Below are 130,208 nucleotides of genomic sequence, written 5' to 3' on the forward strand. Positions count from 1 at the left end.
TCTGAGGGTTAGGGTAGAACTTGCTCCTCTAGCTCAGGATGCTTTCTCTTAAATTGTTTGTCTATATCATAAGTCTTTTTTATTTTTTAACATCCTAGGCTTTTGAAAATGGAGACCTAGTTTTTCTCCATTTTCCATTGTTACATCAGTTCTCCTTGACAACTAGCACAGAATGGCCTATTTCAATGGGAGGGATGGTCCAAGATCAAACAAATACAGAGGAAAAACAATGAGTTAAAAATTCAAAACAATTCCACTACAAATTCTTAACATGAACCACAAAATCCTTCTGAAGGCAATATTTGAGAATAAGCACTAACAAGATTTAAATTCATGAAATTAGATCTTAATTGATTATTTAAGCATCAGAGAAGTTTAAGAAACAGAAAAATCTACTACATTTCAGTATCTCCTACAATTCGTGAATCTGGCACCCAGAATATTACAAGACTCCTTCCAGAAACTATGTTAATGTCATAGCTCACATTTACACAGAACTTTGCCATTCGAAGTCACAAATATTATGTCATTTGATCCTGAGTTAGTCAAAGTCACATAGCTGGTGAGAGTGACAGTGTCAGATCTCCAAAAATACTTGGTATTTCTGAAAAGCAATTGCCCTCTAAAAATCATAACCTCAATCAAATACAGTGTTTATCCAAACATGATCACTGATTCATTTGGACTTCTTACAAATCTTTTCACAATTTGTGTACCTTTTCTTATCTAAAGCATATCTTCAGGCCCCTATATTTTATTTTCCCAGCTCTCTATGGTTGTAGTCTCAGCCTGCTCAAACCCCTTTACCCCAGGTCCTGAGCAAATACTGATGATATGGGCAGGGCCCATAGCAGTCATATCAGTTTATATCCACAGCAGTTTAGCAGGGACCTGATGCAACAGAGAAGAGTCTGATGCTGTTTGGACCTCCCGAGCCCCAGGACTTCCTGCACCTTCCTCTTCTCAAGCTGTTTCAGTGCATTTGATCAGGTATGCTGGTCAGTACCCAGATCCTCATCACCCTTGTGTCAGTGCTTGCTCAAAAGGACTACATGCCGCCATGGGGACCCCGCTCACCAGTGGTGGCCTCGTCTTTTATAGATGGATTCCTCAAAATCACACTTGCCACCCCTGTCTCCAAGATTTGGATCATAGTCTAGATGCTCCCACCCTTTCTCCTCAAAACTGCCACACCACAGTCTCACCAACCGCCAGGGTGCTCTGCCCCTTCGTGACCAAATCCCTGAAGCTAGGTGAGTTTTGCAAGCCGTATGCACCTCAGTCCCGCTCCCTGATGATCCTAAGATGTAAGACCTCACAGAATTTACACTGGAGCCTAAGTAACAGTGCACCATGCCAAAGAAAACACAGTTAAACTAAACACACTCCAGGGATTCTGACTTACTGACTTCTTTTGCAACTTGCTTCCTCTCTCAGTTCTTCTAGAAATGGAAAATTTTTCAAATCAAGAAAAACTGAACAGAACTTGCCAGAATGACGAAGCTAATGACAATGATTCATTGATTTATTCAACAAAAATCACAGTAATAATAATAGGCATTTACAGAGCATTGTCTCTCTTCCAAGCATTTTATATGCATTTTATTTAATCTTCACAACAATCAATGAGGCTTGGAGACTATAAGTAACATTCCTAAAGTTTCACAGCTAAAGAGGTCTAAGTCTAACTGAATCCCAAACAAGTACAGCACGTGCTCGCTAGTTGCTCATGAGTATAATTTTACACTAGCCTATTACACATCCTTGGCCGTGGCTGTAACCAAGATGTCAATGGTTCTCTGACTTTACAGAGTAAAGTAAGTAAGTAACTTTACATCGCCATGGGGAAAGATGGCAGGCTTTTTCCCATGGTGCATTTTGCCAGTCACCAGTGGAAGGTGACCTCTGAAGGTCACCTTAATTGGAAATGAACTAGACATGTGGAGAGAGAATTCTACTGAAGAAGGTCCTACTGGTTGGGGCAGACAACTTCATACTGCTTGGCAAACCACTCCTCAGAAAGGATCTTGTTTGAGTAGAAGCCATAGCCATTGAAAAGACAGAATCATGGCCAAGAGTCATTATGAGATTTAGGAGAAGGAAAAGCTTCAAGAAGAAATAATTCATTGTGACCCCTCAGACTGTCCTCTGGATAAACAGCATTGAGGTTGCTCCGTGTTTGTTGTAATCACTGAGTTAATATTTGCAGAAGTATAAAAATAAACTCTTGCTTTCCAAGGAAAAAAAGAATCTTGGGTATGGCCACCCCCAATAATGTGTAATGGGCTAGTGTAAAATTATACTAATGAGCAACTAGTGAGCACATGCTGTACTTAACAGCTCTTGTTCAGGATTCAGTTAGACTTAGATCTCTTTAGCTGCAAAACTTTAGGAATGTTATTTATAGTTTCCAAGCCTCATTGATAAGATTGTTGTGAAGATTAAATAGAATGCATATAAAATGCAGCTCAGTTGGTGATGGCACTTTCACCTTTGATCCTTCATCACCATCTGCCCAAAAGAAGCCCTGTCATGGAGCAGCCAGATTCTCATTTTAAGTAAACAGAAAAGGATAAGACACTTCTGGCCTTGTATTTTCTCCCAGAGCACTCAGAAGCTGATTACATTACAGACAAATCAAGATTTCTCAACCCTCTCCAATTCTTTCAATCAATTATCCATTTAGTGTAACTATGAGATAATGTCTAACACATAAAATTATCATGAAAAATGTGAAAGCTAATAAACTAAAAAAAAAAAAATTCTTTTTAGTAGCAAGGATTTTGTATGGGGAAGCCTGGCTTTGTGGGAAATGATTTGATAAACTTATACTGGAAACTGAGCCTCAGGGAATGGATTCCACTCCAGTCAAATCTTCGAAGGAAGAGAGGAAGCTACTCTGGATAATAAGAGTGAAGAATCAGAAGTTCCTGGAAGGAAATCCTGGAAAGGAAAAGAAATTGGTATTGTGTAGAGGAAAGAGAAAAATATCCCCTCTGCATGATGGCACAGCTGAGGCAGAACTTTGGAAAAAGAAAATCTCTAGAATACTGACAATCATTCTTCCCTGAAAAACACTCTGACACCTTCAGAAAGTATTCTGAATTGCTGAGTATTAATGCCTTTGTGTGAGTATGTTATTTTGAGGAGTTAAGCTCTATGTCTTGATAAGAAAGTATCAAAAATAGACCTCACGCATCAACCCACGAGTCAGAGGTCACAAAGGAGACTGACAAATGGGTCATGATGAGAACTACGACCACTGTGTCCACATAGCTTAACTAGCAGAACTGAAGCTGAATGCCCCCTTGGACAAGGCGACTTAAATAAACCAGTAAATAATTTCACTGCTTGCTTCAGAAAAGTATTGAAAATCAATTTATCTGAACAAATCGTTTGCTTAACTGGAAAAACAACTTCCTTCTCAGGACAGTAGATTGTTCCCCTGAGTAAACAATTATCAAATGACTACTTATATGTCAAGAATTGCTTCAAGAACCTTGCCTTACATTTCCACTAGACCTAAATCAACATACCACAGATTCCCCAATTTCAGTCTCCCTTTACTAAAAGACTCTTCTCAAACCACTTAATCCCATAGCTGCAAGCCCTATAAATATCCTCCTGACCTCCTCTGAACCTCTAGGTTCTGAGACCTAGTAAGACTTTGTCAAGGTTTCTTTCCCTTACTACAGTAGGCTTAATACACAGCTTTGATTGATCAACAGGTGCTTTTTTTTTTAGGCAAGTCAACAGAGCCTAGTGCTGAGCCTGGCACAGACCACATACTATGATATTAACAATATAATAACAAATAAAGGGCCTAGCAGAGCCTAGCATAGTACCAACTACTCAATAAATGAGGCAGCATAAAGCTACTTGCATAACAGTGGCAAGAAAGATGATAATATCAGTAAAATATCAGGTGACAAATAACAGGCCACAAGATATCCTGAGCTCAACTTGAACTTTTCCAGCCCAAATGTGATATCAACATCTCTTCAAGGAGACCTTGGTTTCTTTAGCATAGAAATCCAAATCTAAGTATAAGAGTACACACGAATTGTTTTTACCTTAATAGTTAGGACAGAACAGAATGATCTCAAATAAGTGACCCTTGTACTGAAAGCAGAATAAGTACCTACCTTTTTTTAAGTCAATTCCATGTTGATATTTCCAATATAACAAGGTTTCTTTTCTCCTTTCTCACAAATTAGTTCATAATCCATTTTTTTTCTAGTTTTGATGTCCCACAATTACTTATTGTCATTTCAAACAAAAATGAAAAATCACAGTATTATCCTTCCTGGAATTGGCTGCCAAGTCAGCTTCCATTCAGACAGTTCATCTTGTTGGCATCGGTCACAATCTTCCTCCAAAGGAACATGAAAGAATGCACAAGTGTAAGTCTCCTAGTGTTCTAGCATCCCAAAAGGAGTCCCATACAATTAGTAAACAACAGCAATGCAAGGAATCAAAAATAATAAGTCTTTGGTATTTGAACTAAATTTTTTCACTAGTTTTTCATTTTTATAGTATTAATGCCATGAGTTTTGTCCAGGATTTTTTTTGCATATATGCATCCAATTGTTCCAGCAACATTTGTTGAACAATTTATGCTCTCTCCATTGAATTACCTTTACTCTGTCGAAACTCAGTGGACTATATTTGTGTGAGCCCATTTCTGGGCTCTCTGTTCAGTTCTATTGATTTATATGGCTATTCTTTCACCAGTACCATTTTGTACTAATTACTGTGCCTTATGGTAGGTTTTCAAGTTAAATCGTATGAGTCCTCCAAATTTGTTCTTCTTCAGTAAAGGGTTAGCTATTCTATGTTTTTTCCCTTTCCACATAAATTTCAAAATTTGTTGGTATCTACAAAATGCTTGCTGGGATTTTGTTGAATCTATAGATTAAGCTAATAAGAAATAACATCTTAATGATATGGAGTCTTCCAATCCATGAACATGGAATGTTTTCCATTTACCTAGATCTTCTTTGATGTTTTCAATCAGTGCATTGTAGTTTACCACATAGAGGTCATGTACATATTTTGTTAGATTTATACCTATTCCATGTTTTGGGTGCTATTGTAAATGACGTTTTTAACTTCAAATTTTAATTGTTCAGTGCTGGTATATTGGAAAGCAATTAACTTTTGTGTATTCGCCTTGTATCCTGTCACCTTGCAACACTCACTTATTAGTTCCAAGAACTTTTTGTCAGTTCCTTGAGATTTCCTGCATAGACAATTATGTCACTATGAACAGTTTAATTTCTTCTTTTTCAATCTGTATACCTTGTGTTTTCTTCTACAAATGTGTTAGGTTAAATGGAAAAGAATTAAGGTTGAAGATGAAATTAAGGTTGGTAATCACCTGGCCTCCAGGTGAGGAGATTATCCTGGATTATCTGGGTAAGCCAATATGAAAGCAAAGGTTCTTATAAATGGGTAATATAGGCAGAGAGAGAGAACTAGAGAGATGACAGCATGAAAAGGACTCAGCTGACAAGAAGGAAGCAGACTGTGAGCCAAGTAGTGCAGGCAGCCTCTAGAAATTAAAAAAGATAAGGAAACAGATTCTCTTCTCAGAGCCTCCAGAAGGAACACAGAGCTTCCCTATACCTTAATTTTAGTCACTGAGACTGATTTTGGACTTATGACATCCAGAACTGGAAAATAAAAAATTTGTGTTGTTTTAAGCCACCAAGTTTGTGGTAATTTGTTACAACAGCAATGGGAAACTAAGATACACACCTTCCGAAAAAAAGCCTGTTGTAATTTTTTGTTCTTCTACAGGTAAAGTGGTGTTTTTTTCCTTTGGCTCTTTCAAGATTTTCTCTTTGTTTTTCTGCCATTTGAATATGATATTCTGTCTTAGACCATTTTGTGCTGCTATTACAGAACACCTGAGACTGAGTAATCTATAATGAGCAGACATTAATTTGTCTCACAGTTCTGGAGGCTGGGAAACCTAAGGCCAAGGGGCTGCACCTGGTGAAGACCTTCTTGCTGCATCACAACCCAGCAACAGGCATCACATGGATGAGAGAGAGCAATAGAGCTTGAGAGAAAAAGGTTCAGAGGAGGAGGAGGAGAAGGAGGCTGAATTTATTCTAAAAGGTAACAGCTTTTTTATTCTAAAAAGGCACAGCCCTTATGACCTAATCACCTCTTAAAGGTCGCTGTCTTAACACTATTGTGTTGGGGATTAAGTTTAGAATACCTGAACTTCTTACAAACCATAGCATATTCTTAGGGGTAGTTTTATGGCAATTCGTTCTGCCCAGTATTCTTTGAGGATCTATTGTTTTGCTACATATTTTGAAATCGCCCCAAAAAAAAGGAAAAAAGAAAAAAGATATTGTCCTTTCCCCAGTTCTTAGATGTTCTTTTTGTGTGTGTTTTGTTCTATTCTGTTTGTTTGCTTGTTCTTCATTTTCTCTCTGCATTTTAGTTTGGGAAGTTTCTATTTACCTATCTTCAAGCTCACTGATTCTCTTCAAGCTCACTGATATGTTGTGTTTACTGGAGCCTATCGAAGACAGTCTTCATTTCTGTCATAGTATTTTTTATTTATAGTATTTCCATTTGATTCTTTTCTTAGAATTTCCATCTCTCTACTGACATTACCCATCTGTTCTTGCATGTTGTCTACTTTCTCCCTTAACATATTAATTTTAGTTGTTTTAAATTTCTTACCTGGTAATCCCAAACTCTATGTCATATCCGAGTCTGGTTTTGATGTTTGCTTTATCACTTCAGGCTGTGTTTTCTCTCACCTTTCCGTGTGCCAGAAGCTTCAAGTTCTCTGGCATTCTTGCCTTTGTCTCCCATCTTTACCTTGTGCTTCCATAACTACTCCTACTTAGACAGAGTCTGTGCCTTGCAGCTCTTTCCCCTGTGATCCACTGCTATTACTGGAGCCGTGTGATATGTAGTAAAGTATGGGGAAAGGGAAGTGTTTTATAACCTTTAAATCTCAGCATTTTAGTGGGCCTGTGTCTCAGAACTGTGATCTTCACAAGTGTTTCTTCTTGTATAGCTTTAGATGAAACAGGACAACTAGAAGGGGCTCAAATTAGAGAAACATCCTTCCCCCACAGCCCTCTCACGGGAGTCTGGTAAAGCCTTTCCCCTGGAGAGCAGACCTTTGTTTCTGGACATACTTCAGAAGGATTACTCATCCCCTCTCCCTGCCAGAGCCACAGGGGTATCTTTCTCAGAACTTCACCATGAGAACTTGGTGGGATTCCTGTAGGTATGCTCACGAAAACATGGAGGACCCATCATATTTCGGCCCCCAGGTGTTTCTCACTCTCATGCTAGTCCACGCTCAGCCTCCAGCAAGTCATCAAAATTGCCATTTAAGTGTTTTAGCAAGTTAATTACACCAGTGGATTCAGGTCCAAGTAAGCAGATCTTGGCTGTGAATTTCTGGATTTGCCTACTCTCCAGATTTTATTGTGGCAGTTTGTCCTGCAAATTCTGTTCTATAATGGAACTAAAACAGAATCACTGATTTTGTTTGTCCAGCTTTTCCTTGTTTTAAGGGCTGGAGTAACAACTTCCATGTTCTGTATATGTTGGAGCTAAAATTGGAAGTCTGTCGTGATGGTTTTTTTTTTTTTTCTTTTTTTTCTGAGATAGAGTATCACTCTGTCACCCAGGCTGGAGTGCAGTGGCATGATCTCAGCACAATCACTGCAACCTCCGCCTCCCGGGTTCAAGTGATTCTCCTGCCTCAGCCTCCCGAGTAGCTGGAACTACAGGCACATGCCACCATGCCCAGCTAATTTTTGTATTTTTAGTAGAGACGAGTTTTCACCATGTTGGCCAGAATGTTCTCAATCTCTTCACCTCAGGTGATCCACCCGCCTTGGCCTCCCAAAGTGCTGAGATTACAGGCGTGAGCCACCACACCCAGCCCATCATGGTTTTTTTCATCCCAAGCAGCATAGTGTCTGAAGCCTCAGTTGGAAAATTCAAATGCTTGGAGCTACAATCATCTAAGGGCTTGCTCACACACATCTGATGATTTGTGCTGATGTTGAGTGGAAGCCTTACTGGAACTCTTGGCCAGAATATGCACACATGGTTTCCCTATGCAGCCTGAACATCTCAACATGATGTTGGGTTCTGAGGGCAAAAGCCTTGAGATGGAGAGAAGCCAGGTAGAGACTGCACCCTAGACTTCAAAGGATGTGACTTCATTTCCATTTCACTTCACTGGTAAGCAAAGTCACAAGCCCCTGCCCAGTATTTAGGGGAGGAACATACCCTCATCTTTAAGTTGGGGGAGTGTCAGTCACATTACAAGAAGAGCATGGGGATGGGGTGAATATATAGGTGTGATTACTTTTGGAAATTTCACCTTGTTGCAAGTTAAATATGGGGAATTCTGAGTTATCAAGAATTTTAGACCTCACCAGCCTGTGACTCTGAAATAATCTCAGAGTGACTTTTTCATATTTATATTTTGAAAAAATATTGCAGGCTGGGCGCCTGCAAATCCCAGCACTTTGGGAGGCCAAAGTGGGTGAATCACTTGAGCCCAGGAGTTCAAGACCAGCCTGGACAACATGGTGAAACCACGTCTCTACAAAAAGTACAAAAATAAAAAATTAGCTGGGCATGGTGGTGCATGCCTGTGGTCCCAGCTACTCAGGAGGCTGAGGCAGGAGGATGGCTTGAGCCCAAGAGGCAGAGGTTGCAGTGAGCCGTGATTGCACGAACTGCACTCTAGCCTGGGTGACAGAGTCAGATCCTGTCTTAAAAGAAAGAACAAAATTGCAAACTTATAGAAGAGTTGGAAAAGCTTTATATTTCCTGAATCATCTCAGAGTAAGTGGCTATTCCGATGCCCCTTCACCTCTGAATACATTAGTGTGCATTACCTACCCACAAAGACATGTCCTGCTTAACCATGATACAAACCTCAAAATCAGGAAGTTTAAATTGATAAATTACTACTCTCTCATCTTCAGACCTCATTCAAGTTCACCAGTTGTTCTAAAAATGATTTCTACTGCATAAGGATTCAGTTTAGAAACTTGCATTGCATTTAGCCATCATGTCTCTTTAATTCATTTCAGAACAAAACTGTTCTTCAGTCCTTAGTCTTTCCTTAACTTATACGACTTTGATACTTTGAGGACTACAGACAAGATGTTTTGTAGAATGCTTCTTAGTTTGCATTTGTATGTTTTCTCATGACTAGAATAGATTATGCATCTTTCACAGAGATATCACAAAAGGTATGCTGTGTTCGTTTCCTTGCATCCTATCAGGTAGGACACCCTTTTCATTTATCTGATTACTAAGGATGTTCACTTTTATTCCTTGATTAAGATGGTATCTGCTAAGCTTCTTTACTATAAAATTACTCCTTTCCAATTTGTAATTAATAAATATTTTGTAGGGAGATATTTTGCAATGATGTGGCTATACCATTCCTCATCAAACTTTCTGTGTATTCATTTATATCAATATATACTCATGGTTTCCTATTATATTCAATAGGTCATAATACATTACTATCACTGTTTATTTTGATGCTCAAATTTTCTCATATTTCACCAGTGGGAGTCCCTTCAAGCTGATTTCTATGCCTTTTAACATGTTTCCATCATCCTCAGAATACTTCTTTTTTTTCTAGCACTTGATGTACTTTCACTACCCCTGTTCTGGGATCAGCCAATTCTCCAAGGAGTTCTGGTTCATTCTAGCAAAGAATGGTATTTAGAAGTCAAGATATGGGTGATCAGTGTTCTCATTGTTATTGAAATGTTACTACTCCCAGGCCCCCTCAATGGACAGAGTTAGGGTGAACTAATATTTCTATCTATTATTTATTTCTATATCTACCTCTATATATTGAAGAGCATAAGTTAATACTGACACATCTAATTCTAATTCAATATCATAGGGTTTATTCTAATTTTCTCCTTTTCTGTACTGTACCTTCCTTCAATAGTGAGGAAAACTGGCTCCCATTATCTTTAATATAATTACTTAATTAATTTCCCATCTGCACTAATATGCCTTCCCCTATGCAGATGCCATTCTTACTTCACTCTAACACCCATGCTGGGCCATCCCAGGACACAGATGTCCTCCTCACCTTGCCTGGACTCTGACACCCTACTCCAGGCCATTCTTCCACATGGGCACCTCCTTGAAAGGCTAAGGTTCAGAGGACCCATGTCAGGCTGCCGCACTATGATAGACTGCATAATGGACTCCCAAAGATGTCCACATCCCAGTCCCCTGAATCTGGGACTATTGCTTTGTATGGCAAAAAAAAAAAACTTCTCAGTTAAAAATCTTAAGAATGAGACATTATCCTGAATTATTCAAGTGGTCTTAATGTAATCACGAGGGTCCTTATAAGAGGAAATCGGGAGTATCAGAGTCAGAGAGAATGAGAGAGCCTGGAAGATGATCTTCTGCTGGCTTTTGAAAAGGAAGAGGCCACTAGCTGAGGAATGAGAGTGGCCTCCAGCAGTTGGAAAAGTCAAGGAAACAGATTGTCTCCTAGAGTCTCCAGAAGGAACAAAGCCCTACCGATGCCTTGATTTTAGCCCACTGAGCCTAGTTTTGGATTTCTGCCCTCCATGATGATAAGATAATAAACATGTGGGTTTTTTTTTTTTCAAAAACTAAGTTTGTTGTCACTTATTACCAAAGCAATAGGAAACTAATATGCTCACCCACCTCTTCAAGGACCTTCTCCTCATTCTGCTCAGGTTCTGACACCTTCCACACCAGGTTTCCTCCCTACACACTGTGCCTGGAATTTGGCTGCCCATAGTGGGCAATTACAGATGTCTACCTTACTCTGATGCACTTAATTGGTTTAGAATAATATTGTTCAAATGGGAAGAGAGAGGAAGAGAAGAATGAAGAGAACAGGATAGGAAAAAACAGGAAAATCCATTGACATTTCATGCTCAAGTTTTAATCACCAAAAATTTCCCCACCAGCAAGCATATGCCAGCAATTTCTGAAAGTCACTAACGGTGGGACGCTATACAATAAGGGCTCTCCCACTGCAAGCCCAGGCTTCTGCCCCAGCTGCTTATGAGATTAGGGAGATACCTGCCCCTGCTGGCACTGGGAGAGGAATCAGCCCCCAAGGTCTCTTAGTCTAAAGCATGTTCCATCCCTGCTACAAGCCCCATCACACTTCTGAAACTAGGTGTGTTCATAAGAAAAAAAAACATACAACATAGAGAATAATTGACAACCAATGCATAGGCCAGTCTCAACTCAAGTTCTCTTAAAGGATCTTCTCCCTGTCTCATTCCCTGCTATCATCACAGCACCTAATACAGTTTATATCTCTTCATGTCTCACAGTCTGGGCCAAACTGAGACCAACCTCAGAGAGAAGGAATTTTTTATCCAGCCCTAGACTAAAATTTATCTCCTGGGGCTTCATTACACATGGTATTATTAATCACTGCTCAAGATGATTGATGGTGGGAATTTCCAATCCCTTCCCCAGAAGTATGATCTGGAACTATGGTCCAGGCAAGACAGTTTCACAGTAGCCCTCCATCTGTTTATATATCAAAGTCCGCATCAATGAATCTTAATTCGAACAAGAGTGGAGACACCAGTAGCAGATCATATTAGCTGTAGTTGTGCCAAAATTAACCCAATTTACTTCCAATCTTGCTTCATCAAAGATTCAAAAGTTTTAGAATCAGATCTCACCCACTGTCACTTTGTTACCCAATAATCAAAATAATGACCCCTGATTACTGTCAATGACTCAAATGATCCTTTGTGTGATCTATTTCACATAATCCTACCGTTGCTGTTGGAGGGTTATGTGAAATTGTTGAGGAAGCCCCAGATGCCTAACCCTCTCTATCCTTGACATTCACAATCTTGCCACCACTATATGTTCCACAGCTGGTAGAACTAATCTCACTATACCCATTATCTTGTTTATGTCAGTGACCATAAGAAGTCTCAGACTCACAACACATTCCTATGCATATTCCCTTTTATGACCGTCTCTTACTTTGTCTCGCTGGGTCTTCTGGAATTTACAGCCCAGAACTAACCAAATCCATCATATCCTCAACTTCCTCCTTCTCAAAAGATAAACTGGCCTTCCCCCAAGGACATTGCTTCCTCTGAATTCCTCTCAAGTGTGGCTGATTTTCTCTTCCGTCTTCTGGGCCCAGCACACTGGTCTGCTGGTTCTTCTACCACTCCAGGAAAATCTCCTCTTCAGAGCCTTTGCAAGGATATACCTTTTGCCTGGAATTCAAATAGCTACCTCTCACTTCTTACAAGTGCTTCCTCAAATGGCATCTCCTCAATAAGGTCACATATAATTACCCTTTTAAACATCTAGCCCTCCCACCCCACCATATATAGGATTCCTAATTTCCCTGTCCTGCTTTCCTTTAACTATTTTTCCATGACACCAGTCACCTTAGAGAATGCCATGCAATAGACTTACATATTATGTATTTTGTTCATTGTTTATCTGTCCCTTGCTTAATTTAAAATTCCCCAGGGGCAGGGATCCTTGGCTGTTTTGCTTGAGTAAGGTATCTCAAGGATCTACAACAGCACCAGGCACATAGTAGGTACTCCAATAAATATTTCTTGAATGAAAGAATCAATTCGTACCACAATATTATAAGGAACACACAATTATTTTTCTTTTTCAGACAATAAAGCTGAAACTTAGACAATATACATAATGTATTAAAGGTCACACTACTTGTAATGGAATAACTTGGATTCCAATCCAAGCCTTCTCCCTAGAGCTTATGCCCACTACTCCACACCCACTGGTGTTTGCCAGCATTGGATGAGGGAGATGAAGATTCTGAAATGAAGGAGGGAATAGGAAGGTGGAGAAGGGGCTAGAAATAAATCTCTGTGTGCTAAGCTAAGCAGTTTAAACTACATTCCATAGCAGAACCTCTGAATTGAATAGTGACATAATTAAATCTGTATCTTAGAAAGATAATTCAAAGAGCTGCCAACTGGAAAAGTGAAAGCCAACAAAATGCTAGTGGAAAGAAACACCACATTTATGGAACCAAATGCAACTCTAAAATTTCCACAGCTAAGAAGACTCCCCTCCCTACTAATTCATTAATAGGTAGTTCTTTCACTCCAGTTCTCACTTAGAAAAAGTCCAACACAGCGTAAGTAGTTGTGAACTTACACTTTATTCATATATATTAGATATTGATAATCTTAACAAATGAGTTACTTTCCATTTGGGTACAGTCACAGTTGTCAACAATATTTGGAAGCACCAGGCATGAAATCTCCTGAGATGCTATGTTTTCATCAGGGTCACCTGACACATTCAAGTTCTGTCTGACATGCCATTAAAGCACTGGCTCAGATTGCAGGCATGTTTTCAAACAGGCAGTAACTGGATAGTATCACTTCACTTATAAGTGTTCATTGTATCATCAAGTGAAATAAACACACAACCCACAGGATCTTGCTTAGGTTGGCTGCCTAGTTGGCCCCTGAGATAAAGCCTTGTAATCACATAGCCTTGCCTAATTAGTCAGAAAACAAAGGATTAAGTGAGACAGTCACAGGATATAGGAATTATAAATAATACATATATTAATAGATATTCATTTTCATTACACAAAATTGCTATTATAAATACTTATTTGACTGATGAGTCTAAAAATATATTCCCCATATAAATAATGTTAAATATTAATAAATAGATTTAGATTTAAAATTCAAATATTGCAGGCAGGACAACCATTACTGGGATGCTCTTCGACCTCGAAACAGCATCTGACTCCTTTTCCGCTTCCCTGTTTTAGCTGCTGGCGACAGTTCAGCCATCACTTGGATGAGTTCATGTATTGCTTTGCGTTGGACGTTCAAGTCAGTTACCTATTGGGAAGAAAAGAGCAAAATTAATTTCAGGCATATAAGCCATCAGGATATTCTGTTAATGTCATGATGGTCAGTGAAAATAAAAGTATTCCTTTAAAAAAATGGACCGTATTACCTTAATATACAATATTTACTTTTTCAGCAGTTGAAGCTAAAAATTACAATTACATTTCTAGTTGTGCTATAATGTGGTGGAGTCCATCACATATCTTTAAATCTACATCTATAGAATTCTTGAAATTATACAGTGAAAAGACTCCTGGTGTGGAGTCAACATAAAAAGGTGGGTTTGAATGTCATGCATGCAATAATTCTGACCTTGAGCCAGCTACTTAACCTCTCTGAACTTCTATTTTCGCATCTAAAGGAGGATGAGACTGTTTCTATGACCTCTCTATCATCAATCTACCAATTATATCACTTTATACTTTAGTCTCTTCTGTGTGCATCAAATGAGTAACTATAGGTCAATGATTCTCACTGTTGTGCATAGCAGATTAACCCAGAAACCTATTAAAGACCTCAGAGATACAGGTGCATGAAGTAGAAGGACTGTGCCCTGTGCATTCACTAAGCTCCCCAGGTGATTCTGACATCCACCTAAGTTTGAGAACCACTGATCTAAGTTAGGTACCCTAGAAAACACCAAATCCAAAATGAGTGAAAACTGTAATTTTTAATTTCTCCCAGATTAGGTCAGTCTCTCAATTTCCATAATAGGTTTTAAAATAAACACCCCCAATCATATTTATATATGGCTTACTGATATAGTTTAAAATTTAAACTTTGTTAGTTTAAAATTAGGAATTGCAACAACTTTTCCAGTACCCTGCCTTCTAGGCAAGCAAATTGAACTACTTGCATTTCCTCACTCTAACCAATAGGGCCATTTAGGTGATGCTTCATAAAATGTGGACCATTTACTTTCCTCTTAGCTCCGCCATTACATTTTTTCTAATCTTGGGAACACTATGGCTACCTCACCACATTTCTGAGGATGGCTGGGGGATTACAGCTAAAGACTAATTGTCAAAGGGCATAACATGCCTAAAATAGCTTAGCAACTGAGCCAAAGAGAATAATAATTAATAGAGCTCACTCAAGATTGCCCATCAAGAAACAGGAGGTTTGTAGCTTCCAGAAGGAAGAAACCAACAGATTTTTTTTCATTTTTTTAAGGCCCAGTTCCTGCAGAGTGAAAAAAGTTTTCGACAAGCTGTGTGTTTGCAAGTGACAGATTTTACTTTCCAATGTTCAAATCATCACCAAGAAACTAAGAGACTTATCCAGGACTGAACAGTAAGCCAGGGGCACCACTGGGTTAGAAACAAGTGCTGAGTGTCTAGTTTATAACCAAAGGAGACCTGTTGCCATGTCTCTCCTTTCTGTTTCTGGGTGCTTACATGAGAGGAGTGAGAGGCAGGCCCAGCAATAGTGAAAGCTGAGCACAAATCCTAAGAACACAAATGCTAGCTTGAAGACCCTGGTCCCTCTCATTTGAGCCCATTTATATCAAAGTCAACCCCAAAGGAATCTAGAGGCCTTTGTCTTCTAGATAAAATTTTGAAAAACGTGATTTGTCTTTATGCCTCAATGTTATCTTTCTGTTTATAGAAGCCATAACTTAAAGATACAAGTTCATGAGGTAAGACTTAGGAGTCTAAGGAGTTCTCCAGCTGAGATATTCTGAAAGTTGATAGAGAGTTGATAGAACAATCTTTTCATAAGGTATAAATTCTATCTATTTTTCCCTAAAAACAAACAAACAGCAACCATTCTTGCTTCTAATTGGGCAGTACAATCTGATAGGTTGGCTAGAGACTTGCAGTGGGGTGTCCCTGGTACCTATTCAAAGACTGTAGCTTTCTTCTATCTCATTCTCATTTTCTATTCTTTGCATTGTAGAGTTTTGGAGCAAAGAAGGTCATCAAACTTATGCAGTGAACCTAACAGTTTCCTTTTAAGATGAGGAAACTGAGCCCCAGCCAGCCATGTGATTCATCACAGTTCCTTGGTGGCTGAGTTGGGAGGAGAACACACATCTTCTCAGCTCCTCCCACTGCTCTTTCCGTTAAGACAGACAGCCTCTCATTCAAAGTAAGAGAATTTCCATCATATGAGCAAGGGACAATGAGAGAATTGCTTCTCAGTACTCCCTGCTACTTCCTCACCTACTTCCTCCTCACTGGATTTGTCAATTCACCTGTCTTTACGCAATAGTTACAATGCCAGCATTTTTCCACATTACATACTTCAGCGATTCTCATACTGGCTTTGCAAAGTCACCCAAACACGAATGGAAATAGTAAGGAAGAGTTTCAGCCATGAGTTGAGTTCATAGCTTTAGCAACTGTTAAATGGCTAATGTCTACTTTCTGGAGAATAAATGCTTTGCAAGACCCTCGGCAATGAAACCAAAGAAAGAATTTAAATAGCCTCACCGAATAATTAGTCAGCTTTTCGAAGTCATCCCGTTTCTTTTTGTTGCTATTGAAAAACTTGACATTCATGTCTTCCTTGATGGTCTCCACACTCTTTTGGATGCTCTGGTCATCTTTAAAGTTTTTAAAAAGTTTGAAGTAAAAGGAGACAATTTGGCTCTGCATTATTTTTCTGTCACTCTCCTTGGAAGGAAAGAACACAAACAGAGGATGATGCGAATTTCTCCATCAGAAAGCAAACAACAGGAAAATTAGCCAGATGGGAATATTCAGCTTACCTCTTTCCAATTCTTCAAAATGCCTAAGAAAAGAGTTCCATTATCCGCTACATCTGAATCACCTGCGTTCTGAAAAAAAAAAGAAAAAATTGGTTTACAATTAGCCCATAAATTGCCTTAAAAATATATTTCAAGTTTCGTTGAACTCAGATGTGACAATATTCACTGATTTCCTTTTCAACTCTTCTGCTTAGTTCTAACAATAAGTATTCCCAAAAGGCTTATGTGAGATATAGCCAAAGACTATTATGCTCTTTTAGCTTTTTTATTTCCCAATATAACCATTAAATTGCAATGTCACAAATGAGCTCAACAAAGCTGATGATACTCCAAAGGTCCCAAAAACTATAGTAAGCTAAAGAAAGTATTTTCGAACTAGGCTAAAAAATACAAAAACAAAAAACAGCAAAGTCACCCCACTATAAAATACTGCCCCCCAATGGTACAGGTTTCTATTACATCTACTATGCCTTCCTGTAGGGTATTATTATGTGAACTTTAAAAGATAGTTCCAAACATGTGCGTGTGTGTGTGTGTGTGTGTGTGATTTGATTTTGTGTTGTAAGAATAAAATCAATTGTGAATGTCTGAATATTATTATGACAGCTATAATTATAATAGCTGTTTTAAACAAATAATGAAGTATTTAAAATGTAAAAACTTTTCATTAACCATCAATAAAATTTTAAAAGAAAAAAACTTCACTTAAAATTTTTAAACATTCCTTAGCCAGAATCATAATTCCTACAAAATCCCAGTGAGCAACGAAGTTCAGGAATAATTCACAAGTAATATAGATAGAGAAGCAGAATGTTGAAATCACTTTTTGGAGAAAATCACCTATCAGTTATTTTTTTAAGCCAAAGCTTTAAGGAACTTTTTTACTTTAATTTGTAAACGTTTCCTATTAACTTTTTAATGCTAATCTTGACCTCAGAGTCTGAGAAGTCAAAAACTAATAGCCAATCATTTTTTTCAATATGCATACTCCTTGACTATCACAACTGAATGAGTTCTCACCACAAAATTATTAACATCATTATGCTTCATACCCATATTATGCCCATCTTTTGGAAAATTCATAAATCCCTTTTAAGTCACTATACAAATTGAGCAGAAGATTAAAACAATATCTAGATTATTTTGTCAAGAAACTCATCTAGTCAATAATTAACAAAATAACACCAAATCTCAAAATGACTGCCTACAAGAGATGACAGCCTATCAGAGATGCTACGGCAAGTCAATATTCAGTCATTTTCAACCACAAACAAGTACCATTAAAAAGTCATACTTACAAAATATTTCTTAAGGTTTTCTGCTTCTTTTACATATGGGTCCTGGCAGTAACAGCCAAGAGAACCCAAAACGATGCAGAGTTGAAAAGCCAAGATATAACTTGTATATTTCATCGTTTCGGAGAGAGTTAAGCCAAAGAAGTTGAAATCAGTAGTTCTTGTATCAAGTTGATCGGGTCCAGAGGACTTAACTGATCTTTCTCTTCTAATAGCTGATCTTCAGATGATCAGAACACTGTGCTGCACCTCCTTTGGCTGCTGGTATTTATACCTAATTGAAGTCTCCTCAGGATTACGTATTTTCACAAGTTTTTTAAAATGAGATGGTGACAGATAGGCAGGGATGCTAGTTTGTATTAATAACTAAGGTTTTGTGGCATTTGGGTGTTGTAGTTAGAGTTTCCTTTAGACTCCTTGGGTCCTTTGATGATGAGACAGACCCATTATGCCCACCTGTGCCATTCTGGTGGGATTCTTTGAAGGCACTTTTACTTCACACCATTCAAGGACTGGAAATTTTTTTGCACCTCCCCCCTTCACCCTGGTAAAATGTTGACTCTTCATTCACAAAGCACATTGATCGCTTGCTTGTGGTTGGGAACAAGTGAAAAAGGAAATTCTAGGGCCTCTCAAACCTTTACAAAGGGGGAGCCTTTTAAAATTTTTCTTGCAAATGACCAGAAAGCAAGGAAAGAATGTGGTTAAAAGACCAATTTGGTGAGGAAGTCCTTCATCAGAGTTGGTTAGTAAAATATCTACCACAAGTTTCAAATTACTCTAGATCAGCACTGCCCAGTAGAAATATAATACAAGCCACACAGGTAAATTTAAATGATCTAGTAACCTCTTTAATAGAAGTTTTTTAAAAAGGTAAATGTAATTTTAAAATATTTTGTATTTAAACCAATATATCCCAAATATTACTTCAGTATGCATCAATATACTACATTATTAATAAGGCATTTGACATTCTTTTTGTCATATTAAATCCTTGAAATACAGTGTACAGAATATTCCCAGAGGGAGTTCTGGATGCAGTGGCTCACACCTGTAATCCCAGCACTTTGGGAGGTCGAGGCGGGTGGATCACAAGCTCAGGACTTCAAGACCAGCCTGGCCAATATGGTGAAACCCCATCTCTACTAAAAATACAAAAAAATTAGCCAGGCAAGGTGGTGCATGCCTGTAATCTCAGCTACTAGGGAGGCTGAGGCAGGAGAATTGCTTGAACCCAGAAGGTGGAGGTTGCAGTGAGCCAAGATCACGCCACTACGCTCCAGCCTAGGTGACAGAGTGAGACTCCATCTCAAAAAAAAAAAAAGAAAAAGAAAAAAAGAAAGAAATACAGTGTATATTTTAAGCCTAGGGTGCATCTCAATTTGGTCTAGTCATATTTCAAATGCTTAATGGCCACATATTGCTAGGTGCTACTATATTGAACAGCATAGCTCTAAACAATTTATTGTTCCAAATAATCAGTACTAACAGAGAATCTTTTTAACTTTTTATTTCTTTGTCTTTCAGATACAAAAAAAAATAGGATTCTTTCTCCTCCTTTGTAATTTATTTATGAAGTACAACACTTTGGGATGGCACAAAAAGCCCTCCACTCTTTGGTTCAAACCCACTTTGCATTTCTACCTGCACTGTGTACATAACAGTATTGCGGTTATGGGGCAAACTTAATTCCTGACTCCCCTACTATCTAGCTATATGATTGTGAGTTAGCTTCTTAAATCTTCTATGACTCAGTTTCCTTATCTGTAAAATTGGCTTCATAATAGTATCTTCTTCCATGCTTCAGTTGAAAATTAAATCAGGTAATCCCCATAAAGTGCTAGGAATTTTTCCTGGCATATAGTAATCACTAATAAAAGTTTATTATTATTCTGGCACATTGGATGACTAGTAATTTCTTTTTTTTTTTTTTTTTTTTTTTTTTTTGAGACAGAGTCTTGCTCTGTCGCCCAGGCTGGAGTGCAGTGGCATGATCTCGGCTCACTGAAAGCTCTGCCTCCCAAATTCACGCCATTCTCCTGCCTCAGCCTCCCGAGTAGCTGGGACTACAGGCACTCGCCACGCTGGGCTAATTTTTTTTTTTTTTTTTTTTTTTTTTTTTTTTTTTGTATTTTTAGTAGAGACAGGGTTTCACTGTGTTAATCAGGATGGTCTCGATCTCCTGACCTCGTGATCCGCCTGCCTTGGCCTCCCAAAGTGCTGGGATTACAGGCGTGAGCCACCGCGCCCAGCCTAGTCATTTCTTTAAAAAAAAAAAAAATACCCTGGACCTTTGCTCATGCTTTTTCTTTGGTCTTGAGTTCTTTTTCCTCTCATTTGTGCTCCTAAGAGTAGTAGCCATCCATCCAAGCCCAGCTTAAAAATTATCATCTCCCTGAGTTCTTCCAAAATTATCCTCCTTAAAATTAATCTTACATTCTCTATACAAGTCTTGGTTTATACTTTTCTAAGACTTCTGATTCCTCAGTCTTGATTGAAGATAGCTATTCGTGTTTCTTCTGCCATGTTAGATTGAGTTTCTGAAAATCAGAAATTGTCTCATTGCTTTTATGATGGCTTTCTCTTCCCTAAAATATTTTAGCATGGAGATTTGCTCATAAACAGCACTGAATAAATGTAAATTCGAATGCTTGCCTAATGCTCTCTTTTGAGTTATTTGCCCTCAAGTTCTAATTCCGATGTTATCAGGCCTAACCTGTAAGAAACTAGTTTTTAATTAAATAATATTTATGATTAATGTTAGAAACATGATGCTATGTCTCTTTAGCCAACACTTGCTGACTGCGACAATTTCGTGTATTCTTTTATGTGGGAAAAAAAAGCCAGAAAGCTCTTTGAGGGGCGATCTTCCCAAAGAATAAATAAGTTCAAAACATTTATGTGGAACCAAACCTCATGTTAAGCAAGTGAAGAATGTAAAAATTACATTGTTGCATACAAAGCTCTACTGTTGCTCTGCTCAAGAAAAATTACGTCCAGAGAACGTGCTTGCAGGTGGCACAGGGATTTGGATCCAAGCCTGAGACACACTGCAGGTTCTCAATACCTTCCAATGCCCAATCTCTGAGTCACTGGAAGGAATGTTCCCAACTTTCTGGAAATAAGTAAAAATTAGTTTTGCCTGGTCCTTGATTGCTCCACTGGAATGTAGTACTAGGATTGAGGAGTTGAGAATAGTGGGATCCGTAACAGGGAATGATATGCTGCCTAGCCACTTGTAAATTGAGAATGCCTATTCAAAATAACAGATTATATTAAGAATATGTTTACAGTGTGGTAACTGTTTACAAAGAGTAATTACATGGCTAAAATCCAAGCTTTAATAACTCTTGATGGCATGGCCAAGCACAAAATTATGGAATTATAGATTATCTATGGTCAACCCCTTACCTTTTAGATTTGTAAATCCAGACCCAGAAAAACAAGTGATGTGCTTAAATGCATTCAACTGGCTAATGCAGAACTGAGTCTAAATCCAAGATCTTCCCAAAGAGGATGGAACCCTTAGTCAATCCATCCCCCAATCTATCAATATCCATTGAGATTATTGCATGTGCCTCTACGTTAGATAATGTGAATTCAAATAACTACACCCTATCAGGCTTTAGTTTCTGGGATTTTTTTCTTCTGTAGAATTTGTGAAATAGTAATCACACTTTAATTCCTTAAAACATAGTAAGACTGCAAATATAATTGGAAATTGTTTCTGAAATATATTTTTGAAATTTTTGCCTAGACATCCCAGCCAACCTGACTTCATGGACATGCAACCTGTGCAGTCTGACAGGACCCTGAACTTAGAACAGCCCACACTTGGTTTAATGCTCTGTTGTCACTTCCTTGAAATTTCTAATAACTCTTCAAACAAAGGACCCACATTTTCGTTTTGCACTTGTTTCCACAAATTATGTAGCTGGTCCTGCATTCCAGGCCGGCTGTGAAACATCTGCTATTAGATTTTCATCTTTCAACATATGATTCTTTTGTTCAGAACATTATCACTACAATAAGTATATACGTTTGTGATCTTTTCCTGTCTTGTCAACTTTGCAAACAGAGAAATTTCTCTCTCTTTTCTGCCTGTAAAACACCTTTTGTTGCACATGCAAACTAGAGGTTTCACACTTTGTTGGTCTGGCCAGTTCTGAGACTGCAGAATAAGTCACCATCAAGACATACTTTAAAAGTTTTGCAAAGCCATCAGGAGCCAAGGTGTGACCATATTACTAAAACAGAGGGGATGAAAACTTTCTTTTTTCTTTTCAACTAGACTTTTTTTCTGAAAACTGGCTATGGTTATATATGACACGTCAGCAACATTTCAATCATATCTCATGCTATCCTCAGTCTTAATTGAGTAGGTAGTCAGTAAGGCAAAACTTACACCTTGGTTTCCCTTTTCCTCTGTCATCAGCAGTCACATCCTAGCACTCACAACCAAATTATCTCATCCAGACTTCGGCGTAGATTTCTTCCGCTCAATATGAGTCAATATTGGATCCATGCCCCCACGCTATTTTGACTTCCGGAACTCCTGACATCATGCAAGCCAAACCTACGGAAGAAGCATGACATACAGAATAGAAGTCCACACGGAGTCAGATTTTCCCCGCAATTTGACTCATAAAATCCCGTAAGTTAGAGGAAGATTTTCTGAATCCCCCCTTTTCTTTTGTGCCTTCTGGCCATTTTTGAGGAGTGGTTCAAAGAATATAGAAGGTATGCTACTTACACAGTACAATCATCAGATTACAATATTCTTAATTTTATACCAGATGGGATTGTGTATTGATAATCCAGAGATTCATGGTCCTGCTTTGAAGGTTGTATTTTTGTTCCACAAGGAATTTTAATGCACCAAGTGCCAAATACTTTGATTGATATGGGGTTACCAAAGAAGGATAAAAAGTTCTATTGTGAAAATGTTGGTTTAAATCCCAATTTCAGTTAATTAATATGTCCTTATTGAATTGAATGCCCACTAGATGTCCATAGCTTTAGGGGTTACAAAGAAGTCAGCGATGAGACAATCTGGTGGGAGCATATGTCACCACATTGGAAGCTAGGATTGATTCCTGTTCTTGTTGCTGAATATGTAGAATAGGTATCCATATTCCCCACCCTTTCTCCATGTACATCCTCTCCTGGTGGTTCATATCATTAAGAGGACTTATTATTGGTCAGAGGGAATTACACACATTGACATATATATTGTGTTTCCTCCTCCTATACCCAAGGCAGACGTCACTGATCAGTCATGGCATTCCTTCTATTAAATCCAGATATCACTGCTGAATCCTTCTCAACACTAAAATCCAGATAGATACTGACTTATTTATATTTCATTGCTTATTTTCCCTATTAGGGCAAAGGTTTACTTGTTGTTATGCCTCTTAGTTAGATCCTCCATATGGGTTCATTCAACTTACAAAGAAGTAAATGGCATAATCTCTTCCTCCAAGAAAATTAGTGCTGGGGGAAAACGTAACAATCCATGAAGTAATATAAGGGAAAGAACTTTGGCCTAAGAGAAAGGAGTCCCAAATTCTGGTCCTGTGTCTGCAAGTGGTGTGAGATTTTGAACAAAGCCTTTACCCATGCCTTATATTTAACCACATCATCTTTAAAATGAAGACTTAGCTCTAAATGAACTCTAAGTTTCCTTCTATTCTTAATATCCTACATTTCTATGATTGTGATTTATGAGGAATATAAAACATTACTAAGGACTAAGGTTGCAAGAAGTAAAGACTCCAACAGACTTAGAAATTCAGAGAAATCAGCCAAGTGCAGTGGCTCACGCCTATAATCCCAGCACTTTGGGAGGCCGAGGCAGGCAGATCACCTGAGGTCAGGAGTTTGAGACCAGCCTGGCCAACATGGTGAAACCTCATCTCTACTAAAAATACAAACCCCATCTCTACTAAAAATACTAATCTCATCCCTATTAAAAATACAAAAATTAGCCAGGCATAGTGGCATGTACCTGTAATCCCAGCTATTCAGGAGGCTGGGGCAGGAGAATCACTTGAACCCAGGAGGCGGAGGTTGCAGTGAGCCGAGATTGCACCACTGCACTCCAGCCTGGGTGACAGAGCAAGACTCTGTCTAAAACAAACAAACAAACAAACAAAAGAAAAGAAAGAAATTAAGAAAAATCATTGTCTGAACGGTGGAAAAGTTGGGAAATTTTACCCATCACTTGAGTTTTTAATTTAATTTGAATTTGAGCTTTGAATTGGAATTGAATTTTTAAACATATATAGAATTTGTAGGAATAATACTTCACAGCTTGTACTTAAACCTTCAGGTCATGTGCTTTTTTACCCCAGTGATCCCAAGAAATGAGTTGTCCTCAGGGTAGCCCCTGAAATGGCAATGGCATGAGGCTTTGAAAACTTGTATATCTTTCCAATGGAAACTTACTCCTGTATCTCTCATGATAAAAGTTCTATACAGCAGACTGGCAGGTTCACATTCTCTCCTATGCTACCTGGCAGAGGAATTCTGAGTCCATGATGAACCAATAAATAAGTTTCTTTTCTCACCAGTGTTTAACCTGTCATTATTACCACGTCACCAATCCCTGAACCAATTTAAGAAGTATCAGAATTAAATTCCCATCCATTGATTTTTCAAATGGAAATATTTTTTAATGGTTGTAAAATTATGTGGGATCTTTCAAATTAAAAAAACAGACAATACAGAACAGCATAAGAAAAGAAAAAAATCACCTATGATTTCACTTCCCACAGGTAAATACAGTTAGCTTTTGGAGACAAAGTATTTCATTATTTTTTTCTACCTACATAACACAGTGCCTGGCACAAAATTTTTTCCCAATAAACTTCTGTGGATTAACGAAATATGAGCCAAAGTGATTTAGTGATTAAGTTCAAAGGCTCTGGAGTCAGGCTGTGTGTGTTGAATCATGACTTTGCTCCTTACTGTCTTGTCGATTTTTAATGCATTACTTAACTTCTCTGGGTATCACTTTCCTCGTCTATAAAAAGGTGATATAAATAATAACTGTCTCAAAAGATTTCATGCATATAAATTATGTCAACATGTGTAATAGTGCAATGCCTTGCGTATGGTAAGAGCTCATTAAATGTATAGTCTTATTACTAGTGGCTTCCAATATTCAGATGCCGTCTCCTCCTAGCACATGGAATAAGATACTTCACGGCCTCTTTCAATTAAATGGTTATCTCGTGACTTTTTTCTGGCCAATCTACTCTAAGTAATGACAGACATTACTTTGGATTAGAGTAGACTGGCCAAAAAAAGTCATGAGATACCATTCTGGGCCAAGGCCAAATAAAGCCCCTGAGAATCCTTCCAGCTCTCTCTTCCCTTGCTGCAGTAATGATAAGGGTCACATGTTTTGAGGACACAAAACATGGCAGATAGAATACATGCTACCTTTACATTCTTTCAGAATCCGTAAGACAAAAATAACAACACAAAAGGCTATAAAGCCTCAACAACAAAGAAAGCCAAAAGCAAATGAGAAATGTCAATGAAGTTATGGAAGATGGAAAGAAGATGAGCAAGTGGTGAGTAACTTCAACTTTAGATTTCTCCACTGCGGCAAGTACCAAGTAGAGGAAAGTTAGTTCACACTGCAGATTAGTAGAAAACTCAGGAATTGTGTTATTAATCACTTCTGAAGAAGGAAGTTCAGGGTGGGATTGAAAATAAGACAACTGGTTGAAAAATGCATATAAGATGTAGTTAGATCCCTCATATCCCACTTAGCCACACCACTGCCCCCATATACTGTTTGAAGACTGGAAGTTTACCTTCCAGCAAGGTTCTGGATATCTTCTGGATATTTAGCATAGCTGAGAAGGAAGTAAGTACCTTCATAAGGTTTGGATTTAATTGAAAGTCATCACACTGAGCAGTGAGAACATGAGGCTTCCAGAATGCTTACTATCATGTTTATATTCCTAGTCTCTAGGAAATTGCCAAGCAGAAAAGAAAAGATGTACCAATGTGGGGTTTCTGCCAGTGAAACCCACCAGTTTCAAGTATCACCCTATTAGGAGGCTTGTAAGTCAAGAAGTCCAATCAATATATTTAATGTACCCAATCCAACAATTTGGACTTTGTTATAAAACATAAACAACATTAATGAGCAGAAAAATACTTGAAAAAATACTTTAGGATAAAATACAAAGTCTAAAAAACAAACAGAAAAAATAAATAAAAGAAATGAAGTTTAATGCAGAGAAAAATAACAAAGAGAAAAAAATTTAAAAAGTAATAGAAGATTCATGGAACAACAACATTTAGAGAAGAAGAAGCTCTTAGAACTTAAAAGCTGGTGGTAGGGCCAAGTTCAGTGGCTCACGCCTGTAATCCCAGCACTTTGGGAGGCCAAGGTGGGCAGATCACTCGAGGTCAGGAGTTCGAGACAAGCCTGGCCAACATAGTGAAACCCCGTCCCTACTAAAAATACAAAAATTAGCCAAGCATGATGGCACATGTCTGTAGTCTCAGCTGTTTAGGAGGCTGAGGCAGGAGGATTACTGGAGCCCGAGAGGCAGAGGTTGCAGTGACCCAAGATCACACCACTGCACTCCAGCCTGGGTGACAAAGTGAGACTCAGTCTCAAAAAAATGGTGGCAGAAGTTTAAAAAGCAATAGAAGGGTTGAAATATAAAGTTGAAGAAATCTCTAAGAAAGAACAAAATGACCAAGAACTGGAAAAATATAAAGAAATTCAGGAAAACTAAAGAATCTACTTAGAAATCCAACACTTAAGTAACAGGTGTTCCAGAAAGAGAAAATAAGTAATTGAAGGAAGAAAATTTTCAAGAAGATTATTTTTATAATTTTTCCATAGCTGAAGAATGTGAGTTTCCAAAATGAAAAACCCAACGAATGCCCAGCCCAATGAGTTTAAAAAATAAAAACAAAAAGACAGGCCTTAGAGTGCATTTTTAAATTTCAGAGAATCTTGTATGTGGAGAAGATCCTCAAAGTTCAAGAGAGAAAACATAGGTTGTAAACATTGTAAATACAAAGGATGTGGAAACAGAATGTCATCAGACTTCTCAATAGCTATTCTGGAAGCTAGAGGTTGATGGAGCAAGGTTTTTAAATATTGGAATAAACTAGTGTCCAAACTAGAATTTCATGCTATGCCAAACAACTAATAGTTAGGATGAGACAATTCTTTTTATTCATGGGAGATTTCATGACTTTATGTCCCACGTGCCCTTTCTCATGAAGCATCTTAAGAAAGTCAAGAAAGTGTTAAACCTAAATAAAAAAATTAAATTAAGGAAGAAGACCTGGGATCCAGGAAACAAAGGATTTAACACAGGAAAAAGCTAGAAGATTTTCTAGCAGGTGGTGAGGGAAGTCCCAAGAGGATCGTTGTGCAGCAGGCCTACAGAGCAACCAGCACTGGTTGGAACTAAAGGACTGGGAAGCCCAGGAGAAATGTCTCCAAGAAAAGAAATGGAATTAATATGAACATTACAAAGAAATTTCACCCCTGACAGAGACTGGGGTAGGGGAAGGTAAATTAATGATGAGTAAGTGGAAAACTAAGAAAACCAACCAAACAATGCCAATTATTAACTTCAGGAAAAGCAAATATTGTGCACAAAAAAATGTAATATTGTACCACAAATATCATGAACAAGAATTACCTAATCATAGCCAGTCCATTTTACCACCTAAAGTGTAATATAGCTATAATGGGAAGATAGAGGATAAAGGGGCTAAGTGTGTATGTGTATAGGGTAGAGTAAGTCATAGTCATATTACCTGAAATGGGAAAAATTGAATGTAAGAAATAGGTAGTTTTATCGGGTAAGTAGAAGTTGAGCTAAGAAATTAAGCTAAAGGAATTGAAAGTGATAGCCTCAGAGAAGTATGTTTTAGAGATGGAACTGCATGAATCAGAGTTACTGGCTTTTTGTTATAAGCCTTGTGGTATTTGGAACATCTGGGAATCCCCAAAGCCACCTTCATTTCTGACACCAGCTGAAAGTTTGGAACCAGCCCCAGGTTCAATAATTCACTAGAAGGACTCATAGAACTTAGAAAAACCATTATACTCATGATTATGGTTTATTACAGCAAAAGAATACAGATTAAAATCAGCAGAGGAAAGAGGTCCATAGGGCAGGGCTCAGGAGCACTCCATGCTTAGAGCTTCCAGTCATTCTCTACCAGTAGAGAAGTGGACAGTGCTAACTTTTCCCAGCCATGATGTGTGACAATATACACAGAGTACTGCAGACTAGGGGAGCTTACTTGAGTCTTGCTGTCCACAGACTTTATTGAACTTGGTCACATAGACAAGATTGACACCTGTATGACTGACTTTGGTCTCTAGCTCTTCCAGAGGTCAATCTGATACTTTGTGGCCCAAGGCTCCCACCATAGATCACATTGTTAGCATAGACTATGTCGCAGGGCTTAAGGCCTCTAGGAAACCAAAGACACTCTTATCAGGCAGGACATTCCAAGGGCATAGAAGTTACATCCCAGTGTTGGAGACAAAGACCAAACCTCTCTTTGGATGAAGTTAATCCTGTACTGCATAATATTCCTTTATTTTTTCCCTTTTAAACTGTTTGTTCTGCTATAACTTTTTTATGATTACCTCATGCTCAATTGGCAAATAAGAAAATGATGTTGATAAAATGTGGAATTATTTTTGGTTTATACTAGATTTTTCCCAGCATGTTAATGTTTTAAGACAACCAAGGCTCAGCATGGTGGCTCATGCCTGTAATCCCAGCACTTTGGGAGGCCGAAGCAAGTGGATCACCTGAGGTCAGGAGTTTGAGACCAGCCTGACCAACATGATGAAACCCCATCTCCACAAAAAATACAAAATTAGCCAGGCCTGGTGGTGCATGCCTGTAATCCCAGCCACTTGGGAGGCTGAGGCAGGAGAATCACTTGAATCCAGGAGGCGGAGGTTGCAGTGAGCTGAGGTCGCATCATTGTACTCCAGCCTGGGCAACAAGAGCAAAACTCCATCTCAAAAAAAAAAAAAAAAAAAGACAACCAAACATATGTCTTCTCACATTTAGGGAAAAGCCTTAGCAATATTTGAAGACCTTTTTAAAAAGTCAAAAGTTATAGAAGTGTTTTACTTTAATACCAGTAGTAATTGGTTTAGTGGATTCAAGAATTGCTAAATTTCCACTATCTGGGAAGAAGCAAGTGCAGATGAAGGAACTTTTCCTCCTGTATAAAATCAATGGATTAATGAAAATGGCTGTACCTCACGTGGAATTTTTAATTGGAATCAAAATGTTCTCTATCAGAAACACATGTCCTCAGGCCCTACATCTGTAAAGAGGAAGCAGCAGTCCAAATTACCAGGCTGCAAAGGATGGATTCACTGTGATGATTGGCGGAAATTCCCAAGAGATTTTTAAATGCCTGGTTTTGATTAGGACTTTTGTTGCTTTTGTTAATGCTCTGATTATAAAGTTTGAGAAGTATTGAATGGAATGTCCCAACTCTAGTTGTCTCCATAGGCCTTGTTATTTTTAATCTTAGGTTTTGCAGAACCTGTGTGTTATAATTTCCCAACTTAGGAAAGGCCATTATTAGTCAAGCAATATCTAAACTGAAGACCTTAACCTTAGTGTAAAGACTGCAAAAGTAAAAAAAAAAAAATCAATAAATCTAGATTTGGCTCCAGTAAAACAGAGCTTAGGAATAAGTGTTTGTGCAGCTAAAGATTTCTATCAGTAAAAATAATGGTGCCTCATAGTAACTAACAGCTGCCACAGTGCTTTAGATACACCATCTCATTTAATTATGACAACCATCTAAAGAAGACAAATTTATTTTTGTTTTATAGACGAAAAAAATGAGGCTCAGAAAATAAGCAACTTATCCAAAGTCACTGGCCTAGTAAGTGATAAAGCTGGGTGTGGCTAAGTTCACTGTTTATGCTCTTAACCACTCGGCTGCAACCAACCTAGCTACTGCTCTCTAATTTGCTCCTGAAAGCTTAACGTGCCTAATATTATATCATTAAAATTCTTTGTGCACATATATGAAAAAACAACTTTGACTAATTTTAGCTGAAAGGTAACATTTAATGAAGGCATATGGAGGAGCTCATGGATGGAAGACATAGTTGAGGAACCATATTCAATACAGACAATCTACCAGGCAATCCCAGAAGGTCTCTGCCCCAGAAACTACTCAGCCCTTCTGCAGAGCACCATGCAGGAACAAATTGGTAAATTCCAATGCTTTTGTTCTTATCTTTGTACCACTCTGCTCCAGAATCAAACCCTAGAAAGTAAGTCTAATGAACATGGATGAGTTGACTGCCTGCTAGCATTAATCCTACAGTGCTGAGTAAAAAAAAAAACTGGTAGAAGGACCCTCTAGATATCTTTTGGATTTCATGATGGGGTACAGGCAACCCCATGTCCCAGATTTACCAATCCAACCTGACCAAACATATTGAAGGTAATGAGAATCAAAAAAAAAAAAAAAAAAAAGAACAAAACAGAACAAAACAAAAAAACTAGATTGTCATTAAAATGAGGCCAGATGTTTTGTTGGCAAAACAGAGAAAAAAATGACCTCAACAGGGACTTTCAGAAGCACTCTTGAAATGACAAAACCCTCAGTGGAATTTATAGCATAACTTTCTTTTTAATATTCCATTTCTGGGTCAATCCTTGATCCTGTTAACACTCTAATAAGCAGCAACAAAGAGAGGCATCACTGCAGAGACTGTGCAGATACTAAATCCGCTTATGTACATTCTGCCTAGGAAGACTTTGGGAACAGAGACTGGCTTGCTGTTCATCAAATTTATTTCTGAGTTCTAGCCCATGGAATGTGAGTGGAAGTGATGTGTGCAATCCTCCATGGGCCATCTTCCATGTTTCTTCTCTGTTGACCAACTTGATACGAACATGCACAGTGACCTCCCAGTCCAAGTATTGAAGATGGTGAAGATGGTGGAGCCACAGGATGAAAGGATCCTGGTCCTGCTTAGAGAAGAGATATCTCCTGTTCTGTTACATCTATTTTTGACTTTACATGAGCAAAAAATAAACTTCTATTAGGTTTAAGCCATTTTACATTTTAATATAGCTACTGAAACATCACTTCTTGACTACAGCTTTTATATAAATAAGAAATATGGCCTGTAATCCCAGCTGTTTGGGAGGCTGAGGCAGGAGGATCACTTGAGGCCAGGAGTTAAAGGCTGCAGTGTACTATGGTCAGACCACTGCACTCCAGCTTGGATGACAGAGACCTTGTCTTTAAAATAAAAAGAAATATGTATATTTCATATTTTAAAATAAATTTTTGGCTGGGCACAGTGTCTCATGCCTGTAATCCCAGCGCTTCAGAAGGCCGAGGCAGGAAGATCTTTTGAAGTCAGGAGTTCAAGACCAACCTAGGCAACATATTGAGACCTTGTATCAAAAAGAATATTTTTTTTAATTAGCTGGTCATGGTGTATTGTGCCTGTAGTCCCAACTACTCAAGAGACCAAGGTGGGAGGATCGCTTGAGCCCAGGAATTCAAGGCTGCACTGAGCTATGATCATGTCATTGCGCTCCAGCCTGGGCAACAGCCTGAGCAACTGTCTCTAAAATATATACATGTATTACATATAAAGTAAATTCTTGGCTGGGCGCAGTGGCTCACGCCTGTAATCCCAGCACTTTGGGAGGCCAAGGCAGGCGAATCACGAGGTCAGGAGTCCGAGACCAGCCTGGCCAACATAGTGAAACCCTGTCTGTACTAAAAGTACAAAAAATTAGCTGGACATGGTGGCAGACGCCTATAATCCCAACTACTCAGGAGGCTGAGGCAAGAGATTCACTTGAACCCAGGAGGCAGAGGTTGCAGTGAGCCGAGATCACGGCACTGCACTCCAGCCCAGGTGACAGTACGAGACTCTGTCTCAAAAAAAAAAAAAAAAAAAAAGTAAATTCTTAAATTGACTTTAATGGCTTTAGAGCAAACACTGTCACTGCCTACTCAGACTTATATTGCCCTAAAACCTATTCCTTTCATGTTTATAATACTTCCTTGTTGGGATTGCCTTCTTAAGACTTCTTAAATTTGAAAAACCTATAAAGCCACTGTTTATTTGCTATTTATCAAACTTTAACTTGGGTTTTTTGTTTTGTTTTGTTTTGTTTTTTGCATTCTGATTTTTTTTCTTTTTTGTTTTAATTTATTTGCTGGCATGATTATTTTAGCTATAATTTTAGCTATCATTTCCCTAATTCCACAAAGAATTTGTGGTACTGGCATTTAAAGGTTTTTTCCTTATCTTTTAACTTAGAAAGGCAATAGGTATCACAAAGCTAAGTAAGAAAGCTAAAGTTCTTATCTCTTTTCTTCTTCAAAAAGGGTAGCTTCTTTTAGATTGCAGCACAGAATTTTTTTTTTTTTTTTTTTTTTTTTTTTTACTTCAGGCAACTCTAAACATGTGTCAGTTTCTTTAATTAAGATTTGGCATCCCCAACCATCTCATCTGACAAGAACAAGCAAGGGGGAACATATTCCCTATTTAATAAATGGTGCTGGGAGAATAGGCTAGCCACATGCAGAAAATTGAAACTGGACCCTTCCTTACACCTTATACAAAAATTAACTCAAGATGAATAAAAGACTTAAATGTGAAACCCAAAACTATAAAAACCCTAGAAGAAAATCCAGGCAATGCCATTCAGAAGATAGGCATGGACAAAGATTTTATGACAAAAACACCAAAAGCATTTGCAACATAAGCAAAAATTGACAAATTGGATCTAATTAAAATAAAGAGCTTCTGCACAGCAAAAGAAACTATCATCAGAGTGAACAGACATCCTATAGAATGAGAGAAAATTTTTGCAATCTAGCCATCTGATAAAGGTCTGATATCCAGAGTCTACAAAGAAGTTAAACAAATTTACATTTAAAAAAAAAACTCAACCCCATTAAAAAGTGAGCAAAGGATATGAACAGACACTTCTCAAAAGAAGACATGCATGCAGCCAACAAACATGAGAAAAAGCTCAACATTACTGGTCATTACAGAAATGTAAATCAAAATAACAATCAGATACCATCTCATACCGGTCAGAATGGTGATTATTAAAAAGTCAAGAAAAAATGATGCTGGCAAGGTTGCAGAGAAAAAGGAATGCTTTTAGATGGTTAGTGGGAATGTAAATTAGTTCAACCATTGTGGAAGACAGTGTAGCAATTCCTCAAAGATCCAGAAACAGAAATACCATTTGAACCAGCAGTCCCATTATTGGGTGTATACCCAAAGGAATATAACTCGTTCTGTTATAAAAACACATGCACACATATGTTCATTGTAGCACTATTCAAAATAGCAAAGACATGGAATCAACCCACATGCCCATCAATGATAGACTGGATAAAGAAAATGTGGTACAAATATACACCATGGAATACTATGCAGCCATAAAAAGGAATGAGATCATGTCCTTTGCAGGAACGTGGATGGAAATGTAAGCTGTTATCCTCAGCAAACTAACACAGGAACAGAAAACCAAACACCACATGTTCTCACTCACAAGTGGAAGCTGAACGATGAGATCACATGGACACATGGGGGGAACAATACGCACTGAGGCCTGTTGGGGAAGTGGGGTGAGGAAGAGCATCAGGAAGAATAGCTAATGGATGCTGGGCTTAATATCTAGGTGATGGGTTGATCTGTGCAGCAAATCACCATAGCACACATTTACCTATGTAACAAACCTGTACATCCTGTGCATGTACCCCAGAACTTAAAATAAAAATTGATGGAATAAAAAAGATTAGGCATCTCAAAACTTAATGATATGTAACTTGTCCTATTTGAAAATTAGAAACATCATTTGCTAATTAGAATCATAGATCATGACTTATATGCTGGTCATATTTATGATTGCATTAGGAATCCTATCAACCACAAAAAAAGTATGCCCTGCACTCTGTCTTTTTTTCCTAAAAAGAAAAAATGAAGCCAATCACAAGAGGGAAAATCTAAATGACGTTTCACAAAGTATTCAATCTATGCTTCCATTAGGAAAGTGAAAGAACCCAAGAATGGGAAATATTTCTTGTCACCCCAGGTGAATTTGAAGAAGTATTTTTCTGGTTGGCTTTTTCAGCAAGACTAACAACGTTCTGTTCTATTGGCCTGTGGCCAGGGGTTTCCCCCAAGGTGCCTTCCATCTCTCGGCAAAGAGCAGCAACTTGGTGGGTTATGTTTTCTTCTTAGTCACCTGATAGGATTTCCCAGGACAGAGGTGTCAAGCCAATTCTGACCTAACTTCCCATGTCCTTCCTGTGGGTCACCCTGAGAAAAAAGGAAATCGCTCTTCTCCCCCACCTGGTGCTGATGTCATTCCTCTCTTCAGCCCAGCGTCTCAATGCACTCAGGGACGCTTCTGCCTCTACAAAGAGCAAAGGCTTCAAGTGATGGCCTTGCGTGGTAGCGTTCTCTATCACAGAGTCAGGAAGCTCTTAGACTTCCTTTTATTTGAAGAACTGCAAGGAAACCACCTGCAGAGCTCCCAAGGCCTCAAGAGTTTGTTTTGCACCTTCGCTCTTCTGAGGTAATCACACCTGCTGCCACAGCTTCGATAGCTGAAGCCAAGGAGTAAAAATCGCACCAACATCTATAAATCCATATGAAGCTGAGTGCTCTGAATAACCTTACCAGATGTTTTTCTCATAGAAGAAAAACAGTCCGAGTTATTCTCATGTGCTTGTCTTCCTCACTAGGTTTTAAGGTCCTAGAGAGTATGCACTGCCTCTTAGTCTTCTTCGTCTGTCTCAAAGTGCCTGGCTGAGTGCTTTGCATGAAGTATCCAATAATTCTTGACCATCAGGCCTGGGAGGTGGAACCAGCAGGGCCACTTAGGCAGGGCTGCAAGCCCAAACAGATCTCTATTCTTTAGCTGCAAGTTAGTGCCCAAGCCACATAGGGAATAGGATGATACCTCATTACACATGCTGATGTTAGCTTTAAACTACGCCTGCCCTCTGTTTTCCTAAAAGCTGTGTTGCTGCCAATCTCAAAAGCTGCTGTTCATAGTCATTCACTGTCGGACATTAATGACAAGTCACTTTCATGAACTGACATCCATTTAAAGGGATTTTTAAAAAATGTGTTTATCTCATAACTGCTCCTGTTTATATGAGGATCCTCTCCTCTTTGAGATTATAATGACATCAAATGTTATTTGTTTTCTGCACTATTCATATAAACAACGTAACTGTGCATAATACTTTCATGATATCATGTCATTACTAATAAATCACCTTTTTAAAACATCTCTATGATAGTGTCATGGTTAACAAACAGCACATACAAACGAGCAAGACTGAGTTTGTGTCTGGGCTCCATCTTTTACCGCTGTGTAAACTGTGTGAATCTAGGCAAGCTCGTTAAAGTCTCTGGACTCTACTTCACAGGTTTTTTGTGGGATTCAAATGAGTTATATGTGCAGCTCTTGGAATAATACTTGGCATATAGCAAGCACAATGTGTGCTCATCATTTTTATTTCCATTTCATGGGTTTTTTTCCCTTGTCACCTGATTTAGAAGAAGTTGTATTTGTACATTTCTTCATGTTTAACGTATTTGTTCAGGTTAAATTGAAATATTTTACATATAGAAACTGAGGTTGGATTACCTCAGAAACAGCTTGAGACAAGGATTTTTTTTTTGGTGGTGATTCTAGGAAGCACCAGTAGAAAAGAGGCAAAGAGATTCAGGGAAGGGAAGGAAGTCAGTTCAGGGTGGTTCCCAAAAGGAGCTACTGTAGTCAACTGAGACTCAGCCCACTATAGACCTCTGGGTGATGGTATAGCCCATAACCCAAAGTTATCCTGCCCAAGGGACGAAGAAGTTGGGGTATCTATCCTGCAACTATCTTTAGCACTGTCTGAGCACTGCTCCCAGGGCATTAAACCCCTAGCTCTTCCAGTCTTCCTCATGTGCAAATAGAGAGAAGCCCTTAGGCCAAGAATAGTGAACTGTTACAGTCACAGGCAGAGGGTAAGAAGAGAGAGGGAGGCTGCTGAGAGGATGTTGGCAAGGCAAGTAGTATCTTCTATGAGAAGTTATTAATTATTCCCTCGTAATTTTTTTCAGTTTCTATTACATCCTTTATTTTTCAGCGTTAGTGTCAGTATACCAACAAGTTGCATTTGCCAGGACTTTTGTGGTAACAAGTGATGAAAATTCCAGTCACACTATTTTGATCAAAGAAAGGATCTCAGAGACAGGTACTCAAGTGTTGACAGGATTTATCTCTCTAGCTGTCACTTCTGCTTCTCTTGGTGAGACAATATCAATCCTGCCTCCCACAGAGCAGCATTAACCAGCTGGAAGGTAAGTTAGCCATTAAGGCATTTAATTTGAAACACTGCACTAATTCATCAAATACTTGCTGAGCTACATATTTATATCATCAGGGAAATGCAAATTAAAACAAGATACCCACACACCAGTTATGAAATGGCAAAAATCTGGAACACTGACAACACCAAATGCTGGCTGAGACGTGGAGCAACAGGAACTCTGAAGGTACAGCCACTTTGGAAGACAGTTTTGCGCTTTTTTATAAAACTAACCTTACTCTCATTATACCACCCACCAATCACAACACTCCTTTGTATTTACCCAAAGGAGTTGAAGTCTTATGTCCACACAAAAATCTGCACACAGATGTTTATAGTAGTTTTATTCATAGTTACCAAAACTTGGAAGTAACCATGATATCCTTCAGCAGATGAATGGATTCATAACTGTGGTGTATCCATACAGTGGAATGTTATTCAGCACTAAAAAGAAGTGAGCTGTCAAGCAATAAAAAGACATGGAGGAACCTTCAATACATGTCACTAAGTGAGAGAAACCAGTCTGAAGAGGCTACGCACTGCATGACTCAACCATATGAGATTCTGAGAAAGAAAGATCAGTGGTTGCCAGAGGTTGGCAAGAGGAATGAAAAGGTGGACACAGAGCGTTCTTAGGACATGCAAACACTTTGTGTGGGACTCAGAATGAGAGATACATGTTCTGCCTTTGTTCAAACCTGTAGAAGTTTCAACACTGAGAGTGTAAACCATGGACTTTGGGTGATGATGATGCCATTGTAGGTTCATCAGTTGTAACAAACATACCTCTCTCACAGGAGATGTTGATTATGGGGAGAGGCTTATATGTGTAGGGGACAGGGGGCACACGGAAAATCTCTGTACCCTCCTTTTAATTTTGCTGTGAACCTAAAAGTGCTAAAAAAAAAAAGCCTATTAAAAAAATACTTGCTGATGTGCAAGACATTCTTCTAGGCACTGAAGAAACAGCAAGAACTAATGAAAAAGGGACAAAACTCCTGTCCCCAAGGGCCTTACATTCTAGTGGAGAAGATTAACATAAACAAACACGTCATTGTGTAATACAATGTCAGGTTGTGATTAAGATTTGAAAAAGGAAAGCAGGAGAATGGAATAGTGCTATTTTAGATAGGGGGGTTGGGGGAGGCTTTTCTGAGGAAAGCACATTTGAGCAGAGACCTGACTGAAGGTGATGAGAGAGTCATGGACACAACTGGGAACCATGTCCCAGGCAGAGAAGAGCCAAATGGAAAAAGCCAAGACAGGTGCCCCTTCAGCGAGGGCTGAGTCATAGCAGGGGTCATGTGTCTGGACCTGAGGAACAGGCAGTGGGGTTGGAAAAATAATCAAGGGCCAGATCATGCCCCCGGAAAGCACTTTGGGTTTTATTCTAGAGGAAATGGGGTACTCTCTACTGGGTTTTGAACAAGAGAGTGACATGATCTGAGATATATTTTAATGGAATCACTGTGGCCAGCAAATGGAAATTTGGCTCTAACGGGACAAGGGCAGAAACTGAGAGGCCAATTTAGGAGGCTTCTGTACTCATCCAGGAAAATCCAACTGAGGGACTCCAACAGTTCAAATGAATTCCCACCCAAAGAGTCAGAAAAAATATGGCAACACGCCCCCTCACAAATCATGTGTACCATATAAGCCAGCTTCTATAGAGGAAGGAAAGGTACTGGATGGACAAATAACAGGGCCCATCACATAGTTGTAATTTACAAATTACCTCACAAAAAGTGGTTATTTAAAATGTAGACACACTCTATCAGGATCATATGTCATCATTCATGTATAAATGAAGCATGTCATTAGAGCTTTGAAATTTCTATTTTTAAAGATAGGAATGTAACTTTGTCCTAAAATAAAAATAAAATGAAAATATTGCTTTGATGAAAGCTTTATTATCATTTAAATGCACATGCTAAAATTTAATATAACCCAGTAAATAAAAATGTATAGCAATTCTCAGAGTCAAACAAACAAAAACTGAGCTTACAATTATTATTAGTCATACAGAAAAAGACGCTCAAAATTAGAGTTTTTTCATTGATACCCAACTAGCATGCCAAAACTCAAAGAGCTGAAAAGCACTCCTGCAGGTAAATATACCCTTTTATAACCTTTATCAAATAAGACATACTTGTCTATATATTTGTCCATCTTATTCATCCTTCCAACTTCATTTTACACTCCAATTCTATTTGTTTGTAGAACACTGTCTTTTTTTTTTGTTACCAGCCCTAACATATTGTAAAGATCCATTTGTGACTACTTTAATATCCACATTATCATGCATCTTTCAGTAAAGTAAAAATTGTCCAAGTTTCTCCATTCTCAGAGTTTGTTTGGTTTTTTTTTGTTTTTTTTTTTTTTGAGACAGAGTCTCTGTCGCCCAGGCTGGAGTGCAGTGGCAAGATCTCGGCTCACTGCAAGCTCTGCCTCCCGGGTTCACGCCATTCTCCTGCCTCAGCCTCCCTAGTAGCTGGGACTACAGGCGCCCGCCACCGCGCCCGGCTAATTTTTTGTATTTTTAGTAGAGACGGGGTTTCACCGTGTTAGCCAGGATGATCTCAATCTCCTGACCTCGTGATCTGCCCGCCTCGGCCTCCCAAAGTGCTGGAATTACAGGCGTGAGCCACCGCACCCGGCCTATTCTCACAGTTTTACTACTTCTGTATGCTGACAGCTTGTCCATCTCTACCTCTAGGACAGACCTCTCTCCAGAACCTCTGATCCACCCAGCCCACTGCGGTGTAGACGGCCTAGAGCAGGCGTTATCTTGCTTAAGACTCCTTTGTTTAGAAGAATTATAAACCAGCTTAAGCTATCTTAAGAAAAAAAATTATTTAAGAACCCAGGTTTTGCTCAGAGAATCCAGAGCAGGAAGTTCAGCCATGGTTCAAGACCTTTCCCAATCTCTCTCTGGTTGTGTGCTACACAGTTGATCATCTCCACTTTCTGTGCACATTTGCCTCGTTCTTTCTCCTCCTCCATCTTCCTCTGCTTCTCCTCTCACAGTTCTGGAGTTTTTACTTGTCCTATGGTTTCAACTATCTGAATCATAAATTAGAATTTCCAGTAGGAGCTGATTGATTTATCTCGGTTGCCTGTTGTCAGCCTTAAAGAACCCACAAGCCATTTTAAGATCTTCCCTGCGATGTGTGAAGCCAGAAACTACATTTCCCAGAATCTTCTTCCTTGTATATTTCCTGGTTAGAGTTGGGCAATTAAGGCAATTGCAAGAGATTTAGAAGGTGAGATCATTATTCTCTAGAGGCAGGAGCATGAACAGGTGTGAGGTTCAAAGCAGCTTCCTGGCAAGCTTTTGATAATTTTCCACCTCAGTGCTACAGACTGACAGGGTGCATAGGAGCCTTGCACACAGCTCAATGCTGTAGGCTGACACTGTTGGTGGTGGCTTGCCTGACCACAGCTCCCTACAATGGTTGAATCAAGCTCTCAAGCTCTAAATCCCTACATTAAAACCTCACGCAACCTTGCAAGTGGAATAAAATACCTAAAGCAGCTTCTGTTTTCCTGGTCAAACCTCGACTGTTACACCTGAAAAAGCCAACAAACAAGGCTGCCAGGTGTGAGGTGGCTCTCAAAGCAGCTGTCTTACAGTCACCCTAAACATAATCTAGCCACCCTAAGCCTCCTCCTCTTGTGTTTTCTCTCCATGGTGGTGACATCAACTCTATCCAGTCCCCCGAGAGGAAACCTCTCCCACGTCAGCTCAGTCTCCTCAGTTCTGCCAATTTTATCTCCTAATCGGTCTAATATTTTTAGCTTTCTGTCCGTCCTTGGAAACAGCCTTATTATCTTTCCTGAACCCTGATAGCTGCCTAACCAGCTCTTGATCTCTGCTTGTAGCCCCCTGAGCATCATTTTTTCAGGGATTCTTTCCAAAAGGAAAATCTGATTAGGGAAGGCCTTCCCTCAAATAAGAGTCACTCATACCTGAAAGTTATTTAACTTGTTGCAGGAGACCATCCCTGTGCTTCTGCCTACCCGCCCATCCTCATCTCAGCATTCTCTGACTCCCATTTTAAACTCCAGCGTTGCCAACTGGATTTCAGCACCAAGCTCTTGCTGAACCCACTGTCAGCTGATGGACCTGATGACTTCTACTTTTTAAGAGTCAGGTTGGACATCACTTGTTCCAGGAGGCTTTTTTTTTTTTTTAAGATGGAGTCTCGCTCTGTCGCCCAGGCTGGAGTGCAGTGGTGTACAATGGCAGAATCTTGGCTCACTGCAATCTCCGCCTCTCGGGTTCAAGCAATTCTCCTGCCTCAGCCTCCTGAGTAGCTAGGATTACAGGCATGCACCATCACATAGGGCTAATTTTTGTATTTTTAGTAGAGATGGGGTTTCACCATATTGGCCAGACTGTTCTTGAACTCCTGACCTCAAGTGATCTGCCTGCCTCGCCTCCCAACGTGCTGGGATTACAGGCGTGAGCCACCACACCCAGCCTCAGGAAGCTTTTGATGATTCACTCAGGTTGAATGCAGTTCTCATCCCCTGTGTTCTCTTAATATATTATATATAGCTCTGTCACTGTACTGATCATATTATCTTATAATTTTGTTTATATGTTTTAAGCTAGGAAGTTTTCCAGGACAAGGAATTTTGTTTTACTCATCTTTGTAATCCCAACATTTAGCACAGAGCCTAGCACATAACAGATGCAATTTATTATAAATGATTAATGAATAAAAAATATGAGATTTTTTGGGAGGCCAAGGTGGGCGGCCGAGGTCAGGTGATAAAGACCATCCTGGCTGGCACAGTGAAACCCCGTCTCTACCAGGTGTGTTGGCAGGCGCCTGTAGTCCCAGCTACTCGGGAGGCTGAGGCAGGAGAATGGTGTGAACCCGGGAGGCGGAGTTTGCAGTGAGCAGAGATCGCGCCACTGCACTCCAGCCTGGGCGACAGAGCGAGACTCCGTCTCAAAAAATAAAAAAGGATAAAAAAAAATAAAAAGAGATTTTTAACAGAATGAAAAGACAAGCCACAAGCTGAAAGAAAATATCTGCAAAACATATATTCGATGAACAACTGGTATCCGAAATATGCCGTGAACACATAAAGTTCAACAATAAGAAAATAAACAACTTGATTTTAAAATGGGCAGAAGATCTGAACACACACATCACCAAAGAAGATACACAGATCACAAATAAGCATATAAAAAGATGCTCAAAATCATATATCATTAGGGAATCACAAATTAAAACAACAAGACAACCACTAGATACTTTTTAGAAGGGCAAAAATCCAGAACATTGACAATATCAAATGCTGGCCAGGATGTAGAGCAACAGGAATTCTCATTCACTGCTGATGGGAATGCAAAATGGTACAGCCACTTTGGAAGACAATTTGTTAGTTTCTTACAAAACTAAACACAGTTCTGCCATACAATGCAGCTATCAGACTCCTTGGTATCTAAACAAATATGTTGAAAACTTATGACCGCACAAAAACCTGTACAGGAATGTTTTATTTATAGCAGTTTTATTCATAGTTGCCAAAACTTGGAAGCAACAAAGAAGTCCTTCAATAGGTGAGGGAATAAGTAAATTCTGATACATCCAGACAATGGAATGTTATGTTGTGATAAAAAAGAAATGAGCTATCAAGCCACAAAAAGACATGGAAGAAAATTAAATGCATATTACTAAGTGAAACAAGCCAATCTGGAAGGCTACTCAGGATCGCCTGAGCCCAGGAGGTGGAGACTGCAGTGAGCCATGATCAATCGCACCCTTGAACTCCAGTCTTGGCAACAGAATGAGATATTGTCTCTATAATTAATTAATTATATCAGTAGTTGTCATGGAGCTCATGGGAAAGGAGAGAGGGATGAATGGGTGGACCACAGGTGATTTTTAGGACAAATTCTATTCTGTATGATACTGTAATAGTGGATACATGTATCAAAACCCATAGAATGTATAACACAAAGAATGAACCCTGATGTAAACGATGAAATTTAGTTAATAACATATCAAATTTGTCTCAAGTGTAACAAATGTTACACTAATGCAAGATGCTAGTAACAGGGGAAAATAGGGAGGGGGATATGAGAACACTACTCTGCTCAAATTTTCTATAAACCTTAAAGTGCTCAAAAAATAAAAAATAAAACACATATAATATGATTTTACCAGTGCTATCAACATGCCTTCCATAAACCTCTGGCCCCTCCAATTTCTAGTCCCTGCCCTCTCGGGATCCCGCCCACTGGTAAATCTCTAGCCCATTCACTCTTGGCTGTTGCTTCTCCTTACACTTTTCACCTACCTTTGAAGCACTCCATTTCCTCCTGTTTCTTCTGGCTGAGTTAGTCCACTTGTGGTGCATTCCATGCCCTGGATGTTTCCCCATCTGGTAACTTTCTTTCTGCCGAAGGAAACTCTTCTGGGGTCATCAGTAAAAGGATCAAAGCACACAGAACCCAAGCGGCTTATTCATTTTGGGGTGTGGACTTATCACAGATGATAAACCTACATGGTCCAGTCTAGATGAATGGGAATAATGCATCTTTATTTTCGACCATCTTGCTTGCTTATTCCATAAGTAATTTCCTGAAGGTCTTAATTTTCTGGAAGCCATGCTGGAGGCAGGAGTGATTTAGAAAGATGATCTTTACTATATTTGGCTTAAAGCAAAAGGATTTAAAACATGACCTTTATGTTATTTTTCCAAACTAATAATGGAAGTGGTATTAGGGTAATATATTTATAGGTGAGATTCCAGGGCTGATTTAGTAAATATTAATTTCTAATACTTTGTCATTCCCACTGCATTATTCTCCTATAGCTGTCACAACAAATCACCATAAACCAGGTAGCTTAAAACAACAGAAATTTGTTCTCTCTCAGTTCTGGAGGCTAGAAGCCTGAAACCAAGGTGTCAGTAGCACCATGCTCCCACGATTCCTTCTAGGGAAGAATGCTTCCTTACCAATTCTGGCTTCTGCCTATTCTTGGCACTCCTTGGCTTGTGGCAGCACAACTCCACTCTCTGCCTCCATCTTCACATGCCCAGCTTCCATCCATTTAATGTGTATCTATGCCAAATTTCCCTCTTCTTATAAGGACATCAGTCATTGGATTAGGGTTTACCCTAATGAATTTGGGGAGGACCCTATTCAATCCACTACAACCATCCTTCATGTACATGTAGCTGGTTTCTCTGTCAATTACATATTACAGAGTAAGGACGTTGCCTCTCCTCTAACAAGATATTATAATAACAATTATTGTGAGATTATTTAATGAATGCTTACTATATGACAGTTACATGCATTAACTCATTTAACCCTCTGACAATTTTATGAAATAGGTGCTATTTTTATTTCCATTTTGCAGATGAGCAGCCAGAGAGATTTTACATAGGGCAAATATCACCATTACCTAGAAAGAACAAAATAAGAGGAATAAGCAGTCCCCTTGTATTTTGGTTACTTAAAAGGGATGGATCTCAAGACAAAGGAAAATGGTTGGGTGCATGAGGGGCCAGATGCTGGAACCAGTTCTGAAGAAGTTCCCGGGGCCAGGAGGATCTGAGAGGTGGCCAGGTGTGAAGACTGAAAAAGCTGAGTGTTAAGAACAGCAAAGTTGGCTAGGCATGGTGGTGCATACCTGTAGTCTCAGGAACCTAGGAGGCTGAGGTGGGAAGAATATGAAGGCCCAGGAATTCAAATCCAGCCTGGGCAACACAATGAGACCCTGTCTTAAAAAAAAAAAAAAGAATCAGCGAGCTGGGAAATAAACTTGGGGCACACTGGGCACTTCATCATGAGGAAACCAAAATCTCCTGTCTTGGCAAGCTTCAGGAGCCATATAAGGACTGAGCCAGCCTCACCCATCACACTGTGTAGGGCCACTCTTCAGCAACGACATCATGTGGCAGAAGAAAACATGGCCACAGAGGATTCCTTCATTGTGCAATTACCTATAAGAAGAAGAAAAGGAAGAAAAGAAGAAGAAGGAGGAGGAGGAGATCTAAAAAGGAAATGCTTAAATTCTTACTGAAAGGTGAGCGAATTTTGGAGTTCACTGTAACAACCAATAAATAACATCTCTCTTCTCTTCTTGGTTCTGTGCCCATTGAAAAATAAGACAAAGAGTGAAACAAATGGAAAAGCAAAGTATTATCCTCTTTCTGATAAAGCAAATAACAGTGACTGTAGCTCTAATTTGTGGGCAAATGGGGGTCTTAAAACTGAACCTCAGAATTTAATATTTAACCAACTTCTGGTGCTGGACAGGATGGACACCCTCTCCAAGACCCTGGGGGAGAAGGACAAAGCCAGTGCTCCCCACAGGTGGTCACTCCCAGGAGGAAAAGCAGAGAGATGTGGAAGGGGCGGGGTACATGTGCCCTGTTTGTCCTCCCAAACACAGCAGGCAGAAGAGTCACTCCACCCAGGGCAAAGTGAAGGAGAGGGTGGAGGGAGATTGGGAATGCTGTGCTCACAGATCTCTCCTGACAAGAATGGGGAGAAAAGTTCCACACCAGCAAGGAGGGCAAAGCCAGAGAAATAGGGAAGAGGTCTCAGGATCTGCACAGTGAGTTTGTGGAGCATAAACTCCACATCAGTTTATGTGGCTACACATAAAGATAACTCGAAGAAACCACCTTCAGGGAGCCTGCTCGAAGTACTTGGCATGCTGGCTCCTTACACGGTTTCACTTAACATAATATTGTTACACAAGTACATCTAACTATCTTTTTCTTTTCTTTTCTTTTTGTTTGATTCGTGCTTTTTTTTTTTTTTTTTTTTTTTTTGAGTGACTCCTAAGTCAGGAGGCAGTAGGGGGTAGCAATTTAAAGCCCAGACAAAAAACTCTGGTTCAAATCCTAGCTCCATCTTCACTAATTGTGTGACAATGGGCAAGTTACTTAGCTTTTTAGGATCTTACTTTTCTCAATTAAAAGTAGGGAAGAAAATAGCACCTATCCTATAGAGTTGCTGTAAAGAATAAATGTTGTTGGGTGGCTCATGCCTGTAATCCTAGCACTTTGGGAAGCCAAGGCAGGTGGATCACTTGAGCTCAGGAGTTTGAGACCAGCCTAAGCAACAAGGCAAAACTCTGTCTCAACAAAAAATACAAAAATTAGCCAGGTGTGGTGCCTTGCACCTGTAGTCCCAGCTACTTGGGGGGCTGAGGTGGGAGGATCACTTGAGCCCAGGAAGTCGAGGCTGCAGTAGGCTGAGATGGTGAGGTTGCACTCCAGCCTGGGTAACAGAGTCAGACCCTGTCTCAAAAAATAAATAAATAAATAAAGTGTTGTTGACGTTTATGAAACACTTAGAGCTCTACCAGGCATACAGTGACCTAGGATGTTGTTGATGACGATAATCATCCTTACTGGCACATGCCAGGACTTGATAACTTTAGTTTGTAATGTGAATCCTATTTAAAAGTATTTCCACTACAACTTAAGAAACTGTCATCAGGTGCAAAGCTCAGGGTAGACAGCAGAGAGTTGGATTTAGCCATGATTGATTGGAGTTTTTCCAGGAGAATACAATGAAGGAAGACAAGAACAAATGACAGACCATGGAATTGAGGATCGATAATGAGAGAAGTAAAGACATAGAGTGGAGAGGAACAGTGAAAGGATGCTAGGAATAACGGTTTTTTTCAATTGCATCGGAATTTAATGATAGCTAGAGTGGGTTATAGAAAGGGCAAGCTGAAAAGTCATAGAGTAGGAGTCATGTCATTGACATAATGTGGGGAATGGGGGCTATTGCTATTACAATGCAAGTTCTAGGATCCTCCCAATGGGAAGGATTGGCTAAAGTAAGATAAAGGGCAAGATCTGAGTGGAAGGGAGATCAGGAATGGAGAGACCAGCATGTTTGAAGTAGCATATGTACACATATTGAAGTGTATGATATGAGGTGGTGTTGGAGAGTGTGACAGTGAGCAATAGGTAAAATCTTTCTAGAATGAGGAGGAGCACCTGAGGGATCAATACATGATGACCATGGGGATTAGTGGATAATGTAGTCTGATGATAGGATATTTAAAGCAGAAAGACACTAAAGAGTTTCAAGAAGAAGAGAGGGAGAATGGGGTGTGCCTTGATGAAACCCAAGAATGGTACTTAAACAACCTCCACCTACATGCCCAAGGTGCAAAAGAAAAGGGAAGAAAAACAGATGCATCCAGAGAAATCTGCAAAGGAACCAGGTCTCCAAGGGACAGTCAGGTCTGTTACAGTAAGAAAGCAAAGTTCAGAGAAAGTGTTAAAGATACAAGGGATCTTGCTGGTGACTGACAGTGAGTTCAGGGTACACATTGAAAGGGTTTCAGAAGCTGGAGATAGGTGGAAGATGAAGTGAGGGAAAAGGAAGTGCAGTGCCATCACGGAAATGAAAGCCTTGGGACGGAGGGGTCACCTGGATGTCCTGGGCTTCTTGGGCCCTCCGTCCTAAACAACCATAAAGAGCATCATGGGATTATCCTTGGTAGTCTCAAAGCTGAGAGTGATGGGGAGGCTGTGAACTTTGAAGATCCTACCAGGGACACAAAGTTACGGGTCCCTTCTTCAATCCTGCCTGTGGTTACCAGGAGGTTGAGGGAGCGATGGTCTTATTTCCCAGAGGAATAAGAGCTCTGGGCTCCTTCAGGAAACCCTGGGGAAGAGGATGTCCAAGTCTGCATAAATACCAACAGATGAGGCCATCGGAAGAAGGGCTCCTATGAAAGAGAAACCACACACAGAAAGGAAGAAGTGGGTGTGACCCATGCTCACACACCAACATGCCTATAGCCAGGAAGAAATATGAGAGCTAGGAGGGAATTTAGGAGTCTCTGAATTGAAAGTATTCATTTCAGTGAGGAGGAAACTGAAGTTCAGAGACGTAGAGTAAACTTATTGTAAGAGGAACTTCTGTAATATGTCTTAGAAAGCTCTCCTTCAAAATCATTATCCAAAAAGAAAGGAATGGGCCACTTAAAGGAGTATTGATTTATTAATCGGGAAATTTGCTTATGAAAAATAGGCAAAACTTGCTTCGAAATGCTTGTCGCAATCCACCTAAAATTTCTGTTGGCAGCATCATTATCTGTAGCTGCTTCAGTGGTGACACTAATAAATCCACACTACAGAATAGTAGTAAAGGATTTATTTTTCTTTTACATGTTATATTATGGTCACCAATTGTGAGCTCTGAAGTAAAATGTCCTGTTACATGACAAATTTAAAACAATACATTTTAGAATTTACCTTGACAACACTCTCAGAGAAGATTATCTTAAAAACTATTGATAAATTAAAAATCTAAGTGAATTATATGCCTAAAAGCTTTCTTTTAAGTGATACTTGAGGGGAAAAAAGGTCATCCCAACATTTTTAGACACTGAACTTTACAAGTGTAGAAATGGTCACAGAAAGCCTATATTATTCGAAATATATTTTGTTTCAGCTATGTTTGTGAAAATTGACCAACTATTTGACAAATCTAGATTTTCTTAAAGGCACTCAACTAAATGCTATTATCTCCTAGGACTTGTCTTGGCCATTTTGATTATCATAACTCTCTAATGTAGGCTTTAGGATTTCCAAATTCGTACTCTGATGCCCAAAATTATTCCCACTATAATTTAGAGTAGCCTTTGAAATAACTTATAGAAAGCATTAATTGATTCCATATCTAGGGGCCTTCTGAGTTGTTTATAACTTATATATCTACATATATATTTATTGATAAAATTTTATTTTTAATATAATTTACAACCAGATTTCTCTTACAAAAAAGATTCAAACTATTTTAAAAGTATGATAATCAATTATATCATATAATTTGTGCCACAATTCATACTTATCTATTGATTTAGAAACCACATTCAAGATAATCCTCTCTACCAAGAATTGGCCCCCAGTGTAGCAGCAAAGCACCATTAACTATCATTTCCACCGACAGCTGAGGTTGTGGTTTTGCATTCAGCACTTTTTTCCTTGTGTGGAGTATAGAACAAAAGATGTTACTAATGTAATAATGTGAGTCATCATCCGAATCTGTGGTTACTACTACCATGAAAATTTTCTTTCTCAGTAGGAAAGTGTCATTGGTCATTCCCAAGATGTTACAGATGAACAGAAAAAAAGTGAATATCGTTGGCACTTCCATTTTATCTAGGAAATAAAACTGAGTTCCTCACTTGTGGGTAAAGGCAAGTCACTGTGGTGAAACACCATGTTTTTTTCAGTAGATGAGGTGAGCAGGAAGCAGCAATCTGTGATGTCTCTTCAGTGCATTTCACACTTACGACATTCACTTTGTTTCAATAAATACAAATAGCAAACATAAAAGTTATTATCTATATACTTATTAAAATCTCTTCTAATATCCTCCAAACATACATATCATATCAGCATTTTGCTTCCTCAAATGTTTTTCTTATTCTTTGAAGAGAAATCCAGTAGTTGTTGTTTTTCTTCTTCTTCATTAATGATACACTTTTCTAGCTCTGCTTCATCTCAAGATAACCATTTGTGTGAATTGGTGTTTTCCAAACTGTTTTCTAGGTAACAAAGACATTTGATTTGACTAAGTGCCTACAAGGCCAATGTATTCTTGGAAGAAACAATCTTCTAGAAACTCATATTAAACAAAGTTAAAGAGTTGTTTTAATGTGGAACTTCTCCAACCTGTAACATTCTAACGGGCATTATAATTCTCCACACAGAAAATATAGTTTGCACCATTTTCTTAAACTTGTTAAATAAGAAAACACTTTTGTAAGTTTAAAACAGGAAAACTAATAATATGTTGAGGAAATACTATATATTCCGTGCAACAGAGTGAGAAAAGCTGATTTCAATCACACATTTGTTTCTTTCTTATGGGCAAAGTACACCATTACTTTGTGGTTAGTGCTTGCTGTTATGTCCAAGGCATCTATATTATTATGATGACCATATATTCATGGTTTGGTGCCAACTTCAATTATGTGGTCCCATTGTCCCTCTGAGCATGTTAGAACTTTTCAGAGTTTGTTGCCCAATTTTTCATTCAGAAAATATATTCACTGCATATATTGATAAATAATTTGGTAAATCAAAAGAACATAATTTTCCATAGTTAAGAAGTTGTTTCTCCCATTTGTTAAAAGTAACCAGGTAACTAAGAAGCTTACCTGAGAGAAAATAAGGCACAACAGGTGACTCAGAGAATTGTAAAATCTTCTGGATTATGGCTTTAACTTCTTTCATGATAATTATGTGATGCTACTAAAAATATTTAATATCCCCAAGCCTGTTTCTACATCCATATAAATTACAAAACCAAAATCAATAATCTTTTTACTCTGTACTCCTTAGTCATTGTAAGGATCCTTCAGGTCTGTGCAAAAATGTCACCTCATCGGTGAGCTTTTTCCTGACCAGCCCTTTTTTTTTTTTTTTTTGGAGACAGAGTCTCCTCTGTCACCCAGGCTGTAGTGCAGTGGCGTGATCTCAGCTCACTTCAAGCTCCACGGGTTCACGCCATTCTCCTGCCTCAGCCTCCCAAGTAGCTGGGACTACAGGCGCCCGCCACCACACCTGGCTAAGTTTTTTGTATTTTTAGTAGAGACGGGGTTTCACAGTGTTAGCCAGGATGGTCTCGATCTCCTGACCTTGTGATCCGCCCACCTCAGCCTCCCAAAGTGCTGGGATTACAGGAATGAGCCACTGTGCCCAGCCCTGATCAGCCTTTTTTTAAGAGCAAACCAGCCCCGCCCTTCCCCAGTCCTTGAAACGCCCCCCACTCCTGCTTGTTTGTTCTTGTTATTCTGACATCCTTTATGTTTACTTCTTTGTTTATTTCTGTGTCCCCCTATCGAGAATGGTATGTTCACCTGTTTAACGTTTAGGACAGAGCCTGACACTTAATAAGTAAAACAAATAAATCTTTGTTGGCTAAATGAGTAAAATACACAATGTAGTAAAATTTGAGGAAACACTTGGAAAGCTATATCAGAATAAAACAGCAGAGCCGTAAATAGTTTCCACAAAATCAGGTACATAGAGAAAGCTCAGTATGTATTTACAGGCAATCTTTGATCACACTGGGAAATTAACCAAAGGGGAATATTCATTGTTGGCTACAGTGGCCATGCAAGACTTAATAGAGCAGAGGAGATCATGAAGAAAATATATAATTTATCTTGAAATAAAAGAGTAGAGAAGACATAGCAGATGGACAATCTGGCACACAGAAGGACATGAAAGCAGAAATAAGCTTGTCTCGTGTTGGGGGCTTTTTTAAAAAAATAGACTGATCTTGAAGGAGTCATACATGTCAAAGGGTAATGAGAGATGGATTTTTAAACTTATTCAGTCATTTATTTGACAAACTCTTGTTGAATACCTACTATATGCTGAATTTTAGGTTAGGATTGATGAGAGTAAAAGGCCAGATAAGGACTCCCTGAATGTCAGGCTAACAAGTGAAAAAATGCTCATGCTGCCTCACGGGATTATTTTAAGGATTAAGAAAACAGTGCACCCAAAGTGCCCCATAGGCCATTTTGCTCTGTGATAATATAATCTGTATCATTACCCAGCTGGTGATTGGTCTGGTGAAAACAACATGTTAGGCCATGCATTTAACCAAATGGCCACAGCCAATATATTTCTGAGGATCATGCAATGTGTCAGAATTTAGAAAGCACAGTTGTGGGAAAAGCAGAATAGCAGTAAAATAGATTAAGCACCATCAACAAACAGAGCTATTTTATATTTTAAGAACAGAAATTTCTAAAAATAAGTTATAAACTCAACCTTTCCAAAAATGGAGCCAGACTCTTTAAAACAATCTATTCTGAAACTAATAAAACATACTTCTACTACCACTTTTAGAAGTTGTTGAGTGGAAAATTACAAGTGGTTAAAAGAAATAAATAGCTGTCTATAAGAGTTAACATCTTTCCAGAGATATGGAGAAAAAGCAAACGTATGCCATCTTCCTCAAAGCAGTCTTCTGCCACAGATTAATAGCGAGAATCGTCCTCAAAACATCTTTTAATATGAGAATTACTACTTTTATCCTCAAAGAACTGATAATGCCTCTTTTCATTCTGACAAACTTGACAAAACTTCTGCTGCATGTAATAAATCATGCTTAATTCATCCACTAGACTCTTTTGAGCCCCTATTGTGTTCTAAGCTGTCGTTTAAATGTTGGCAATACAAAGATCAACAAGGTACAATCCCTGCTCTCAAGGAGCCTTTGATTTGGTGGGAGCATCAGACAAGGGAGTCCAAGGTTTCAACAGTGTGACAAGTGGCATTCTACAAGTATTAACAGGTATCATGGCAACAAGAAGAATCCAGAGAAGGAATCTCATTTGACTAGGGATGGGAGTGAGAATATGAGAGGTGGCAAAAATGAATAGATGGGTAGAGCCACAGACAATATGCACGAGACCTCTCTTCTCATGAAGCTTACATTTTAGTAGAGTCAAAGAAAGGAAGATAATAAACAAGGAAATCAACAAAGAAACAAGACAATTTCAAAGCATGAGGATAATATGAAGGAAATAACCAAGGTGATTTGGAATTACTAGGAGTGGATGGAGATCCTTCCTCAGCTGGGTCGGGAACGTCATGTCAAAGGAAGAGACACTTGAGCTGACACGTAAATGAAAGGAACTGACTGGGGAAGGGTACTCCAGGGAGAGGAGCTAGCATCTACAAATGCCCAAGACAGAGCTGAACTTGCACTTTTCAGAAGCAGAAAGGTCAGCTAAGAGGCAACACAGGCCAGGAGACAAGGTCAGAGAGAAAGGCTAGGCAATTAATGTAGGTCTTTCTTGGCCAGATAATAAGGTTTATTCTCAGGGCAAGAGAAGCCATTAAAAGGCATCAAACAGGAAGGGATATGCTTTCATTTACACTTCTTTAGTTCTCTCTAGAAGCTCAATGAAGCTGGATTCAGGGGCAAGGTATGAGTGGAAACAATGAGACCAGTTAGAAGGAGGACTCTTCCAGTGTCCAGGTGAGACATGGCAGTGACCTGGGCCAGGGTATACTAATGGGGATAGGAGAAGCAGAAGGATTTGAGATATATTGGGGCGGTAGAACTGCAAGAATATGCTGATGAATTTGGTTAGGGATATGAGGGAAAAGAAGAAGTAAAAAATCCTTGTAATTGCAAAAATGGCCCTAGCAATTGAGGAGGTGACAATTTATCATATAATAATAACAACTTATGCGTATAAAGTTTTTATTATATAGCAGTCATGGCTCTAACCTCTTTACATATATTACCTTATTTAAACCTCACAACAACCCTACAAGATAGGTACTATTCTCATCCCTATTGTACAGACAAGGGAAGGGAGGGACGAACAGATTAACCTCACTTTGTTGTTAAATTACAGCCTCTATGTGAAGCTTTATCGGCTTCAGAGTCTGTGTGCTTAACCATGATATCTTTATGTTTTGTATTACCAGGTTGTGGAATACTAGAGAATGAACTAATTTTAGAAGGAGAAACAAATTTTCTGGTTTTGACATATTGTTTTTGAGATGTCTTACATGGAAATACCGAGTACATAATTGAATGTGTGAGCATGGAATTCAGGGACTAGGTCAACCCTGGAGACATTAGCACACTGATAGTATTTAAAGCCATGGGGTTGAATTAGCTGTATCAAGCGCAATAGAGTACATGAAGATTACAAGAAGCCACAACTAGCCCTGAGTCCTCCAATCTGTAGTGTTCTGATAGAGAAGAAACTCACTTGCAAGATCAAGAAGCAGCATCTAAGTGAGGCAGAAAGAATCCCAGAGGAGAGTGTGGATTTTCAGAACTGAGTGATTAACATGTTGGCTTGATTCTCAGCCAGTCTGTGTCCTCATGGTGGCAAGATGGCTGCAGCAATTCCAACCAATACTCTTCCAAGCTTATAGTTCATAGAAAAGAGAAAGACTCTTTTTCCAGAACTCATTTATAAATCCTGGAATCCACTCTGATTGGGCCTTGTTGGGTCATAGGCCCATTCCTGAATCTTCACCAATCATTGTGACTAGAGGACCCTAGAGTAGTCTCCCAACCACAACATATGGATGAAAAGCTGGGACTCGACCATCCTCTATGCATTGTACCTTGCAGGAAATTATTACCAAATTTTGAAAATGACTAAAAAGTACCAAAGGGACCTAATTTCTGTGAAGAGAATGCTTTCTCACCAGTTCCAAAAAAAGTCTCAAAAGGTCATCTTATTATGCAAAAGTTAATGACACTTGTGGTTGTCCATGTCTAACCCCCAAATATACCTTCTCATCTAAGCCACTCTAAGCCTAATCTAAAAGGACTAAATCATAAATGATATGGGTAAATGGAAAATAGAAAACATTAGAGTCTCATTTGAACCAACCACTTTGAAAATAGTTCTGTTTAAAGGATATGTGACTACATGGTTGGGAGCCATTTTACCTACCACTTACAAGAGTCTCTATCCTGTCATAGAGGGTGAGATTAGGAACCAGCCACGGTTGGAATTTTTAGCATCCTTGGCAATGGGGTTCTCTTGTTCTTTCCCCTTACATTTGAACACAGAGTCCACTTATTTACTCATTCAAGAGAAGTTTATTGAGCACATGCTTGTGTAAGGCACTGTTTAGATACTAGACATACAACAGTGAACAAAACATATGAAAGTCCCTCCCCTCATGAAATTTAAATTCTAGTAGAAGAAGGCAGACAATACTAAATGGAAATAACATGTAAGTAGTTTATATAGTATGTTAGAATGTGATACATGTTTTGGAGAGGGAAAAATGAGATGTGAAATGTCATGGTAAAAGGTTTGCAGTTTTAAAGAGGATAGCCATATCTCTCAGATACTTTTATCTATCTTTATTTATGAAGAATTTATTTATACCAAGTACCTTTATTTATGAAGCATTTTTTCATAAGAAGTTAAAAACATAAAACCAGTGATACACCAAGGTATTTAATGGAGGGGGAAGAGCGGGCTCCCGAAGACACCAGGGCAACATCTCTCATCCTTAAAAGCTGCTGGGAGTTAATGGATTGAAGTTAATTAATGGGAAAGTAGCACAAGTATTTCTCATCCCAAATCAGTAGGATGATCTGCCCTCTTGTTTTGCAGGAGTGGGAAGCAGAGGGAGTTTGGAGAAGCTTTGAGCAGGTCCTGAATAGGCAAGTGAGGGGCTTGCCTTAACCCTACAGGATTCTCAGTCTCCACGTCTACCTCCCACAACAGGTGCAAATGCTTACGTTCATGGTGGGTTTCTCCCTCTCCCTTGGATACCCAAAGCAGCAAGAGCTGGTGTGGAGCACTCCCCAGTCTAGGCTGGGGGATGCAAGGAGAAGCCATCCTCACAGCAATCTCTTCCTGAGAGATACTAAGGCGGTGGAGGGACTGCACAATGTGCCTTTCCAGGGCGTGTTTCTCTCTATTGATTATTTGAAATGTTAAACTTGATTACATTTTACTTTCATTGTACCATTTGAAATTAGATTCAGGTAAGATTTCAAACTTATTAAATAAATGGCCCATAGGACATTTGGGGGCATGTCTCAAAAAATAAAAATGTAAATAGAATCTACATATAAAAGTGATCAATTTAACAAGCTTTAAGGGGAATGCAAAGTAAAACAATATGATATAATTTGCAGCCACCAGACCGGCAAAAATATTCAACTATTGATAATATCCAGTTTTAGCAAGAAAGAATGTGGGGAAAAATTAGCAATGAAATAGTTATTAAAGTACTTTGGCAATATTTGGCATATGTTCTGATCCCACAATCCTGCTTCTAGAAAGCATTTCTGTAAAAATAAGAGCACAGATTAGGACACACATTTACACAGCCTGTGCTATATGAAAAAAACTGAAATTAACTGGGACTACTGAATAAATAAAATACATTATATTTGCAAAATATATAATTAATAGCTTATATGACATTTTTATTTTTATATAAAAATATATTTTTATATCTGCCCATATGCATATACATGCATGCACACCCAGACATGTGTATACACACATTTACATACCTGGAAGGATGTTCCTGATGTGTTAAATGGAAAGAGCTAGTTGAAGGGTAGAATAAATGATATGATAACATTTTTGTTTCTAAAAAAGTGAAAGATACTCTATATGAACATATATTTATATTGTTCTTGGAAAAATTGTTCTTGGAAAAATTATGGAAAAATCCCCACAAACTGCCATCATTGGCTCACTTGGGAAAGTAGAAGTGGAAAAGCAGTGAGCTATGATTAGTTTATATACCTTGGTGTTATTTCAGTTTTACAACAAATATTACTTTTTGTAATATAGGAAACTATAGGTTTGTAACTAGGAAAATATATATAAATTTCAGGAGGACAGATTTCAGATTAATATGAATAATTTTCTAATAGGCAGGATTATTTGGAGTTAGCGAGGGCTCTTCAAGAGGTCACTAGTCTTTCTTAATTGTAAGTGGTCAAGCATAAGTTAGATGGGGACAGTGTTAGGAAGGAGATTCTGGTATAAGATGCAAAGTTGGACAATGTAGCCTTATTGGTCTTTTTAAATTATGACATGCCAGGCTTCTATAAAGTCCACATTTCAAGGCATTTCTGCATTTGGCCAAATGAGATGCTAGACTCTCATTTCAATGCATTTTTGCATCTTTATTTACTTCAAATTAGTAGGAAATGTTGAAACCTAGAGTCATCCTAAACTATTTCTTTAGCTCTGATCCCCCCTCAAGCAGCAAACAAAATTACAACACAAGGTTGTAAATGCTATTCTGAAGATGTGCTTTGCAAGGTGCATCTAAGCCAGCCTAGAAGTGGAGGGATCAAGGAAGGGTTGCTGGAAGAGGTGACACCTGAGCTGAGTCTTAAAGGATGTTTTCTCAAGGCTCACCTCCTCGGCAAAGTGCAGACCTCCACCTTGCTGCACTTTGCAAATGTCTCCATGATCGCTTGCATTGCACTAATTGTCTTTGATATGTATCTTCCTTCCTAGTTTCTAAATTGCTAGGGAGAAACTATGAGTTTTATTTATCATTACACCTCAGCCATGACTGCATGACTAGCAGAACATTCAATAAATATTTATAGAATCGACTGGTTTTCATTTTAGTTCATAACTCACAGCCGTAGTGAAGGACATCCATTCTTATGAATTCTCATGATGAACAGTAATTCACAGCACAGTTCCGCATCTGCTTTTGAGTTTGTTGTTGTTGTTGTTGTTGTTGTTGTTGTTTTGAGACAGAGTCTCGCTGTCGCCCAGGTTTGAGTGCCATGGCACGATCTTGGCTCACTGCAACCTCCACCTCCTGGGTTCAAGCGATTCTCCTGCCTCAGTCCCAAGTAGCTGGGATTGCAGACGTGCGCCACCAAGCTTGGTTAAGTTTTGTATTTTTAGTAGAGACAGGGTTTCACTACGTTGGCCAGGCTGGTCTCAAACTCCTGCCCTCAGGTGATCGGCCCACCTCGGCCTCCCAAAGTGCTGGGATTACAGGCATGAGCCAATACACCCGGCCTATTTTTGAGATTTTCTGCTGCTACTCCAGCTCAGCCTGACTGAGCTTTCACTTTTTGTTCCTACCCCTTTGTGCGCATCTGAACAATCCACAAGCCTCACGAACTCCTGTAGCTTCCCTCCCTTCGAGCTGTATCCACCATGACCTCTTGACCAGGGCTGAGGGAGAAGGACGAGGGTCGTGCCACTATCCTAGCACCCTCTGTCAAAAGCCACAGTCATCAGAACCATGGAGTGACTGACTGGGTGAGTGTGCTTTCGTCCCTCCATCTCCGGAAAAAATGACGGGAGCTCTGAAACCATTTTGAAACCTGAACAACGTGGCTTGACTTTTTCTAAACTGGTATCTGTGGGCAGGTTAAAATGATCTGGTTCTAATTTCATATATTTCTAAGTTTGAGGCAGAATGAGGCAGTGGAAATTCATTATAATGCAGTGTTTCCCAATGTGTGAGACACGTTCTGCCCAGGGTTTGCAAAATGATTCTATATGTACACATATAAACGTGTTTTGGTTAGGAATGTATTTGTGTAAGTTATCTATTTTTAAAGTCACATATTTATTTATGCTTTAGTTGGGCCAAATAAAATAATATGTTAATTTAAATTCATTGTTACACAAATAAGAGTATAAGTGCACTTGGAGAATTAAAGTCAGGAAGCACTGATATATTCCATTCCTCAGGGTTCGGGGCCTGCTCTGGGTGCTGGGGGCCCTAGAGAGAATAAAACAGACAAAAGCCCAGCCCTCCAGAGCCAATATTCTGATGTAGTAGAGACGGTCAATAAACAAACAAAGCATGCCAGCAGGAGAGGAGTGGTTTAGAGAAAAGCGAGCAGGGGTTGGTGGGGGGCTGGGGTGTCACTGTTTTGTGCAGGTGACCCACTGATGATGCCACAGAGACCTGAAGGAAATGGGGGCTGGCCTGGTCTCTCAACCCTGCTGAGGGTTCTTTGCAACACTCCATGCTACTCACTGGTACTCAAGCTCCTTCTGCTCTACCCTGAGCCAGGCCTGATATAATGGTTGACAGACAAAAGTATCTTTTAAAAATTTTTTTTATGTTTCTGTCTTTTCTCTGTGTCCTCACATGGCAGAGAGAAGCAGCAAGAGACGGCCAGACAAAACATCTTAATGGGATACTTAGGCTCTTTGTTTCATCCAAGAGGGATCTACCAAAAGGGATCACCTCCTACAAATGCTAAATGGGTTTAAGGTTTATACAGCAGATCATGTGGGTTCAGGGATGTGCAGCCATTTCCCAACATGTCATCATCCCTGGTTCTGATAAAATCCAGAGTGGGGCCTGTAAATCAGAGGGTTTCACCCCTGAGCCCACAGCAGCACCACCAAGACACAGTGTCCCCACTGTGCACAAGAATACAGCTTCTCTCTTGCTGCCCTTTCAATATACCAGTCCTTACTCAAGCACACAAAAACTGTGCTTTTGCCCCTGGCATTTGAGAAGTTTGTGAATAGGCACCAGCACTTGGATATTGATTTTTCACACAATGGTGGCTTTTAAATTCCTCTATTGCTCCTGACTGAGTTTAGCAACCTCTTGACTGTTCTGGAAAACCAAAGAACTTGGGAAACAATCAAACAAACAAATATTAAATTCAATCACCCAGCAACACTGGGGAGGCAAATGAAATTTTACTCCTAAGAATCTAAAGCCCCCATAATAAATATTTCTTTGCTGACTGGGCAAATGAATGTTTCTCAGCCCTTCTCATGTCTGGAGACACCAAGTAATGGGACAGCTTAAGAATGGTTTGTGACCAAGACTGGGGGCTACTTTGGCCTTCGTGGAAGTCCGGCACACTTCAACTGAGCTGCCAGTGGTGCCGAATCCTGGAAAATGCTGAGAGCCCTAAAAGTGGATCAGGAAAAGGCTGTGCCTTTTCCTCATGTCCCCCAGTCCTTGGCAAAGCCAGGGAGCAGGTTCCTGATCCCCCAGATTCCAGCTCTTCCTAATGTTTCTCAGGAAAGAAGACTGCCCTGCTGCTGATGGCCCAGGAGCCTGCCCAGAAAGCTCTGGGTAAAAAGGAAGATGAAGAGAGTCCTCCAGTCTCCCCTCACCAATGCCCTGCAGCTCACCACACCTTTCCTGTCCTGTATACTTGTCTAGGAATGACATCCTCAGAAGAGATCAGACATGGTACCACAGTGTGTTGATGGGGAAAGGCAGAAAGGGATCACTTTGGAATATGAAATCAATCAAGAGAGGGTAGTTCCTAGGGAACAGCCTAATGACCCCATGACTGAAACAAAGAACTAGGTGGTGGGAAAGCAATGAAGAGAAAAGCTTCCAGAGACACATCCATGAAGACCTTGGTGAAGTCCCACCTATTAATACAAAAGGTGCCAAGTCCCAGAATTGTCAGCGTGCAGCAGGGTCACAATGAAAGCCTTGTGGGAATGAATTGGCTGGTGGCCCAGGATGTGCCATCAGAAACTATTCCTGTTTTCCATGCTGTATGCCAATAGCACTGAGCAGAGTCCCTTTAATGCAAAACAATGATTAGGCCATATTACTCATTTAACTGAAGGGCTAAGTATGTAGATGGGGTTTTTAGACATTATGAAAAGTTGACTGCGGTGGAATTTGAACTGCATTTAGACTTTTATTTGGCTTCTATGAACTTTCCTAGTTGTACGGCACCCTGAAGGTGTGTTATCAAGATTCAGCATCATTTGATCTTGGTTGCTTGTGGTGTTAGTGGCTTGAGTTTCCTGTCAAAGGCATTCCTGGTAAATCATTCCAAGCGTTAGTTACTTTGTGCATCTTATTTGCTGTTATCTTGTAGTTACCCCTTGCACTCCATGAAATTCTAGCATGCTGTCATGAAAAGGACACCCAGGAGAAAGAAACATAATTTATTTAATTAAAATCAAAATGTGTTAAGTACTAAGTTCACACTGGGCACAATTAACAATTTTCAAACACTTAAATAGACAATCATATACATAACATCTATTTAAGTCTCAGTAACATTATATTGCATTCCAGAAATCTGTCATTCCCCCTCCACCCCCCACATCCCCCTCCACACACAAATATTACATGAGTTAATTCAGGTTACATACTTTAAATTAAGTTGACACAATGTATTTGTGAATGACAAAACATGTTCAGAATGGAAACATTATTTGAAAACACAGAAAATGTGCAAATTAGTGACAACTTATATCCAAAACTTTATTATACTAAATCCTTCTTGTCTATTCTGAATCACCTAACATGCTGTCAGTATTATGTTAAAAAGTTTTTAAAAGAAATAGACTGTTATAAACATATTTCTAGCAGTTCTTACTGTATTTCAAAATAACTGTAAAATCAATGTACTTGGCTTTGGTTTACTGACTGCTTTCCAATAATTTTTTAATCCAGGAAAGAAGAATATCCAGTTCACTGATGGCTTTGTAGATTCCTTTGTTTCCAATCTGCAGATAAAGTACAGATATAAGAGAATAAATTTTTCATATTTTAAAAAACAAAGTTTTTTAATATAAGGATTTAGAATTCTTACCCTATAAAATATTCTTTTCATCCTGGTAATGGATTTCATCTCTCTAGCTGATGATGCACAGGAAATCTAAGAAATCAACAGTAATTACAGATAATATTGTTGAAGAGGCATTAATGATACTCTTTCATTCATTCAACAAATATTTATAGAGCAGGTATTATGTGCTGAGCACTAGATATGCACTGGCAAAATAAATAATGCATGATCTTTTTCCTCACAGAGCTTAAAGTTTCATGGGAAAGCAGATGACAAATAAAACAAAAATAAAAATTTACAAATTACAATTAAAGCTGTGTTAGCAACTCTCAAAGCTCTATGACAGGGATTTATAGGAACCACCTACCTTCAATTGGGTGGTCAAGGAGGGGTCTTTTGAAAAATGATATTTGTATTAGCCCATTTTCACACTGCTATAAATAACTACCCGAGACTGGGTAATTTATAAAGAAAAGAAGTTTAATTGACTCACAGTTCTGCATCACTAGGGAGGCCTCAGGAAACTTACAATCACGGCAGAAGGTGAAGGGAAACCAAGGCACATCTTACATGGCAGCAGGAGAGTGAGCAGAGGGGGAAGTGCCACACTTTTAAACCATCAGATTTCGTGAGAATTCATTGACTGTCATGAGAACAGCACAGGAGAAATTTCCCCAATGATCCAGTCGCCTCCCATCAGGTCCCTCCCTCCACATTTGGGGATCACAATTCAAGATGAGATTTGGATGGGGACACAGAGCCAAACCATATCAACATTTAAGTTGAGATAACAGAAATGGGAAGGCACAGGCTATATGAGAAACTGAGGAAAGGAGAGAGGAAGTTGGGGAGGAGACACAAGAGAGTAACTCAGGCAGAGGAAATTATGCTCCTCCGAGGCAAGAGAAAGCTCAGTTCTTTCCAGAAACTGAAAGAAAGCAAGCAAGCATGGCTGGAGCAATTAAGCAAGAGAAATGTGGGAAACATGAAAGACGTGAGAATGATAAGAAAAAAATTTACCTTTTAAAAAATCACTCTGCCTGTCATGTACAAAGCACAGAACAATGTTCAGTGTAGACTACAAGGAGAAGGCACCTAGGACATTAATATTACTTTCTAAATTAGGAGAAGCAGCAGGCTAGTATCTTGAGCAGCTGGCTTGTAGGCTGGCTGGCCAGGGGAAACTACCAGTCTGCTTTGTGCAAGTGAATTCTCAAACCGTATCTGAGCAGAGGAATCACCTGGGCGTCAAACAGGAGAAAGTTAATATCTACTCTATTCTCCCACAAATTTCTATAGGACTAATAAAAGAAAAGAAAGGAAAGAAAATGTGAAAATGCCTAATTTATCTACTTAGTTTTTACTCATAAAACTTTTAGCACTGGAATAGACCAAGGAGATTGAATAGGCCGATTGTTTGCACTTTGCAGAAAGGGAGACCAAGGCCCAGGTAGTTAAGTCACTCACCTAACATCCCACAGGAAGTCCTATGCTCGTGACAAAATAGTGTCACTATCTAACAGTTAAAGATAAGAGTTAAAACTCGTGAAAAGGAAGTGGATAAATGATAACATTTAGTCTCTAAATGTCCTCTCGACAAAAGAATGTCATATCAATAAAGATAACACTTAGATCAAACACTTGAAATGAAAGTGGTTAAATGATAACATCTATTAAAATGAATGAAACATGGCTGAGGTCAACCAACAGGTCTCTTCAGGGGTGTTCATGGTTTTGACGGTCTTCTGGCTCTGCCCAAATGGGGATGCTACCTTCAGATCAGACCCTGCGTAGGAGGGAAGAGACTCTTCCTGTGAAAGGGGCTTTCATGATTAGGCACAGCAGAGTGCTGTGATCAACGGGCTGCAGACACAGACTGCTCAGCATAAGGTACAGTTTGCAGGATTCATGAACACAGGGTTAGACCTCACTGTGATAGGAGCCCTGACTTCAGAATGCTCTCTAGGTGTATTTCATGTTACATTTGCACCAAACTATACAACATGGGATTCTTTCTCTGGGATGAGTGGAATGTTCTAATTTGTCATCAGTGTGTCTGTGAATGCTCAGTAAAACTTCATCCTAATATTTAATGCATAGAATCCTTTTTAAAAGTAGTTCCTCATGTTTCTAAAATCCTCATGTTTCTAAAATCATGTGTTAGGATTTAAAGATTTTTTTTTTTTTTCGAGGCAGAGTCTTGCTCTGTCTCCCAGGCTGGAGTGCAGCGGCGCAATCTTGGCTCACTGCAAGCTCCGCCCCCGGGGTTCACGCCATTCCCCTGCCTCAGCCTCCCGAATAGCTGGGAATACAGGCGCCCTTCACCATGCCTGGCTGATTTTTTGTATTTTTAGTAGAGACGGGGTTTCACCGTGTTAGCTAGGATGGTCTCGATCCCCTGACCTCGTGATCCGCCCGCCTCGGCCTCCCAAAGTGCTGAGATTACAGGCGTGAGCCACCGCACCCGGCCAGGATTTAAAGATTTAACACGGAAGGTGAGAGACCAAAGAACCAACCACATTCTGGACACTACAGAAGTTTAATAAAACTAAGGCATTCCTGTCAACTGTGTCTTCTACCCAGGGAACTTGGATGTGCAATGCATCCCACAGCAGGTGGGAAGTGCCAGAGAGGTTTTGTCCCTCACTCACACCAAAGGCACATGCTACTCTAGGAAGAGTAATGAGAGTCAAAAAGGAGGAAAACACTGTTCAATTAAAAAAAAAAAAAAAACTAACAGTGCCAGTGTTGCCACTACAACTACACTCTGGTTGAAGGAATACTTCCTGGTGCCTTGAGCACTGTTTACTATGAGTGACCCCTAGTAAAGATCTGACCTACAGAGTTCTCATTTTCTTTCTTTTTTTTTTTTTTGGGGGGGGCAGAGTTGGTTATTTTTATTCAGCACATTAGAGTTTACAACATCATAATGCCTGCCTCACAGTATTGCTTGAAGGCTCTGAGGAGCAACTGTACATGAAATGATGTTGTAAACTCTCATTTTCTTTATACTGTTGTAAATGTGTCACAGGTCCAGTAGGATAGCAGATTTTACTGCCGTAATTCAGATTGCTTTGCTTGGAAAGAGGAATTTATTAAAAGAATGATTTCCTTTTCTTTATATTTTTGAGTCTAGTTGCAGTGGCTGAAATTACAGTGTGTGATAAAAGGGTCAGCAGTTTTCTCATAAGAATGGCTGAACGATTTGACAAACTCAACAGAAGCTGATATGATCTAGGCCAGAGGTAATTTATTGGTAGGGCTAGAATAACTAGAAATCAGCTCACAGAAAAATGTGTCATAATCATGTCATAGGAAACATTCATTATTATTAAGTCAACATATATTTATCACATACTATATGCTAAGTATACAGCAATGCCTCTGCCATATAGCACTGATTTACAGTTGACAATGAATGATTTACAGTTGACAATGAATGATTTACAGTTGAACAATGCTGGATAACGTTAGGTGCACTGACCCCCCCCCCAACCAATGAAGCTAAAAACCTGCGTAAAACATTAGACTCCCCCCAAATTAAACTAATAGCCTACAGTTGACAGGAAGCCTTATTGATAACATGATTAATCAATTAACATATTTTGTGAGATAGATAGATGGATAGATAGACTGTATTTTTATAATGAAATAAGCTGTAGAAAAGACAATGTAACTAAGAAAATCATAAGGAAGAGAAAATATATTTACTATTCATTAAGTGGAAGTGGATCATCATAAATGTCTTCATCCTTGCCATCTTCCTGTTCAGCAAACTAAGGATAAGGAGGAAGTGGAGGAGTTGGTCTTGCTATCTCAGGGATGGCAGAAGCAAAAGAGGTGGAGGAAGTGGAAGGGGAGGCAGGAGAGGCAGGCACTTGGTGTAACTTTAAGGAAATACATAGTAATTTCTGTCTGACTTTTTTCATTTCTCTAAAAATATTTCTGTACAGTACTAGCCCTTCTGCCACCATTTGCTCTAGTTTCAGTCCTCGTATCATAGAAAAGTTCATGTCATAAAAGAAGTGAAAACCACTCTTGAATAATTGGAACCCTTCTGCCAATTGTCTAATGTCAATTTGTTTTCTGGCATTGCTTCTTCTGTCTTCTTCCTCATCGTCTGGCGCTGGTTCAGAAACACTCATCTCCATCAGGTCATCTTCTGCTAATTCCTGTGGTGCGGTGTCTACTAGCTCTTGAATTTCTCCAAGATCCATATCTTGATATCTTCAACCCGCCCCTGCCCCCACCATCTTTTTGCTATAGACACAATCTATTTTGTGATTTCTTTGATTAGTTCTGTTGTAAATTCTGTGAAGTTATGTACAACATGTGAACACACTTTTCTCCAGCAGGAATTTATTGTTTCAGGCTTGACGACTTTCATGTTTTTTTCTATAACAATGATAGCATCTTCAATAGTGTAATCTAAACTTTGACAACGTTCCCTCCATTGGTGTTCTCTTCCATATTGTTGACAATCCTTTTTGTAGAATACCACATGTAATGAGCCTAAAATGTCCTTATGACCCCTTGATCTAGAGGCTGAATTAGAGATGTTGTATATGGGGGCAAGTAGATTACTTCAGTGCCTTCTGTGTTGAATTCGTGGGGTTCTGGGTGGCCAGGAGCATTGCCCAATATCAAAAAAAAAAACTTTAAAAGGCAGTTGCTTACTGGCAAGGTACTTCCTGACTTCAGGAACAAAGCACCAATAGAACCAATCCACAAAAAAATGTTCTCATTGTCTGGGCCTTCATGTTATACAATGGAAAGACTGGCAGCTGGTGTTTATCTCTTCCCTTCAAGGCTCAGAAGTTAGCAGCTTTATAAATAAGGGCAGTCCTGATCATAAACCTGACTGCATTTGCACAAAACAGTAAAGTTAGCCTATTCCTTCCTGCCTTAAAATCTTGGTGCTCACTTCTTTACTGATAAATGACTGTAGCATTGTTTTCCAGAATAGGACACTTCCATCTACATTAAAAACCTGTTCAAGCAGATATCCTTCCTTCCCAGTGATTGTTTTAATGGCATCTGGGAACTTGTCTGCTGCCTCTTGGTTGGAAGAAACTGCTTCTCTTGTTATCTTGACAGTTTTTTAAGCCAAATGTCTTTCTAAAATTTTCAAACCATCCTTTCAGGGCATTAAATTCTACAGCTGTAGATCCTTCATCTTTCTTTTGTTTTGAATTGTCATATAATGACTTCACTTTTTCTTAAATCATATCAGAGTCTATAGACGTGCCTTTCTTTTAGCAGTCCCACACCCACATGAAAGCTGCATTTTCAATAGGAGATTTTTAAAAGGTGTTTCTGGAAAAATGCAAGGTTTTCACACCTGCTGGTGTAGCTGTAGCGGGGGATTCAGAAATTTCCTTTTCTTTTTTCACAATGGTCCTTATCCTGGATTTGTCAGGCAACCTCAGCTGCAGACCTCACTCTGTGGTACATATCAAGCAATTCAACTTTTTCTTGTAATGTCATGACTTTTCTCTACTTCTTGGGAGCACTTCCAGCATCACCAGTGGCACTTTGTGTGGCACCCATGGTATTATTCAAGATTTATGATATTGCACAAAACACAGTGAAAAATACACAAGAGACCACTTTTTACTGCAGTGGGCAATTTACTGTAGCAACAAACTGCTCACATGAAGATAATTAACATTACACAGCATTTTAAGTGGATATTCACAGCACTTGGGCACACTACAATAGCAGCAGGAGGTGGCCACAGAATTATTATAGTAGTACAGCATTACCACAAGTAATTTTGTGCAGCTAATTATCTTCATGTGAGCAGTTTGTCTCTACAGTAAATTGCACATTGGTGATGTGCAATTTACATGCAATTTGAACACATTGATTGGTAGAAGCAGTTTCTACCAACCAAAAGGCAGCAGACAAGCTTCCACTTGCCAGATGCTTTAATATTGTATCTTTACCTTTGTTTACAAACCAAATGGCTCCAAGTATGGTCTGTAAGTGTTTGTGTGCATAGGTTTTGATACATTTTAACTCTTTATAATAGATTGGTGGATACTTTATGGTAGCAAATGATAAAATAGACTAGTAACTACATATATTTTATGTATTAATGACAAATTTTTCTTAATTTTTTCGATATTTCTAAGCTACACATTTCATCTGCAAGTTTGTCAAATTGTTACAAATCTCCAAAAAATTGTCTAATGTATTTATTGAAAAAAAAACCACATGTAAGTTGACTCATGCAGTTCAAACCTATTTATTGGAAAAAAAAAACAAACATGTAAGTTGACCTATGCAGTTCAAACCTATATTTAATGCATAAAAGTACCCTGCATGAAAATCACCCCAGGGTACACTTGATGCCTCATAGTCTGCCAGGAGACACAGTGATGCACAATTACAATTCTATATGACAAATACTGTGATTAAAACAAAAACATGACTGCTCCAGGAGACAGAGGAGAGGCAACCCCTGAAGTCTTCCAGAAGAAAAAAAGTGACTTGTGTCTTGAAAGATGAGTGGAAAAAGCAGGAAGAAGAGATGAGTAGGCAGGGAAGCAAGGTGTTCAAAGGCTGGAGAGCACAGAGGCAATTTAAACACCCTTCAGTTCTCAGCTGAAAACCTCAGACTAAATCCAAGTTATGGCCCCCAACCTCCACCTCTGCTACAGCACATCCTCCTATGTGATCTCTTTGCAGCACCAATCACAACTTGAGACTAGCCAAGATGGGCAGAAAACATTTTCTTTCTTTCTTTCTTTTTTTCTTGAGACAGAGTTTCGCTCTTGTTGCCCAGGCTGGAGTGCAGTGGCGCAATCTCAGCTCACTGCAACCTCCTTCTCCTGGGTTCAAGCGATTCTCCTGCCTCAGCCTCCCAAGTAGCTGGGATTACAGGCACCCACCACCACGCCTGGCTAATTTTGTATTTTAGTAAAGATGGAGTTTCACCATGTTGGCCAGGCTGGTCTCGAACTCCTGACCTCAAGTGATCCACCCGCCTCTGCCTCTCACAGTGCTGGGATTACGGGTGTGAGCTACCACGCCCAGCCAGCATTTTCAATGAGCTCTATGAGTACAGAAATATTGTCTGTCAATTTTCGTTGAGTCCCCTGCATCTGGAATAGTGTTTAGCAAATACTAAATAATAAATGTTTGCTGAATAAATCAATTAACAAATAAAATGCCAGCATCGACTTACCGCCTCAAGGTCCACAAGCCTACTTGTTTCTTAAAAATTTGAAGCGTGGCCTAGACATTAGTGACCCTTATAACTTTGTCTAAAACAATCAGATAAACAAGCAGTACAATCCTTAGTTTTTTCCAATTTCCTTATGTGTTCAAAAAAATCATACAGATTTGTATTGTGTATGATGGCTAAAGCAAAAATGGAAAACCTCTACTGATTGTTGGGGTAATCAGACCCAATACCGGGTCGTGGGGGCAATGAAGTCCAGTGGAGTCAAAGGAATGAGAAAAGACAGTTTGAGAGAGAAAGTGAGCCCAGGGGGCCAACACGAGTACGGAGGCTGCAAAGGCCCTGAGCTCTGGAAGCCCAGACTATTTATTGGTGATCAAACAAAGAAACAGGTGGTGAGAATGTGGGGTTGAAAGGGAGCGTTGCATTAAGCACATGATTTACAGCTGTGATGGTTTAGCATATGCTCTGCTACTTGAGATAATGGAGAGCAGGTTCTTTTAACTCAAGATACAATCGATCCTGGGAGAGCAAGGAGCCTGCAAGTCTAGACACATTCCAGAGGCCACGAGGGGTTTTATGCCCTGAGCCCTGGATGCTATCCAAGCCCTGACAGGTTTTATGCCCTAGGCTTAGATTATGGTGTGTCAGGGTAGCCTTCCACCCTTTTGCACAGAGCTTGGTGTTCCAAAGGCCACAAGGGGTTTTAGACTCTGGACCCCGGACATGTTCCAAGACTCTTTTACATTATGTCAGACATGCAAGCCCCTGCCTCAGCTTCTCCCAACACTCAGCTTTTCCCCCAACACCGATAATTTGAGGAAAGGAGATAGTGGGTTATGAGTGGACAGCTACATGTGTCACGGTTCCTCAGAGAATTAACTGCCCAGACTGCATTCTCACAGAGAATGGCCTCAAATCCTCTCTCGACAAAAAGGATTTTATTAAATTATACTCTATCATATTATAAATATAAATAGCCAGAGGGTAAGTGAAAAACCATACATAAGACCTTCATTTTTATAGACCTCAATATACAGCTTCAGACTGGATCATAACCACCCCTCTTATTGTTTTTTGTTTTTTTAGTTGACCTTAATGGCTAAGATGGTTTCTACTCTGACCACAGCCTTGGTTTCTTGAAAGTTTTTCTTCTCCAAAATACAAATGATAGATAAGAGCGACAGATTCGAGATTCAACTAAAGACTAAACTTAATTTTATTGTTTTACTGCAGATACAGACTCTTAAGCAAATCTTATTCACTGACTTTTTGCACAGTTGTTCACATGGGGTCCTACAAATATTATCTGAAGTGCTTTTAAAGCCATACTTGAGAAAATTATGCCAGTGTAATGTTTAAAAAATAGACTAAATAAATAAATATCAGTTTGACAAAAAAAAAAAAAAAAAGCACAAGCACTAAGACACCAACACAAAACTACTGACACCAGAAAGATTTATAGGAAACTTTGAAAGAAAATTACAAAATTAGCATACTTTGAAGAAAGCATGATTATATTTACAAGCAAGTTTTCATGAAAGGAGAAAAGAGTGACTAAATTATTAGCCAAGTGTCTCTCTGTGAAACCAAATTCATAATCAGACATTTAATTTTAATAAAAAGACAAATATCCAACAACTCAGTAGATATTGAACAGAAAAGTTTACAAAACATCATTATCCAATTCCTATATTCTCTGTAACTACAGGATCATCTGATATAGATAAGCTAGCTTACCTAGAATAATCTTAAACCCTTGTAAGACATTTCTTCATATTCCAACCATAGAAAAAAATTAGAAAGAGTTTTTTAATACTTTAAATACAAATAGATACTATAGTAGGATAACATTAGTGCAGGTTTTTACATTTTTCAGTGTTATTATCATTCATCAGAATTAGTTCACACAATTTAGCATGTGAATTAAATTCCTAACTCAGCAATAGAGCTGCACCCCATAATTTTTTATTGAGACATAATAGATGTAAATATTTTCAGGGTACATGTGACATTTTGATGCATTCACATAATGTATTATGATTAAATCAGGGTAACTTCCTCCCACTGTGTTTTTGAGCCCATTAATCAACCTCTCTTCATCTTGCCACACCCTTACCTCTCCCAGCCTCTGCTCACACTCAATCTATTCACTGTCCTCATGAGATCCACTTTATTAGCTCCCACAAATGAGTGAGAACAGGAAATAGTTGTCTTTCCATGCCTGGCTTACTTCACTTAACATAAAAATGTCTGTTCCATCCATGTTGCTGCAAATGACAGAATTTCATTTTTTTCATTATACCACATTTTCTTTATCCATTTATCCATTGATGAGCACTTAGATTGATTCCGTATGTTGGCTACTGTGGATAGTGCTGAATAAATATTTGAGTGCAGGTTATCTCTCAAGAAATTGATTTCCTTTCTTTAGGATATATATCCAGTAGTGAGATTGCTGGATCACATGGTAGTTATACTTTCAGTTTTTTGAGGAGCTTCCATACTGTTTTCCATAGCAGTTATACTAGTTTACATTCCCACCAACAGTGTGCCAGGGTTCCCCTTTCTCTACCTCCTTCCCAGCATCACTACTGCCTTTTAAGTTATAGCCATTCTAATGGGGGTGAGATGGTATCTCACTGTGGTTTTGATTTGCATTTCTCTGATTAGTGATATTGAGTATTTTGATATGCCTGTTGGCCATTTGTATGTCTATTCAGATCTTTTTCCCATTTTTAAATCAGATTATTTGCTTTTTGCTATTGAGTTCTTTGAGTTCCTCATATATTCTGATTAGTCCCTTGTCAGATGGATAGTTGCAAATATTTTTTTCCCATTCTGTAGGCTGCCTTCTTACTTTGTCGATTGTTTCCTTTGCTGTGCAGAAGATTTTTAGCTTTACATAATCCCATTTGTCTATTTTTTTCTTTGGTTTTCTGTACTTTCAAGGACTTACTAAAGAAAAAATCTCTGCCCAGACCAATGTCCTGAAGTGTTTCCCCAAGTTTTCTTCCAATAGTTTCATAGTGTTAGGTCTTATATTGGGCTCCAATCCATTTTGATTTTATTTTTCTATACTGTGAGAGATAGGAGTTTAGTTTCATTTTTCTGCATATGGTTATCCAGTTTTCCCAGCATCATTTATTGAAGAGACTGTTCTTTCCCGCAATGTATATTCTTGGCACCTTTGTCAAAATATGAGTTGACTGTAAATGTATGGATTTATTTCTGGGTTCTCTATTCTTTTCTATTGGTCTATGTTTTTTGTTTTTAATGCCAGTACCATGCTCTTCTGGTTACTATAACTTTATAGTATGTTTTGAAGTCAGGTAGTGTGATGCTTCCAGCTTTGTTCTTTTTGCTCAGTATTGCCTTGGCTTTTGAGGGGAGTCTTTTGTGGTTCTGTGGTTCCATGTAAATTTTAGCATGTTTTTCTATTTCTGTGAAGAATGCTAGAAGTATCTTGATAGAAATTGCATTTAATCTGTAGATAGCTTTGGGTAGTATTGATATTTTAACAGTATTATTTCTTTCAATGAAGGAGCATTGAATATCCATGTTTTGTGTGTGTGTCCTCTTCAATTTCATTGTTTTATACACAATTTCATCAATGTTTTATAGTTTTTCTTATAGCGATCCTTCACTTCCTTGGTTAAATTTATTCCTAGGTATCTTATATTTTTGTAACTATCGTAAATAGGATTGCTTTTTTATTTCTTTTTTATATTGTTCACTGTTTGCATGCACAAATGCTATTGATTTTTGTAACTTGATTTTGTATCCTGCAACTTTATGGAATTTTTTTTATCAGTTCTAACAGTTTAGGTAGAGTCTTTAGGATATTTTGAATATAAGACCATGTCATCTGTGAAAAAGCATAATTTAACTTCTTCCTTTTCAAATTGAATGCCCTTTATTTCCTTCTCTTGACTATTTGCTGTGGCTAGGACTTCCAGTATTATGTTGAATAAAAGTGGTGAAAGTGGTCAAACTTGTCCTGTTCCAGATGATAGAGGAAAGGCTTTCAATTTTTCCACATTCAGTATGATGTTAGCTCATCATATATGGCCTTTATTATTCTGAGGTATGTCCCTTCTATATCTAGTCTGTTAAGGGTTTTTATCATAAAGGGATGTAAATTTTATTGAATACTTTTTCAATGATCATATGGTTTTTGTTCTTGGTTCTTTTCATGTATCACATTTATTGATTTGCACATGTTGAGCCATCCTTGCATCCCTAGGATGCATCCCACCTGATCTGGTGAATGATCTTTTAAATGTGTTGTTGAATTTGGTTTGCTAATATTTTTGTGAGGATTTTTGTGTTTGTTTTCATTAGAAACATTGGCCTGTAGTTTTCTCTTTTTTGTTGTGTCCTTGTCTGATTTATATCAAGGTACAACTGGACTCACAGAATGAGTTTGGAAATATGCTCTTCTCTTCAATTTTTTAAGAATTTGGATAGAATCGGAATTAATTCTTTTTAAAATGTTTGGTAGAACTCAGCACTGAATCCATTAGGTCCTGGGTTTTCTTTAATACAAGACTTTTGTTACAGCTTCAATCTTGTTACTCATTATCGGTTTGTTCAGGTTGTCTTTCTTCATGGATTAATCTTGATAGGTTGCATGTGTCTAGTAATTTATCTATTTCTTCTAAGTTTTCCAATTGGTTAACATATAATTGCCTGTAATATTCTGTAATTCTGTAATAGTTATTTGTATTTCTGTGGCATCAGTTGTTATGTCTCTTTTTTCATCTCTGATTTTATTTTGTATTTTCTCTTTTTTTCTTAGCTAAATGTCCACTGTTTATCTTTTCAAAAAAACCAATTTTTTATTTTATTGCACTTTCCTATTGTTTCTGTAGGCTCAATTTCATTTGTTTCTGCTCTGACATTTATTAGTTATTTCCTTCTACTAAATTTGGTTTGTTCTTACTTTCCCGGTTCCTTCAGATACATTATTAAGTTGTTTATTTGAAGTCTTTCTACTTTTTTGAGGTAGGCATTTACTGCTATAAAATTCCCTCTTAGGACTGCTTTTGCTGTATCCCATAGGTTTTGGTATATTGTGTTTCCACTTTTATTTAAGACATTTTTAAATTTCCATCTTAATATATTTACTGACCCATCGATTGCTCAGGAGCATATTATTTAATTTCCATGTGTTTTTGTAGTTTCCAAGATTCCTCTTGTTGTTTATTTCTGTTTTATTCCATTGTGGTCAGAAAAGATACTTGACATAATTATGACTTTTTGAATGTGCTGACACTTGTTTGGTAGCCTAAAATATGGTCTTTCTGGAGAATGTTCCATGTGCTGATGAAAAGAATGTGTATTCTGTAGCAGTTGGGTGAATTATTCTGTGAATGTCATATAAGCCCATTTGGTTTAATGTGTAGTTTAACTTTTTCTGTCTAAATGATCTGTCCACTAAGAGTGGAGTGTTGAAGTCCTCTGCTATTATTGTATTGCAGTCTAGCTCTCCCTTTAGATCTATTAATGCTTGCTTTATATACTTGGGTGCTCTTATGTTGCATGCATAGATATTTATAATTGTTATATCCTCTAGCTGAATTAACCTCTTTATCATTATATAGTGACTTTCTATCCTCTTTTCACGGACTTTGGCTTGTAGTCTATCTGATAAAATGATAGCTAGTCCTGCTCTTTTTTTGGTTTCCATTTGCGTGGAATATCTTTTATCCATTCCTTAACTTACAATCTATGTGAGCCTTTATAGGTGAAGCAAGTTTCTTATAGGCGGCATATTGTTTGGTCTTGTTTCTTTATCCATTCAGCCACTCTGTCATTTAATTAGAAAATTTAGTCCACTTACATTCAATGTTATCATTGATAGGTAAAAACTTACTACTGACATTATGTTACTTGTTTTATGGGGTTTTTTTTGTTTCATTTTGTTTTTTTTAACTCCTCTTTTCCTTTCTACTGTCTTCTTCTGTGGTTATTTTCTTTGGCAGTATGTTTTATTTTGTTGCTCTTAATTTTTAGTGCATTTATTATAGTTTTTGCTTTGTGGTTATCACGAGGCTTACAAAAAACCTCTTATAAATATAACAAGTTATTTCAAACAGATGACAACTTATATTTGATCAAAATAAAAAGGGACTAGAAACACACCAAGGAAAAACTTTTCAATACTATACTTTAACTCCATCCCCCAACACACACACATTTTGACTTTTTGTTGAGGCAGGTATAGGTATTCTACCCAGGAACTCAAGATGATGGGGAAGCTGATTGTCCACCTCAATCCCATGTTTTCCAGTGTAGTAACTGTGAGTTGAGAGAAAATTTTCCCTATGCTTGGTGCCTGGCAGATTGGGGGAGGGGCATTGTGGATGTAAAATTCCAATTCTGTTACTATCTACCCGAAATTTTTTCACTTCTCTGAGGCCTCAGGAACTGCCTTATCCTCATATATTAGCATTCTGGGATATTGCTGGTGATAACCACAGTGCTGTGTGTTTGTTTTTGGTTTTCAGGATGCAGAAGAAGGGATAGTGAAGCCAGCTTGCTTTTTCTCCATCATTTTTCATGCCTCACAATTTTGACAGAGAAATTATATATCATTAACCAGGAAATGAATTTGTCAGCAAAATAATTCAATAACATAATGAGAAAATACCTTTACCAAAATTAAAACCAATTACTCATAATTTATTTATCTTTTTTTCTTGAGACAGAATCTCCCTCTGTTGCTGAGGCTGGAAAGCAGTGGTGCAATCTTGGCACACTGCAATCTCAGCCTCCTGGGTTCAAGTAATTCTTGTGCCTCAGCCTCCTGAGTAGCTGGGATTATAGGCATGTACCCCACATCCAGATAACTTTTTATTTTTATTTTTATTTTTAGTAGAGACAGGGTTTCACTATGTTGGCCAGGCTGGTCTCAAACTTCTGGCCTCAACTGATCTGCCCACCTCGGCCTCCCAAAGTGCTGGGATTACAGGCATGAGCCACCATGCTCAGCCTATTTATCTTTAAATTAAACTACTGCTGGCCGGGCATGGTGGCTCACGCCTGTAATCCCAGCACTTTGGGAGGCTGAGGTGGATGGATCACAAGGTCAGAAGAACGAGACCATCCTGGCCAACATGGTGAAACCTCGTCTCTACTAAAATACAAAAAATTAGCCAGGCATGGTGGCACACGCCTGTAGTCCCAACTACACAGGAGGCTGAGGCAGGGGAATTGCTTGAACCCAGGAGGTGGAGGTTGCAGTGAGCCAAGATTGCACCACTGCACTCCAGCCTGACAACACAGCAAGACTCCATCTCATAAAAAATAAATAAGCTACTACTATAAATTATACGCATTATACAATATGATACTAATATTAAGCACTAAAAAAGTATTTGATTACTTAAGAGAACCACTCCTTTGTAAATTGTTGAGAAAATGTAATTGGAATAAAAATTAATGTTCTGTGCATGAAAAGCAATAAGGGAAGCACTAACAATTTTGCAGAACTACTACATGCTAGGTACTTAATTCTCCCAAAGACCTTAAGATGAGGCTACTGTTATTGAAGACACAGATTTTAGACTTTGCAGTTGATGAAAGAATAAGACAGGATTGGTCTCACTCTTGCTTTATCAGTTCAACCAATTGCAGTTTTTACAATTTTAAATTACAGGGATGAATAATTGGTAATGTTTTACAAGTTGATAATCTAGTTGCAATTGATGATACAAGTTACTTATTAAACAGCCTACAAAAAATGGAAACACAATATTCTGTTTGCCAATTTTTGCCAGACTTTAAAATTAATTACATGCAACCGACATGAAGAAATGTGTCTCTCTAAATACCAATTACTGTTCAGGCTCTCAAAATGTTAATTAAAGTAGATGAGGAAATCTTAAAAACTAACAGCAATTATTTTCATTTCTATTTTGATAACTAGCAATTAGGTAAATTATTTTATGAATCCAATAAGGTGACTGCTAAATTCTCTTTCAAGTCTGAGAGTATTTGAGTTCTATAAGAATCTCTAAAATGTCTTCTTACATAAACAATTTTCCAAATATTATGGCTAGAAAAGAGTATAAACATAAAGAACTTTACATTACACATAATTTATTTTTTGAACAATTATACTATCTGACTTACCCAAATCAAACTAATTGGAAAATATATTTTAGTAGGTGCTGCAAAATGCTTAGAATGTTACTAGAAGCAATGAGAGGATGTCCAAATATAGTGGTACTGGGAATTCCAGTCCTTAGAGTCTATCATGATAATTTGTCATGGTGTTTTATCTTAAGAGTGGCTCAAGAAAACGGACTTGCAAGGAAGCCCAAAAGGCAGGTACCTTAGAAAAATCAGATAAGTTTCACAAAAATAAGAAATAATTTCATGAGTTAATAATGAAACAGAGAAAATGACAACAAAATTAATAATTCATTGGTCATTATGGGAGAAAATCAGAAAACCAACCCCTTATGTTGAAAGCTAGCAAATAAAGGAAGATAATTAAGTATTTAACCTGGCTTTCTTATATGAAAAGTTCCTCAGAACATCCAAATAGGAGTAAATTCTATTTATTGAGTTATCCCAGCTTATGAGTAAAGAAGATAAAATAGAATTTAAAAATTATTATTTTGTAGTGCCTTATGAATTAACAGATCTAGACAATAATTGTCAGTGGTTGTTATCATCGTAAAAATAAAGATATACATCATGTGACCCAGTAAAAGCAGACAATGCTACCTATAAAGTGTTCTAGCTAAAACATCAAGCTAAATCTGATCAAGTCTCTCTGTATAATTGTTAATGTGTGGTAAATAAAGAGGAGAATGTATTAAATGACACTATGAAAATGCAGTCAGAAAATACAGACTATGAGAAACTCTGTAAGACAAATGGCCGAATGTCCTGAACAAATAAATTTCAAAAAGGAGGAAGAGGAAAAGGAAAAGAAGAAAGGAAAGCGAAATCATAGGAAATATGGTAGAGTTTACAGAAATGTGTTGCTTCAATGAGTGGCAAAATTAGCACTAGACTAAACAATACTTTGGTCCTGCCTAACAAAGCTTAAAAAACAAGACCTGAAAAGATCAAAGGTTTGCAAGTAATTTAACTGTGTCCCAGAAGAAAACTCAAGAATATTTACAGAAATATAAAAATGTCTAGGATCCAACAAGGTAAAATTCATAATATTTGACATTTGATCAAAATTACCAGCCATGCAAAGATGCTGTAAAATATGACCCATAATGGGGGGAAAAATCCATCAATTGAAACCAACTCAGAATGGACACAAATGTTACAATTAATCGATAAGGATATTTTAAAAGTTGCTATAACTCTATTCCATATGTTCTAGAAGTTAGAGAAAGACTGATCATGTCCAATAGAGCAATGGAAAACATTAAAAAGACTCAATTCAAACATATAGAGATAAAAACTACAATGTATGAGGTGAAAAATATTCTGAATGGGACTAACAGATAGGCACTACAAAAGAAACGATTAGTGATCTTGAAGATGTAGCAATAGAAACTATTCACAATGAAACACAGAAAAAAACTGGGAAAAAACAACCCACAGACTCAGTGAGCTGTAGGACAATTACAAATAGGCTAATATATGTGTAATTAGCATTCCAAGAGGAGAAGAGACAGAAGGAGATACAGAAAAAAGTTTTGGAATAAATAATGCTGAACAATTTCAAATTTGATGAAAACTATATACTCACAAATACAAGATTCCCAATCAACTCCAAGCACAAGAAGCATGAAGAAAACTACATCAATTCACATCATAATTGCTTAAAACAAGTAATAATGAGAAAAATAAAAGACACGAATATGTTATGAGTAAAAGGATGGAAAAAGACATAGCACACTAACATTAATCAAAAGAAAGCTGGAGTGATTCTATTAGCATCAAAAAGGAAGTGGATTTCAGGACAAAGAATATTATTAGGGACAATAAGGGTAATTTTATAATGATACATGTGTCAATTCATCAAGACAATATAACAATCATAAACATTTCTGTACCTAATAACAGAACTTCAAAATACATGAGGCAAAAGCTGATAGAACTTCAAGAAGAAAGAGAAGTTCGCAATTAATGTCAGAGATATCAATAATTGATAAAATAAGTAGAAAAAAGTTAATAAAGAGAGAGAAAAAGTAAAAAGCTGTCACAACTAAATCTAATTGAAACATATAAAATACTCAGCCCAACAATGGCAGAATACATATTCTTTTCAAATATACATAGAACATTTACCAAAATAGACCAAATTCTGGGTTATGAAACATGGATCAGCAAATATAAAGGGATTCAAGTCATACAAAGTATGGTGTCTGGCCAAAATGCTACAAAATTAGAAATCAAAATTAGAAAAGTATCTAGAAAAATTCCCACATATGAAAACTGAATAACACTCTTCTAAGTAACCCATATATAAAAGAAAAAATCAAAAGGCAAACTAGCAAGTAATTTAAAGCAAATAAACTTGAAAGCACAACATAGCAAAGATTGTGAAATGTAACTAAAGAAGTACTTAGAGGGAAATTTATAGTTCTAAACTCCTATAATAAAAAGTTAGGAAATCACAGATTAATAATGTCAGCTTCCAACTAAAGAAAAAAAAATTTCAAGTTAATGACCCAAGTTTCTATCTTAAACTAGAAGGAGCAGACTAAATATAAATTTAATAGAAGAAAATGAATAATAATATTCAGAATAGAAATCACTGAAATAAAAACAGAAAAGTAATAAAGAAAAATCCATGAAACTAAAACTGGTTCTTTGAGAAATCAATAAAATTGATGAATTTTTAGCCAGACCCATGAGAAAGAAAAAATAAAGACAAAAATTACCTGCTGGAATAAGGGAAGTGACATCATCCTGTACTATGCAGATATTAAAAGCATATTAAGGAAATATCATGAGAAATTATCTGGCTATAAATTTGGCAGATTTGATGAGATGAACAAAATCATTGAAATACACAAACTACCAAGGTTCATTCAAGAAGAAACAGATAATCTAAATAAATAACCTTGCATCTACTAAAAAATAGAATATGTAGTTTAAAGTCTTCCCACAAAGAAAACTCTAAGCAAAAATGGCTTCACTGGTAAATCTTGCCAAACATTTAAGAAAAAAAATAAGTCTATACTAACACTTTCCAAAAATTGAAAAGGTGAACCCTTTTCAACTTATATGATGCCAGGATTATGCTAGTATCAAAGTGACACAGATATTACAAGAAAACTGTAGACTAACATCTAACATATGTAGATGCAAAATTTTTAAGCAAAGTTTTAGCAAATTAAATCTAGTGATGTATGAAAGAAATAATATATTATTGCCAAGTAGAGTGCATCCCAGAAATGCAAGATTGGTTTAACTTTGAAAATCAATGTAATTCATTGTTTCAATTGTCCAAAAATTAAAAATCATACAATCCTGTCAATAGATGTGTTAAAAAGGCATTGATCTAAATGTGATATTTAAAATTAGCAAACTTCTAAATAAAACCAAAGTAAAATTTTTTCATGACCTTTGTGTTAAATAAAGATTTCTTCAATATGACACCAAAACATGGTCCATTAAAGAAAAAACTATTATACTTCATAAAATGTAAAATCTCTTCAAAAGACACTAAGATAATAAGAAGGTGTCATAGATATCTGATAAAATATTTACAAATTATATCTCTGATAAATGACTTGTATTAAGAATATACTGTAAAACACACTCACATACTCAAAACTCAATAATAAGAAACCAATCAACCCACTTTTAAAAAGGAGGGCACACTATTTGAACAGGCATTTTATCAAAGAAGCTATTGTGTGGTAAATAATCAAAATATGCTCAACATCATTAATTATTGTGGAAATGCAGATTGAAAACACAGTGCCATACCACTACTCTTCAAATAGACTGACTAACATTTTAAACACTGATCTTATCAAGTGAGAGCAAAAAAAAATGAGCACTTTGAACTCTCTTACATTACTTCTAGAAATGTAGAATGATAAAAACCACCGGGTGGGCTTCATCCCTGGGATGCAAGGCTGGTTCAACATATGCAAATCAATAAATGTAATCCAGCATAAAAACAGAACCAAAGACAAAAACCACATGATTATCTCAATAGATGCAGAAAAGGCCTTCAACAAAATTCAACAGCCTTCATGCTAAAAACTCTCAATAAATTAGGTATTGATGGGACGTATCTCAAAATAATAAGAGCTATTTATGACAAACCCACAGCCAATGTCATACTGAATGGGCAAAAACTGGAAGCATTCCCTTTGAAAACTGGCACAAGACAGGGATGCCCTCTCTCACCACTCCTATTCAACATAGTGTTGGAAGTTCTGGCCAGAGCAATCAGGCAGGAGAAAGAAATAAAGGGTATTCAATTAGGAAAAGAGGAAGTCAAATTATCCCTGTTTGCAGATGACATGATTGTATATCTAGAAAACCCCATTGTCTCAGCCCAAAATCTCCTTAAGCTGATAAGCAACTTCAGCAAAGTCTCAGGATATAAAATCAATGTGCAAAAATCACAAGCATTCTTATACACCAATAACAGACAGAGAGCCAAATCATGAGTGAACTGCCATTCACAATTACTTCAAAGAGAATAAAATACCTAGGAATCCAACTTACAAGGGACGTGAAGGACCTCTTCAAGGAGAACTACAAAACCACTACTCAACAAAATAACAGAGGACACAAACAAATGGAAGAACATTCCATGCTCATGGATAGGAAGAATCAATATTGTGAAAATGGCCATACTGCCCAAGGTAATTTATAGATTCAATGCCATCCCGATCAAGCTACCAATGACTTTCTCCACAGAATTGGAAAAAACTACTTTAAAGTTCATATGCAACCAAAAAAAAAAAAGCCCGCATTGCCAAGTCAATCCTAAGCAAAAAGAAAAAGCTGGAGGCATCACACTACCTGACTTCAAACTATACTACAAGCCTACAGTAACCAAAACAGCATGGTACCGGTACCAAAACAGAGATATAGACAAATGGAACATAACAGAGCCCTCATAAATAATATCACACATCTACAACCATCTGATCTTTGACAAACCTGACAAAAACAAATGGGGAAAGGATTCCCTATTTAACAAATGGTGCTGGGAAAACTGGCTAGTCATATGTAGAAAACTGAAACTGGATCGCTTCCTTACATCTTATACAAAAATTAATTCAAGATGGATTAAAGACTTAAATGTTAGACCTAAAACCATAAAAACCATAGAAGAAAACCTAGGTAATACCATTCAGGACATAGGCATAGGCAAGGACTTTATGTCTAAAACATCAAAAGCAATGGCAACAGAAGCCAAAATTGACAAATGGGATCTAATTAAACTAAAGAGCTTCTGCACAGCAAAAGAAACTACCATCAGAGTGAACAGGCAACCTACAGAATGGGAGAAAACTTTTGCAATCTACTCATCTGACAAAGAGCTAATATCCAGAATCTACAATGAACTCAAACAAATTTACAAGAAAAAACAAACAACCCCATCAAAAAGTGGGTGAAGGATATGAACAGACACTTCTCAAAAGAAGACATTTATGCTGCCAACAGACACATGAAAAAATGCTCATCATCACTGGCCATCAGAGAAATGCAAATCAAAGCCACAATGAGTTATCATCTCACACCAGTTAGAATGGTGATCATTAAAAAGTCAGGAAACAACAGGTGCTGGAGAGGATGTGGAGAAATAGGAACACTTTTACACTGTTGGTGGGACTGTAAACTAGTTCAACCATTGTGGAAGACAGTGTGGCGATTCCTCAGGGATCCAGAACTAGAAATACCATTTGGCCCAGCCATCTCATTACTGGATATATACCCAAAGGAATATAAATCATGCTGCTATAAAGGCACATGCACACGTATGTTTATTGCGGCACTATTCAAAATAGCAAAGACTTGGAACCAACCCAAATGTCCATCAGTGATAGACTGGATTAAGAAAGTGTGGCACATATACACCATGGAATACTATGCAGCCATTAAAAAATGATGAGTTCATGTCCTTTGCAGGGACATGGATGAAGCTGGAAACCATCATTCTCAGCAAACTATTGCAAGGACAAAAAACCAAACGCCGCATGTTCTCACTCATAGGTGGGAACTGAACAATGAGAACCCTTGGACACAGGAAGGGGAACATCACACACCGGGGCCTGTTGTAGGGTGGGGGAAGAGGGGAGGGATAGCATTAGGAAGTATACCTAATGCTAAATGATGAGTTAATGGGTGCAGCACACCAACATGGCACATGTATACATATATAACAAACCTGCACGTTGTGCACATGTACCCTAGAACTTAAAGTATAATAAAATATATATTTTTATATATATATTTATATATAAATATGTTTTATATATAAATATATATATTATATATATTATATATTTATAAATATATATATTATATATATAAATATACATATTATAGATTATTTTATATATAATATATATTATATATATATTTTATATATATATAAAAAAACCACTGTGGGAAACAGTTTGGCAGTTTCTTACAAAGTTAAACATATACCTAATCTATGATCAGAACTTTCCACTCCTAGGTATTTATGCAAGAGAAATAAAAATATTTCTCCAGAGACTTATGCATGAATATTCATAGCAGCTGGGAGAGGAGGAAGCAAATGCCCATCAATAGGTGAATAAAGAAATTGTGGCATATCATTACAATGGGAGGCTACTTGACAATGAAAAAGAAACACATTATGGATACTTGCAAAAATATGAATGAATCTCAAAATAATTATAGGAGAACAGCTAGGTGAAAGAAGCCAGAACAAAAAAAAAAAAAAGAGTATAACACATATAATAATATAATTTACATTAAAGTGATGGATACGTTTATTATCTTAACTGTGTTGTTGGTTTCACAAGTGTATACATATGTTAAAACCTTCAAATTATGCAGTTTAAATATGCTCAGTTAATTGTACATCAATTAGAAGTCTGGACACAGTGGCTCAGGCCTGTAATCCTAGCACTTTGAGAGACCAAGGCAGATGTATCACTTGTGGTCAGGAGTTCGAGACCAGCTTCGCCAACACGGTAAAACCTCATCTTTACTAAAAATACAAAAATTAGCCAAGTGTGGTGGTACCCGCCTGTAGTCCCAGCTACTCAGAAGGCTGAGGCATGAGAACCATTTGAACCCGGGAGGTAGAGGTCACAGTGAGCCAAGGTGGTGCCACTGCACTCCAGCTTGGGTGACAGAGACTCCGTCTCAAAAAAAAAAAAAAAATTGTATGTCAATTATACCTCAATAAATCTATAAATAGATACATCAGTACATTTTAAATATACACAAAATATATACAAAGAGCTACATGCTACTGTTGTAACTACACTTTTGCATGGGACTCCTCAAACTTTTAGCAGGCCTGTTAACCCTCCTGCAAGCTTTCTACTGTGTTCTCACTGAATGGCACCAGCACCCACACAGCCGGCCCCCAGGTAGAAATCTTGGGGTCATCTTGGGCTCTCCTCTCTCCCTCAGGCTCTCCTCACTCTTGCCTATGACATTGGTGTGCCACCACTTCGGCACATTATTGCAAGTCTCATCTCACGGTTTCCTCTGTCTTGAGCCTCACCTCTACTTACATCCCTATACGGTCACCAGAGAGTTCTTTCTAAAATATCATGTATTTGATCATGCCATGCCTTTCAATGGCTTTCCATTATCCTCAGGATAAAATTCAAACTCCTTAGCCAGTCTCACCAGGCCCTCCTTTACCTGACCTTACTAATATCCCCTAAATCTGACCAGCCTACCTTCTCTTAACGGTCCACAAGCCCCTTTACATCCATACTCAATTACTTGCAGCTTCCTGAATATGGCATGTTGTTTTATACCACCAAACCTTTATTCAGGCTTCTTCCCCTGCCATTACCCTGGAAATTAAGCTCAAGCATCACCTCCTTTAATAACACTCTTTTGAGTTTCCCCCCACATGTACTCCTATCCCTGCAGCAGATAGAATTAACTACTTCTTCCTTTGGGCTTCCACAGTGATTTCTTCAAACAGAAAACTTTAAGCACTCACACATTTTGCATTTTACGATTCAATGAATTTTTTGTTTACTTTTCCCATCCAAAAAGAGTTTGGAGAGCCTGGACCAAATCACGCTTGCCTTTTTTACCCCAGCACCTAGCACAGTGGCCAGCAAATATAGAATTAGGCCAAACTGCTGTAAGACAGTTTGCCAAAAGTCAGTTCACTTCCTGTGATAGTTAATATTGAGAGTCAACTTGATTGGATTGAAATGATGCAAAGTATTGTTTCTGGGTGTGTCTGTGAGGGTGCTGCCAAAGGAGATTAACATTTGACTCAGTGGACTGGGAAAGGCAGATCCACCCTCAATCTGGGTGGGCACCATCTAATCAGCTGCCAGTGCGGCCAGAATAAAAACAGGGAGGAGAACGTGAAAAGACTAGACTGAGTTAGCCTTCCAGCCTACATCTTTCTCCCATACTGGATGCTTTCTGCCCTTGAACATCAGACTCCAAGTTCTTCAGCTTTGGGACTTGGACTGGCTTCCTTGCTCCTCAGCTTGCAGATGGCCTATTATGAGACCTTACATTGTGATTGTGTAAGTCAATACTCCTTAATAAACTCCCCTTTATATATACATCTACCCTATTAGTTCTGTCCTTCTAGAGAACCCTGACTAATACACTACCCAACCAATTTACAAAATGTACTTCTTTTAATCCATTACTTTTAGTTATTTCAATTTTTATTTTGTCTTTATAATACCATTGTAGGGTAAGTTCAGTTTTCCTTTGTCTGAATTCCCTTCTTATTCATGAGAAGAATGTATTCATAAGAAGAAATCATTCATTGACTAGTTATAAGCAGAATCATCCTGTACCATTGAGCAAGGCATGCCTCACACATGAATACCCCACTTAAGAGTGCTGTATTCATTGTACCTTGCTCCTGCAAGGCTATATCCCTTTTTCTGCTTTGTGCAAAGGTACTTTATAAGCTAAGAGTGGCCCTGGTCATAAATAATATATTATTAAAGAATTCTTAAATATTTATGGCAGGACTGCTAGCTGTAGGCCAAAATTTATTTTCTCTCTTCTGAGCCATAAGGTAAACTACATTTCCCATGATTCCTTGCAGTTACTTGTGGCCATGTGATGAGTTCTTGCAATGGAATGTGAACAGAGTGAATGTGTGATTTGGGGAACAAGACCTCTAAGAAGCTGACACGTCTTCTTACTAGTCTCATCCCTCTTCCACTGACCCAATGCGGAAGGCTTAGGAGATGACAGAGCTGCAGTATGGAACGAGTCTGGACCCTTGATTCATAATGTGGAGAAATGCGTCACCATCTAAAAAACCCAGACTTTTAAGTTGGTGAGAAATAAAGTTTTAAAATGTGAAGCCACCAAAATTGGAGGAGTACTTCTTACAGTTAGCAGTTAGCATCCCTCTAACACCAAAATTGGTACATATACTCAAATGTGCTCTGGACTATGGAGAATTTTTTTTTTTTCTTGAGACGGAGTCTTGCTCTGTCATCCAGGTTGGAGTGCAGTGGTGTGATCTTGGCTCACTGATCTTGGCTCACTGCAACCTCCACCTCCTGGGTTCAAGAGATTCTCCTGTCTCAGCCTCCCGAGTAGCTGGGACTACAGGCACGTGCCACTGCACCCAGCTAATTTTTGTATTTTTTCTTGAGATGGGATTTTGCCATGTTGGTCAGGTTGGTCTCAAGCTCCTGACCTCAGGTGATCCACCCATCTCAGCCTCCCAAAGTGCTGGGATTATTAGGCATAAGCTACCATACCTGGCCAAATTCTTATATATTCTCCCTTGTATACAAATATATTAATGTTAAATATAGTCATAAGAATTCTGCATGCCCAAAAATATTCCGATCTTATGATTTTTATGCCCTCAAGTCTCCCCTCTCCCTGCTACTTGATCTTTATTTCCAAAAGTAGGAATTAGGAACAGAAACAAACACAACAGTCCTCAACACGAAAGCCTCTTTCTCATGAAGACAAAACAAAGCCAGTCAACTAAAACTAAATAAATAAAAGAAAAAACTAATTCAACAACATGGTCATTGACAAATTCATCATTTGGCAATTGTTCTGGAGCAGGCACATGGACAGTTTTTTAAGTATATTAAAGGAAAGGAGGAATGGGGTGGGAGGAAAAAGAAAGGAATGAAGGAAGGAAAAGGAAGGAAAGCACATGGTGTCAGCCATTTGACGAATATCCATCAAGTGCAAATCCATACCCTCAAAATGTGGCAGTTACTTATTTCATCACTTTTATCAAATAGTAATGAGTGACACAATGTTGCCTACGAACAGGAATAAAAAAGAATAAATGGAAAGGAGGTGGATAAGACCAGTTGCTCACCATGAGCATTTTATTTTTATGTCTGAATTTTGAACTATCTAAAACCTAGAAATGTTCAATAGTGGGCTGGTGATATGAATGTCAAAAGAGTTGTACTGTTATCTGCAGCCAGTAATCATAAAGTTCCATGCAAATGAACTGCAAGCGAAATAGATATTGATCATCTCTAGCTGACAACATGTGATCCAGTATCTAATTCCGGGTTATACCAGAGTTCATCTTTAAGTTTTTCTTTCTGGTGATACAAAACAACATCCACCAAGGATAACTCAAATACAATCCAGGTTATATTCCAAGGTAATGAGATTTGGTAATATAGTACATAAGCATTCCATCATTGGAATTGCAATATTTCCCCAACCCAAATACTCCTATTAAACCTACCAGGGAAGGCTACTGTAAATTTTAAAGGAATAATTTAGTACTTTGCTCTTGATATGTGAAAATTTTCACCTAATTCAGCATGTAATCAACAAATCCAACCAGAGTCATACCCTATTTGGTAAAATATAATTATCTGAAAAAAAGTTACCATCACAAATTAAAATGTCTTTGCAACTTTAGCAGAGTAAGCATCTTTTAATAACTCTGGTATCCATTAAAAATTGTCTACAGAAATAAAACAGGTACACTGATAAGAGCATTTAAAAATCCCATGCACAAGCTAACAATTTATAAAGAGCTGTAGTAATCCTTACTATTACCTTTAATGTATTAAGATACAAAATACATAATTATTGGATTTTTCAAATGATTTAAAGCAATTGATATCATATGTTTTGCTTTTTAAAAATTATTTCCAAGGTTGGGGGCAGGGGAAACTTTCAGAAGAACACAAACCAATGTTTTATTGTTGGCGTAATTTCAAATATTAAGTGCACACATTAAGCAAGTAGGCTGTGTGCCAAAATTCTGCGTAAATCAGCTGTTCAGAACACAGACAGCATTTAACTCTGCAGCAGCACTACCAATCAACCAGCTACCAGCATTCATTGCCCAATCAACCCCTCAAAATCCTATTTAGCCTGTAGCATCATACTAACCTAAGCATTATCCCAGAGTACCAAGTCCAGAAAACAGAATGGACCATTTCCTCCTGTCTCCCAATCGTGGAAGAAGCCTTGGATCAGTTTTAAAATATGTCAAGTTTCTGCAGAAAGCTTTCTAAAGCTCAGAGCCTGCAGAACGGAAGGCCCCCTCTCACAGTCCCCCCTTTCAAGAAGGGACTTGACTACTTGTGACTTGATCACTGCTGCCCTGAATCCCCAGAGCTTTGTTTTATTTATTTTTCCCACAACAACCACAATAGTACGGAATTCAGGGGAAATACAGCAAGTATAATTAGTTTCAATAGGTTGACCATTTATACATTGATTACATTTAGTGTCCACTTTTATTAAGAAAATATCATATTTAAATTAATGTTGTTTACTTCATGTTTTATAACTTCTGTCTGCTAAGCCCTCTCCCAACCACTAATTCAGAGCTTCATATAGTAGATGCTCAGTTAATTTGTATTAAACAGACAAATACCAGCTTGTGTTGCCAGAAATATAAAATTATGTTTGGCTGAAAGATTAGACACCAGGCTAGTTACCTTTTTCCCTAAATCAATGTCTGCAGTCTTTCTAACGCTCAGGCCAGTCCTGCCGCTTTATGTTTCACAGGGGAGCTTGCTTTACCCCAGGGCATAAACTTCACAGCTTGTAAGACAACTGATGCTCACACTGATGGGCTTGAGGTGGGAGGAGGGAAGAAGGAAAGCGCGGAGTTACGTGTTGCCTGGCGAGACTGATGAGATGATGTGTTCGTATTTGGCCACAAGAGGGAGCCAGACCCTTTGGTAAGCAGCAACAACCAACCAGAGCGGCGCCACACTGTCCTACCCACTTTAGGAAAACTTCCCCAGAAACAAACCAAGAAAAACCAGAGTTCCTAGACATATCTAGATTTCCTAAGCTTTTCATTTAGAATATTGTTCGTTTTAGGTTATAACTGTCGCTATGAGTTCTCTAGCTATTTGGGTCGACAAAACCAAATTAGTAGTGAAAACCTGACATGGATTTGGGGGTTCTGGGGAACCAGACACCCTGTACTGTATCAGGCAAGGATTTAACAATGCAACTTAAATTTAAGAGACTGTTTATAGTTACATATGTACTTTCTTCATAAGGTAGTCTTATAGGTTAAGCATAGAACAAAATTTCAGGCACCGAGACTGGCCCAGAGAATTCTCCGTGTGTTTTGCAAAGAGGTATCAGTTTGTAATTTCTTTTTATCAGTGTTGTAACTTTAATAAAATATGAGAGTTTATGAAAAACCATGCAATCCAAACCTAAGTAAGGATATAACAAACACAAACTAACCAAAGAAATAGAGAACTTAAATTTGTTGGGTTTTTTTTTTTTTTTTGCTTGTTTTTTTCTTTTTAACCTAGCTGATCTACTCACACTCATAAAATGCCTCATGTACTCTGGGCTGAAATTTGGGTTATGGAGCACTTTAGTTGACCACAAGAAAAAGATATCTTAACTCTTAAAAAATAAACACCCCCCTCTAATGGCCCAGTGTTTAAGTCTCAGTGATCATGATGCCCAGGACGGAGAGCTCCTTTCCAACTGGCTTCCCAAGGATTGCAATAAGGCTCCCCACCCAACCTTTGTACCATCTGCAAGCTACAACTGCAGGAGGCTGGAGAAAGCATACTTGGACCCCAGCCAAGGGCACAGAAAAGCTTCAGTATTCCCCACAGAGGCAACTCAACTAACATTGCACAGATTCTGGCTCAGTGTTTTTGTTTTGTTTTGTTTTGTTTTGTTTTGTTTTCTGCAGTGGTCTTTATTACTGTGGAAGTTTTCATAGAAATGTGATCACTTTTACCTTCTTAATTAATTCTCCACTGCTTGCTATGACAGTGACCATACTGAGGCATCAAATAATTTAGGTACCAAAGAAGGCATGTCTATCCCTTTTTACGTTTTTTACTGAGATTATGCCTTAAAAGGGGCACAACTATTTTTTAAAAAAGATAAGTAAATAAGAAAAGGGGCATCAGTTAGTTATTATTATTATGGGAAAGAAGGAAGGAAGGAGAGAGAGAAAGAAAGAAAAGGAAGTAAAGAAGGAAGGAAGGAAAAGAGAGAGGGAGGGAGGGTGGAGGAAGAGAAAGGAGAGAGGGAGGGAGGGTGGAGGAAGAGAAAGGAGAGAGGGAGGGAGAGGGAAGGAAGGGAGGGAGGGAGGGAAGGAGGGAGAGAAGAAGGGAGAGAGGGAGGGAGGAAAGGAGAGAGAGAGAGACTTAGAATAGTGTTTGGCACAAAGTTGGTACTCAAGAAATATTAAATGGATGAATGAATTACTTGGGAATCGCATAATGAGAGAATGATTTTAAAGTATTTATTTGAAAACCATTTCATGTTACTTTAGCTCTCTTCAGTGTGTTTTGTGAGCCATTCTTTAAGAAATAATAAATAGCAGCATTCTGAGTAATGTACAGTTATTTGATGCTATTTCCCTGGTGATGACCTCTCCATTTGGACTACAAGCCAACAATTACGAAGCTCGTTTTACTCACCCTTTGGTGTGTAGACAGATTCTTACATGCTGACTTCTAAATAGGTTTCTAGGATCAAATGCACAGTATTTGTTGTGTATACTTACACAGTGGCTCAGTTTCTGCCTAAGGCTATGAAAGTCCTCCACAAAGCGTATTTTCTTGCAACCTTGCAATTGCAGTTGACCAAAAACGTCTTCCATGAAGAAGGACAGAAGCTGTTCTTGAAATTGGCAGTTTTTCTAAAAATAAGATACAAGAAATTGCATATGGTAAATTATGGATCTTTTTTTAATGTTCCCCTGATCATTACTTAATTACTCTCTGAAAAAAATTTAAATGCGGGGGAAATAAACATCAAATAAGTGGAAATGTAAAAAAGAAGACGACTTTTTGACTTACCATAAATTGCTTTTTTGTTTTCTTTTTTAATAATCGTATATTTTTTATGCGGTCTTCCTACAATAAAACAAAAAGAAATAAGTTGTATCCAAGATTGTAAATGTCCTTGAGGTCATGATTTTAAGCAGAGCCTAATACTTACTGGAATCGTTGCTTTGAGCCATGCTGCTTTGATATAGAGAGCGTCAACAGCTTGGGACAGTGTTCCCCTTGGGTAACAACTTTTGGTGAAGGAAGATTGCCTGTGCTTGGCAATGGCAAGAGACAGAGTGACTAACAGCAACCCACACCTCAAAATGAAATTCACCAGCATTTCCCTTCACCCCACTCAGCGTGTGTCACTCACAGCAGCCCAAGAGATACTAGTGCCGGTTAGATGAGAGGATAACCTACTTAATGTAGCCCTCAAAGCCACCAGTCCAATGAGGTGCTGTGAAAGATAATTTACAGTTTATATAGAGGAAGATCACTTTGGTTGTTCTATTTTTTTAAGAGCTTGCTTCATAATCAAAAAACGCTGATCACACCATCAACTGACATTATTTAAAAGCTCAGCCTTACTGGTAAGATTGGGTTCTCATTTCCAAAAAAATTCAGAATTTCAGTTGCCTATCACAGCAGGTTGCATTATTTTAAAAGGCATGCCAATAAAAACAGGATGATTTCCAGGGGGCTGTGTCATAATTTTTTAAACCCCATGTGAAAAATCTCCTTTTCTAACCAGAATCCCAGAAAAATTTAACAAGGGGCTGGAAATGGGCAGCCCAGGAAATCTGCTCACGATTCAAATGGGTTTTGTGTTTATTGCTTGCCACATCCTTCACCCAGCTTCCCCCAGAGGCCATTATTCTGCAGATAGCAGCAACAACATTTCCAGTGCAGAAACAATAACTCCCCTTAACATATTCAAGATATGTTTGGAACTGGACCTAGGACTAAGGTCCATAATGTAATAAGTTCTCTGTCATCTCTGTCCAAATTTACCACTCAGACTTTCCTTATAACTCCCAACTTCCAGGAGAGTGCAAATTCCTTGAAGAAAGGGATCGTATATTTTCACCTTTGAATCCAGCATCTACCATGGCATCTCATCTAAAGAAGTGCATCCATTAGTAATTGAGTAAATACTTTTGTCACATCATGAGATGCTACCATAACTGCTTTATTTTTTAAATTTCTTCCATTCACACATCTTTATTAAAGAACTGCCTATACAAAAACCAGTGCTGGGTATGAGGGATCCACCAAGGTGGATTCTCCATAAACTCCCATCCTCAGTTCTGTCCCAGTTCTTCCTAGATGGTAAATATGGCTCATTCTGGGTAGCAGCCCCAATATAAGAAGAGGGCAGCCCAGAGTCATATTCTGAGAAGCAGAGATAGTTCACTAAAGCCTAGAATTAATAGAGTTAATGTGTATCAGGGATAAGTCAACACTAGAAATCTGGTTGTGAGTTAAGAGAGTCATCAAAACTAGTCAGTCAATAACAAGCATCAGAACCCAAGACTAAATTCCAAATGAAAGCAAGCAGGGCTGTCAAAAAAAAAAAAAAAGCAAGCAGAAAAAGGGAAAATAAGAAAAATGCTTGGACTGATGTCTGCTGTTTCAAAACATGAGTGGATCTCTTGGAAGAATCCAAGCCTTATTTCCCCAGGAGCAAGATCACTGGTAATGACACACCCTATCAATTGAAATGAGAACTATTCACAAAAAAACTATAGCAGAAGTCAGCTGACTGGGAGTGCTGAGTGAAGTTCACTGAAATGTTATGAAATTCAGAAAAAGAAAGAAGTCGTTTCAGTTGGGAGTGGCTGAAAGGGTGTTTGAACTAGGACATGAAATACACAAACGGATTTATTTATTTATTTATTTATTTATTTATTTATTTATTTGAGCAGAGGAATGCCTAGTATTATAAGTTCCTTTGGAAAGAAACAGTGTGAACATGGAGGAATCAAAAGCTCAAATGCCCTTAGAGGGCGAGGATTAATACAAACACACTGAGTGGGTAGATACCGGACAATTGTGGCTAATATGCTTATATTGTCACCAATCTTAAAGTCTATCTAATCACATAGCCTGTTAACACACTGTACTATAAACAGAGTGCAATAAAAGGATGACACAAAATACCTCCCAGAGCCATATACTGCCTTGAGCAGCCAATTTCAGATCTCTGGTGTGTACCAACAAAACTTGTGGCTAATATTGATAACTCAAGTGGCTTATATTGATAAATTAAGTTGATGTGGGTTCTGGCTATTTTTTAACTTCTGGTAGTTAAATTTCCATAAATACCTTACATCCCTGAAATCATCATCACACAAGGAAAACCCACATATAGTCCTAGAATGCCACTACTTTGGTTTACAGCCAACTCAAGAAAACTGTTGCCATTTCTTTATGAATGACCACATCACCCACTGGATCACAGTCATCCTCCATCTTAGTCAGCAAACCTGCCTCATTAGGGTCCTTCGATAAGCAGGAAAATCTGATCTCAAAGACTAAATAGTGCCCACTAAAAAGGACGTTCAAAACATGGGCCCTGAACACAGTTCCAAAGAGGAGCCCGTGAAGTGTCCTAAATAACAGAAGAGCCATTAGAATAAATGCATAATATTGTAGAAGCACCAATTGAAAAGATAATTCTCTGCTTCACTGAATGTATATTCATTATATCACTTTCATGAGTATCTTTTTTTTTTTTTTTTTGACACGGAGTCTCGCTCTGTCACCAGGCTGGAGTGCAGTGGCACCATCTCGGCTCACTGCAATATCTGCCTCCTAGGTTCAAGTGATTCTCCTGCCTCAGCCTCCAGAGTAGCTGGGACTACAGGCACGCACCCCCATGCCCAGCTAATTTTTAGCATTTTAATAGAGACGGGGTTTCACCATGTTGGCCAGGATGGTCTCGATCTCCTGACCTCATGATCCACCCGCCTTGGCCTCCCAAAGTGCTGGGATTACAGGCATGAGCCACCGCGCCCTGCCACTTTCATAAGTAACTTATACAGAAAGTATAAAAGTTGGTATTAATTACAAAGAGATTGGGTTTCAAAACCCTGATTCACTCTGATGCTATATGGCCTTCTGGAAGTTATTAGTCCTCTCTAGGCTTCCGTTTTTGTCATCATTAAAATGGAACAATAATCACACCTAACTACAGAGGATTGTCGTGAGCAAAAATACAGTAATCTAAATAGAACGTCTAGCACAATGACAGCTGTAGATGCACTCTGGAAGTGGTAGCTACTGATTTATTATTTATGAAATAAATAATAAATGCATGTGTAATACTCTGAATAATGTTAAAGTTTATCATGAGCCTTCAGGAGCTTTCAGAAATGGTTGAAGAAAGTGAGAAAAGTGAAGGAAATGCAACAATCTGACAATATGTCCAAAAAAATACATAGGCATGAGGAATTGAGTTAATCCCACACACATCCAGAGGGTGAACTTGGACCATTAAGAGGATATTTTAGGGAGGCCACTCTTGTGTAATGTACAGGAGAATATTCAAACAATTGATCTGCCAAAAATATAATTGACTGCCCCAATTTCCAAATGCCAGCATGGCGGTCATTTTCCTTAAAGTTTAAGTCCTCTCCCACCGAAAAGAATGCTAGCTGCTCTCTCTGATGGCCCAGCGTAGCCCATGAACAAACTCAGCTCACCAACTCCTGTGCAGAGTCTTAGCTCGCTTCGAGTCTTCAGTGACACCGCTTTTTATCTGCTTTCCTCCTATGGGGAAAAAGCAACAACTAATTGTTGTTACTAACCTATTTGGTTGACACTGAAACACACTTTTTTTTTTTTTTTTTTAATATTTTAATGTCTCTTAAATGACAGTGTGCATTGTAATCCACAGTTATCCCCACCTGTGCAGTCCTGAACTTGGTCACAAGCACTGATGATGACATCACTTCACTTGAACTGTGTGCATGGTTGTTACTACAGGTGTTTAATTGCTACTTAAAAGGTCTTCAGAAAGATTATGATTCCACATTAAAACAATTAATGTTAATATGTTCATAGAAAGACACAGAACAGCAGTGGGGCACAAATTTGATATTAGAAAAGTAAATATTTGTTTTTGGAGAAATGACCAAAATTACATATTTACTTGAAAAGCAAAAATCAAGTGCTAAATCTTAAGAAAGAAATGCATCATAGTTTAATCAGTAGCACTTTTTCCTTTATTAGTGGTAAACAAAGTAGTGGTGCAATTTCCAGTGTACAACATCTTACATTGGTTGAAATATGTTATTTAATGATCTCAGTGATTGGCGTAATTTCTTAGGATCCTAAACCTAAAATCAATACAGCTGTGCATAAGAAGTACATGGATCTATTTTTATATAATCATACTATAAAAACTGAAATTCAATATATTTTTTCCAGAATAGAGCCAGAGGATGTAGATAAGAAACAGTGATAGACAGTTAAATATGTTTGATGCAATGATACTGTGGTTTTGTCTCTCCAGAAAAGATAGGCCCCACTACATTGGACAATGGTAAGCCTGGTAACCAACAGAATGGTAAACCTGTTTACCATCATGATGAGAAGAGGTTAGAGGTGTTGTAAATGGACTGGAGAGGAAGGAAAGGAGACGTGGAAGCTGGATAAGCGGAAGGGTATGACGGGGAGAAGCACATGAACATTCCCTGAGAGCCTCCACCTGTGTGTCCTGGCCCTTGGCTAGCTGACTTGTACTCTGCAGGTTTGCACATGTCATCATTAACACAGCCATTCATCAAATACTTATTGAGTATTCATTACCTTCCAGGCTGCACTAGGGCCAGAGATGCGTTAATAAACAAAACACACAAAATTCCTAATTTCATAAAACGTTCTAGTGGGGTGGGGGAACAGGCAGACAATAAATAAACATAATAGATGTAAGTTATATGCCTTAAGTACTATATAGACTGTTGGAAAATAATAGATGTTTTGAAAAAATAGACTAGAGTAAGAGAGGTGGAAGTGCTGAGATAGGAGATGATTGTAAATATATGGTCATACAAGGCCTCAATGCAAAGGGAACATTTAAGTAACATCATGAATGGAGTAAGGGAGTGAGCAATGGAGTTACCTGTTTCAGACAAAAGCAACTCTCACTGCAATAGGCTAAGGGAAACAACATGCTTAGCAGGTTCACTGTAGCTAGAAAGGTTGTGTGGATTGTTCTAGAGCAACGGAGGAGGACAGGGAGGATGACAGGCCAGGGAGGAAACAGATGAAGATCATGCAGAGCCTTTTAGGCTGTTGGTAGGACTTTAGCTCCTACTTATGTTATATGGGAATTTTGAGTAGAGGAGTTCTATCATTTGACTTATATTCTTTAAAACAGAAAATAGGACTCAAACGTCCATTAATGAATGGATGGATAAACCAGTTGTGGTATATATACATAAATATTTATATATGTATATATATATACACACATATATATTTATATATGTATATATATACACATATATATTTATATATGTGTGTATATATATATACACATATATATTTATATATGTATTTATATATACATATATATTTATATATGTATTTATATATACGTATATATGTATATACGTATATATGTATATATGTATATACATATATACGTATATACATATATACATATATACGTATATACATATATACATATATATGTGAAGATTATTCAACCATTTTTTAAATGAAGTACTGATACAGGCTATAACATGGATAAATCCTGAAAACAGTATACTAAGTGAAGAACACTAGCCTCAACAGGTCACGTATTGTGTGATTCCACTTGTATGAAATATCCAGAATAAATGAGTACACAGAGACAGATAACAGAAAGGTGGTTGCCCAGGGCTGGGAGGAGTGCAGAATGGGGAGTAACTGCTTAATGGTATGGGGTTTTCTTTGAGGGTAATGAAAATATTTTGGAACTAGATAAAGGTGATGGTTGCACAACATTATGAACATACTAAATACCAATGAACTGTTCACTTTTAAATGGTTAATTTTATGTTATGTGAATTTCACCTCAACTGTTAAAAAAGGAGGAGGAGAGGAGGAAGGGAAGGAGGGAGGGAAGAAGGAAGGAAAGAGAGAGCAAGAAAGCAAGCAAGCAAGCAAGCAAACAAAAGAAAAGAAGAGCCCCACCACAGATGCAGCAGTAGAGAGAGAAGCCACATCTGAGTCATATCTCTACCAAGTCTTATCTGGTACTTGCCTTCTTCTATAATCCAGAAGAATACTTTTTTAATTATGTTGTCAATGTAAGCTTTTTAGTAGCTCTAGAAAAACATGCTTAAGAAGCAGAGACTCATACCTCATCCAGCTTTTAAACCATATTTAGATCCATTTAAATGCTTTTTTAAGAGGTGAAATCATGACCTAGTCACTTGTTTGTTGAACCAGAAATTAGTAGAATTAAGAGACACCTTGAATGTCATGAGTGACGACTTAATATTCCACAGGCAGTTGGGGGCAGACAATTTTTGTTTCCTAAAATACAGGCATAACCGAAGATTTCCTGTTACATTTGAGAATGTTGTTAGTTCTTAAAGCAGCTGGCATTGCTCCATTTTAGAGGAAGGATCTGAGCTGCAGGGAAGTCTCATCACACGGCCAGTGGCACACAGCTCAAAAGTGTCAGAGGATTCCAATCTATGTTCGTGGAACTCCAAAGCCCGCGTGCTTCCCACTGTCTGTGCAGCCTCCCACCACATTAGAGCAGTTCCCAAGGAATGTCTGAGGCTGTGGTAGGCACTACAGAAAATAAGAGATGGGACAGTAACCTAAGAAAAAAGGAAGAAATGAAAATAGGAAATACCTAAGGAATAGTAAAACTTAAATGTTTATGGTATTTTAAAGCTCTTGCATATATATTATAACAGTATCTAATTTTATATAGTACTTCCCAAAGCCACCTCTTTACTTGATGTTCCCAATACTGCTATAAGAAGTACAGGGGATCTTGTTTTCTCCAGTTTACAGGTGGGAAAGCCGATACTGACAGAGGTTATGTGACCTGCCTGAAGGCACAAAGCCAGGAAGTAGCAAACCTGGGCCTTGACCCGTGTCTTTGAACAACAAACCCAGTGGTATTCCCATAGTACCATCTTGCCTCTAGATTAATAGGTAAACATTACATATGTATCATTCCAAAAAATCCTTATAGGCAGTGTGAGAATAAACCTACCTTTGAGGAAAATTTTGTATGCTCCAATAGCTGTTATTGCAATATATCAATACTCTTCATAGCTTTATAGGTTTGGGGTTATTTTAGCATTTTCAGATTTGACAAACTGGCATTATACATATTGGCTACTCATTCTCTAACAATGAAAAGTACACCATCTACATAATCTGCAAAGAATATGGTACCCTAACTATATTTCAAAAATAAGACAGAAGCAGATTGCCCATCATCGCCTGCACCAAAGGTAATGGAAAATAGCTTCTCTGCTGTTTTCATCTTCACTCTTAGCCCAGCAAAAGAAAAAAGAGAAAAGAACGCACAGTGCACAAAGCCTCTCAAGTTTTATCAAAGCACAGGTGACATCAAAATAACCTTTCCATTTCATTTTCTAAGTACATCAACAAGAAGGTTCACAGTAATAACATCAAGAATTGAGGTGATGTTTAGAAGTCACAATTGTGAGAGCTCTAGAAATAGATGTATCTTTTCTGTCAAAACACATTAATTGTTGCTTCAACTCTTCAACCTGTGTCCCTGAGGCAGTCAACATGAGCATGTGAATAGACTCTGCTTGGGCTGAGCAATGAATTTGAGCCTGAACTTTCAGGGCACCAGGAACGCGATTTCTCCCTTAAGGATCCCCCTCCAACCCAGAGTAAAAGCCAATATCCTTTCTGCGGCCTAAGGACCTATTCTATCTTGCCTATGCTCCTTACCCCTAACCCTCCCTGCCCCCCAAGCTTTGCTCCTATTCCTCCTCCTGGCTCACCTAGTCCAGCACAATAGGCTCCTCACTCTTGTGAGGCCCATGGAGCAGGCCTGTGTCTCAGTGTTTGCACTTGCTGTTCCCTCTGTCTGAAATGCTTTTCTGTATAGATAGCTAGCCCTTTCAACTCTTTCAAGTCCTTGCTGAAATATCACCTTCCCAGCAATGTTTTTCCTGGATGCCTATTATAGGCCGAAGGAGGCATGGGGGGCATGTGTTGTCCTCCATGCCCTCAAATTCGTATGTTGAGGTCCTAACCCTCGGCTTCTCAGAATGTGACTGTGACTAGATTTGAAGATAGGATCTTTAAAGAGGTGATAAAGTTAAAAATGAGGTCACTAGGTTGTGCCCTAATGCAGTATGACGGGAGTCCTTATTAGAAGAGGAGATGAGGGCACAGGTAGAGAGGGAAGACCAACTGAAGACACAAGGAGGGGCCATCTACAAGCCAAGGAGAGAGGATTCAGCAGGAACCAACCCTGCCGACACTGTGATGTCAGACTTGTAGCCTCCAGATCTGTGAGAGGATAGCTTTCTGTTACTTAAGCCACCCAGTGTGTGGGGCATTGTGGTGGCAGCCCTAGCAAAAGAATACAATGCCCTAATTAGGATTCACCCCACTCCCACTCCCAGTGTGTGGGGCTTTGTGGTGGCAGCCCTAGCAAACGAATACAATGCCCTAATTAGGATTCACCCAACTCCCACTCCATCTCTTTTTTTTTTTTTTTTATTTTCTCCAAAGCTGTTATCATTATCTAACATATGATATATTTCATTTGTGCATTTTGTTTGCTATTTATCTCCCTTTGCTAAAATCTAAGCTTTATCGGAGCAAGGATTTTTGTCTGCTTGTTCGTTGCTGTTACCTCGGTTCCAAACAGTGACTGGTCCATGCTATGTGCCCAATAAATACCATCGGGCTACTGGAGACACCTCCCTACCATCACCACAGAATGTCCTGTGGGACGAAACAGACTATAGGGATGTTTGGGCCGTGAGGAGGAGGAAGAAGAAATGTGGGGACATTTGGCATAAAATAATGAGCTCTGCTTTCGGAGGGCTTCTCTGGAAGCTTCTTCTTGATCCTCTTCTGAGATTGGGCAGCCGCAAGCAGCTCTTTATCTCCTAATTTTGCCTTAGACATCTACAGAGCCCACAGTGGGCATCCCCTCCCCTGCCTTCATCATTGTTTCCTGTCTCTCCTCTGCATTTCAAACCAAAGCAGAGGGAAGGAGGGCAGATGAGCTGAGTGTCTGGGCTAGATAGGAGCCTCTAGTGCAGCCCTGCGTTGGCTGATGCCGATGACTTTTCTTCTTTCTCTCTCTCTGCATCTTTTCTCTCGTAACTTCCTACACACCATCTGTTCCCATTACTGCAGTTAAATATGTCTGTGTTTCTTTGTATTACAGGCCTATGTGCTCTCTGATGATGGGAATCCACTAATAAGAGGTGTCCAGTTCTTCTAGCAAACTTGTCAGTGCTCGTGTCTTCCATGGGTTGTGCCCTGAATCAATGCATTTATTAATTCTTTCAAAATGCAAAATAAAAATTATGTGTTGAGCCTCTACTAGGTGCAAAGAGATATCTTGTCTATGCCCCTTACCCCCATCCCTCGCCCCCCCCCCACAAATTCTTACCCTCATGGAGCTTAGATTCACATAGGAAATTGGCTCAGCCCAGGTTCCCCAGAAAATAGAGCATGAGGATAAGTTTGTGTGCTGAAGCTCTATTAGGGAAGAGTGAGAGTGATGGAAAAAAGAAATTAGGTCAACCAGGATGGGGAGCAAGTTCATGGCAATGCATAAGTGATCTAGCCAGTGCTTTATGAAGAGAGACAGCCAGCCTCTTGGCCATGTAGGACATCTCCACAAAGGCTATGCAGAGGCATGCCTTGGGTCAGACCAGGGGAAGGAGAGAGGGGAATGAAAGTTAGATGCCAGCTTCCTCGCCTGCTCTAGGAGGAGTTAACTTCTTCAACCTCTGGATGGTACCTGGTCTCTTTAGCAGCCAAGGGGAAGGTAAATTCCACAACCTGTTCCATGGCACTTTATCTGAGTCCAGAGTGGAAGAAAGAGCCAGAGATGATCACTGCAGTGGCAACAGTGGAGCAAGACAGACCAAGAGAATCTGAGATGGTTCCCATGATGATACAGAGATTTATTGTCTATTGTAATAAAAAAAAACTTATTGTTATCAAAAATGGCTAACGGCAATGTAGGTTCATCAATATAACAAACATATCACTCTGGTGGGAGATGTTGATCATGGGGGAGTCTATACATCCATGGGACAGAGGGTATTTATGGGAAATCTCTGTACCTTCTGTTCAGTTTTGCTGTAAACCTAACACTGCCCTATTTTTAAAATGGCTAACAAGATAAAATGCTACGATAGTCACGATTTGATTTTATTGTTCTGCAATAACAACTGTGGTTGATATGGAAATTTAATGCAATTTTTGTTAACTCTGGGTCACACCCAGTGCTGAATTTATCTGCCATCTGCCACTCATAACAGATCTTAATAGTTGCCCACAAAACCAATGTCTTTTAATCTTAATCACGGAATTTTATTTGGGTGTCAGTGTGTGTAGTGCCAGGAGATGAACTGCAGATAATCTAAGCCCGAAGTCAGCAAATCATGACCCAAATCTGGCCCGAAGCTGGTTTTTGTAAGGCTTATGAGCTAAGAAGGGTATTTACACTTTTAAAGGGCTGAGAAGAAGGAGAAGGAGGAAGGAAGATAAGGCAGGAGGAGAAGGAGTAGGAAGAGAAGAAGGGGTAGGGGAAAAGAAGAGGAGGAGAAGGAGGAAGAAGAGAAAGACAAGGAGGGGAAGAAGAAGAAATATACAACAGAGACCATATGTGGCCCACAAAGCCTAAAATATTTACTATTTTTCCTTTAACAAAAAAAAACTTGTCCATTCCTAATCTAAGCCAATGATAAGAATGAACATATGAGACATATTTGACCAAACAGATTATGAGGGGATTTCTGCCTATAGGGCAGGTCCATTTGGAGGGAGGGCAAATCAGCATCTCCCTGGGCTCCCAGCCTGGGGGGAGGGAGAGGAGCTTGGTCACGGTGCACCTTAGTTTTCATTTCTGAGCATCATTAAAATTCAATTTAAACAATTATTCTTCCAGCCAAGATGGAAGTGATTTAATTTCTCCATGAGGATAGGTGTACTTCTCATTTTAAGGACAAGGAATTTTCCATTCAAAGGTTCTGGGGCGGTGAAGAGCAGATCACATGCACTCTGTAGACAAGCCCCATTGGAACAACCTTCTGAAGATGAAAGCCTGGAAAGTTTGGCAAAACCATGGGAAGAAAGCTCAAGATGATTCAACCATGGCTTTAAACCACAGGGTTCCTAGCAGCTTTCACACGTCAGCAATTATCAATAAAAGCAATCCAACTAGGCTGTAATTGGGTCTCCTACAGTTTGAGTGTTCCCTTTGAGGGAGCACCTCTTGTCTGGCTGTGTCAGAAACAACTTAATTGCTGTGTATTTAGTTTTTTGAATGGATTTTACTCCACACCATCAGTGGCACCAGCTTTCGTATCATTCTTGTGAGCACCTGATGGTGGGAAGTTTTCATCAGTATCAGCTGCCTAAACCCACCAAAGAGAAAGTGAAAGTACACAGCGTTGATGGAATTATCTTATCAGCCTGTAGCAGGTTAGGGACTGAGGCCCGGTATGACCCCAAATCCTGTTAGTCCACCAATCTCCCTTTGCATAAGTCCCATCAAGAACTGCGTTTCCAGGGACTAGAAATAGAAAACTGAAGAGAATTAATGTTACCAGCTACTGGCCATTTCCCACTGCATTGCCCTCACAAGCTGTGCTCTAGACACCCAGACCTGTGGCCCTCACCTGAGCACTCTGTCCACTTTCACATCCCCAACTCTTTGCTCATCTGGGTCCTTGGGTCCAGAAAGCCATTCAATCCTTTATGCATCCATCTCAAGCATTTACTGAGCACCTATAAAGTGCCAGACATTTTCAGGCTATAGGGGCTTAAATGTAGGCAACAGTTTCTGTCCTTAAAAATTCTCAAGATAGACACATGACAAGGGATTAAACTACAGTGTGATAAATGCTAAGAGAGATGTAAATTATATCTTGAGAGCCCTGAAGATGGAGCAATTAACTATGGCTGGATTGCAAAGGGGAAGAAAATAGGGAAATTTCACAGTGTTGTCATTTGAACCCATTTAAATCCTTCTTGTCCTCCAAAAGATCAGCTTAAATGCAACCTTCGGTGCCTTCCCAGTGATGATTGTCATCTTGTTGGTGCCTCACCTGTAGCACATGTCAGTCCACTTGTGCCCTAGGCTGTTGCATGCCTGTCTTCCTCTCAAGACAACTGCAGACTTCTTCAGGGCAGCATCCAAATAAAATCTGACCTTGTGTTTTCAAAGCCCATCCCGCAGGATCTTGTATACTCTATGATCTAAAAAATCATTTAGGAACTAAAATGAATTGAAATTTCTAAGGATTTCACTGAGACAAGCAGCAATGTAAGAGTTCTAAAATTCCTGGGCAGTTACTGTGCTTAAAAATAGCATCTGCGGCAACAGCAAGATGAAAATGTCACAGATGAAAGAACAGCTCACAAAAGCACCTCACATCATGTGAATTTCAAAAAGAAACAGTGCCTACTGGTAAAGACTCAGCTGGTCAATCTCTAGGTGCTATAGAGATTAAACTGCACACACATGGCTAACATAAGATTCAAGATGCAGAGAATGAACCCAGATGGTTAAGCCCCATAGAAACAACGAAGGGACTGTGACTAATAGAAACACGTTGGGTCACCCTGAATATTTTTAGTAGCTGTAACAAGAAAAGAGGAGGAAGATGGGCCACACGCAACAGAATCAGCCAAAATGCAAGGTTAAGAGGAGTCAGAATTATTCCAGTGAAAGAATCTCTCATCCTGTAGCTTGCATAGTAGCCCAAATTAAACAAAGATTCCTATGAATGCCCTTGGATGCTGCAGAGAGGGAAGAGCCAACAGAGAAAGGAGCAAGGGCACTCCTGGGACTGAGAGGGAGAAGGGAATTTTAGGCTCCTGTAGGCGATAGTGCACATTGGCCTCAGCACCTCTACTTCTTTGTGGAGAAAACTGTTGGAGAAACAGGAAAACAAAATATTAAACAGTATTTGAATTTTAGAAATCAAAATACTATTGTTTCCAAGTTTGTTTTGTTACAGGATCAAAAATTTACACACGACTCAGACATACCCAAAATTGGTTTTATTTATTGTCCATAAATGATTTCACCTAAATTCCTAGACTCCATCCTGCTGCTGGGTGGGAGTTGGGGAGGCGAGGGAAATGGAAGGGGAAGAAGAGTAAATAGGGCAGAGTCCCAGTAGAAAATGTATGCTACGTTTAAACTGGGGAATGGATAAGAGTTTAATAATAGATTGATTTTTTAAGGCATTGTGTTAGTGTGTTTGTGCTGCTATAACAAAATACCACAGACTACATAATTTATAAAGAACAGACATTTATTTCTCACAGTTCTGGAGGCTGGGAAGTCCAAGATCAGGGTGCCAGCAGGTTTGGTGTTTGGTGAGGGCTGGCTCTCTCTGCTTCCAAGATGGCGCCTTGTTGTTCATTCTCCAGAGGAGACGAATGCTGTGATCTCACAGGGTGAAGGTGGAATGGAAAAAAGAGGGCCTAAGGCTGAGTGGAGCTTCTTTTAAAAGGGCCTGAATCCCATTCACGAGGGAGAACCCCTCATGACTTAATCACCTCCTAAAAGTCCCACATCTTAATACTATTGCATTGGAGATAAAGTTTCAACATGAATCTTGGAGGAAACACAAACAGTCAAACCATAACAGGTGTGGAAAGAGCTCAAGGAAACCAATAAGAAATAGTGCAATTCCCTGAGACTAACAACAGCTAGCTGGCTGTTGAGGTCAGGGTTGAGAGCGGTTTTCAGAACTAAGAAAGATATCTGTATGGAGAAAGCCTGTCTGCAAGAGCTGAGGCTTTTGGTAGAAGTACATAGCCAACCAGCATGGCAGCCTGGCAGGAGAGCTCCAAGGGAGTAGATACTCTGACCTTATCCTCCCCACCCCCCAGCCCACCCTTCGATCTCCTGGTACTTCTTCCATTAGCCAAATGCAATCAAAAGCCAGAGAGCATGCATGTATATGAACCAATCCATATATGTCAGCCTCTTTGGGCACCAAGTAGAGTGGAAAAGTACAGAATATGGATCTGGAGGGCCAGATGGACACCTTGTATCCCTTGTGTCTTCAGCATCCACTCTTATCTTTATCCAGGTGAAAAATGTGTATTGGCAGCACAGGAAACATATAGAATCTCATCAGCTACCATATCATTATAGGATGATGTCATTGTGGTCGTATTCCCACCTGAAAACAAAAATATTAGCCACCACAGTACTCTTCAAATAAAAGGGAGGAAAGGAGGGGAGAAGACAAACAATGAACAGAAATCCTATCTGCTACAGTTCCTGCTTTTATAGCAATTCACAAGACCCAAGTTAACAAGTGTGGATTCTTTCTTCCACCGCCGCTTTATTTTTCCCTTACCCTCTGCCTGAAGCACAGTAGAATGGAGTCCTTTGCCTGGTAAAGTGACACAAACCCTCATTCCCATAGAAACGGAATGCTTAATGAGTCTGTCTCTTCTGAGTTGATGCAATTTTCCAATGAAAATACTCCTGAACAAGAGGCTATTACAAGAAAATCCAGTGAATCTCCTTGGTTCAGGCAGACGATAAATTCACTGAGGCTGTGTTTGCCTCCAAGACAAGAGGACTTCAGCCTTCAACCCTTGGTATTACTTCATTCTCCTCATCTAAGTGTCTTTACTCAAATCTTAAAAATTTCCTTTCAGAAAAAATCACCTGTCTTCCTTCAATTCCTATATGGAGCACCTTCTGCTAGTGAATAATATAGTATAAATGAAGAACCAGAAGAAACACTAAAGAATTACTTTTCCTGTTAGTGAATGTGATCCATACATAACTCCTATTTCCCAGGCAACCCAAGCTGAGTGTCACAGTAAGAGTCACACGCCAGATTTCTCTGGCTCTGCTCCCTTCCACTCCAATGCAATCACTGCTTCTTTCCTAGACTTTTGTCCTGGCCTTGCTTCTATCCTTACTCCTCCTAGATTTACTCTGCATCATCAACCAGAGTGATCTTACAAAACGTGAGTCATACCAAGCCTTCCTCATGCTTGCAACCGTCTGGTGGCTTTTCCTCAGCCTTAGAACAAAATCCAAAGTCCTGCTCTAGCTTGCAAAGACGCACATACCTGGTCCTAGTCAAATCTGGGGCTCATCTTAAGCTTTGCCCTTCACCCAGGCTACTCCAGTCCCAACCTTCTTGCTACTTCTTGAATACGCCAAACTTGCCTCATCTCAAGGTGATATCCCCAGATATTCACATGGCTCCTGTCCCCACCTCATTCAGATATCTGCCCTCCAAGAGGCCTTCCCTGATCTCCTTACCTAAATTAACCCCCATTAAGTTCTACCCCCACGCCCTACTTTGTTTTTCTTTATAGCAGATATCCATGCTTGTTATTATACTATATGTCCTCTGTTATATTTACATTAGAGCGCAAGTTCTATGAGGACACAGGCTCTGTATGTATGATGTTTACCACCACATCCCATGGCATCAAGTTAACACCAAATAAGTACATACTGAAAATTAAATAAATGGCAAAAGTAAATAAATAGCTAATTTCATATGTGCTAAGTACAACAAAGAAAAATGAAGTGGGGTGATGGGAGGGGAGGGGAGGGTGTGGAGGGTGGTGAAAAGGTTGTGTTTGATAGGGTGGCCAGTGTAGATCTTTCTGAGGCAGTAACATTTGAGCAGGACCTGAATGGAGGGAATTATCATGAAATATTAGTGGGAAGATTGTTCTGGGCTTAGGAAAACAGCCAGTGCAAAGACTCCTTGTCAGGAGCTAGACTGGTGCGTGTGAGGACCGGCAGGTAGGCCTTGTGACTGCAGCAGAGAGCTCAAGGGAAGTGTGATAGCAGATGAGATTGCAGAGGTGGGGTGATGATATGAACTTTCAGTTTCATTCTCACTGTGAAGGGAAGCCCTTAGGGGAAGCCAGGATGTGCCCAATCTACTGTTTTTAATTTGTAAGTTTACTTTGGCTCCTGAGTTAAAAACAGACAGTAGGAGGAACTTTAGAAACTTCAATACTATGGTAATTTAGAGGAGAGATGATAGTGGCGTGGATGGGCTTTAGCCAGAATGAGAAGTAAACAGATTCAGCCGTTACTTTGGAGTTAGAGCAAACAGGACTTCTGACACATTCAATGTGCAGGGTTAGGGAAGGAAAAACCAAGGTTGACTCTAGCTATTTCTGAAATATATCTGAATATAAAGTCTCTCAGTTTCTTACCTTCCAATTTTAGGGGTAAATATTCTTCCACTTTTAGCTCAGTTTCCAGAAGACTGGCCAAAAACAAATATGATATCAACTTTTGCTCTAGTCATTACACGGAGACTCATTTGGAAAAGGAAAGACTCCTTAACCTCAGCTAATCACAGAAAAAAATATTATAATTCTATCATCCCTGAAAGGGAACATCAGTGCCTCTCAGCATTTGGAATCTGCCGTGGGTGAGCAGCAACTATCTGAGGCCCATGGTACAGGTGGTAAAAGAACTTACCAAGACAGTTGTAGGTAAAGAAAGGCAGATTTATTAGAGAAAGTATGATAATATGTTGCAAGAGTGCAATGGGCAAGTTAGTAAAAGAGGGGCTAACTGCTGGGAAACAAAGGCATGCTGGGGATTTTGTAGACTGGAATGTGAGCCGAAGAGTGCTGCCTGCAGTACTGATAACGCCAAGGCTGTAGGGAGCTAACTCGCCGGTGTCTGGTGATAAGCTGGGCGCAGGAGGGCTATATGTCCTGGACCATGAAGAAAAGCAGACTTTATAGCTTCTCTACTTGCTTTTTTTGCTTTCCCTCAGTCCCAGCAGCCTAACTCCTTTTCCCTAATTAGGACTCCACATTTCCCCCCTAACAGAGGAAGAATGACAAATCTTTGGCATGTGGGTGAAGGTCTCATCTTCCAACAGCTTCCTGCTGACCAGAAGTGAAGAGTTGGCCCTACCTAGGATTGCTGCTCAGTTAGGAGTTTCCATGGGTCTAAATCCCTAAGTTAGGACTTAAATTGGGCAGGGTTGCTGTGAGACTATGGGGGAACCGCATTTGCAGCCTAAAATTGTGTTCTGCTGCATCTAAAGGGGAGTCATGGAGTTCTTTGAGAAGCTGATATCCCTCACTGCAGCAACATTTTGGTTTGAGATTATTGTATTCTAGAAGATGCAACATGAGATATTGCAGTAAAAATATGTGGTGCAAGTAAACAAACTAATATGAACATTATTATAGGGGGGAGAAGTTGGGCAACCCATGGCCAAACCTAGCTGGAGAAGTTTTGAATAGTTGTGCCAAAAAAAAAAATCTTGAGGAACTCTTTTTTGAAGGCCCTCTGATACTTTGATATTCTCTTTTACCTTTTTTAAACTTTCTTCTACTTGACCTGAAGTATTGATGTAAAAGCAACAGGTTTCAATTAACAGTGCCCAAGTGCCTCCTGCCTTGGTGGTAAGCACATCTAAAGCATGTTGATTCTGCAGGACAACCCCTGACAATGAAATTAGGGCCTGTTGCTGGGCCTCAATGGCTGTGACTTTAGGTTTCCAAGATTGCTGGACTAAGATGGTGAGTGTATTAGTCTGTTTTCCTGTTCTGATAAAGATATACCTGAGACTGGGCAATTAACAAAAGAAAGAGGTTTACTGGACTCACAGTTCCATGTGGCTGTGGAGGCCTCATAACCATGGCAGAAGGTGAAAGGCACACCTCACATGGCAGCAGACAAGAGAAGAGAGCTTTTGCAGGGAAACTCCCCTTTTTAAAACCATCAGATCTTGTGAGACTTATTCTACTATCAAGAGAACAGCCCCCATGATTCAATTACCTCCCACTGGGTCCCTCCCACAACGTGGGAATTCAAGATGAGATTTTGGTGGGGACATAGCCAAACCATATCAGTGAGATTACAAATGCTGTGCTTGAGCATGGGTATACCTGCAAACCAAGAGTCCACTGGCTATAGAATATTCTAGAACATTTCTCTCCATAATGGGATTATCAGTGGCAAGGATGCCAAACGGTGGGAGGTTAAGTTCCACTTTTGTTTTCTTTCTTCTGATGACCTTTAGAGGGCTCCACTTAGGAAGAACACCAAATTTGGAACTTGGCCAGAGGTTGTGAAGTTCGAGGAGTTATATATATGCGCTCCAGGTATGGCTGCAGCTGTAGTACAGGTGCCCATCCACTTAATAGGCAAGGCCAGAAACATGTTGGATACACATAAAAAGAAGAACCCAATTCCTTTTAATGAAACTCCCAAGGAGGGACTTTGTAACCAGTCATAGGTGTGATTAGTTTGGATTCCAGTATAATTTGCATAAATAGGGGGGATTTCATGGTCCCTGGGGATTCAATGTGAACGGGCAATGACTGAAAAAGTAGTTATCCACACATTAGGGAGTAAAAGTTTCACTTGTTGTGTTGTGTAAATATGGGGCCTGACAGATAAGATTTCTAAATATTAATTGGTTAAAGGAAAATTGAGGAAAAGCCGTATTAGTGAGGTTAAGAAGTTGTCCAGTTTCAACCCCTATTCCTATATATTCCATCCAAGTTGCTAAACTATTTACAAGCATAAAGGAATCATTTTAAATTTTGCTGGCATTAACTTTGTTGTTTTCCCACCATAGAGAAAACCTGTGGAGGTCCTCGGTGAACTCATCAGTCATCATACAGCTCCCATTCCTGGTGTGTCTCTTTATACTTGAGGGTGTAATTACAATGGGCTTGTGTTAAAGCCCCTAGGAAAGGGCCAGGCCCTTCCGAGTTTCTGAAGGCTCACTTTACAGGCCATTTCTGGTGCCTTCCCTATTCACTGGGTTACAGTGGATGATTGCCATGAGAGATCAATTGACCTAGGTGCTCCTCCTAAACCTGTGTTTTTGGTGTACGTGTACATAGTGTAGTCAAATCCAGAGTATCAAGTATTGGGTTTGTGTGTTAGCCATTTCTTCTCTAGAGAGTGGGATGGCTAGGAATGTAATGTTATTCTCGAGTGCCTGCCTATGTGGGCATATCCAGCAGTTAGTACGATGTGTTATGTTAGTAACCTGAGATATTACTGGGTAGAGCAGGTGCCTGGTTGCAGCCATTGAGGCAATAGTTAGCCATGATAGACACCAAAAAAACAGAGCCATATTTAAGGAAAATGACAATATATAGTAAACTTAGAAAAGAAGAAGGGCTGCAAAGAGTATGAGAAAAACAGTTAAACAAATACCTAGTATCTTAGCACATCAATGTTGTGGTTTGGGGGTAAATAACATTACTAGGACAAGTATAAAGAAATTTTGGGCCTGACACCTGTAAACCCAGCACTTTGGGAGGCTGAGGCGGGCCGATCACTTGAGGCCAGGAGTTCAAGACCAGCCTGGCCAACATGGTGAAATCTTGTTTCTATTAAAAATACAAAAATTAGCCGGGCATGGTGGCAAGTGACTGTAGTCCCAGCTACTCAGGAGGCTGAGGTGGAAGAATCACTTGAACCCAGGAGGTGGAGGTTGCAGTGAGCCAAGATTGCGCCACTTTACTCCAGGCTGGGTGACAGAGCAAGACGCCATCTCAAAAAAGAAAAAGAAGAAAGAAAGAAATTTAATCTGGGTAGTAGTTTAGGAGGTCTCCCTGCAAATAGCAACTTTGTACTATTTCCCTTATAAAAGCATTAATATTAAGAGCATGAAGCTGCTCAAGGGAGGCAGATGGATAATTACTGAGAGCTTGCAGTAAAATTGAATAAAAAGAGCCGCTTTAAGAGTAATATTTAAAAGAGGTGTTGGATTTATTTTCATTAACTTTTAAGGAGGTTAAAAATTCTAGGCTGCTTGATTTAACAAAACCTCTTTTACCTTTTTTCTTTAAATGAGTTTTCAATGTTAATATTCTAGTTAGACCATAAATAATGAGTCTTATCTCAGTACTAGCAGCTTAGTAACAGCAGATTTAAAGCAGGCAGAAAAAAGAGGGGGAAGACAGAGAGCTTTAGGGGACTCTACTTAACTCTGTAGTGCAGATTGACCATTTGAGCTCTGAAGTTTTCTTGTTGTAATTTGCCCATTAGTTTAAAATGTGCACAGAAACAGGCCATAATATGTAACGAGCTGGAGATTTAAAGAGAATGACAAAATCAGGGGATAGGATGTTAGAAACTGTCTTTCCCTTTTAAGGCTGGACCCCTGGAATGAACAGAAAAAGAGAAAAAGAAAAGCAAAGAATGGAGAGGAAAAGGTTAAGTTTTACAGGAAGGCTTGTGAGCATTCCAGCCACTGCACAGCCTGTGGAGCAGGGCCAGCACCTCTACCACTTTCATTTATCTCCCATCAGGGAAAGCCTTAGCACCCCAGACTTTCACAGTGTGAGATGAATTTCTCCCACTTCCACCAGTCACCAGCTAAGGTGACCTGTTCCAGCCAGATCAGAGAGCCCCTTCAGCTTAAGGCCATTAGGAGTTGGGATTTTGTTCCAGGGGCCCTTTGGCTCTCAGGGCAATCCCATTTCCAGTGGCGGAGTTTGTGGCAGAGGCGGCAAGCCATATGGGGCTTTTTTCCTTTATTTCATTGGGTCACTTTGCCTTTCTTCTTGCCTGCTTTTCTGTTCCAGTGGCGGTTATCTGGAGGAGAGTGCTTAGGGCAACTTGGAGGGGGCTGGGGGCTTGTAAAGCAGCCAACAGTTAAGCCTGCCTCTTGTCTCTGTCTTTTTCTTTCTTCTTAGCTTTGTTTTCTTTATTCTGCTTTTGGTTATAAAGACTAAGGAGGCTAATTTGAGGATTTCCTGCATAGGAGCCATGCTGTATTACACAAGAAAATTAGAAGCTTCTTTTTGAGAGTCTGAGGGTTAAGTTTGTTCCAATGCTTTAGAATGCAGCCTAGAGGTGAGTCTGAAAGAATAGATGGGGTTGTCCCATGGTGGGACTGGAAAACACACCACTCAGAGCCTCATGAACTGCATTTTTAGAGTCCCCAGTACTCACCACTACGTCACGGAACCTTACACTGAACTGCATTTTCTCTTGAGCATCCCACCAAGATGAAAAGCGGTCCACTTGCATCCACCAAGGGACTTGGGTGCACTTTCTAAAGGAGCATCCCACCTGTTAGTAAAGACCTCTCAGCCACTTGGGAGCCTTAAGTTGGATGATTAGTCCAGGTATTCACTTAACGCTAGATGATCAGCCCAGATACGAGGAAAAAGGTAAAGGAAGAACTCCACCTGGCGCCAGCCCAGGGAAGGGGCAGGGAAGGGAAGACTCACTGTTCTGAGGCTGTCTGAGTTCACCTTATTCAGCAACATTGGAACAGAATGGCTGGCTGACTCCATGAGGGAATTCAGAATGAGAAAGAGAGGGTCTGAGGCACCCAAAACATGTGTGAATTTGCTCTGAATGAGCCTCCACTACCAGTCATGCCACACTTAGGGATTAGGGACTTCTGACCAGAGAAGAGAGGAAAAAGCCTTCCTCCCTAATGGGAGAGGCAGCTAACTCTGTTCACCCTCTGACCTTTAGGCAACACCAGAGAACAGCCCTGGCCAGTTACCAACAATTGCCAGAGAGATACTAGAAGCTGGCTGCTGAAAGACTGAAAAGAGAAAATAAACTTAGGTGCCTCACCTGAATGGGCATGGCAGTCAGATGCTTCCACGGGGACACCTTTCAGCCCACCAGAGTGTAGCCCTGGCCAGAGACCTACAATTGTCTCCGTGCTTAGATGCTATCCACCGAGGGTTCCAAGTTGGGAAAGAGAGAGAGGCAGGAGGGTTCCCTATGAGGAGAGAGAGTCCCCATGCAGAGAGAGTTCCCCATAAGGAGAGAGAGCTCCCCATGCGGGCCACCAAAATGTTGTGGGTGAGCGACAACTATCTGAGGCTGGTGGCACAGGTGGTAAAAGAATTTACCAAGACAATTGTGGGTAAAGAAAGGCAGATTTACTAGAGAAAGTATGAAAATATGTTTCAAGAGTGCAACGGGCAAGTTAGCAAAAGAGGGGCTGACTGCCAGGAAAAGACAAAGGCTTGCTGGGAATTTATTCTTTGTGCTCCCCTCTCACCACCAGGCTGGACCTAATCCTGCAGGAACTTGGCCAACAACTGGCAAGTGACCTGCAAAGTTGGTTCCTGATTTCTTGGAGAAGAAAATACCTTAGCAGCTGATGGCTGACTTCCGACATTGACTTTGACCTCGTATGAAAAGACTTACACAATCTTTCAAATTCCTTCCCCCGGGAACGGCTCTTCATTGCTGGCATCCTTTGTCCATGCTTCTTGGTAGAACAAATCCAACCTTTATCTCTACCTCTTCTCTCTCTTCTCTGTAGCATTGCACAAATTTTGAAGATGAACCCCTTTCCCTCTCTATGTGTGTTTCATAAAATCTTGCCCATCTTACACCTATGGGTCTTCCCTATCAGTGCTGAACTTACTAGTAGGAATGATTCCCCAAAACACAGCTTTCCTTTTCCTTTAGTGTCTTACTTTCAGGGATACTGGAGAGTGCACTTTTCAGTAGGCCTAAACTAGAACTAAAACAGTTTATCTATAGCAATAGAGGCTACATGTATTTCTTTCCAGCAACATCACTCCTTTCTTTTATCCATAAATGACTAATGATAAGTTATTTTCAATTTCTCAACTTTTTTCTTTTCAACGGTACATGCTGAGTCAACATAATAAATCAGTATAGGCACTATAGCAGAGAGCCTTGAAATCAGATAGACCTGGCTCAATAAGGGTCAACTACTTATAGTTATAAAATGTTTCTCAACATGTCTCTAATGTAGCTTTCTTATTTGCAAAATTGGAATAATACTAATAGCTACCTCATTTTCTTAGAGTCAAGAATAAAGTTATGGGAATGGTAACATGATAATGATGATGATGATGATGATATTAAAGGAGAAAAATCACAAAACCACAAGACTTAGGATATCCAAGTGTTTATTGAGGTCAAATAAACATGTTATAGCTCTATAATTATTGTCATAAATATCAATATTAGCCTTATACTCAAGTAGCAATATCAAATAATGTTTCTATAAATAAATCCATATTAATAAAATGATATAAATAAAATGCAGTCTTACAATAATAATAAATACATTTATAAATATAAAGTACTGATTATGGAAACATGAAGTTATTTAGGGGTTTTTTTCCCCTAAAGGAATGGAAAGTAATCTTTTTTATGGAAAAAGACAATTATTTAAAAAATAAATTGTTTTCTGTGTATAGAACACCAGTTACAATAAAATGTTATCAATAAATATCTATGCTTAGAAAGTCTACCTTCTGGTCTTATAAACAAAAGTAGCATTGGTTTCCTTTGTAACTAAAGCAGGGGTTAATTTGGAATCCACCCATCATGATGGAGTTTGGCTTCCCATCTTCCTTTTGCTTAAAAAAAAAAATCGCTTTGGGGCATCTAATTGTTATTTCTAGCAGGGAAAGGGGGTTAGTTATTCATTTTTCAGCTTTGCTCTGGTCAAATGCAGGCATTTCTCAGAGACATAAACAGCAAATCCAGTTCTCCAATTGCTTTGATCTCTCCACTCTCTCCAAGCTGTGAAAATAAGAATGCAAAAGTATTTGAGCATTTATGCCATATTTTCTAAAGTGAACAAATTAGAAATTGCAAGATTAGGTTGATGGAGACAGAAACTGAGTTTTAAGCATTTGTAAAACATTCATAGTAATATCCCTTTAGTATTGTATGATTTGCCAAAGAGCTTAAAATGACGGCTCTCTGGACTGAGAGGCCACCAGCAGGCATCAATTTCAGGTGCACCTCACACTAATGAAGCTGTTTAAAAGCTGGGCAGAGCGTTGACCACCCCTTCTTAACCAGAGCAAGCAGACTGAAGTGAGGCTGGGATCTGGGGGATCCCAAGTGCCACCCGTTATGCCTTGGCCTGTTTTGCAGCTCCAAAACTGTCTATGACAGACTACTTATAAGGAGCTTGTCCAACCCACAGCCCATGGGCCGCACATGGCCCAGGACAGCTTTGAATGCACCCTAACAGAAATTCATAAACTTTCTTAAAACATTATGAGATTTATTCATAGACTTTTTTAGCTCATCAGCTGCTGTTAGTGTTAGTGGATTTTATGTGTGTCCCAAGACAATTCTTTCAAGGTGGCCCAGGGAAGCCAAATGAATGGACACTCCTGATTTAAAACATCTCAGCTCAAATGACTTTGAACCATGTATTCACCAATACATTAAGGCTTTTTCTGTTTCCACCTTTTTGACAGAGTAAAAGAAGAGTTTTCACTTTTGTGGGAAAAATACCAAAGAAGTCTTTTCCACTTGCTTTAGTTAATAGAAAACCAGATACGGGTCCTAACATTCATTCTTTCTCTCTCCAAGTCAAATGCAGATGAGGATCCCAAACTTAATTGAAGAGGAAACCCAAATTCAAGTGAAAAGCATTCCCTACTGAAATTCCTCTAATCTATCATATTTGCATTATTTCAAGAAAAACCTTGTCACCATTGTCCTCTATATAATACATGGTTCTTTCTTTTCCTGCTTTCTTCCGCCCTTTCACCTTTCCATACTTCTTTTGACATAAAGCCAAAAAGATATTCTTTTCTATCTCAAAGACTCCAAGACTAAAAAGAATTTTAAAGTTTATCATCCCCTGCTGTCTGTCATGCATTTTACTACCAGCCTGCGTTCTGCTTTTACCCCCAGCAAGAGGGAATTAATGCCTCCCAAAACCACCCTATTTCAGACAGCTCTGGCAGTTTCTCCTCCTGTTGATCTTTCTCTGAACAACATTCGTTTCCCTCCTGTGCTTTCTGAAGCTACCAGCAAAAAAGCATAATCACTCTTCCACATGGCAACCCATTGCAAATATGAAATTTATTCTTTCAAAATGGATTAAAGGCCTTGAAAATCACACAGATCACCATGAGATTTTCCTCTCTCACACTTCACTTTTCTAAAGACAACAAGCATGCTGAAATCAGTAATTTTTTAAGCAAGACGTGTAAAGCACGCCTTGTCTGTGGCATGCTAACATTCAGCCCTCCGTTTCTAGATAATAGCTCTATAACAAGAGAACTGGGCTTCACAATTTAAAACTACAAAGCCTTCAATTATCAAAGGAAGAAACAGTCACATTCATTAAATGATGTTCAGGAAGAAATGCTTTTTTAAAAAGTCAAGAGGGAAAAAGGGGGAATTAAGGTTAAGCTTGTTACTGAAAATTCCATCAACTGGAGCCTTCATGTTTCTGAGTATTTAGTTGTACCTGCCTGCAAGAGCATCACTTTCACTGCTCCTAATCATTCCTCTGATTTTGGGGTGAGTCACTATTGTTAGTCTAAGCCTTCCATTGTTGTTCTTTTCACCAAATAGGCCACATGATGGTATCATTCACTATAGAAATGTACACCAGCCCACCATGGATAAATGCTCCCTAGGAATTTGTTGAGGGAGTGAAGGAAGAAACTAGAATGGAAGGTCTTGATGGGAGAGAGGAAGAAAAAAGACTTACCAATTCAGACTTCCATTTAACTATAATAAATCTCTTACTAATATTTTCACTCTATTTGAACCTGTATGAAAAAGATCAGGGGTTGTCTGCTCTTGCTTTTAAACTAAAATCAATAGCTGATAGATATTATTATAATTAAAAATAAGTATTTAGTACTCCAGAAATTAGCCCTATATGCAAGTCCAGCTCTTTTCTTGTTGTTCTGAGTTTATTCTTCCAAGTTTCAAAGCAATGCATTAATGCCTTCAAAAATTACTTCAAATAAATTTGCCCATAGGCATTTTTCTGTTTTTAAACAAGTGCTTCTTCAGATTACATGAGTCAATAGGAATCTGAAATTTCTTTATGAATTAATGATACCAAAACTAATCTGTATCACCACCGGGAAAAGTTCTGGCTTGGGATTCAGGAGACCTGCATTCTAGCCCTATCTCTGCCACTGGCCATCCCCAGAACGTGAGGTTATGTGACTAGACAGGCTAAGATCCCAACCAGTTCTAGAATTCTACAATTTGCAAAATTTGGAAACTGACATCTAGATATATAGATATATCTACATACACAGACACCAAAGTAATCACCCTGGTGGTAGGAGAATCAAGTGAAAAATCACAAAGTGGTGGGAAGAAAGAAAGGAAAAAAAACATTTGTCTCTCCTATTGCATGACTTAGCATTGACAGTTATCAGTCCTACCTTTTTCACTGTGTCCTTCAGCTTTTGCACATTCCTCTGGATATGCAGGTCATCACCTTCAATATGCTATAAAACAAAAACAAGCATAACTATCTTAATGTTGTGCTGAAACTTTATGAACCTCCACACCCATGGAGGTACGGTACAATTCACCTGGAATTAAAGCTCTTAGTAATTTTGCCCACAATGACCTAGATTTCAACAGTGACCTAGATTTCCTGAGCTCTTGAATTCCCTTGGACACCAGAATCCAGTCACTTCCCTTACAAGAGACCTCTCTTCATCTTTGGGAAATCCTACTGAGGTTTGTATTTGTGGAAAGAGCGGAGTGGTTTATGCAAATTCTGTAAGGAATAAAACCTCTGTCGTACCTCCAGAAAATTGAATGCTCAGAACAAGAAATGTACATAAAACATCTCATGTGAAAACTAAGCCCTCTTCAGTAAGTCCTAGGGCCTTTTACTGGGCGCACTCCACTCAAACTTTTTTTCATAGTTTCAAATGTTCAGCGGCATCAAGTTCACACGCCTCCGATTTTGTGGCTTCCCATGACATCAACAGGGCAACAGTCTGCCGACCCACCACCGACATTAAGCCTTCCCATTTCCCATTTTCTCTTCTACTTTCTCTCCATGCCATCCCCTCCCCTCAACAACTTAGACTCAATGGATCCATTTCCACATCTAGATGTTTTTCCCAACACCTTTCTCATCTTACACAACCTGAGTTGCCTTTTTTCCAGAGACAAACTAACACGGCTTCTATACACTTAAGTTCCAGACCCAATTCACCACTATAAACTCAAGATGTGACTCAATCAAAGTAAAAACAAACACTCTATGATCCCAAATGACTCCTGATAATACTGCTGCCAAGACACTTCTTCCTGCTAGCTTAGGGGTAGGGGGAAGGAGACAGAGTTGGGGTAAGGGGGTCTCTGTGGAAGAAAGAGGGAAGGAGGGGTAGGTAGGTGGGCATAGGCTGAGAGCTGAACTTACACATGTGCTTAGCCTGTTGCTGAGCCTGGCCAGGAAAGGCACCACCTCTTGCATATAAGGCTGGAACCTATCAGATTGAGGGAACAGCACTTCTTCAAGGGTGAAGTTCAGCACCTGCTTCATCAGATAGCAGCGCTCACTCATCTGCAGATGGAAAGGAAACAGCAAGGGTCATAAGGGATAAGACCTAAACCATCATCACCACCACCCCAAGTACCCATGGACAGCACACGGCCATGTTCGTCACAACTGTAGCTTACACTGACTCCGCGGAACAGTTTCTCCCCAATGAGGCGAACGTCTGTATTGTTATCAGCCAAGCTAGCCTGGAAGAGAAGAAAAGACTAAGTGCCTGAACATTGAGCAGATAGAAAAAAAAATCTATGCATAGACATGTGCCCCATCCCCTCTCCCCAGAGCAACCCCATAAAGACTAAAAGCAGAATTCAGATGTGTGCATGAGTTTAGAACAACGCACAGAGGTATAAAGGAAAAAAAAAATCATCAGATGGGTTACTGAATGGCCGCACTTTGGGAAAAATTCATCATATGTATCATAAAGGCCAAAATGGAAGGAAGAAGTTCAAGTAAAAAAAAAAAAAAAAAAAAGCCAGATTCCCAGAGTCTCTGAAAAAACAGAAAATTTATCTACCCTCAGGGATAAACAGTGGGTTCCTAAAGCTCTTAGAGATGCTCTGAAGAAAAGTTTAAGAACTATTTGGGTTCCAAGTAGATCCAAAGAGAAAGAGCGGGATTGAGATGCATACCTCCTTAGCCAGCATGAAGGTGCGGTTGGTGATATAGGGCTGCTGGAAGTTGGACTTGTCAAGCCTGCAGTGGGAGCTGATGGGCGCAGCTGCTCCTCCCTGTACCAAGAGGGCCAAGAGAAGGAGGCAGCTGGTGGCCAGAGTCCCCATAAGGAAAGAGCTCACAGATTTCTGCAGGGCGGCCATTGCAGACAACTCAATTCGAGCAACTGGTGACTGGGGAAGGAGAACCTGGTTGAAGGCAACGTGAAGGAACAAAATTAGTCAAGAAGTATTTCATCAGACTAACCAATTGTACCAAGTTTGCCGAAACGCTTACCTGTTCTGAAGATTCTGCTTGTGACGGGGAAGGCAGAAGCTGCTGCTTTTATAGCCCCCAGGATACTGACTTTTTTTTAATTGTGAAAAATATGACATCAGCAATTATCTAATTTCCAGTACTGTCTTCTGAGAACGACCTAACCACCACAGGAGCCCACAAAACACCACCTCTATCCTTTCCACCTTGAGATGCAAGTGTTTCCCTAAAACGTCACTATTAGAGCCCAGAGGGTATTTTACAGACAAATCCCAGAAATTTTCTAAACCCTACATATTTTTCAAAGAAAACAATTGTTTTCTCTTAGTAGAGTTCAGATTTAGTATAAAATGTTTTGAACTCCTATAGTGGCTGAGTAAGCATTTTGGTCACGGACTCATTTTCCTACCAGCTTTATAGATTCTTATCTCATTGGAGGTGATCAGAAAAAAAGGACCCATGTCCTATATCCACTGCTTTAAAGTAAATGGTAATGACAGCTAACAGATCATTCCATTATTAAAATAATTTTATCTCGTTTTTAAACATGCTGAATTCTAAACCAGACTTACGTTTCAAAAATAACTGTCTTGGCTAATCTAATTATTGTTTTCTTCCCTTTCTGGGACCATTTTTAAGTGATCATAACAATTAAGGCAGAAGCAAATATATCTTAAAATTGTATTAATTGAATTATAATCAATATCAACTTAAGTTTGTAAATACTAATGCTGAACAATCTGATCTCCATTTTTCTTAACATGTAAACTTTTTTAAAAATAAAAGAATACCATGGATATAGTTCATCTTAAAATTTTACCTAATTCTAAACTTCACACAAGTCTCAACATAATATTTCCAAATAATCTTATAACAATTATATATGTGTGTATATATATTATATATGTGAGTATACTATATATATACATATATATGCAACGTTATATATATACATATATACACACACATACATGGATGTCTGAAGAAGGGAATATAGGAATATAGAGGTTCCACGTTACCTTCAAATTATTTGAAAATACACCTAAAACTAGACTGGAAATTCTCCCACAGAGCAAGAGAAGGAAGCAAGTGCAACTATCAAAATGCAAATACCTATTGCTGAGGGAAGGAATGTGAATTAATGCAAATTTGTATAATCAGATTTTTCTCCTCACAACTAGTTAAGATCAGGAGTGTTGAAGAACTGGGAGAAGAGATGTAAATAATTGTAAAACCTAGACCACTTTTTGAGATGGCACAGACCTAAGCAAGGTGCCACTGTGAAGGGTCGGAACCACATGAGGACACTGAGCATTTGTGAAGGTGGCCAGAGGATAAAGAAGCAAAAAGGAAGATTAGTGAGAGTAAATAACACCACATGATCACACTTGCATGTGGAATCTAAAACACTTGAACTCATAGAAAGAAAGAGTAGCATGGTGGTTGCCAGGGGCTGGGTGGGCAAGGGGCAGTGAGTTGGGGAGATGTTACCCAAAGGATACAACATTTCAGTTAAAGAAGAGGAATGAGTTGAAGCGCTCTATTGTCCATTACGGTAACTATAGTTAAGAACAATATATCGTATACTTAAAAATCACAAAGAGCATAGATTGTAAATGTTCTCATTACAAAAAAAAATTCCAAGTATGTGAGGTAATACATATATGTTAATTCACTCAATTTAGCCATTCCACAGTGTATGCATATATCAAAACATGTATGAAATCAACCTAAGTATCCACAGATGGATGAATGGATAAATAAAATGTGGTATATATACACAATGGAATACTATTCAGCCATAAAAGAAATGAAATCCTGTCATTTGCAATAACGTGAATGAACCTGAAGGACATCATGTTAAGTGAAATAAATCAGATGCAGAAAAACAAATACTGCATGATCTCATATGTGGAAACTAAAAAATAATAATGATAATAATAAAGTTGATATAGAAGCAGAGAATATAACAGTGGTTTACCAGAGACTGGGGGAGTAAGTGGGGAAAGGAGGATGGGGAGAGGTTGGTCAACAGGTACAATGATACAATTAGGAGGAATAATTTCGGTATTCTATTACACAGTAGAAAGACTGTATTTAACAGGAAAATATTGTATTTTACAAAATAGCTAGAAGAGAGGCTTTTGAAGATTCTCACCACAAAGTAATGATAAATGCATGAGATGATGGATTCTCACCACAAAGTAATGATAAATGCATGAGGTGATGGATACACTAACTAACCTAATTGTATCATTATACAGCATACACTTATATCAAAACATCAAATTATACTTCATAAATATGTACAATTATAATGCGTCAATTTAAAAAATAAGTAATTTTTAAAACATCATATTGTGTAACATAAATACTGTATATATAATTTTTATTTGTCAAATAAAAATAAGATTTTTTTTCTGAATTGAAAAAAAATAGGTGTGTTCCAAATGTTTCCTTGGGGTTCACCATGGGCCCGAGAAAAGATAATGAAACTCTTCCTTATTCAATTTCCTATTATATATGGCCATTTTTGCCCAGAACTCCGCATAATTCTATTAGCACTAGATTTAAGCTATTCATCGATTAAATAGGCTTTTGTTGGTTTGCCTGGGAAACTGACCAGCATACATAATTTTGTTTCCATGGGAAAATAAGTGTTGACATCGTTGAATTACATGCTTTCGAGGGAAGAGTCTCTGTCTCTTTCGTCTTTGTGACTCCAACACTTAGAACAGTGCTACACACATAGGAAGGACTCAATAAAAGCATATTGACAGCCTTTACGGTATTTCTAAAGTTGGTGTTTGACCCAGTCCTGCTTACCAGCTTATTGTTCCTGAACAGAAAATAAATCACTGTGAAACAGAAAGAGAATGCCAGAAAATTGCAAAGTCCTCTTTAAGAGCAGCAGTGTGTCTCTTATTCATTGTATGCCCCTGATGGACCAAACATCAATAAGATAGTGTTAATGGAGCCTAGATCTTAAGTTTCAATTAGTTTAACTAAAACTCACTAAAGGGAAAATCTGCTCTGGTGTTGTATGGGGGTTTCTGAACAGTCATACTAGGAGTCTTAGAAATATTTGCTATTAGAAGAGATTGTGAGGCTGGGCGCGGTGGCTCACGCCTATAATCCCAGCACTTTGGGAGGCTGAGGTGGGCAGATCACCTGAGGTCAGGAGTTTGAGACTAGTCTGGCCAACATGGTGAAACCCTGTCTTTACTAAAAATACAAAAATTAGCTGGGGGTGGTGGTGCACCTGTAGTCCCAGCTACTCGGGAGGCTGAGGTGGGAGAATCGCTTGAACCCGGGAGGCTGAGGTTGCAGTGAGACAAGATCGCCCCACGGTGCTATAGTCTGGGTGACAGAGCAAGATTCTGTCTCAAAAAAAAAAAAAAATAGAAGAGATTGTGGATATAACAAAAAGGTGCTCCTGTGAAAACAACCAGACACATATGTATGCTAAATACTTTCAGATTATAATGGGCCTTTTCTGCAGTTGTTTCCTTTTGGATTTTCAAGTCTCTCCCAAAGCCACTGCAGATGAAGAGCAACCCCAATGCCCACCTCCCAGGTCCCAGACAGACCATACCCGTGGTTGATTTGGAATATGTAACAATTTACCTGATCTAATGCCAAGAAGGACTAATCAGAATCCTCAACCAGAAGTAAGCTTTGGCTGTCTCATTCACTATACTGTGCCTAGCACCTGGAACAGTGCCTGGCATCTAGCGGCAAAATAAATATTCATTGACCACATACATAAAATAGTTTCCCAACTCATTAACTGATGCTAGAAAATTCATGACTGGAAATGCATTCTTTAAGACACAAATCTCCCTAGAAGAAAGAAGACTTTTGGTATCACAGGTAAAAATATTTGTACTCATCATACTCCTCAGTCCAGTGCACATGATCATTGTTCTATACAAGTTTCTGCATGTGTGTGTGTGCACACTTGCATGGGTGTGATCCTAACCTCATCATTCTCCTTCCCTCCCCACTAAACACCTACCACCATCTCTACCATTGCCATAGGTCATAGCTCTAATGTTTCATGTGTATTTCTGAATATCGATGCATCCCTGTGCAAAAAGAAGTGTTGTTTAGTGTGTGTAGCTATTTTTATTTTACAGGAATGGCTCTCTTTCTTACCTTTTTACTGGGCATGATGTCTTACCATCTGTCCATGTTTCTTTGGGTAGCCTCTGCTTGTAATGTGACATTCCAGAGTGTGTACCGACCACATTTTACTTATTCATTCTCCAACAGTGGGCACCTGAACTGCCTCCAATTGCCCAGACCACAGACATTGTAGCTCTAAACACCCTTATCCAAGTCATTTTTATGGTATTTTTTAGAGTATTTTTGACATAATTTTTGAAGTATGTCCACTAAGACATAAGGATAAGTTTATTAGCATTTACTAAATATTGCCAGATTGCTCTCCAGAAAGAGTGTTAATCTACTCTCACACCAGCAAATAAAGCTTCCTCTGTTTCCTTAAATCCCCCTCCACACTTTGTATTATCCAGCTTTAACTTGGCCAGGCTTTGGAGGTTTAAAATGGTATCTATCTTGTTACTGTTTTAATTTGCATTTTTCTTCATACACTTGTAGCCACTCGGGTTTCCACATTTTATACATTGGTTACCACATTACATTAGTCACTCATTTTTCTAGCGGGCTTTGCTTTTTTTCTGTTGTTGATTTGTAAGAGTTTCCTGTATATTTTTGGTTGTAGCCATAACAAACTCTCCTCCTTTTGTTGTTGTTGTTTTTTTTTGTTTGTTTGTTTTGTTTTGTTTTGTTTTTTGAGATGGAGTCTCGCTCTGTCACCCAGGCTGGAGTGCAGTGGTGCAATTTTGGCTCACTGCAACCTCCACCTCCTCGGTTCAAGCAACTCTCCCACCTCAACCTCCCAAGTAGCTGGGATAACAGGCACCCGCCACCATGCCTGGCTAATTTTTAGTAGAGATGGGAGTTTTATCATATTGGCCAGGCTGGTCTCGAACTCCTGACCTCAAGAGATCCACCCACCTCGGCCTCCCAAAGTGCTGGATTACAGGCATGAGCCACCACACCTGACCTCCTCCCAATTTTTTATCTGTCAATTCACTTTGTTTATTTGGCCTTTGTTGAACAGCAAAACTTAATTTGGATGTCATCTAAGACATTATTTATAATTATATGATTTGCACTTTTCAAGGTGTGTTTGAAAAGCCTCTCTCCATCCCAAGGTCACAAAGACACTCTTCTATCTCGTCTTCTATTTATTCTATGGCTTAACGTTTCACAATCAGGTCTTTAATGCATTTTTGTGTATGATGAAAGGTAAGAAATCCAATTTTATTCTTCTCCACATAGTGAGCCAGTTTTCCCAACATAGTCCACTAAACAATGTCTTTTATCATATGTGAATTCCCCATACATAGAAATATATATCTGAGTCCTCTTTTTTGTTCCATTGGTTTATTTATTTTTCTTTTTGTTCTTAAGCCAGTCATTACTGAAGAGTGTTTTTATAACTGAACAGGAAATTTTACGTTTTTTGCTCTACTTTTTCAGGGCTGACTTAGCTATTCATGGACTTTTCATATATATTTTATATAAAGCTTATGATAAATTTGTCAAGTTCCTGGAAAAATATGGCAGAAATTTTTACTAGGTTTTTATTAATGTAAAGACCGGTTTAAGGAGAATTAACATCTTAATAATGTGAGCTCATTACATCCAAGAGCATCGACCATGTCTCTGCCAAAGACCATCTTTTATACCCTTTTGCTGGTCTTTCAAAATTTTTTCCACTAAGGTCTTGTGTATGAGATTTAATTCCTACTTACTTTATGAGAGAAGTAAGATGCGAAGCTGTTATTAGTCACATTTACCTTGGTGTGAATAAGTACCTAGCTGGCTTGGAGAAAGGGACTATTCAATTACTCATCTCCTGAGAACACGAAGAGCAAGTGATTCACAGCCAGCGAGGAGAAGAGGTTAGAGGTACAGCAAAGAACAAAAGCTAGAGACTGGGGTTTTCAAACATAAACTGCATTTACTTCCCACTTCTGCTCTAAGGTAACCCTGGTGGTACCCAGAGTAACTTCCTACCAGTCCCACCTCACCTGCCACAATCTGCCCACAAAGACACTTGTCAACCATAGCCACCTTTCCCTTCTTCCTGGGGACTGAGTCTTCTCGTCAGTATTATATCTCATCTTAAAGAGAAGACTCTATCCACAGGAATGTGTCATAATGTAAACAAGCATGTTTTTCTCCCTACTAATGCTAAGTACTGAAATCAACTTAAAAGATAGAAGAAGGCAACATTTATGGAAATTCTTCACTACTCTAGTGCAAACAGAATTTGATATTAGCTTCCTAACATCTGCCCTCTACTGTCATAGATTTTTTGAAGGCCACAGGTACATCCCAGTCTCTCTTTTCATTTATTGTTTTGGAGAGCAAATAGGTGTAAAGAGTCATAACCCACACTTGCTTCTGCCACCAGACATTCAAAACACAATTAATTTACTAATATCAGTGAATATTTTATCCCAGTTCTCTAATCAGTTTTAGAGTTATTAACATTTTTCACATTTTGCAGAGGCTACATATTATTTTAAAACATAACTTTTAAAAATTCGTATTCAAAACTCTGTGATTCTTGATGTTGTCTTACCAGATCCTCTCAGCCTTTGATGGGAACATTGCGGGCCAAGTAAACTAAACATTTGCTACACCCTCGTGACCCTGTTAAACTTTTAAAAATATGAATCACAGGGTATGTATTTGTTCAGTCTTAGTAGATAATGCAGAACTGTTTTCTAAAATGGTTTTTCCAATTTATACTCTTTGGAGTAGCATATGAGAGTTTCATTTTCTATAAATGCTTGCCAACAATTTGTATTGTCTGTCCAAACACAGTTCCAAAGCCTAGGTTGATTTGGTTTTAAAATATCACAAATGTCAATCCTGAGAAAATGCCCCTTTTTCCTTTTCTTTGTCACTGTTCTAATTCAGCAGCTGCATGTGTACTATAAATAGGGTAAATTATCCCAAATTTGTGTTAGTTGGACAAGATGTCACTCTGAATTAGGGCAGATCTGAAATGCAACCTGTTGCAAAAGAGGTGCAATCTTGTTATTCCTTTCATATTCTTACAAATAAATGAAGATAATAATATTTCAACCTGTTTAACAAATATCTGTTTTGTGGCTGTTGGAATATTTTGCCAAATAAGGAATCTTGGCTCCACATTTCTTACTTTTAAAAAAATACAAATAGTCAGCATTAATTATATTGTAGTAACCTCAGGATTAATCTGAAATGGACTTGCTTTTGAAAGAAAAGATTAAATGTACGTAAATGCTGATTAGAGAATTAGAATTTAAACTGTATTCATATTAGTTAGTTAACATGCCTTTAGAGAAAGTAAAAGTACTCGAATGAGTTGGCAGGGGCAAGCAATTAAATATAAGAACCAAATAGAAATAGTGCGTAGACTATTTGACAGGCTGGAAAAGGAAAGAGTTACAATAAATAATATAGTCATAGACAAGTGGAATCATCCATTAAAGGCACAGTTTGTGAATGCATGAGTATAAGAGGAAATATCAGAGCGAGGTCTGCCTAGGAAATGGAGCAGAGACAAAAAGCTACACACAAGGTGCTGCACGAGAGAAAGGGGGCAGTGTGCTTTATTCCTTCATTTTCTCATTCATTCATTCACTGTAACATCAGCTCCATAAAAGCAAAGAGTTTGTATACCCGGAACAGTCCCTGGCACATCATAGATCCTCAGTAAGTTCTAGTTGGATGACTGAATGAATTATAAGCACAGATGACCAAATGATTGTTACAGTAAATATCTTTGACTATTCCATTTACTAAGCTCCTACCATTCAGCAAGCATGGAATATAGTAAGTGTTCAGGAAACACCAGATATTAACTACAAGGAGCTTCTTCATGAACAACATATGTAGCAACTGAGAGAAATACATGGAAATAGTAATGAGTGAATCACAAGTCAGGAAATAGAGATTCTGCAACTTAGCTAGATGTTTCACCTTGCACAAGTCAAATCTCTTCAATGAATTAATGAGTCTTGTTCTTGCCTTAAAATCTTAGCATGAGTCTCTCTTTGCCTTCATCCTGTATGGTCAAACTGCCCTAAACCCTCTTGTGTCTTCCTCTGAAATATCTCTTTGTGTAGAATCTTTTCCTCTTTCAATCAATAAATATCTACTGACACTTTCTATTTTTGGAACCACTACGAGTGAGTTGTTGTCAAAAATAATCCCAGAAAGATATTTGTAATATATCTAATAAAGGACTCAAATCCAGAATTTATAGAGTTCTTGCAAATCAATAAAAGACCACCCAGGAGAAAAAAAAATGGACAAAACTTGAACAGGCACTTTGCAAAAGAGATCCAATAAACACATGAAAGGGGTTTGACTTTACTAGGCAAAGGGAAAAGCAAAATTAAAACCACACACCCACCAGAATGACTAAAATGAAAAAGACAGACAATACCAATTATTGGCAAGCATTTAGAGCAAATGAAACTCTCATATGCTACTCTAAAGAGTATACATTGGAAAAACCATTTTAGAAAACTGTTCTGCATTATCTACTAAGACTAAAAAAATACATACCCTGTGATTCAACTATTCAGTTTCTAGCCACATACCCTACAGAAATGAGCTTGTTTACAAAGAGACATGTACGGAAATATGCATAACAGCATTATTCATAATTGCCCCACACTGAAAACTTCAGAATGGATAAAGTGCAATATAGTTACATATTGGAATACTATACAGCAATAACAGTATACATTATATTGCTACATGTAACTACAAAGGAATAAATCCCACGAAAAAATGCTGAGCAAAAGAAATCAAATACAGAAAAATACAAGTAATATCATTTCTTTCATATAAAATTCAAAAAACAGGCAAAACTGGTCTATTACATTGGAAGTCAGAAGAGTAGTTACTTTAAGGGGGGCTGAGACACTGGAATGGGACTTTTGGGATGCTGGCAATGTTTTTCTCTATCTGGCTGATTGTATGGGTGTGTTTATATTGTGAAAATTTATTGAATTATGCATTTATGATTTATTCACTTTTCTATATGTATTTTGTAATTTAATGAAAATGTTCTTAAAGTCATTATTCCTCAGAATCAGTTAAATCTTTTCAATTCTCATCCTGTCCCCATGTTCTCAAATTCGGATAATAACTTCCAGGGCTTCCTTCCTTTGCTCAGTTCTGTACCTCCCAGGAGGTGGCTGTGTTGGCCTTTGCTATCTGTTCAGGCCTCTCCTCTTAGTTTGTGGACAAAACCCAGGGCATACTTACTGATTCCTAGAACTGACCATTCACACTCTAGATTTAATCTCTGTCCTTCTTTAATGTTACCAAGCATGACAATTCCTACTTTTCTATTCTGAATGCTCAATGCAATAAAGATTGTTGAATATCTGCCATGGGCCTGGTACTGTCTGTGACTTTGGGGGATATAAAATGACTGAGACATAGCCCTGTCCTCAAGGAACTTCAGAATACAATTCATACTGTAACATTTTCAATTCAACTGCTATGTCTCAGGCACTGGGCTGGACACTAGGGATGCAAGATGAAAAAGACATATTTCTTGCTCTTGGAGCACTCAGAGTACAGTGGAGATGACAATTATTCAAAGAAGAAAAATAACAATTCTATGTAGTATTTATTGCCCCGCAAATATGAGTTAACTTTAAATGAATAAAACATCTTTACAATGAAATTACAGCCACTGCAATAGAGATGGTTGATACTGAAAACTCATTCAAAACTTTAAGAAGGATGCTGGATTTGAGTAACATTTTAAATATTATCAGTACTTGGGCCAGTTGAAAGAATGGAAGAAGGACTATCCAAGAAGAGGAAGCAGCAGAAAAATAAAACTTGAACATGGGACTAGTTCAAGATAAAGAAATGACTCTTTGGATTAGAATGGAATGTACATGTTGGGAAGTGAAGGCAAAGAAGGGAAGGGAGGGAGGGTAGAAACAGCTTATGAGCATCTTTGAATACCAGCCAGATAGTCTGCACTTGATATGAAGGGCAATAGAGACCTGTTGTGGGCAGTTAAGCATGGAAGGAACCTGCAAAAAGCAACAATCTAAGCAGATAGCCAGAGAGTTATGAATTGGGGAGGCAGAAGCTGGCATCAGTGAGACCTGCTAGGAGGCTTCTGACACCAGTGGCGGGGTAATTTAGTACCGTTAGTGAGATAAGAAGCAATGATGACAATGACCAGTATCCAAAAACACTTGAGCCACCAATGGGTAAGATTTAGACTTAAAACTAATTTAAGACTATGACAAAATATTTTCTCAAAACTTTCATTCAGGCAATTCAGTAGAAAAACAAAGTCAACTATTTTTAAATGTTTTAAGGACTAGTGATTCCTAAAGAGTGGTCCCATACAGTACTTGTGATCAGTCAGAAAGATCTGGCAAATAATTGGCATATCCAGAATGGAAAGCTGGCATATGGAGGTCCCTGAGAAAGGTGCAGCCACTTAGGAGAAAAAGACAAATGGAATAAGAACTGCCTACTTTGAGGGGAATTTAAGCCGTATTCGAAGACCTCAGGCAGAACCACCAAACTGCTGTTGCCACTGATCATATCTGCAGGTGCCCAAATGCTTCTCAATGTCTTTCTCCTCTTCATTGATTCATAGGCCCAAGAGAAATGAAGCAGTGGCCCAAAGGTCCCATCCTCTCCCCAGATGTGACTTCCCCTACCCTATTCCAGTTGAAATAATAGGCAGGGAAACCAACTGAAGCAGAGGTCAAATACTACTTCCCCTTGGAAAGGGGTGGAGTAGCGATGAGAATAGGAGTGTGGAGTGGGTGTAAGTGTGGGGTAGAGTGTAAGGTGTCTGTGGAGAGAGACAAACGGAGTCAGTGGCTCATAGATCTTTGCCCTCATAGAGACAGCTGAGGCACCTACTCCAGAAAACTGCTAGTGAAAATAAAACAGTAAGTGGGTTGGCCAAGATTGTTTGCTTTCAGCTAGTTATTTCAATGACTTCTTGACACAGCCTGAGCCAAATCATGCATTGAGTAAGACCAAAAATTTTCTATTCCTCATCAGAAACTCAGACAACAAGGGAGGCCAGTGAGTAATGAGAACTGATTTCTTTGGCTTCAGTGCCTGCTCCTCGTACCTCCACACACCACCCACAGAGAGAGGAACATGGAAAGGTGATTTATGCTGAATTTTACAAGGTAAGACTTTATCCAAAAAGGTCAAGGAAATGACCAAAGATGTTCTTGCTTGGGGAAGATTTTCGGCACGATCTCTCTCTCTCTCTCTCTCTCTCTCTAACAGCCCACCGTTGGTCTCTTCTCCCAATTCCCAATCCTTCAGCCTCACTAGAATGTCTCTTTTCAGGTTCTCTATGAGTTGAGTAAAAATTCTTCATGCTTGGCATCATCTTGGTCTCTGAATCTGATTTGTTCTTATCACCACTTAAAAATTTTCAGGCTCTTCTCAGCCAGTTACGAAAACATGCTCCTGCTGAGCTTTCTGGAACTTCATCAGTTTTTCAGGACTGAAAAAAAAAGACAGAAGTTAGGTGATGTCATTATAGTTTCTGTTGGAAGAAAATGAGATGGTTTACCTATGGACACAGCTATGACTGCCTGCATCGCATGCTTTCTAGTCTTCCCTACATTTTCTCCACTATAACCAAGGTCTATTATCTGCATTTCTAAATAGCTATTACCTGCACTTAGGACTGCC

The 130,208-nt window shown here is 38.8% G+C and overlaps 3 protein-coding genes, 2 long non-coding RNA genes and 1 pseudogene across 9 annotated transcripts; 2 read left to right on the plus strand and 4 right to left on the minus strand.

Moving 5' to 3' along the window:
* The first annotated feature begins 1,841 nt into the window (after window positions 1-1,841).
* Window positions 1,842-2,188, plus strand: LOC103892084 (large ribosomal subunit protein bL21m-like; annotated as a pseudogene).
* An 11,000-nt stretch (window positions 2,189-13,188) lies between these two features.
* On the minus strand, window positions 13,189-18,215 carry IFNG (interferon gamma). Its single transcript, XM_002823496.4, has 4 exons — window positions 17,928-18,215; window positions 16,630-16,698; window positions 16,352-16,534; window positions 13,189-13,907 (listed from the first exon to the last, which is right to left on the minus strand). The coding sequence occupies exons 1-4, from the start codon at window positions 18,039-18,041 to the stop codon at window positions 13,773-13,775; spliced, it is 501 nt and encodes a 166-aa protein (XP_002823542.1). The 5' UTR covers window positions 18,042-18,215; the 3' UTR covers window positions 13,189-13,772.
* Window positions 18,216-51,687: 33,472 nt separating this feature from the next.
* Window positions 51,688-99,530, plus strand: LOC129049409 (uncharacterized). 5 transcript variants are annotated; one of them, XR_008512458.1, is made up of 5 exons: window positions 51,700-51,904; window positions 52,271-52,353; window positions 54,476-54,589; window positions 62,742-62,879; window positions 84,795-85,064. It is a non-coding gene; the product is annotated as an uncharacterized LOC129049409 (long non-coding RNA). The 5 variants fall into 5 exon arrangements; XR_008512457.1 differs by lacking the exons at window positions 62,742-62,879; window positions 84,795-85,064 and adding an exon at window positions 56,972-57,121 and having other exon boundaries at window positions 51,688-51,904; XR_008512461.1 differs by lacking the exons at window positions 62,742-62,879; window positions 84,795-85,064 and adding an exon at window positions 99,374-99,530.
* Window positions 59,659-90,365, minus strand: IL26 (interleukin 26). The gene is made up of 5 exons (XM_024257327.2): window positions 90,143-90,365; window positions 90,001-90,057; window positions 89,706-89,840; window positions 60,409-60,474; window positions 59,659-60,322 (listed from the first exon to the last, which is right to left on the minus strand). Exons 1-5 carry the CDS (start codon window positions 90,311-90,313, stop codon window positions 60,236-60,238), a joined length of 516 nt encoding a protein of 171 aa, XP_024113095.1. The 5' UTR covers window positions 90,314-90,365; the 3' UTR covers window positions 59,659-60,235.
* Window positions 99,531-103,550: 4,020 nt separating the features above from the next.
* LOC129049410 (uncharacterized) lies at window positions 103,551-104,591 on the minus strand. The gene is made up of 3 exons (XR_008512462.1): window positions 104,547-104,591; window positions 104,229-104,366; window positions 103,551-103,624 (listed from the first exon to the last, which is right to left on the minus strand). It is a non-coding gene; the product is annotated as an uncharacterized LOC129049410 (long non-coding RNA).
* An 8,474-nt stretch (window positions 104,592-113,065) lies between these two features.
* IL22 (interleukin 22) lies at window positions 113,066-118,446 on the minus strand. The gene is made up of 6 exons (XM_002823498.3): window positions 118,425-118,446; window positions 118,106-118,336; window positions 117,599-117,664; window positions 117,339-117,482; window positions 116,341-116,406; window positions 113,066-113,704 (listed from the first exon to the last, which is right to left on the minus strand). The coding sequence occupies exons 2-6, from the start codon at window positions 118,289-118,291 to the stop codon at window positions 113,627-113,629; spliced, it is 540 nt and encodes a 179-aa protein (XP_002823544.1). The 5' UTR covers window positions 118,292-118,336; window positions 118,425-118,446; the 3' UTR covers window positions 113,066-113,626.
* Between the last annotated feature and the right edge of the window lie 11,762 nt (window positions 118,447-130,208).

The sequence above is a fragment of the Pongo abelii genome, chromosome 10, assembly GCF_028885655.2.
Source record: "Pongo abelii isolate AG06213 chromosome 10, NHGRI_mPonAbe1-v2.0_pri, whole genome shotgun sequence".
NCBI classification, from domain to species: domain Eukaryota; kingdom Metazoa; phylum Chordata; class Mammalia; order Primates; family Hominidae; genus Pongo; species Pongo abelii.

Coding starts and splice junctions, on each gene's coding strand:
- IL26 (XM_024257327.2), bottom strand. CDS start 90,313: ATGCTGGTGAATTTCATTTTGAGGTGTGGGTTGCTGTTAGTCACTCTG. Junction 89,841..90,000: donor AAACAAAAAAGCAATTTATG/GTAAGTCAAAAA, acceptor TCTTATTTTTAG/AAAAACTGCCAATTTCAAGA. Junction 60,475..89,705: donor GGCAGAAACTGAGCCACTGT/GTAAGTATACAC, acceptor TTGATTTCTTAG/ATTTCCTGTGCATCATCAGC.
- IL22 (XM_002823498.3), bottom strand. CDS start 118,291: ATGGCCGCCCTGCAGAAATCTGTGAGCTCTTTCCTTATGGGGACTCTG. Junction 116,407..117,338: donor GCAACAGGCTAAGCACATGT/GTAAGTTCAGCT, acceptor TTTGTTTTATAG/CATATTGAAGGTGATGACCT. Junction 113,705..116,340: donor TGAAGGACACAGTGAAAAAG/GTAGGACTGATA, acceptor TTATTTTCACAG/CTTGGAGAGAGTGGAGAGAT.
- IFNG (XM_002823496.4), bottom strand. CDS start 18,041: ATGAAATATACAAGTTATATCTTGGCTTTTCAACTCTGCATCGTTTTG. Junction 16,699..17,927: donor AAAACCTTAAGAAATATTTT/GTAAGTATGACT, acceptor TTTTTTTTTCAG/AACGCAGGTGATTCAGATGT. Junction 13,908..16,351: donor AAAAGCTGACTAATTATTCG/GTGAGGCTATTT, acceptor TCTTCCCAATAG/GTAACTGACTTGAACGTCCA.